General features: G+C 38.6%; 13 protein-coding genes across 15 annotated transcripts in view; 8 read left to right on the top strand and 5 right to left on the bottom strand.

The window, feature by feature from the left end:
• Positions 1 to 7,581: 7,581 nt before the first annotated feature.
• On the bottom strand, positions 7,582 to 10,344 carry LOC141607078 (uncharacterized). 2 transcript variants are annotated; one of them, XM_074426440.1, is made up of 7 exons: positions 10,006 to 10,344; positions 9,864 to 9,885; positions 8,666 to 8,722; positions 8,370 to 8,547; positions 8,149 to 8,273; positions 8,041 to 8,059; positions 7,582 to 7,967 (listed from the first exon to the last, which is right to left on the bottom strand). In XM_074426440.1, the coding sequence occupies exons 1-7, from the start codon at positions 10,103 to 10,105 to the stop codon at positions 7,803 to 7,805; spliced, it is 666 nt and encodes a 221-aa protein (XP_074282541.1). In that variant the 5' UTR covers positions 10,106 to 10,344; the 3' UTR covers positions 7,582 to 7,802. The 2 variants fall into 2 exon arrangements, with proteins under 2 accessions (XP_074282541.1, XP_074282542.1); XM_074426441.1 differs by lacking the exon at positions 8,041 to 8,059 and having other exon boundaries at positions 7,614 to 7,996; positions 10,006 to 10,330.
• Positions 10,345 to 11,627: 1,283 nt separating this feature from the next.
• On the top strand, positions 11,628 to 13,333 carry LOC141605096 (uncharacterized). Its single transcript, XM_074423734.1, has 3 exons — positions 11,628 to 11,896; positions 12,221 to 12,291; positions 12,462 to 13,333. The coding sequence occupies exons 1-3, from the start codon at positions 11,780 to 11,782 to the stop codon at positions 13,060 to 13,062; spliced, it is 789 nt and encodes a 262-aa protein (XP_074279835.1). The 5' UTR covers positions 11,628 to 11,779; the 3' UTR covers positions 13,063 to 13,333.
• A 3,248-nt stretch (positions 13,334 to 16,581) lies between these two features.
• Positions 16,582 to 18,113, top strand: LOC141605095 (uncharacterized). The gene is made up of 3 exons (XM_074423733.1): positions 16,582 to 16,884; positions 17,186 to 17,256; positions 17,433 to 18,113. Exons 1-3 carry the CDS (start codon positions 16,768 to 16,770, stop codon positions 18,040 to 18,042), a joined length of 798 nt encoding a protein of 265 aa, XP_074279834.1. The 5' UTR covers positions 16,582 to 16,767; the 3' UTR covers positions 18,043 to 18,113.
• Positions 18,114 to 19,235: 1,122 nt separating this feature from the next.
• LOC141607091 (uncharacterized) lies at positions 19,236 to 20,042 on the bottom strand. Its single transcript, XM_074426451.1, has one exon. The coding sequence runs from the start codon at positions 20,040 to 20,042 to the stop codon at positions 19,236 to 19,238; it is 807 nt and encodes a 268-aa protein (XP_074282552.1).
• A 309-nt stretch (positions 20,043 to 20,351) lies between these two features.
• LOC141607092 (putative mitochondrial protein AtMg00310) lies at positions 20,352 to 20,918 on the bottom strand. Its single transcript, XM_074426452.1, has one exon. The coding sequence runs from the start codon at positions 20,916 to 20,918 to the stop codon at positions 20,352 to 20,354; it is 567 nt and encodes a 188-aa protein (XP_074282553.1).
• A 1,025-nt stretch (positions 20,919 to 21,943) lies between these two features.
• Positions 21,944 to 23,365, top strand: LOC141607079 (uncharacterized). Its single transcript, XM_074426442.1, has 3 exons — positions 21,944 to 22,196; positions 22,492 to 22,562; positions 22,705 to 23,365. The coding sequence occupies exons 1-3, from the start codon at positions 22,080 to 22,082 to the stop codon at positions 23,279 to 23,281; spliced, it is 765 nt and encodes a 254-aa protein (XP_074282543.1). The 5' UTR covers positions 21,944 to 22,079; the 3' UTR covers positions 23,282 to 23,365.
• Positions 23,366 to 42,616: 19,251 nt separating this feature from the next.
• LOC141605097 (uncharacterized) lies at positions 42,617 to 44,353 on the bottom strand. The gene is made up of 3 exons (XM_074423735.1): positions 44,091 to 44,353; positions 43,714 to 43,784; positions 42,617 to 43,543 (listed from the first exon to the last, which is right to left on the bottom strand). Exons 1-3 carry the CDS (start codon positions 44,205 to 44,207, stop codon positions 42,880 to 42,882), a joined length of 852 nt encoding a protein of 283 aa, XP_074279836.1. The 5' UTR covers positions 44,208 to 44,353; the 3' UTR covers positions 42,617 to 42,879.
• A 17,177-nt stretch (positions 44,354 to 61,530) lies between these two features.
• On the top strand, positions 61,531 to 62,748 carry LOC141607094 (uncharacterized). Its single transcript, XM_074426453.1, has one exon. It carries the CDS (start codon positions 61,531 to 61,533, stop codon positions 62,746 to 62,748), a length of 1,218 nt encoding a protein of 405 aa, XP_074282554.1.
• Positions 62,749 to 69,896: 7,148 nt separating this feature from the next.
• On the top strand, positions 69,897 to 71,441 carry LOC141607095 (syntaxin-71-like). Its single transcript, XM_074426454.1, has 7 exons — positions 69,897 to 69,942; positions 70,060 to 70,145; positions 70,212 to 70,280; positions 70,393 to 70,437; positions 70,618 to 70,680; positions 70,753 to 70,829; positions 71,184 to 71,441. Exons 1-7 carry the CDS (start codon positions 69,897 to 69,899, stop codon positions 71,194 to 71,196), a joined length of 399 nt encoding a protein of 132 aa, XP_074282555.1. The 3' UTR covers positions 71,197 to 71,441.
• A 70-nt stretch (positions 71,442 to 71,511) lies between these two features.
• LOC141605098 (calmodulin-binding receptor-like cytoplasmic kinase 2) lies at positions 71,512 to 75,707 on the bottom strand. The gene is made up of 6 exons (XM_074423736.1): positions 75,361 to 75,707; positions 73,739 to 73,965; positions 73,388 to 73,556; positions 72,592 to 72,681; positions 72,206 to 72,507; positions 71,512 to 71,983 (listed from the first exon to the last, which is right to left on the bottom strand). Exons 1-6 carry the CDS (start codon positions 75,578 to 75,580, stop codon positions 71,696 to 71,698), a joined length of 1,296 nt encoding a protein of 431 aa, XP_074279837.1. The 5' UTR covers positions 75,581 to 75,707; the 3' UTR covers positions 71,512 to 71,695.
• A 39,390-nt stretch (positions 75,708 to 115,097) lies between these two features.
• LOC141605099 (AT-rich interactive domain-containing protein 1-like) lies at positions 115,098 to 119,421 on the top strand. The gene is made up of 3 exons (XM_074423737.1): positions 115,098 to 115,317; positions 115,653 to 116,692; positions 118,327 to 119,421. Exons 2-3 carry the CDS (start codon positions 115,676 to 115,678, stop codon positions 119,062 to 119,064), a joined length of 1,755 nt encoding a protein of 584 aa, XP_074279838.1. The 5' UTR covers positions 115,098 to 115,317; positions 115,653 to 115,675; the 3' UTR covers positions 119,065 to 119,421.
• Positions 119,422 to 128,768: 9,347 nt separating this feature from the next.
• LOC141605100 (uncharacterized) lies at positions 128,769 to 135,390 on the top strand. Of its 2 annotated transcripts, none has more exons than XM_074423739.1 (7): positions 128,769 to 128,862; positions 131,434 to 131,664; positions 132,028 to 132,123; positions 132,753 to 132,870; positions 134,352 to 134,637; positions 134,766 to 134,820; positions 135,025 to 135,390. In XM_074423739.1, exons 2-7 carry the CDS (start codon positions 131,545 to 131,547, stop codon positions 135,097 to 135,099), a joined length of 750 nt encoding a protein of 249 aa, XP_074279840.1. In that variant the 5' UTR covers positions 128,769 to 128,862; positions 131,434 to 131,544; the 3' UTR covers positions 135,100 to 135,390. The 2 variants fall into 2 exon arrangements, with proteins under 2 accessions (XP_074279840.1, XP_074279839.1); XM_074423738.1 differs by lacking the exon at positions 128,769 to 128,862 and adding an exon at positions 129,277 to 129,410.
• A 1,256-nt stretch (positions 135,391 to 136,646) lies between these two features.
• LOC141605103 (N6-adenosine-methyltransferase non-catalytic subunit MTB-like) overlaps positions 136,647 to 143,055 on the top strand; it is a 6,930-nt gene continuing 521 nt past the window's right edge. The window contains exons 1-7 of the mRNA XM_074423741.1: positions 136,647 to 136,907; positions 137,760 to 140,503; positions 140,948 to 141,031; positions 141,215 to 141,319; positions 141,398 to 141,506; positions 141,846 to 141,997; positions 142,633 to 143,055. The exon at positions 142,633 to 143,055 is cut by the window's right edge and continues 521 nt beyond it. Coding sequence (XP_074279842.1) covers positions 137,837 to 140,503; positions 140,948 to 141,031; positions 141,215 to 141,319; positions 141,398 to 141,506; positions 141,846 to 141,997; positions 142,633 to 143,055 — 3,540 coding nt within the window. The 5' untranslated portion in view covers positions 136,647 to 136,907; positions 137,760 to 137,836. The remainder of the gene's footprint in view (positions 136,908 to 137,759; positions 140,504 to 140,947; positions 141,032 to 141,214; positions 141,320 to 141,397; positions 141,507 to 141,845; positions 141,998 to 142,632) is intronic.

A 143,055-nucleotide genomic window follows, 5' to 3' on the forward strand; every position in this document is an offset into this window, starting at 1 on the left:
AGGAGAGCGGCTCTGAACTTTGGTTCCAAGTCGACACCGATAGTCACGGTGCGGCCTGGGTCAATCTCTACCTCCTCGGTCTCCGCTCCCTCTACCATGCCGACGGTGGTATCCGTGTGTTCGCCATCCTGTCGCAAGGATGGGCTCTTCCCCTTTTCTGATTTTTTCGCCGCTTTGAAGGATTGCAGGTTGCACCCTCTGGCGGATACTTGGATATTCACCACCTTATCGTCCTCGTTCTTCGAGACGAGTTTATGCGCTTCCCCCCGGTCCGAGACATACATCAATGTCAGAGCCGGATGGACATCACCGCGTCAGCCTCACTCAGGGTGTCTCGGCCTATGAGGACGTTGTAGGCGGACGAACCGTCAATGACCACGAATTCCGACATAACGTTCTTGGCTGCGCCTCGCTCTCCGAACATTACTGGTAGCCTGATTGACCCCAGGGGTACCATGCCGGCCCCAGAGAAACTGTACAACGGGCTGGTGCAGGGGGTCAAGTCTTCAACCTTCAGACCGAGGCTAAGGAAGCATTCTCCGTACATAATATTTGTGTAAGCGCCTGTGTCAATTAGGCACCTTTTCACCAAATGGTTGGCTATGTCCAGGTGGACTATAAGTGGATCGCTGTGAGGAGCGGCGACTCCTTCGTAGTCCTTCTTCCCGATGGTCATATCGGGGATATCGGAAGCGGGGGTTGCTAAGTTGGGCACAAAGTTGATGGCCTGATATAGTTCATTCAGGTGCCGTTTGTACCCACGAGCGGACTCGCCGTTCTCGTTGCCGCCGATGACGACACTGATTACTCCTTTCCGTTCTAAGACGGGTTTCTTATTTGATCCGTCGGTATCTGTTCTTCGGCCTCCGGCAATATATTTGCCTAGGCTCCCCTTCCGGATCAGTTCCTCAATGGCATTTTTCAGATGTCGGCAATCGTTTGTTAAGTGGCCGGTGTAGCCGTGGTACTCGCAGTATTGGCTTGTGTCACCGTCGCCCCTCGGCCTAGGGGGCCTTTCCCACTTCTGACCTTCGCTTTTGCTCGGGCGAAGACTGCGGCGGATACAACCGGGGGGTGTGATCATCGTCTCGCTTTCGGTAGTAAGGTGCCGAACTCCCCGCGCCCGCCGAGTTTCATTTCCCGGCGGACTTATCGGACCGTGTTCTATTGTCGCCACGGCGCCTTTCATCCGGCTGTCCTCCCGGCGCTCTTCTTCTCTCGAGGGCTCGGTCTCGCTGGGCCTACCCGATCTTGTGGTAGTCTTCTACTTTGATGGCCTGGTCGGTCATCTTCCTGGCGGCGTCCAGGCCCAAACCCCCGTGCTTGATGAGCTCGTCTTTTAAGTTTCCCTTTGGGAGGCCCTTCATCAGCGCGAAAGCCGCCAGTTCGGGGTTGATTTCCCGAATCTGCTGGACCTTGCCGTCGAACCTTTTCATATAGCCTCGTAGAGACTCGCCCTCCTCCTGCTTGATAGTTAGGAGGTCCGACGTCTCCACGACCGTCCTTTTGTTGCAAGAGTATTGGGCTAAGAAGGCGTCCTTTAGGTCGGCGAAACAAGATATCTGAACCGTCGGGAAGCCCCTTGTACCGGTTTTGAGCCATCCCATGCAGTCGTTGGGAAAACTCGGCACTGCACCTCATCAGTCGCTCCCATACCGACATGTAAGACTCGAAAGCCTCGGCGTGGTCGGTTGGGTCGTTGTCTCCTTTATATGTGAACGCCGCAACAACTTCGACTTGGTTGGCACGGCGGTGTCTAGGACATAATCGCTGAGGGGCTGTTTGACCACGTGTCGGATGACACGCGGCGACCGACTCCTCGCATTCCTAGTCCGGCTTCTCTCCTCGTAGCGGGAGGGACTTCTTCTCCGGCTCGGGCTTCTTCTCCGACTCTCCTGAGTCGGGCTTCGCTGGCTCTCCCGGGGTGTTCCTCGTCGGTGTTGCGGCGGCGATGTCCTCTCCTGAGTGCGAGAAGGACTTACGTTTACAACGACCACTTTGGGCTCCTCCGGCGTCTTCGTAGGGTCTGCTTCTCCCAGTGCTCCGTTCAAGTTTCTTGGAGTCACGTTTTGGGCCCTGGTTTCCTGGACGGCTTCCGCCGCCCGTGTCGGCGTGCCTATGTGAGTTGGTGTACTCCCAATTAGGTCCAGGAGTGTCTTCAGTTTTGCTACGTCAACCACCTGTCCCATGATGGTGACCTGGTTGACGGGCGGCGGCGCGTCCGGTATTATCGGCATTCCGAATTCCGGTTGGACTACTCCGCCGGTGGAGGGTTGCACTACTCCAGAATGGTGAAATGTATCATCTTGGTGTAGCTCGGTTTCGTCGGTCACGACTACTTGTTGTTTTGACATCTTCTTAGCTTTTTGGGGTGGGTTTTTTGTGTTTTTGTTTTTGTTGTTTGGGAATGAATGTGACTAGCTTCTAGTGCCTTTCCCACAGACGGCGCCAATTGTTCCGGGTGTAATTCCAGAGCAGATATTTGATACCACTCGTAGCTAATAGAATGATGTCCTTGCTTGAATCCTCCTTGCGGTCTCCTGAAACGATGAACAAACTGAGGGCTCGGCTTTGGCCGAGCGTACTCACTCCGACGCTCAAGTCAGTAAACTTAGAGAGAAGTTGTTGTAACTTGGCTAAGAGTGTATTGTAGAGAGATAAGGAAGATATTACCAGATGAATAGTGGTTATTAGGTCAATTTGTGGATCCTTTCCTCAATGATGGTTGAGGAGTATTTATAGGCATTCACCTTTTGTCACGTAGTGGCCAGGTGGCCAAGTGGCTATCAGGTGAAAAGACCGTTGTACCCTCGGCCGATGGACCTGTGGCAGGCTCGCCGAGGGTCTTGGATATGAGTACGCGGATTTGTGTCCCGGCTGGCTAGTTGTCTGGCCGAGACCCAGGTGACAGGCCGATGGGCTCCATCGGCTAGACTGTTCAAGTCGTTGACTTTGCTGTGGACACCCTTGACCTTGCTCAATATGTTGACTTGGTCAGCGGTGCAGAATATGCCCCATCAGGTGTAAAAGCACCGTTTCAAGGTGCTTTTACACCTAATCGCTTAATTCAAGATAATATTCTTTTAGCACACGAGATTTTTAACTCGTTTAAACGTAAAAAAGGCAAAGGAGGTTGGATTGCAATCAAACTTGATATGGAGAAAGCATACGACAGACTCGAATGGAATTTTATCGAGGAAACTTTTAATTAAATGGGTTTTAATGCTAAGTGGATTTCATGGATTATGACATGTATAAACACTGTTTCTTACTCAGTGTTAGTAAATGGAACACCGGGAGACATTTTTAAACCCACTCGAGGTATTCGACAGGGAGATCCACTTTCGCCATATATATTTATTATGTGCGCTGAGATTTTAGCAAGATCTCTGCAAAAAAAGAGTGATGTTAGCTCTAGTGATATTGGTATTAGAATTGGATCCGGGGTGGAGAAAATTCTGTTTCTCACTTTTGCGGATGACACTATCATTTTCGCTAAAGCCTCTAACCAGAGTTGTAGAACTATTAAGTCTATTTTAGATAAATTTTGCACGATTTCCGGACAATTTGTTAATTTTGACAAATCCGCTTTTCAATGCACTAGAAATATTGAGCGTTCTCTTCGTGAATCCTTTAGAGGCATTCTTCATATGAACGAGGAAGCTCATCTGGGTAAGTATTTAGGATGTCCTATAATTGATAGCAGAGTGACTAAAAATACTTTCGAGAACATTATTCAATCTTCTTGCACTCAATTATCGAAATGGAAAGCGAATTCTCTATCTCAAGCAGGTAGACTAGTTCTTGTCAATGCTAATTTAGCCGCGAAGGGAACTTTTCAGATGCAAAGCTTCCTCTTCCCTTCATCGATCCATAACAGATTAGATAAAATTAATAGAGACTTTCTTTGGAATAAGAATCCTTCCCAGCGTTCTCCTAATTTGGTTGGTTGGCATAAAGTTTGTTTACCAAAGTCGGTTGGTGGTTTAGGAATTAAATCTTCTGAAGCAGCTAATAAAGCTCTTCAAATGAAACTTTTATGGAAAATTCTTATGGATAAAGAAAGTATATGGGTCAAAGTGGTATCTAAAAAATACTTGAGAAATTGTTCACTCTTTGATCATAAGCCTAATTCAGCCTCTTCTTGGCAATGGCGTAAACTAATGAGTCTTCAGACTCTATTTAGAAAAGGACTGAGATGGCAGGTAGGTAATGGTAACAACATTAATTTTTGGTCTGATAATTGGGTTTTTTCACACCCACTTACAAGCAGTATGGTTGATGATGATAGTAACCGTGATCTTAATCTTTTGGTTAAAGATTTCATAACCTCAGACAAGCAATGAGATGTTTGTAAATTATCCATTTTAGTGAATAACGATATTGTTAATCAGATTACTAGCATTCCAGTGCCACATAACGATATTCCAGATACCCTCATTTGGGGGCTGTCCGTAGATGGAAATTTCTCTACCAAAACAGCAACTTGGTTAGCGCAAGGTTTGTTCGATCAAGCTCTTGACAAATGTGAATTTCAGTGGATTTGGAAATTGAATATTCCTCCTAAATTGAAATTTTTTCTTTGGAAAGCATGTGTTGACGGCCTTCCAACGAAAAGTAGACTTCTCAAGAGTCATATTGATGTCCCACCTCATTGTGTTCTGTGTAACAATCCTATTGAAAACAAAGATCATTTCTTTTACGAATGTCCCTTGATTGGGTCTGTCATCCAAGACCTGAACATTATTAGTTTAAACGAGTTTTTGTCAAATTATGATACTATTACAAATCAAAGTTTTCTAACGAAACTTAATTATCTCAAGGATTTAATTCCAAAAGATGACTTTATAAAGATTATTTTTATTTGGTGGAATGCATGGTTCCATAGAAATGATATTATCTTTAATAATGTTAATTTAAGTATCAGCAAAATTGTTACTTTATGTAATAATAGCACTAAGACATGGAATGTGACTAGATTTAAGGATATCAACAATCCCGAGGTAGAAGAGTCAGCTAGAAACAATTCTAGTAAGGAAGAGATTTGGTGGGAAAAACCTACAAACGGTTTCCTAAAGCTAAATTTTGACGGATCGAGAATAGAAGGTAATAATGCTGCTTTAGGATATTCTATAAGAGATCACAATGGTAAAGTCGTTTTGTTGGGAGCAAAAAAGTGCGGATCCAATAATATCCTTGTTGCGGAAGCACTTGCTTTAAAAGAAGGTATTTTAGCAGCTAAATGCTTAGGAATCTCAAAGTTAATTGTGGAGGGTGATAACTTATGTGTTATTAACTCGATTCGAGGTACTTGGCAAATTCCATGGGAAATTTCTAGTATTATCAAGGATGTGAAATTAGACCTTCATTTTTTCGATGAAGTGATAATTAAACATTGCTTTCGTGAAGCCAACAAGGTTGCTGACTTCATGGCTTCTGTTGGACATTCATGTCCAACTCTTTCGAGGTGGTTTGATAGCCGGTGGCTTCAACTTACCTCCCTCATTCGAAAGGATGAGATAGGTTGGTCCTACCCTAGATGATCAACCTAGTTTTCTTACCTAATAAAAAAAAAAAAAAAAAAAAAAAAAAAACCTTGTTTTCATCAAATAGGCAAGTATACCTTTCAATACAAGGATTCGTCTTGAGGATTAACCGATGGGAAATAAGTTGTTCATGAATTTTAATACATGAAAATTTATCGCATAATATGTGTGACATTATACTTAAAAAAAAATCGTAACCGTTGCCGTTTTGTAATCTATAACTAAGATATTAATCTTGCTACACCGAAAAACAAATCCTGGGTTCGCCCCTGACTACCAGCCACCACTTGCTACCATGACAACGACCACCACCGCGCTAGCGATACCCCAGACCACCTTTGTCAGCGCACCGATGCTCCTAGAGGCGACCAACCCCATCAAAACCCCCTTATATTAGAGTTGTTTTGTATATAAGAGGGGATGACCGATGACCGGTGGGTCTGGTGGTCAGCTAAAGTGTCGCTAGCAATAAGAGGTTGACGCCGGCGCCTCTGTGGTGTAGGTGAACAGTGGCAATGGTGGAGGTGAACGGTGGCAATGGTTAAGGTTGAAATTAATTCAAGTAATAATTGAGAAAATGTGTGGTTGATGGTTTGGTGAAGAAGGGTTATTCTCTTGCCTCTTATTACCAAACAAGTAGGTAAATTAGGGGTTATGTCATTCCTTTCCCCTTCTCTCCCTTTCTTGTTTCAATTCCCTTTCCCTTTGTGAACCAAACGCCACAAAAAATTTGGGCTGTAAATAATCTGAGCTAATTCTTTGAGCCCTTGAAATCGATTCGGCGAACTTGGCCAGATACGAGCTAAAACCTCGGCTCGGAAGCTCATTTTGGGCTCCTATATATTTTGCTTTGTATACTTTTTATACTGTAATATTAATTTTATTTCAAATTATATGTCATTTAGTCATTTATAAGTATATTACAATATAATATTTATAGTATTTTATAATTTTATTTGTTATTTAAAAGTAATTATATTTAGATAGATTTAGAAAGTGGGAAAGTAAAAATAATATAATGACAAAACGAGCTCGATTCGAATTCAAGCCAAGCCCGTTTTTTAGGTTTGACGAGCTTCGAGCCTAGCCCAAGCCCGAGCTAAAAATTTTGAGCCGAGCTCGAGCTCAGATCGGCTCTTTACAGCCCTATATACAGTCCACGAGGATAAAAGAGAAGAGAATTTGTGTTATAAGTTAACATGATACCCTTTCTATTGTCAATTTGTTTTAGATTTGAAATTTGGAACATTTTTAAACTTATGAAGTGGACTCTTTGTTTTCCATTTGGGTGTAGACCCGAACAAGTTTATTTCGATTGAGTTGATTTTTAGTTCTTTACCATTATCAATTATCGAAAAAATCATTTTTACAGATTAGTGTTATACGGAGTATAAGAGTGTAAAATTGTCTCATACAATAATTAGATCAAAACAAAAATTAACTACGTAGTACTCCGTATCACCTTATGTGTCAAGCAGACTTTTAAGAAGCCTATTTAGGCCTTGAATTGGTATTGGGTCAAAGTCTATGATAATCGGCCGATTGGCCCATTTGTGTAGTCTGGCCCAAAATGACGAAATTAATGCAAAATCATGACCTGAAATAACCCAGAACGACCCGACCCAAAATGACTACATCTGAAGTAACCCGACCGAAAAGTAACCTGGTAAATTGTTGACAGGAAAATAATCCGTTCCGAGTGACCCGGCTCGAATCCGACCCGAATGTCCCATTTGCCATGTCTAAGCACTAGCAACTAGCAAGAAAGTTGAAGTAGACATTTTGGAGAACCACAAGTCCTATCGTTTCATATTAGAAGTCGTTTATGAAAATATAAAAAATACGTATATATATTTCATTTTGCGATTTTCATGTATTTTATGTTCTGTTTATTTTCCAATTTCCACAACACTAAGAACTAGAAAAATAAGGTAATCTTCTTGCCGCAGTAAAATGACTGGCGAAGAGGCAGGGATCGAATCCCAGACATGGTTAAAGAAACTAACCACACTAATGACCAACCCGCTAGATTATCTTTTTTTTTTTTTTTTTTTGCTTCGATTAGCTTTACAGTTTTTTATTTTTCTTGTGCTTTTGTGTTTCTTGTTCCTTCCCATCTGTCCACCTTAGCATTCCGACTCTTTTGCTGTGAATCGATTATACTCTCCCCTACTCGTTTTTTATATGGGATTCTGAAGCAGACTGTTGGCCCCTAGGCCGAAAGATTAATGTGCTTTATTTGTTCGCTGATAAAGGTCAAGGCCGAGGGAAACCATGAAGAACTGGTTGTTGATAACCTCCTCCACCCGGTGGAAAATCCTGTGTAGTCATCCGCGACATCTGTTGTACAGGCGGGACTCCCATTACTGAAGATGACTCAAATATCCCGTCTCTTTTGTCCATTTCAATCTTATGTTGCGTCTGAAAAAAACATCGTTTATGAATTCGACCTTCAGACTTTTATTTACTAAGTTAGAAGTTCAAAATTATGTACCTGCATACATGCACAAACCCTGCAAAACAAAGAACAGCATCCTGAATTATTTCAGAAACCTTTGGCTGATATATAACGGCGATTAAGGTATTGTGACATTGTTCTTACGTGCATATAACTGAATCGGATAGACAGTTAAGGCACTGAGCAAGATCGTTTATGCCATCATCTCCGGTTATGCAGGCGATCAAGCTGCAAATGCATGCTAATTGCTGCAGGCAGAACATGAAACCCTGTATACAGCATTACAGTAGGATTTATTCTTCAGAAATTTGGTCATACGACTTCTGTACAAGTATATGAAAGGGAGGAGATCAGATCAGGATTACAATGATGCAGTTATCACAGGGAGTAGTCTGAATGTTAAACTCGTCTTGGAGCATGAAGCGAGTGGAGGCGACAGAGTTAGAAAAGCAACATAGAATCTCAGTGAAGAGACAAAACTCTGGACACTTTCGCTCTCCACATTTTCCGCTACATGGCATGTACCCTCCACAACACTGATATCTGCACATCACAAATGTAGCATAGAGATAATCAGCATATTGGTGGTGCCAAATCTCGGTACCATTCTCTCATATATAAGTACATGGTACTGAAACTTGGTATGAAATTAGTAAACAACCTTGTCATATCGCCATATAAGGCGCGTCTGCGGAGCAAGTAAGAGGCACATGGTCCACTGCATCCATGGAACAAAATATACCTTAGATTACAGTCACATTGTGGATTTGTGGAGTACATACAGCTATTTTTGCCGAGTATTCTAATTAGTAAGTTCAGGTGTCAAATTATAAGAAGTCTTGGGTAATCCTTAATCAGTCGGCATTGTTCTAACTTCGGAGCTATGCTGCTCAGACTCTTCAATATTACCTCGCCTACCTGTGTTGGATACTCACGCTCAGACGTGGGAAAGACACTAAGATACTTCATTTTAGACCAAAAACATAATTTTTTTTTTTTTTTTAATAAAATAGATGAATCCGACACTTTGGTTTATAGCCTCATAGGCAATACTTAATAGGCAACAAGAGAGCGTGCCCACATCCCATTTTTACATAGGTAATAAACTGACTCGGTTATAGCCTCATAGGTAGGGGTGTTAATGAGACGAGACAGTTCGCGAGCAACTCGAGATCGGCTCGGCAAAAGCTCGGTCAAAGCTCGTCTCGTGCGAGATCGGCTCGAGAGCTTAACGAGTCAAGCCGAGCAAACGCTGGCTCGGCTCGAAAAGCTCGTGAGCGGCTCGAACCTGTGTGATTATATAAGATATTGCTCATATTTTATAAATATTTTATCATGATTATATCTTTGTATCACGATATCAAATGTCTCACTGATTTGTCAAATATTTTATATTTAACCTTCGAGCCTTGTTATTGAAAATATCGGAAGAAAAAAAATTAAAAAATTAACCATTATATATAGGCTCGATTTGAGCTCGAGTTTGGCTCGAGCTCGCGTTAAAGCTCGCAAGCTTGATATCGAGCACATTTTCTACAAGCTCGGGTAAGCTCGAGATCGGCTCGAGATCGAGTTTTAGTTCTTGAGCACAAGCCGAGCAAGGCCAAGCTCGGGCTCGGCTCGGCTCATTAGCACCCCTACTCATAGGCGATACCAAATTGCTTTTACGAGTGTCTGACCCGAGACTCATGAGCTAGTCATTCATTTTTATGGAGTACTCCTCTGTCCGGTGGATAGTTTACATTTGCTTTATTTTGTAAGGGAGAAACAAAGCAAGTGTAAATTATTGACTGAGACGGAAGAAGTACTAACTAAGCTAACCCATGTGGGCTGGACAAACAAAAAGATATAACACTCACCACCAAAACGCAAAGCAGCAATCTGCATGGATTTTAACACAATAAAAAGATTAGAATCAATACTTTGATTTTCAATAAATAAATTTCAAATAAATCAACATAACCAAAAAAAAAAATGAGGAGCAAAATAAAGACGGAATACAAGGAGGATCCGCGGACATAGTTTGCATGAGCTGGACGGCCCAAGTATTGTGATAATTCTCTCGCATTTTCATTTTTAGTAGTTGTTCGTGTGACGCCATGGTTAGCTTGCTACACAATTAAATTATGTTAAATGAATATATAATACCAAATTATTGAAAAAAAAACAAAAGAAATCTGAGGAAGTACTAAGATAAAGAAATTTTTAATTTTGTAAAGAGATTTTTTTTGTTTTTATCGGAAAGACGATTACAATAATTTATTAAGTTAGATAAAGTTTATCGAGATTTTTTTTTTTTTTTGAATTCCTGAATGTTTTTTTTTTTTTCAATGAAAGAAATGTTAATTGAAAACGAAATGACTCGTTAAAAGTAACTTGTGCCGGATTAATGGGGAAATAAGAGATGAAATATAGAAAGTTTCTTAAAATAATGTGTGTATTGTGTTAGGATATGTTTATTATTAGTAAGGAGGATTTAATGCTTAGGTTGAAGACCTTGGTTTCTCCCTGAAATATAGCTTCTCACATTCTCATATCTACTTGGCATAAGTTTGTCATAAAACAAAGGGCAAAGAAAAAAACCATGCTTGCCATAATTTATTGTGGATTATTGGTTTGAAGTTTTAAGAATTAGGATGATTTAATTTGGATTTTTGGTGTAACTCTTAATTCGAGAATTATCTATATTTACAGGTTAATTTTGATGATTGATTCTTTATTTTAACGTAAATAATATTAAGTGTATTTTTATATTAGTCATTATAAGTTATTTTATGTCAATTAGAGTTATGTTTTGTCGCACTATTTTTTAGTTAGGTGATTTCAGATCGGGCATTTCGGGTCAGGTCAATTATGGGTCAACAAAGTTCAGGCCATATTTCGGGTTTTAGGCGTAAAAACACAACGTAGACGACCACCCGAATAGACCCGACCCGAAAAGGCTGACTCAAGACCCGAACTGCAACTCTCGGCTTTGACCCGAAACTCGAATTGACCGACCCGAACATGACCCGAATTGTTGACACAGAACTGGCCCGGCCCGAAATGACCCACTCGGAAACCACCCGACCCGAAAACAACCCGACAAAACACAACTCTGATTGAATAAAAAAATTTTAAATGACTAATTTAAAAACACACTTAGTATTGTTAATGTTAAAAATAAAGAATCAATTATCAAAACCGAACTAAAAATAGGTAATAATACTAAACATACTTTTTTCTGTCTTAATAGTTGACCAGAAATTCACCCGAGCACGAAATAACCCGACCCGCTTTGACTCGAAAATGACCCGACCAACCTACCCGAAATACACCTGGAATCCGAAACGACCCGACCTGACCCGAAATAAACCAATAACATGAGAAACCCGAACCGACCTCTTTTGCCCGGTCTACCCGAGATTCATATTTTAAAGTTAACCGCGTAGCCGCAGTAAAACTCATTTTAAAATTTTTTTACTGTTCATTATAAATATCACAAGTTCCCAACTATACTTCGCTACACACAAACACAGATCCTGCAGACAAGTGAGATAAACAACAAAAAAAAAAACATGAGAGAGAAATAACCTTTTCCACCCATTTTATTTATTTTATTAAATAAATAAAATAAACCCCACGAACCCAACAAAAAAATAAATAAAATAAATAAAATGAAATTCAAGCAGCAGCTTTCTTCCATGAAATAATTTCATTATTCGATCTGCAAAATTAAAACTCCGCCATTTTTCCTCCAAAAAACCTCAATAATTCCAAAACAACCCTTTCAAAAATGAGGATTCGTAAGAACGCAGCAAGGGTAGTCGATGGAAAGAAAAGAAGTTCATCCTCATATTTGATTTGCCAGCTCAATCGACCTCCTTGGGAAGACGACTCTTTTTTCACCCAGGTACATTTCTCAGATCTATTTTTACCATTTTACTCTTATATTTCACTGTTTATATGTGTTACTGTATATGTTTTGTTGGTTTATTATTGTTATTTGTAGGGTTTATTGTTTGTGCTCCATTTCTAGGGTTGCTCCAATAATAATAATAATTCATCTATTTCTCAGCTGTATAATTCATAAACTCGATTAATGTTGCTCAACATTATTATCATCCTTCTAATTAAAATGGGTTTTGTTAATTTTACGAGTATTTTATTTAATTTCTGCATTATAATGATAATAACGAGATTATCGTTTTTCTGTTGATGCACGTCGTTTAATCAGGGTTACTGGGATAATGACTTACCTCTTAACGGTACCAGCAGCTGTAATACTTCACCTCCTGCTCCACACAGGTTCTTATCCTTTTGATTTCAAATTATCGTTTATTTTTACGATTCTAGGGTTTTTATTTTCAGAGATGATAATGTGGGCTGAATTTATTAATTCGTTGTAATTCAAGTTAGAAATTGAGTTAAGGTGTTTGTTTCGGAATGATAATTTGACTGGAATTTGTGTTGTATAGTTTGGTTTGTGAAGAGCCGATGGATTTGTCGTTTGAATGTGTGTCGAAGCGGGAGAATGGCTGTGGTGGAGATAACGGCGGAATTGGGGCAGGTGATGACTGCCCGGTATTGTTGCTGACTATGGGCAGCAATGAGCCGACCCCACTTGATATGGTGTTGCCAACCCCGGTCAGCAATGTTTTGCCCAAGAAGCGGGGTCGGCCTAGGAAATCCACCTCAGCTGCATCAGCTGGTAACAATGGTAGTACCACTAATTGTAAAAGTAACAATAAGGGTAGTAATAATAATAATAATAATAATAATAAAAATGATGATAATCCGTATCAGTTTTATTATTATTCGGGGTTTGGGCCAAGCTGGAGCAAGCGAAGGGGAGAGACCAAGTTCAATTCGGCCCCTCAACTGGATAATTGCAATATAATGGATGATGATGATAACAAGGACAACAACAATGGGCATGAAATAGAGTCGTTTAAGAGTGTTATTGATGCTCAACGAGAATTGGATTACATAGAAGACGAGGAAGATGAGGAAGAATGGTATGGTGGTGGACGGGCTAGGAAGCCCATCAAGGCTAGGTCACTCAAGTCTCTAATGTGATTAATTGTTGTGACAGTCTGTTTTTAGGTTGATGTACGGAGTAGTGTATTGGGTGAAGTTAGTTGCTACCACAAAGTATTTGTTTTTGTTTTTTTAGCAAACTGTTGTGGAAAGGTTACATGGTTGTATTTTAGGTTTTAAATCGTAGTCAAATTTGTACCGGAGGGTATAGCCGAAGAGAACCGTAGCATTTGTAGGCTTGTAGCAATTAGAAATTGTTTTAGATCTCCGTAGTGTGACGACTTGGTTAATGAGTAATGTTGGTATTAAAGTTGCGGCTCGTGAAATTGGGTAGACAGCGTGGCCCAGCCCATTTTAGTCAAACATGTACTCTATGTGTGGTGGCTCTTATGGGTATTTTTGTCATTTAATTCATTCTCCCCTTTTTTTTAGGAGTTTTATGTTTTTTATTTAACATGGGAGATTAGGTTTTTATATTGTTTACTTATCACAAATTGTTGAATAAAAGGGTCATATACATACACCTAGAGGTGGACAATATAGCGGGCCAGCCCGGCCCAACACTGTCACACGGGCCAGAAATTAGCAGCCCGGTCAGCACATGGCCCAGCCCGGTCAGCCCTACGGGCTGTGCTAGTGTTGGGTTTTTTCAGCCCAGCCTGGTTTTCAGCCCGTTTTAAAAAAAAAAAAAAATTTTTTTTTAACCAGCCCGCCCCTATAGTGCCGTGCCCGGGCCTGACCAAAACCCGCCCAGCCCGGTCCTATGTTAGTGCCGTGCCAGGGTTGCTCTACCCCAGCCCAGCCCACCCTTGGCCCGCACCAGCCCGGCCCAACCCAGCCCAATGTCCACTCTACATACACCATAGCAACAAGTAACAACATTCTAATAAAGATACGACAAAACTTGAAAACTGAGTTGCTATAAATTCATCTTTGACTCGTAAGAATTAACACTTGGTATAAAAAAACGTATTTATAGATACCGTTTCTTGCGAGCGCATGTGTTTATAGTATTAGGATTTGATAAATTGCAAATTCAACTTCATGGTGGATTTACATATATACTCCCTCCTATTCATTCATTTTGTCTTCCTTCTATTTTGCACAAGAATTAAGAAAATGATTTTGGAACACACAAAACACTCTATTCCATTTTACCCCACATGTAATTAAATTTGAACCACACCAAAATTACCAAAAAAGGAAAGAGGGACAAAAATCCGACTAGCTTCGATAAGGAAAGAGGGACAAAATGAATGAATAGAAGGGAGTAATAAATAAACATGTTATACGTAATTTTCTATTTTTACGTAAAAGTTTGCTTAAAAATATTTTATGCTATGTTTGGGAACCTTGAATTGGAATTGAATTCTGGAATTGAGACATTTCAAGTGTTTGATAACTCTTAGAATTTGGAATTGGAATTGACTCAATTCCTTATCAATTCCAAGCTAGTTAAAATTTGGGGTTCTCAAGTACCTACCATATACTAGTCATTTCAATTTCATGACTTCTTACGTTTTATTTTGTGACGCAAATTTCATCACAATATTTTTATTTATGATATTTTTTCCGATGGCAAATATTTTTCGAGACTATTTTATTTTTTCAAATATTTAACATTCAATGGCCTCAACCCATATCCGTCTCGCCCAAATTCAATTCCAATTCCAACTCCACGGGTTTACCAAACACAATTTTGGAATTGAATTTGGAATTAAATTCAAACATTTCAATTTTTGCAATTGAAATCATGAAAATGAAATCAATTCCGTGCTTCCAAACACTACCTTAGGTCATTCTACATTTCTACTGATTGAATTATGTTGGGCCCAATTTATCCAAAACATATATTTAATTTTTCATAGTCCAAGCAAAGTTGTATCCATGAGCCCAATCTATCTGCTGCTCCGCCCCAGGTGTCAACGCCCTCATTGTCCAACAAAATAAAGATATCTTTGGGTTGTAGTAAAACCCAAATGTCAAACGGATCCTCAAACTAAACAAAGATCTATTTTATCTTGAAATTGATAGACGATTATAATTCATTAAGACCATATTCTTTCTAACTTAATTTCAATTCATTTTTAGTTCAGTTCTATCCAATTTAAATTTGTTCAGCTTTAGTTAGTTTTGTTCAGCTCATCTCTTCATCAAATCAACTCTTATTCCGTTTACATTCAGTTCACCTTAACTTCATTCAGTTTAGTTAATTCAACTCAACTTGATTCAATTCAGTCTAACTCGTTTCAGCTGAATATACATGGACTAAGTTTGATCATATTCATTGAGGGAACCTTTTTTATTTTCTCTTAAGGTTTTTTCGATGAGAAATTTTGCTTGAAAAAGACACAACTCGCTAAAAGTAACTCGTGTTGGATTATTAATAGGAGAATAAGAGATGAAATGTAGAAAGTCCAATATATCACTCAACGACAACGACGCTTTATTAGAATCAATTTGGATCATCTCTATTACTTTTTTTTTTCCATTATCTCTTAACGATCTAGATATTTTTTGAAATAATTTAACGTTCCTAATTTTAAGTAGTTGATGTTGATATATAGGAGAAATAATATATTCCCTCCAACCCATAACAAAGGTTACATTGACTTTATCACACTTGTCAATGTGCGTTTTGCAAGTTAAAATATTTTTAGTTACACATCATTAAAAAATTTAAAAATTTGATATTTTTATAACATTTATGACGATAAATCAAATAAGATCATCTCACATAACTATATTTTCTCTTATTTTTGACTATTATACAAAATAGTCAAAATAGCAATTCCATGTTTTTTTTTCAAATAAACGCACTATATCGTGGGCAATTAGTCACACTATAAACGGATATATCCGTTTAAAGTGAAAGACGGTCAAATATACTTAAAGTGGTGACATTAAAGTGGATGGTCCGTCTATAACTATAGACGAGTTATAGACGGAATATCTCCCGTCTATAATGAGAATTTGTGTATCGTGGGTGGGAATCGAATCCTCCAACTATATGATTGGGCTATGCTCTTACCACTTGAGCTAACCCTTGTTCTCATCAGCTAGTCTTGATTGTGACGGGCTAATTCCGTCACAAGCTTGTGACCTCTCACAAAAAGGGAGAGGGGACAAGGTGGGGCATCCCCCATGTGCTTCCCACTTACCTCTCAATGATTATTTTGTGAGAGAAAACGGTATCCGTCACAAGCTTGTGACGGATATCGCCCGCCTTCAATGAGATTTTATGTGTTCTCGTATTTTAAAATATGTAGCTCATATTTTAATTTTACATTTACTATATTCCGAGTATATAAAGTCTTTACCCAGCTTAACCCATTGAGACTTGAACTGTAAAATCACACTGCCGAAGTGACGGACAGTAGAACAACCTGGAACATTTTCTACAGCAAAAAACTCCACCTTTTACTAATTACTACCCTAAAAAAACATTTAAATCTGGCAACTATATACCTAACCAAAACAGATCCTGCGGACAAGAGAGATAAAGAAAAATCAAAATCAAAATCAAAATAAAAATAATGAGAGAAATAACATTTTCCACCCATTTGGCATTTAGTTATTAAATAAATAAAATAAAATAAAATAAAACCAAAAAAGAAAAAGAAGAAGAAGAAGCAGCTTTGTGTTATTCATATATATATACCTTCATTCTTCGATCTGCAAAAAATAAAACCCCACCATTTTTCCTCCTAGAAATTCATTAATTACCAAAATACCCTTGAAGCAATGAGGATAAGAAAGAACGCGACAAGGGTATTTGATGGAAAGAAAAGAAGTTCATCTTCTTATTTAATTTGTCAGCTGAATCGACCTCCTTGGGAAGACGACTCTTTTTTCAGCCAGGTACATTTCTCAGATCTATTTTTACCATTTTACTCTTGTATTTTGCTGTTTATATGAGTTACTTTATTGTTGGTTTATTATTATTTGTAGGGTTTATTTTATTTGTGCTACATTTCTAGGGTTACTCCAATAATAATCAGCCAACATTGTATTCATCTAATAATCAGCTGTATAATCCATAAACTCCATTAATGTTATTCTAATTTTACTATTACTATAAAAATTATACTGGGTTGTGTTAATTTTACGATATTAATAAGGTGATTATCGTTTTTTTGGTAAATGGACGTGGTTTAATCAGGGTTACTGGGATAATGACTTACCTCTTCATGGTACCAGCAGCTGTATTATTTCACCTCCTGCTTCACACAGGTTATTACTTATTATCCTTTATTTCAAATTATCTTTGTGTTTTTTTGATTCTAGGGTTTTTATTTTTAGGGATGATAATGTGGTCTGAATTTCTTGATTCGTTGTAATTCAAGTTAGAAATTGAGTTTAGGTCTTTGTTTCGGAATGATAATGTGATTTGAATTTGTGTTGTATAGTTTGATTTGTGAAGAGCCGATGGATTTATCGTTTGAATGTGTCCCCGAGCGGGAGAATGGTGGCGGTGGAGATGACGGCGGAATAATTGGGGCAGGTGATGATTGCCCGGTATTGTTGCTTACAATGGGCAGCACTGAGCCGACCCCACTTGATATGGTGTTGCCAACCCCGGCCAGCACCGTTTTGCCCAAGAAGCGGGGTCGGCCTAGGAAATCCACCTCAGCTGCATCAGCTGATAACATTGGTAGTACCACTAATTGTAAAAGTAACAATAAGGGTAGTAATAATAATAATAATAATAATAATAATAATAAAAATGATGATAATCCGTATCAGTTTTATTATTATTCGGGGTTTGGGCCAAGCTGGAGCAAACGAAGGGGAGAGACCAAGTTCAATTCGGTCCCTCAACTGGATAATTGCAATATAATGGATGATGACGATAACAAGGACAACAACAATGGGCATGAAATAGAGTCGTTTAAGAGTGTTATTGATGCTCAACGAGAATTGGATTACATAGAAGATGAGGAAGATGAGGAAGAATGGTATGGTGGAGGACGGGCTAGGAAGCCCATTAAGGCTAGGTCACTCAAGTCTCTAATGTGATCAAATGTTGTACCAATGTGTTTGTAGCTTGATATATGGAGAGTATTCGGCGTCGTTAGTTGCTACCACAAGGTTTGCAGTTTTGTCAGTTTTTTTTCTTTTAGTTCAGCAAACTATTGTGGAAAGCGTACATCATTGTATTTTATTTTTTGGTTTTAATTTGTGGTTTTTAGGGAGGTAAAATGTTGTTAAATCGTAGTTAAACTTGTAGCTGAGAGGATAACTGAAGATAACGTACCATTGTAGGATTGTAGCAATTAGAAATTGTTTTAGATCTCCGCGGTGTGATAATGACTTGGCTGTTGGCTATTGAGTATGGTCGGTATTGAAGTTGCGGCTTGTGAAACGGGTTAGTCATTGTGGCTTGCCCATTTTCGTCAAACATGTAGTTCATATGTCGCTTGTATGGCGCTGTGTATTTTGGTCATTTACGATGATAATTCATCCTCCTTTTATTAGGAGTTTTATGATGTTTATTTATTGTGGGAGATGCCAATTAAATTACTTGATCAAGAAAACGTATTTATAAATACCGTTTCTTGAGAGCGCATGTGCTTATAGTATTAGGATTGGATAAAATTGCGAATTATAACCTCATGGTCGATTTACATAGATAATAAATAAACGCGTTATAATTAATTATTTGTACGTAAAATTTTGCTTAAATATATTTTATGTCTATCCTATGACTCTTGAGTCCTCGAATTATTTTGATAGTAATGGTTTCAGCCGATGCTTAATATTGATACTTCATTCAACTTGTCCAAATTAAGAGTGAATTAAGTTGGGCCCAATTAATCCAAAAACGAATATACAATCATTTGTAGCCCAATCTTTCTGTTGCGCTGCCCCAAGTCTCAACGCCCAAAATAAAGGCCTCTTTGGGTCGTAAAGCCCAAATGTCAAACGAACCCTCAAACAAAGTGATCTATTTTATCTTGAAATGGATAGACGATTATAATTAATTAAGTTTGAACATTTTTTATTGAGGGAGTCTTTTTAATTTCCTCTTAGTTTTTTTCAATGAGAAATTTCGTTTGAAAAAGAAATGGTTCGCTAATAGTAACTCGTGCCGGATTATTAATGGGAAAATAAGAGATGAAAAGTAGAAAGTTCCCTAAAACAATGCGTGTATTGTTTTTTTTTTTTTTTTGAAAGTAACCCCAGTGGGGAAACACTATATTAATTCTAAATCACGATCCGCCAAACAAACAACATCCAACGGAATCGAATCTGACCGCGCACGTCGGCCCTATGTCCACGGTCCGAAGTCCGAAGTGAGCAAGTTTATGAGCTACCATATTGTTTTTCCTACGCGTAAAAGAAAAGCACACACTATGAAAAGAGTTACATAATAAGTAAATATCGTCGTAAACCAGCTGCAAATCACTCATGTCACTTGTCTTCCGCTGCAGAGCCTCGACCACCACCGCACAATCGCTTTCGACTTCAATGTTCAGCTGCTCATTCCGTATTGCCTCATGCATTCCATGCCATATACCCATTGCTTCCGCCATAGCCACACTCATCTCACTTCGTTGTTGCGTGACTGTACACCACCTCACTCTCCCATTCTCGTCTCTACCAACACATCCCCAGGCCACCCCACTCCTATTCCGTCCAATTCCGTCCAGAACCGCCGCATCCACATTTACTTTCACACTCCCCTGCTTCGGTTTAGTCCAGACGCCCTCTTCCCTCCTCCCCTTCTCCTGCCCTCCCCTGTCTGCACACTGAGAGGCGCTCATCTGCATTTCCCAGAGCAACTCCCTCACTCTTCGTGCCACCCGAACAATTCCTCCCCCTTCTCCCTCGAACACCAATATGTTTCTATCCTCCCAGATTGCCCAGCAGCTCGTCATAAACTCTGTACACTCCCTCATACCCATCCCCTTAATCATCTCTTCTGCCCAGTCCCTCGTTGTCCCAAACCCGACACCCTCCATCCTTTCCACTCCCAGCTCATCCCATATTTCCCCCACCCCACCACAATCTCGCATCGCATGGAGACAAGTCTCCACACCATAACGACACCGTGGGCAAGTCTCATCCGTCAATTCCATTCGGGCCGAAATATTTCCTCTCGTGGCAATAGCATCATTACATAATTGCCAAAAAAAGACTTTTATTCGGGGCAAGACCGGAGTGCTCCATATTTTGTTCCAAATCCACCGTGTTTTGCTTGACTCGGATTGTCCTTCCTCTACATTGCCATCTCCAATTAGCCGTCTATATGCCGACCTTACAGTGTAATGGCCATATTTCTTTAACTCACAACACCATTCATCATGTGGTTTTGAAACACTAATTCAAATTTTCCGAATTCGATCACATTCAAAAGGTATGAAGGTGGATATCAGCTTCTCCTCATCCTTCCTCAACCCATCCTCATGAAACAGCTCATGGACCCTCATGTCCTCATCGTGGTTCCCTCGGGGAGATAGGACCCGTCTGGTTTGGGTGTCAGGTATCCATGGGTCAGACCATACTTGAGTTGACATGCCATCTCCTATCCGTTTCCTCGCCCCTAGCAGTACCACCCTTCTTGCAGTCCACACCCCTCTCCATAAGTAGCTAGGTGCATTACTCAATTCCGCATTCATGAACTCCGTATTCGAGAAGTATTTGCCTTTGAGAACCCTGGCCATGAGACATTCGGGTTGTGTGATCACCCTCCACGCTTGCTTCCCCAGTAGAGCATCATTGAATTTCTCGAAATCGCGAAACCCGAGTCCTCCTTCTCCTTTGGGATGGCACATCTTTCTCCAAGCAACCCAAGGTATCTTCCGCTTCCCTCTTTCTGAAACCCACCAGAAACCCGAGACAAGTGACCTAAGCTCGTTGCAAAAGTTTGACGGTAGTTTAAACACACTCATGGTATAGGAAGGAATTGCTTGGCCGACCGCCTTTATCAATGTCTCCTTGGAAGGAATTGCTTCTGCTTGACAAAATTAATTGAAAAGGTTCGCTAAAATTTTGGTTAAATAAAATATTTAGGGAAACAAAACCTTATTAGAAAGGTGAATTTTGATGGATTTAATGCTTACCTTGGAACAACTTGGTTTTTCCCTGAAATGTAGCGCCATTACTTGTGTATTGACCTGGGCTTACACGAATTGGCTTCGGCAAGCTCGTGTAGTAAACCACAAGAACCGGCTCGTGTTTCTACGCAAATGGGTCACATTAAAAAAATTATTTTATTTTATTTTTTACAGTTGTGTTCATCTCATCGTACTAAGTGATTTGAAAAAAGGAAAAAAAAAAAAAAACTCGCCCCAATCAGACCCCCAAGCGAAAAGCTATTTAAATTTGTTTCGTTTTATTCATCATTTGTTTGTTGTACTTTAAATCGTTTTTGTTAGTAATATGATCGTCGTTATTAATTATCGATAAATAACATGAACAAAAACTCGTTACAGAGTTGAATGGAGGGGTATACGTTTTTACAGATCTTAAGCCATTGAGAGTTGAGAGTGTAAAATACTAAAATTACACTAACTAGTTGAACAACCGAGAATTTTTTTACAGCAAAAACACAACCTTTAATTTTAGGGTAATGATAAATATAACTCACTGGGTTGTATTTAAGAAACCAAAAGAGGAAATAAATTCTTAATATATGCATTGATTGTATTGGTTAATATGTAATTTAGTTCTTAATTCCTAAATTAATACCCAAATTAAAAGATATTTAATGTTTAAATACAACCCACTGGATTGTATTTAGCATTACCCTTAATTTTATTACCCTAAAAAGCCATTTAAATATCGCAACTATGCCTACCCAAAACAGATCCTGAACCTCTAGACAAGAACAACAAAAAATACAGGAGAGAGAAATAACATTTTCCACCCATTTACTTATTAAATTTATAAAATAAAATAAAACCCACAAAACAAAACAAAAACAACAAAAAAAGAAGAAGAACAAGCAGCAGCTTTCTTCATATATACCTTCATTTTTCGATCTGCAAAAATAAAACCCCACCATTTTTCCTCCCAAAAAATTCACTAATTACCAAAGTACCCTTGAAGCAATGAGGATTAGAAAGAACGCGACAAGGGTATTTGATGGAAAGAAAAGAAGTTCATCTTCATATTTGATTTGTCAGCTTAATCGACCTCCTTGGGATGACGACTCTTTTTTCACTCAGGTTTTTATCTCAGATCTATTTTCACCATTTTATTGTTGTATTTTACTGTTACTTTGTTATTGGTTTATTATTTATGTAGGGTTTATTTTTTTGTGCTACATTTCTAGGGTTGCTTCAATAATACAGTAATAATCAACTGTATAATTCATAAACTCGATTAATGTTACTCTTCTTTATTATTATCATCCAAATTATAATGGGGTTTTGTTAATTTTACGAGTATTTTATTTCTCATGCATAATAATATTAATAATGAGATTATCGTTTTTCTTGTAAATGGATGTCGTTTAATCAGGGTTACTGGGATAACGACTTACCTCTTAATGGTAGCATCAGCTCTAATACTTCACTCCCTGTTTCAGAAAGGTACATACTCTTTCATTTGAAATTATCGTTTATTTTTATGATTCTAGGGTTTTTATTTGTTAATTTGTTCTAATTCAAGTTAAAAATTGATTTAAGGTGTTTGTTTTGGTTAGTTTATGTAATTTGAATTTGTGTTGTATAGTCTGATTAGTGAAGAGTCCATGGATAAATCGTTTGAATGCGTGTCGGAGAAGGAGAATGGTGGCGGCGGAATTGGGGCCGGTGATGATTGCCCGGTAATGTTGCTAGAGATGAGCAAGGAGGAGCCAGCCACACCTCCTACGGTGTTGCCAGCCCCGGCTAGCGGTGTTTTGCCCAAGAAGCGGGGCCGGCCTAGGAAATCCACCTCGGATTTATCTGCTGGTAACAAAAACAATAGTAACAATAGGGGTAGTAATGATAATCCGTATCAGTTTTATTATTATTCGGGGTTTGGGCCGAGCTGGAGCAAGCGAATGAGAGAGACCAAGTTCAATTCCGTCCCTCAAATGGATAATGGCAATGCTTACAATTGTAATAGTAATAGTAATAGTGATGATAGTATAATGGATGATGACGAAAACAAGGACACTGGACATGTAATCGAGTCGTTTAAGAGTGTTATTGATGCTCAATGGGAACTGGATTACATCGAGGACGGGGAAGATGAGGAAGAATGGTATGGTGGTGGCCGGGTTAGAAAGCCCATCAAGGCTAGGTCACTCAAGTCTCTAATGTGATCAACGGTTATACCATTGAGTTTTTAGTTTACATTGTTATATTTTTATCTGAATCGTAAATGTAATTTTTGACGGAGTCAGTAGTGCTAAAAAAATGTTGCTGAGTCGTAAATGTAATTTTTGACGGAGCCAGTAGTGATAAAAAAATGTTACTGAATCGTAGTTAGGAATCTTAGGATGTAGTGGACACATAGAGGCATGAATGTTAATGTAGTGAGAAAATATTTGATTGGAAATTGGTTAAGACTTGTCAAATGAACAAATAATATTATAATATTATATGCTGGCATAAAGTTGCGGCTAAGTGAAGACAGCGTGGCTCGGCATTTTTTTGGTCAAACTCGTATTCCTTGTCTAGTTATGAGGTATGAGGGTATTTTTGTCTTCTCGCTTTTTTGCTCGATAAAGTTTTTTGATACAGTAGAAATTAAACGACCTAATTGATACTCGGATAATGAATTTGATAGTAGGTTTTTGTGTTTACAATCGCGTTGCTCGGATAATGAATTTGTGGTCCCATCGTGTGCCAAAAATTAAAGACTTATCCGGTACAAACCCGCATTTGGTCAGTTTTATCTCAATGGTTAAGGTGCGTAGAGTCTAATACTCCGCGTACCTTTGACCTTAGAATTTAGAAATGAGAATAGCATTCACTTTGGGTTGCTTAGACTAGGTGAATTAACGCGACACGATTAACCTGATTTGAAAACGTTGACTTGAGATTCGATATTAACCCTAATTACAGCCCACAAATGTAACTCGAAACCTGAATTGTCTCGACCCGAATATGGCCCGAGCTTTGTCAACGCATAGTTAACACCGCCCGAAATGACTGGATCCGAAATCACCTAACCCGATAAAACATAACTCAAGTTAGAGTTGGCCATCAGCTCGGCCCGACCCACTCTTAGCCCATTATTTTAGGCGATATGACCTGTCCCGGCCCGCCATTTTAGTAAAAAAAATATACACGTGCCCGCCAGCCCGACCCGACCTCCATCTATCACGGGCCTAGCCCGGGTCAAATATACTCCCAGCTTGGCGAAGCCCGTCCCTCCCCCTAGCCTGGCCAATTCAGGGCTTGGCCCGCCCCCGCCAACCCGCCCCCGGTCCGAAGATAGCTCTAACTCTAATTAACCCAAATGGACATGAAATGAGTAATATAAAATCTCACTTAACATTACTTAAGTTAAAATAAGAGAATTAATCATCAAGACTAAACTATATTTGAGTAATAATCTAAAATATACTGTATTTTTTTTCCTTAATAACTCAACCTGAAATAACTCAACCTGAAATAACTCAACCCGCTTGCAGCTTGACCCAAAAATGACTAGACCAACAAACACGAAACAAACTCGACTGAACAACCTGAAAATGTGACACTCTCAAACTAACTTGATCCGAACCCGACACAACTGAGCTGTTTGACGGGTAAATAAAAGTTAGGGAGGGTATTTCTTCGGCGTCGAAGATTTGGTAATCGGCTATGTTTAATGGATACAACTTTGCTTGGGCTATGGATAATTTGGGCCCATTGAAATCCATTGTTATTTTAGACAATTTGAGCTTCTGTTGTAACTTGAACGCATTATATCAAAACGGATTCCGTCGGACTAATCGAATAAACAAGAAACCATATAAATTAGTTAATAAATTTGCGAAAAAATAATTTATTTTAAATAGTTGTATATTTTATATTAATGACTTATAGATGAAATGTGCTATTTACCATTTTACCATGTTGCCCTCTTTTATGTGCACCAAAGGTAGTTGTTTCGAATCCCCGTCATCAAAAAAGAAAAAAAAATACAAAAAAGTAGTAAAAATAATAACCATGAGAAGTAAAAATACTATATACGGAGTAGTAAATGAAATGTGCTATTTACCCTGATCTGTTGATAATTTCAAGCCTTGTTGCATTGGAAATCTAGCAGAAGAACACTCCTCCATTTGCAAATCTTTTAGAATGTCCATGATGTACTTCCTCTGATTTATCATCAAGCCATCTGCAGTCCTTGAGATTTCCAGACCCAGAAAATATCTCACTGGACCAAGATCTTTAATAGAATAGGCAGTATGCAGCTTTTGCTTGACTGTGTCTATTTCTGTAAGTGAAGTACCAGTGAGCAACACATCATCTACATATACCAATGCAACTGTAAACGAATTATCAGTGTCATTCTTTTTTGTAAAAAGTGAATAATCATTCTTGGATTGAATATAACCAAGACTTTGTAGAAATCTAGTCAATTCCTTATTCCATTGCCTAGAAGCTTGCTTAAGTCCATATAAGGACCTCTTTAGCTTACAAACCAGACCTTGTCCCACCTCATAACCTTCTGGAGGTTTCATATAGACCTCTTCATCCAAAAAATCGTGCAAAAATGCATTGTTAATGTCCAACTGAAATAATGGCCACCCCTTTGCTGCAGCAATAGCCAATAAAGCTCTCACTGTTGTAAACTTTGCAACAGGAGAAAAGGTGTGTTTATAATCCTTGTCCTTGACTTGGTTGAAGCCTTTGGCAACTAACCTAGCTTTAAATCTTTCCACAGAACCACCAGGTTTGTATTTGATCTTATAGACCCATTTGGATCCAATGGCCTTGTGCCCTGCTGGTAGAGGAACAAGCCCCCAAGTCTTATTTGCTTCTAAAGCTTGTACCTCCTTGGACATGGCTTCTTGCCATCTAGGATCTTGCTGAGCTTGTTTAAAATGATATGGCTCATGTTCTAATACCACATTGTACATAGAACTCACAAAATCTGGTGGACAGTCCTACAAGGATTCCAGAACCGTGGCTTGAAAAACTGAAGCATGTACATGTCCAGTACTAGAATGCTGCCCTGGTAATTTAAACTGAAATCCTCTCAACCTTGATGTCAATTGAGTTGGTCTAGATGACTTTCTCACTGGTTCAGGCTGTTGAGGTTGATCTTGATGTGGAACAACATTATTATTAAGTGTTGATTAGATGATAGTGCATTCTCAGGATTCTGAGAATTTGTTGTTGAAGGAATAGGAATAATAACTGTTGAAGAAGCAGGGTTAACCAGATCACAAGTTGTAATCTGTAACTCCTCATATGACTTGTCCTTTGCAAATGGAAAAACCTGTTCTTTGAATACCACATTGATGTGGCTAAAGTCGTATTACCAAATCAAAGTAAAACTATCTCAGGACTAACAAGAATAGCTAGTGATAAGACAGGTATCGAATCCACAGGGAGGCGGTAAAAGCTAAGTCTAAGGGTATTTAAGCTGTCTAGAAGTAACCAATTTCGGGGGGTTTTGTTTTGAGTTGATTCTAACAAACTAATTGCAAATGTAATGAAATGATGAATAACAATAATATTGAAAGTCTAGGAATTAGGTTCACTAGGTCAATCAGTCGGGGATTATCAATCAATTACTAATTCTATCAAGTTGTTTAAGGTCATAAGATCGGTCGACTCCATTATGCCCTTTAGATCGACTCTAATATGCGGTCGCTATGATTAGATACTCTCTATTTGATTGTCGCAGCCTATATCAATTCTAACCCGGTCGGCGATAGGATCGATTCGCTACACTAATTAATAACTCAGGCCTCAAGCGATTAACTAGAAGAATTACAACAATCAAACAACAACTTTAGCGATACCATTAGCAATTAATTGACTTTCCCTTTTAATTAACCTAGATCCCCTTCATCCTAGATGAGGGGATTAGCTACTCATGACAATAATAACAACAACAAACATGATTAAAGATGAAAACATAATTGCAAGATGAAAACAATAATTGAAGAACATAAAACAATGATTTAATTAAAGAGGAAAGATTAGTACCATACAAAAGGAAGATTAGGGTTCTTCCGAGAGTTTTCCAGCAATACTTAGCAAAATATAACGTAAGTTTACAATAAAACCCGAGTCTTTAATTTATAACAAAAGATTAACGTTTTAGGAAATTCCGAAATAAATCCGCTGAAAGGATCCTCGATCGAGTCGAGGTGACTCGATCGAGTCAGAGGTGCTCGACCGAGTCAGCAGTGACTCGATCGAGGAACTAGCTCACAGGTTCCTTCTTCTCTACTTTGACTTCCAGTCTTCATGATTCCTCGTTTCCCGTGCCATGCTTCGTGTATTCTTCTATGCCGTCTCCGCCATGCCAATCTTAGCTTGATCATACTCATAACGAGTCATTTCTGCATCAAAACATAAAATAGCGGCAGTATCGACAATTCATTGAAATAAGGCATATAAATGATATAATAGGCACGAAACGGTATGAAATATGATGTAAAGGGAGCTATAAAAGTATATATGAAAGTGATACATCAAACTCCCCAAACCAAACCTTTGCTTGTCCTCAAGCAAAGCGGTCAGAACAAACAAAGAACAACAAACATATGGTGAATGAATAACTCGTGAGCAAATGTCTAGGCACATACAAGACTCAAATTGTCCATATCTATAACAAAGTAATGACCGAAGTTGTGCTAATAAAACAAATTCAAAAGCACGGGTAATAGACTCACGCAGCTCTTACTCAAGATGTGACATGATACCGAGACTCAACCAAATGCCTTTCAACCTTGCAAGACCATTTTGTCGGATTCTCGCGGTTTCACTCATGCACTCATAATGGGTGAGATAAATGTAAGATAGAAAGAAGTAAGACTCTCACTCAACTTATGAGATATGCATGCAATCTAATGTGATAAGAGATTCTCCAGCTAATACGCATTCACGAAACAGACCAAGTACATGTATCAAGGACAGAATGGTGGTAAAGTGGCATGGGTATAGAAGTGGCTTGTGCAAAAGCACGTATGGATATGTGGGGCTCAGACGGTAGTCGCAGCGCTAAACCAATAGCCAAATCTAATAAATAAAACAAACATCCAACTGGAGAAATAATCTCAACTTTGACAACATATGAGAGAAATGAGGAAGCTCTCCAAATGTGCATTAGACTCCAGAAATTACCACACACGACCTCCTAACATAAATCAATGAAGCAAACATTATTCAACTTTTCTTCTTTTTTTTTTCCTTTTTTTTTTTCGAAGCCTTTTTCTCTTTTCTTTTTCTGTCTCTTTTTTTCTTTTTTTTTTTTCTTTTCTTTCTTTCGAGACTTTCATTTTTTTTAGCTGCTTCATAATACTTCTCTTTTTTCAACATAAGAGGTCACACAATTGTTACAAAAAGAATAGCTACTACCCACATGACAATAAAAGTCCCAACCAAAGTAGCTATAACAATAAGGCTCCAACAACTGCGACTGTCCCGAAAAGGGTAGGCAAATTCTAGAATGTAGCTAAGAAATAGGATATAAAATGGCTACATGGTTCAAACGGGCTAACAAAACTGGGTGATGTAAGGCTTATTTGAACAATAAGAATCGCCTATCCACATGTACTTAATCAAATGAACGCGCAAAAGCTAAGAAACTAATGTCACACTTATGCAGTTTGATATTACATATACCACAAGGAGACCACACTCATTAGCCTAAATAACAATGAGACCGGTTTATTAATGTTCCCGGCCTAGGAAGCTCTAAAGACCTCAGAAATTTAAGTGGTTTACCAACAAAATAAAGTCAAGTCTACTCGGCATAAGGTATATTGTGACGGTCAAGACTCGAGTAAAGAGCTTTGGTCATCATAGCTAACAGGTCAAAACAATGTACATGGACAACTAGATGAGACTCAAATGCAAAGACAAAGCAAGTTATCATCATTGCTATACAATTCACCAAGACTCGACTCAAAATAAACAAAAATAAATAAAAGACATGTTTTTGGATTTTATAATTTTTCAATTTTTTTGAATTTTTGATTTTTTTCACACAACAATAAATAAAAGCACACAACAGAAATAAACACACTCCCCCAAACCTAAATGTCACAGTGTCCTCATCGTGACGCCTACAGCATAGCAGTCACACAGAAATCCAGCAACCTATGGGACACAGCTAACAAAGGGAAGAGGGGAAAAAAGAAATGCAATAAAAACAAAAAGAAAGGTAATACCAGCTGTAATGTAGTAGCCTCCCCCAAACCAGCTGGAAAGAAGAGGGATGTAGTGACCAGCTGTCACTACTGGGCTCCAGAACCATCATCAAAATCATCAATATCAGCATATAATGTCATAAGCTCAGGATCAGGAACGGCGCTGCGGCCACGGCCTCTACCACGAGTGGGTCTCCTAACACGGCCTCGACCACGAGTGCCTCCAGGAGCAGCAGCAGTGGAAGTAGAAGCAGCAAACTGGCCGAATGGGCCTCTCTGGGAACAAGGGACGCCGGTGTCCTCCCCGAAAACAGAAGTAGGCTGAGGGGGAGGGACTGGAGTGTAGAAAGGACGGCCTAATGCACCAAACTCGGTGCTAAACTGCCCAAACTCCGTAGGAGTCACTCCGTAAAGATGAAACACACGGCTGTCGTCACCAGGAGTAGTGTAGTAAGAAGGTGACACACCGCCATACCGTCCCCGTGCTAAAGTCATAGCCTCCATCTGTTCCCACATCCTCCGCTCCGTCAAAGCGGTGTTGATGCCGATGCATCCTCACTTCCCGTTCAACGACGGATCAAAATGGTAACCGGGAGCGTAGCACAAGTGGGATAGGTGAAGGAGGTGGAGGAGGAGCGGGCTGGTAGGAACCTGGCAAATGGGTAGTAGGTGCACGACGTCTCCGGCGCCGCCGGTGGTAGTAGTAGTACTAGACCCGGGAAAAGTAATCAAAAGATCCTCGGGAATCGGATAAGTAACGGGTGGTGGCCGCACCACGCCCTCTCTCCTCGAGGGGGTCAACAGTAGGCAAACGGGCGCAAGGAAGAAGCATGTATGACTCACCGCGGACCCTCCAGTAATGGTCCGTCCCATTCTTAATATCAATATAGGAAATATCATAGCGAAGGTGGTCGTCATCAACAAGCGGCTCATAGTCAGCCATGGGCTCATATGGGTCATCACCCTCAAAGTCACAAACAGCCCTAGCAATTTTGGTGACAAGAGCACCACAGTCAAGGTTCCCGTACCGCCCAATCGCCCTATCAAATGCGGAGCAGACAAGAGCAGGGGGAGAGAATTGGAATGTCTCCTCCCTAAAAGGATTCAAGTAACTAGCAAGTATTAAGACCTCAATAGTGGAGGTCTTGCTCTTATCAGTCCGACCAAACAGCAAATAACTCAGATACCTCAAAAACAGACGAAGGCAAACGTGTTGGACATCTAACAAAGCCATGGCACTAACGTCCGCATCCATATAACCAGTAAACAATGGAAAATAACGAACGGCAGACAACCCACCAACACCATACAAGTCCCCTTCAGTATGCTTATCCAACTCCAAGATTTCAGAAATACGGCCAAAGGTTAAAGACCGTTCAACATTAAGCAAACGAAATCGATTAGGTGATCACCGGGAAATAAGTAAAAGAACTCGTAAATTCAAGAGTAAGGGCGGGGTAAGATAACTCGTGGAGCGTGAAAAGACCCTGCAACCCGATTTCATTAAACATGCCAAACATAATGTCGTCTATCTTCAAAGTGCGCAAAATTTCCCTATCAACACAACGAGTGGCACTCATAGACTTGGATAACAGATACACAAACCTGTCCTTCTGCACTTTGTCACGAAATTCGATAAATGGATAATCGTCTAAGGGAGACAACTCATCCTCCGAAGACACAATCTCCTCAGGAATGACTTCGGGTTGTTGAACCGGTGCTCTCCTTTCTCTAGTCCGCTTATTTCCTTGCCTAGAAGTCGACATTGTCTACATAAGAACGAGTAGAAAATTAAACTCCAACAATGTCACAAAAACAGTCCCGGTTTTGGCACTATTGGGTCCGAAAAATCAATTTTTAAGACTCCAAATGACAATGAAAGCATCCAAAAACTTAGGGGAACATGAGTATATATCAAATATTGAAGATTCCAAGCAATAGAATACAATTCTAACCAATTTAATGCAAAATTTCTACCCGGATTTTGAAGAACCCTAATTCCCAAATTAGCAAATTAGGCATGAATTTCAACAAGTAAGGGGCTAGAAAGCAAGGAAATAGCAATTGTATACTAGCAAGGGAAGATTTAATACAATAAACGCAAGATTTAAGCATGAAAAATCAGAATTTTCGAGACAAAGAAAGACCAAATCGTGACTTACCTGAGCAATTTAAGCAATAGAATGTAGAAAATAAGCACAAGAGAATGATTCAATCAAGTAATAAGCAAGTAAGCACAAGTTATATGTGAGTTTTGATGATGATTGTTGATGAATAAGGGGAGAATGAGTAGAAAAGGAGGTAGAATGCAGGAATGACACACGAAATGAAGAAGGAAGTTGAAAGAAATAAGAGTAACAAAAGCATAAAACCGGTGAAAATCAAACGCGGAACCCGGTCTGTTTTGGATCCTCGATCGAGTCGCATGTGACTCGGTCGAGGAACCAATTTCAAAAATACCCAACTCTCGTTTGAAACTTTTCTAAATTCAGCACAGGTTCCTCGATCGAGTCGCAAGTGACTCGATCGAGTCGATAGGTTCCTCGATCGAGTCGCCATTGACTCGATCGAGGAAGTAAGCTTGGGCTCCTTTCTTCGTTCTTTGTTACTCATAGCTTCAAATCCCGTCAAAATTCCTGCAAAAGACACTTGAAAGCATATCAAGTACCCTCTCCTCGCCTCTCAAAGTTCAAAGAAACATAAAAACAAAAGCAATATGCGAATTTAAATCCTAATTACAAACTAATGATTTACAAAATCCGAGCTGCCTCTCGGTAGCGCTGGTTTTTGCGGTCCCGCACGACCTTAATTCTTCATCAGTGAGAAGAATCAATGGGGAAGAGGTCAAGAGCCTCTATGATCCCCACGAAAGCACCTTCATAGTACGTCTTCAAGCGTTGCCCATTCACTTTGAAGGTCTCTCCCGTGTCGAATGCAAAGGTGTAATCGACCCAAATTTGTTCACATCGAATGTGAACGGTCCAGACCATCTACTCTTCAATTTACCTGGAAACAAGCGCAAACGAGAGTTAAACAAGAGAACTTTCTCACCAACATGAAATTCTCTTTGCAAGATATGCTTGTCATGCCACTTCTTCGTTCGCTCCTTGTAAACTTGAGCACTATCATAGGCATGCAGTCGAAATTCATCTAGCTCATTCAACTGCATCAGTCGTTTCTCACCCGCCAGTGAGGGATCCATATTCAGCTCTTTAATGGCCCACATAGCCCTATACTCAAGCTCCACAGGTAAATGACAGGACTTGCCATAGACAAGTCGGTAAGGTGAGGTACCAATCGGCGTTTTGAAGGCAGTACGGTAAGCCCACAAAGTATCATCGAGCTTCCGACTCCAATCCTTTCTATTCTTGCTTACCACCTTTTCCAAGATCTGTTTCAGCTCTCTGTTGGAAACTTCTACTTGTCCACTGGTCTGAGGATGATAAGCCAATCCTCTGCGGTGTGTAACGCCATATTTCTTCATGAGAGAATTGAGATGACGCTCGTTGAAATGCGTGCCTCCATCACTAATCACTGCGCGAGGCACTCCAAACCGTGGAAAGATAGTCTTCTGAAACAACTTAACAACAGATTTAGCATCACAAGTGGGGGTGGCAATTGCCTCCACCCATTTAGAAACATAATCTACAGCTACTAATATGTATTGGTTCCCAAAAGATGTAGGGAACGTCCCTTGGTAATCAATGCCCCAAACGTCAAAAATCTCCACTTCTGAGATTCCAGTTTGAGGCATCTCATGCCTTTGCGAGATATTGCCAGTTCTTTGACAAGCATCACAAGAACGGACAAAGTTAGTAGCATCCTTAAGGATAGTAGGCCAATAAAAACCCGATTGCATTACCTTAGCAAATGTCCTAGAAGGACCATGATGACCACCATATGAAGAAGAGTGACAATGAGAAAGGATGGCACGTACCTCACCCTCTGGGATACATCGTCTGTATATACCATCAGCACACTCTCGGAATAGGTAGGGATCGTCCCAGAAGTACCTCTTCACATCATGCATGAACCTCTTCTTCTGCTGATAAGATAAGTCAAGAGGAAGTGTACCTCCTACCAAATAATTGGCATAATCTGCAAACCATGGGGTATTTGCAGCTACAGCTAGAAGATGGTCGTCTGGAAAAGAATCATCGATGGGCAAAATCTCTCTTCCTGAGAATCTCAATCTGGACAGATGATCTGCAACAACATTTTTTCAAAGACTGGACTTATCACGGATTTCCAAATCAAATTCTTGCAATAATAAAATCCATCTAATAAGTCTAGGTTTAGCTTCTTGTTTGGTTAAAAGATACTTTAAAGCTGCATGGTCAGTGTGTACAATAACTTTAGAACCAACAAGATACGCTCTAAATTTGTCTAAAGAATAGACAACTGCAAGAAGCTCCTTCTCTGTAGTAGCGTAGTTGATTTGTGCATCGTCGAGAGTCTTGCTTGCATAATAAATGGCATGTAACACCTTATCCTTTCGCTGTCCCAAAACAGCTCCAACTGCATAGTCACTGGCATCGCACATAATCTCAAAAGGAAGGCTCCAATCCGGAGAACGGATAATAGGAGCTGAGATAAGTGCTTGTTTGATCCTGTCAAAGGCTTGAACACACTTGTCAGTAAACACAAAAGGAGCATCTTTATGTAGAAGCTGAGTTAGAGGTTGAGCAATTTTAGAAAAATCCTTTATAAAGCGGCGATAGAACCCTGCATGACCAAGAAAACTACGCACACTTTTGACATTAACCGGGTGCGGAGTTGCTCAATTACCTCAACCTTAGCTCTATCCACTTGAATGCCCTTACCGACACCAAATGACCGAGTACCACCCCTTCAAGTAACCATGAAGTGGCACTTTTCCCAGATTGAGAACAAGGTTGCTCTCCTCACAAATACCGCAAAAACTTTAGTCAAGTTTCTCAAACAAATATCAAAATCAGTACCATATACACCGAAATCATCCATAAAGACCTCCATGATAGACTCTATGTAATCGTAAAAATATGGCCATCATACAACGCTGAAAGGTAGCAGGAGCATTACATAAGCCAAAGGGCATCCTCCTATAAGCAAATACACCATATGGACAAGTGAAAGTGGTCTTTTCCCCGATCCTCGGGATGAATGGGTATCTGAAAGAAACCGGAGTAGCCATCTAGGTAACAGAAATAACTATGACATGCTAATCTCTCTAACATTTGGTCAATGTAAGGAAGTGGGAAGTGGTCCTTTTTAGTGGCCGTGTTCAACTTCCTATAGTCAATGCACATCCTCCATCCTGTGACAAGTCTAGTAGCAATCAATTCATTTTTATCATTTTTTACTACTTTGTAGTACCTCCCTTCTTAGGTACAACTTGGACAGATCGACCCATTTAGAATCGAAATAGAGAAAATAATACCAAATCAAGCAATTTCTGTACCTCTTTTCTTACCACCTCCTGCATTGGAGGATTTAGTCGTCTCTGACCTTGTGCACTAGGCTTGTGGCCTTCTTCCAAGTGAATTCTATGCATACAAAAGTCAGGACTAATACCTTTGAGATCGTCAATGCTATACCCAATTGCCTTTTTATGAGTTCTCAAAACAGTCAACAAAGCAGATAGTTGACCTTCAGTCAGGTTAGCATTGACAATCACTGGGTTCATTTCACAGTCATCAAGAAATTCATATTTGAGATGAGAGGGAAGAGGTTTTAATTCAGGTTTCTTTACCTCAGTTACCTTAGGTGTGACACCCAAACTATATACCTTCTGATGTGGGCATTCCTCTCCAGTTAGAAGTTTCTCAATTCGATGAACTTCTGGACTCCATGAACCCGTCTGATCAGCTGGATCAGAAACCAGGGCAATCTCCATAGGATCCCTGTCAAAACACATAGGAAGACACTCATCAATAGTAAAATCAACAATATCTATACTATGACAAGTCTCTTCTATCATGGGGTTTTTCAATGCTTTTTCTAAGTTGAAAATAATCGTATCATCCCCCACAGCTAAGGTCAATCTCCCTTGCCTAACATCTATGACCGCCCCCGCAGTATGTAAGAACGGTCTGCCCAGGATGATAGGGATTTGGTTGTCTTCCGCCATGTCCATGACAACAAAATCAACGGGGATGAAGAACTTCCCTATTCGAACGGGAACATCCTCTAACACCCCCAGTGGGTGCTTGACTGATCTATCGGCCATCTGCAGTGTCATATTAGTAACTGTCAACGGACCCATATTTAATTTCTTACAAACAGAATACGGCATAACGCTGACGCTAGCTCCTAAATCGCAAAGAGCTTTACTAATAAATAGATGACCAATGTGACAAGGGATAGAAAAACTTCCTGGATCCTTCAATTTAGGTGGTGAGTTAATTGGCAACATGGCATTGCACTTCTGAGTGTAAGCAATAGTTTCCACCGCGTCAAAAGATCTCTTCCTTGTCAAAATCTCCTTCATGAACTTTGCATAAGCCGGCACTTGAGTAATCAATTCAGTAAAAGGAACACTTACCTGTAGATTCTTCACGACCTCCATAAACTTACCGAACTGCTTATCCAGCTTGGATTTTTGTTGTCGATGAGGAAAAGGTAGTGAAATAGTTATGGGCTCGGCTTGCTTCTCCTTAGAAACAACTTTTGAAACACCGTCGGTGGCAAGATCTGGTTCCTCGATCGAGTCGGGGTGACTCGATCGAGCCGGGTGGATCCTCGATCGAGGAACCCGTGACTCGGTCGAGAACCTTGCGAGTTCACTTTCTCGTCTTTTCTACTTTTATCGTCACTCGTGTTTCAACTTCACAGGCTCTTTCTCATCATCACTAAGCTCCAAATTACCCAATCCTTTGGGATGCATGTAAGGGACTTCATCAACGATAATGGGCACTTCATTTTCAAGACTTTGCGGTCGGGATTCGTATAAGAAGTACCGCTCCTCACCAATAACATTAGCTTGCTCATGAGCTTGCTTGCCTTGAGGAGGAAGACCTACGGCCTGTTTTGATGGGTTTTGAAGTGCCATCTGAGCCACTTGATTATCTAACATCTTGTTATGGGCAATCAGCTCAGAAATTTGAGCCGTCTCGCTCGCGCATCGTCAAAGTTTGTTGCAAAAGGTTTCGCAACTCAGCCATGTCATTGTTTGGAGCTTGTTGAGGAATTTGTTGAGGAGTCTGCTGAGGAGGCTGTTGATATTGGTTGTTAAACTGCTGGCCTCCTTGATTTTGCCTTTGATATCCTCCTTGTGACTGATTACCACGATTGTTGGGAGGGATATAAACATTCTTCTCGGTTGGTTGTGACTGCGGGTTTTGCACATTCTGACTAGACCATTGAAGGAAAGGATGTTCCTTCGTTCTTTCATTGTAGAAGTTGGAGAAAGGTGTACCTTGTGCACCTTGTCTCGTAAAGCTTTGAAAGGCAAAGAACCTCGCTCAAATGTGCTCATACAATCAGCTGCACCATGACCATCTAAACCGCATCTAGCACAAGTCTCCTCTACTTGCTGACTCATAGCATGAACTCTCTCTTGACTACCCAATGATTGGGTAGTCTTTATCTCAGCAATCTGAGCTGAAATAGTCTCCAGCTGTGCCGCCAGAACACTATCAACTCCAGTACCTCGCGTGCTTCCCCTAGGATTTCCATACCTTGCGGTATGGGTAGCAATCTGATCAATCAACTTCCACGCGTCACCATCATTGGTGTTATCTTGAAACCTCCCATTCGCAGATGAATCCAAAAGGGCACGATGATCGTCAAACAACCCGTTATAAAACTGGTTGCAAAGGAACCACTTTGGGAAACCATGATGGGGAACTGATCGAACTAACCGCTTGAAGCGAGTCCAAGCTTCATTCAAATCTTCAGTGGCTGCTTGCTTGAAACTAGTAATTTGATTCCTCAAAGCATTAGTCTTATGAGGTGGGAAGTACCTCTTGTAGAAAGCAAGAGCCAAGGAATTCCAGTCAGAACTCCTTCAAAGATCCATATCCATATCCCTCAACCACTCGGCTCAATCTTTCGGAGAGAAAGGAAAGAGCACTTGCTTCACTGATCTTGTGTCACTCCAAACTGTTAATGGAATAGAACAAAGCAGATGAAGTGACAAATTTCTCCATGTGCGTTGCGGGGTCCTCAAGCAGCTGTCCCTCCAAACATGTTTCGTTCCACCAAATTGATATAAGATGGCCGAATCTCGAATGTTCCATTGGTAGTAGTGGGCAGCTTAAACCCTTGTGGAATAGAGTCTAAGGTCGGCTCAGAGTGACTGGCTAAGGTAGGCATGATGGGGGCTTTAGGACTTTCAGTGATAACTGGAATTTCAGGAATAGGAATATCAGGAATAGGAATTTCTTCCTCCTCCTCTTCGTAAGATCGACCGGCTGCCTCTGTGGAGCTTGCCGTTTCGACGTCAAGTATACTCAAGTCTTCTACTTGACCCACTTCTTGATTAAATTTCCGTCTGTAGCGAAAAGTCTTCTCAGGTTCAGGATCAAAAGGAATAATCTCGGACCTATTAGACCTGGGCATAAACAAACTAACAAGAAAGTGTAAGAACGGTCTCAAGGAACCGGTTCCCGAGACAAAAAGACAAAATAAACACAAAAAGACTAAACAATTGTTGCCTCCCCAAATCAATCGCGCCAAATTTGATGTGGCTAAAGTCGTATTACCAAATCAAAGTAAAACTATCTCAGGACTAACAAGAATAGCTAGTGATAAGACAGGTATCGAATCCACAAGGAGGCGGTAAAAGCTAAGTCTAAGGGTATTTAAGCTGTCTAGAAGTAACCAATTTCGGGGGGTTTTGCTTTGAGTTGATTCTAACAAACTAATTGCAAATGTAATGAAATGATGAATAACAATAATATTGAAAGTCTAGGAATTAGGTTCACTAGGTCAATCAGTCGGGGATTATCAATCAATTACTAATTCTATCAAGTTGTTTAAGGTCATAAGATCGGTCGACTCCATTATGCCCTTTAGATCGACTCTAATATGCGGTCGCTATGATTAGATACTCTCTATTTGATTGTCGCAGCCTATATCAATTCTAACCCGGTCGGCGATAGGATCGATTCGCTACACTAATTAATAACTCAGGCCTCAAGCGATTAACTAGAAGAATTACAACAATCAAACAACAACTTTAGCGATACCATTAGCAATTAATTGACTTTCCCTTTTAATTAACCTAGATCCCCTTCATCCTAGATGAGGGGATTAGCTACTCATGACAATAATAACAACAACAAACATGATTAAAGATGAAAACATAATTGCAAGATGAAAACAATAATTGAAGAACATAAAACAATGATTTAATTAAAGAGGAAAGATTAGTACCATACAAAAGGAAGATTAGGGTTCTTCCGAGAGTTTTCCAGCAATACTTAGCAAAATATAACGTAAGTTTACAATAAAACCCGAGTCTTTAATTTATAACAAAAGATTAACGTTTTAGGAAATTCCGGAAATAAATCCGCCAGAAAGGATCCTCGATCGAGTCAGAGGTGACTCGATCGAGTCAGAGGTGCTCGACCGAGTCGAGTGACTCGATCGAGGAACTAGCTCACAGGTTCCTTCTTCTCTACTTTGACTTCCAGTCTTCATGATTCCTCGTTTCCCGTGCCATGCTTCGTGTATTCTTCTATGCCGTCTCCGCCATGCCAATCTTAGCTTGATCATACTCATAACGAGTCATTTCTGCATCAAAACATAAAATAGCGGCAGTATCGACAATTCATTGAAATAAGGCATATAAATGATATAATAGGCACGAAACGGTATGAAATATGATGTAAAGGGAGCTATAAAAGTATATATGAAAGTGATACATCACACATCCCTACTAATAAACACCTTATGCAATTATAGGTCATATAACGACCTGTAACCTTTTTGTTGATGTGGGTAACCAAGGAACACACATTCCCTTGCCCTACTCCCAAACTTATCAGTAAAGGTGGGAGGCATTGTAGCATAGCATAAACAACCAAAAACCCTTAACTGCTCATATGAAGGCTCACATTGAAAGAGTAAAGCAAATGGAGTTTTATTTTGGATAACAGGTGTTGGCATAAGATTTATTAAATAAGTAGCAGTCAACAAGCAGTCACCCCAAAACTTTATAGGTAAATTAGCATGAAATCTAAGTGCCCTTGCAGTCTCTAACAAGTGCCTATGTTTTATTTCCACCCTACCATTCTGTTGAGGGGTTCCTACTATGCTGGTCTGATGTAATATGCCCTGATCTTTAAACAAAGAACCACAATGCTCTTGCAAAAACTCAGTCCCATTATCAGATCTCACAAATCTTATTTGAGCTTTAAACTGAGTCTTAACATAAGCTAAAAAATCTTTAATAAGTTTAAAAACTTGATCTTTAGTTTGAAAAAGAATAGTCCAGGTATTCCTAGAATAGTCATCTAATATGGTCAAAAAATATCTGGCACCAGACATTGATGGTGTTTTATAAGGTCCCCAAATGTCCATATAAACTAAATCAAAACATTGAACTGCTCTACTAGTAATAACAGGAAAAGGAAGTTTATGATGTTTTGCAAGAGTACAAGACTGACAATGAAAATCTGCTTTCTTTATTATATCTTCATAAGCTGGTACATGTTTGAATTTATCCACAGACATATGACCCATTCTGAAATGAAACAAATCAACAGACCTATTTATAGCAGACAAAGAAGATACTTGACCAGTAGTAGAAACATTAAGGAGCTGAAACTTTTTATTTACAAGACTACTAATCTTATTGACTAATGCAGTGGAACTACTACTCATTGGTTCAGTCTGAAATCTATAGAGATCTCCAATTCTCTTCCCCTTAGCCACAATTTTATCATTTGAAAGGTCCTGAAAAACACATCCAAGTGAAGTAAACAATACAGACAAGTTATTATTATCAAGCAATTTACTAATGGATAATAAATTTTGCCTGAAATCTAGAAGATAGAAAACATTAGTCAGTTTAATATTATGAGTAAGCTTATGAAGATATAGTCAGATTTTCTAGTCTTACTCATAATATTTTGCCTGATGGGAGTATTAAGTATGTTCATAAGATTGTGCCCAGTATTGTTGCAATGAGGGCATTTGGTCAAACCAAAACAAGTGGCCCTAGTATGCCCATTCTTATTGCAATGGTCACAATGCTTAAGACTAGTAGATGCTTCACCAGTCTTTTGGAAACCAGCCATCTTTTGATCAGACTGCCTAAAACTGGCGTATGCATTGGATTCAGTCAGACTAGAAACAGTATCAATGATCTGTTTCTGTCTTTCAATCTTTTGTAACAAAGCTAGAACCTTATTGATTGAAGGCAAAGGCTCAAGAGATAAAATCTGAGTACGAATCCCATCATAGCTGCTATTAAGATTCATTAGAAATTGTATGGTTTTGGCATTGTTTTCCCTTTCAACAATTCTTTTAAGCAAGGTAGAGGTACACAAATTCACCTTCCACAAGTGCAAACAGGTAAAGGATCTAGAGACTCAAGCGTTTCCCATAGATTTTTCATCTTGGTGTAATATTCAACAAGAGACATATTTTCTTGGGATACAACCTCTAAATCTTTAGTCAGTTGATAGACTTCCAGAGCATTAGACACACCAAACCTCTCAAGTAAATCATCCCAAAGATTTTTAGAGGAAACAACATACTTGAAGTTATCACGAAGACTCTTGTCTATAGAATTGGAAATCCATCTCATTACCATAAAATCACACCTCTTCCATTGTTTATGACGCTTATCAGTACTAGGGGGCATGGAACAAGAACCATCAATAAAACCATCTTTGTTTTTCGCTGTCAAAGCCATAAGAACTTCCCTTTTCCAGCCCAAGAAGTCATGACCATTAAACAAAGACGAGGACAAAGTAGCAGAAGTTTGATCATTTGTAGACAACTACAAAGGATCATCATAATAATCGAAATTTGGTGAAGAATCAGATGCAATAGACTCAGGCATGATGAAAAATAAGAGAATTGATAGAAAAAGATCAAAAGATGAAGCAAAAGATCAATCAAGAGAATAGTGTGGAAGCGTAAGAGTAGTACCTCTATTCCTGTTTTATTTATGCAGGAAATAGAAGAATAACACCCAGGAATGAAGTACTGTATACTGATACCATGAAGAAACCAGAGGTTCTGCAGTAATGGTGGATACAGGATGAACAAGTGATGAAGATGAAGACGAAGGATAGAGAAGAATAGAGAAGTAAACTATGTAACAATATTGTGTAATTCTGAATCTTGAAATTTGTTATTATTTGATTTTTGTAATAATGAAATCTGTTACAATTTGTTGAGGCAATCCTCATATTTATAGTTGCTGAATAACCTAACTAACAATGATTTGGTTAGTTTTAAGTCGGTTAACTCTAGTTAGTTATAACTAATACCTAACTAACTTTTAACCAACTACATATCACCAATATGAAGTGAACTTAAATTAAGTGACTTTAAGTCCAAAAGAACAGGGCCTTTGCCTTCTTCAAAAAAAAAGTGGTAAAGACATTCATCCTCCTAGCAATACAAGTATACAACCACCTAATTATTTTTATGTTTTCTAAGAAATATTTTAATTAAATATAAATAAATTATTAAGATAAAATAAAATAAAGTAACACGTTAATTTATCAATTTGCTCTTTCATTTCCAACAAAGTAGTTTTCCAAAAACAAAAAAATTGCCAAAAAAAAACTGCTACCTTCATTCAACTCTACTCTACCTATTTCATTTTTGTACACTATTCAGGAGTAAGTATTCAATTTCAATTTTCTCTCGATACGTAAGAGAAAATATATTCATGTGAGATCTTGTTTGATTTGTCTTTACGAGTACATTAAAAATATCTAACTTTTATAATTTTTGCAAATACGTAGCTAATGATATTTAGCGCATAAAACACGCGTTGACAAACGTGAAAAAGGAAAGTGTTAGAGTGGAGTTGAATGAAGGAACCAAGGAAGTAGAAGATATTATCATACGTAGTAATTAGTAAATGACAAAAATACCCAAAAGCTCCACCCAAGAGCTACAAATTTGACCATAATCTCTGCCTGGCTACGCTATGTTCGGGAGCCGTAACTTTTTTTTTTTTTTTTTTTTTGACAACGAGGGAGCCGTAACTTTAATACAAGCATCTGACGGAGATCTACACAAATTTCAAATTGCTAGTTTGCTACGTTATCTTCACGCCTGTCAACCCTACCCTATTGTGATTGTGCATTTACTTTACCCCTAACTAAAATTTTTTTTTTTCTAAAAAAAAAAAAAAATTTAAAAATGTTTTTAACAAAAAAATAAAACGTAAACAATTTAATCTATAATTAGCAACATTTTTTTTTCTCACTACATCCATATGGAGGATTACATCTTAAAAAGCCTACAATTGAAACCAAACAAATACAACAATGTAATCTACCTACAAATTTAAACCAAACAAATACAACAATGTAATCTACCCCTAATAATTTTTTTGTTAAAATAAAAAAGACGACCAAACTAATCCTTGCTGTTCTAGCAACTAACATTACTGATACATTAAGTCAAACAAAGCATGGGTATCACATTAGTGACTTGAGTGACCTAGCCTTAATGGGCTTTCTAACCCGTCCACCACCATACCATTCTTCCTCATCTTCCTCATCCTCGATGTAGTCCAGTTCTCGTTGAGCATCAATAACACTCTTAAACGACTCGATTTCATGCTTATTGCTGTTATCACTCTTACTAAGACTGTCCTTGTTTTCATCATCATCCATTATATTATCATAGCTATTACTATTACCACTACCATTATAAGCATTGCCATTGCCATTGCAATTATCCATTTCAGGGACCGAATTGAACTTGGTCTTTCCCCTTCGCTTGCTCCAGCTCGGCCCAAACCCCGAATAGTAATAAAATTGATATGGATTATCATCATTATCAATTTTATTATTACTACTACCCTTACTGTTACTATTACAATTGGAATTAGTATTGTTATTGTTACCAGCTGATGCACCCGAGGTGGATTTCCTAGGCCGACCCCGCTTCTTGGGCAAAACGGTGGTGGCCGGGGTTGGCAACACCATATCAAGTGGGGTCGGCTCACTGCTGCCCATTGTAAGCAACAATACCGGGCAATCTTCACCTGCCCCAATTCCTCCGTCATCTACACCGCCGCCATTCTCCCGCTCGGGGACACATTCAAACGATAAATCCATCGGCTCTTCACTAACCAAACTATACAACACAAATTCAAATCACATAAACTAACCAAAACATACACCTCACCTCAATTTCTAACTTGAATTACAATGAATCAACAAATTCAGCCCACATTATCGTCCCAAAGAATAAAAACCCTAGAATCATAAAAATAAACAATAATTTGAAATCAAAAGGATAATAACCTGTTTAAAGCAGGAAGTGAAGCATTAGAGGTGCTGGTACCATGAAAAGGTAAGTCATTATCCCAGTAACCCTGATTAAACCACGTCCATGTATCAAAAACGATAATCTCATTATTATTAATATTATTGTGCAAAAATTAAATAAAATAGTCGTAAAATTAACAAAACCCATTTTAATTTGGACGATAATAATGATGTTTATGAATTATACAGCTGAGAAATAGATTAATAAAAATGTTGGCTGATTATTATTGGAGCAACCCTAGAAATGCAGAAAAAAATAAACCCTACAAATAATAATAAACCAACAATAAAGTAACTCATATAAACAGTAAAATAGAAGAATAAAATGGTAAAAATAGATCTGAGAAATGTACCTGGGTGAAAAAAGAGTCGTCATCCCAAGGAGGTCGATTGAGCTGACAAATTAAATAAGAAGATGAACTTCTTTTCTTTCCCTCGAATACCCTTGCTGCGTTCTTACGAATCCTCATTCTTGAAAGGGTACTTTCGGAATTAACGAAAGTTTGAAAGGAAAAATGGTGGGTTTTATGTTCTGCAGATCGAAGAAGGAAGGGAAAAATGGTGTTTTTTTTTCTATTTTTTTTATTTGTGGGTTTAAAGTTGATTATAATAAATAAATAAATAAATGGTTAGGAAAGGTTATTTTTATTTCTCTCTCATTGTTTTTGTAGTTGTCTGCGGGATATGTTTTGGACTTTTGGGTGGGTATAGTTGGGATATTTATAAATACCGAATACATTTATTTTTGTTTAAGACGGGAATTAATTGATCTTAATAGGGTGAATAGAAGAAAAAGCAGAATATATTAAAAAGGTAAAAAAAATTATCCTATATATAATGCGGGGTAATATTTGATCTGTCCTGAACTTAACGCGGATAGAAATAGTGTCGTCTTAAGCGAGGGTAGCTGGATTGAATAAGTATTTAGTGAAAAAATGAGTTTAACTGTGGAGTTAGGCGATAAAAAGTGAAAGTTATCGGATATTCGTCAGTCTGATTTAACAGTCTCAGACTCTCAAGGGTTGAGAAGTGAGAACTGCATTGTGACACGTCGGTTGGACTTTGGAGTTGCTATTTTGTGTATATTTTCGACATATTCAAATTTAATATTCTTTTCAATTGTTTAAATTTTGTGACAATCTAAAGATAATTGTTTTTATTTTAAATTTTGGCAAAAAAAAAAATGTATTTTGAAGATTACAGTTGAATATATTTTTACAAAGTTAGGCCTGTTAAAAACTACAATATTTGTTTTAATGGTAAAATAGATTAAAATATCTCCTTTATTCTAAGGTCTCATTTGGTTGATCACCCAATTTATGGGAATTCTAGAATCCTATGAATTGGGATTTTTAAAGCTTGTTTGGTTACCCCATTTTTTGTAAAATGGGGGAGTTTAAAACTCCTAGGAATTTTCAACTCCTACATGATGGGGAATTAAAATACCTACCCCCTCATGGTCATTAAAAATTTCTAGGAAAGTAAAACTCCAACATGGCAACCAAACGGATTATTGTAATTCACGTGAATTTTAATGTAGGAATTAAACTCCCGTGCATTGCAAATTAACACGTCAATGTAATTCCCGTAGCAACCAAACGAGCCCTAAATAATCTTCCCTCTTTCATTTCTTATCTATTCATAATACCTTCCCTCTTTCCTTATTTAAGAAAGTTTTATACTCCCTCACAGTCACTATAATGTTCCCTCTTTTTCGAAACGGATTATTCAACTAATGTTCCCCTTTCTATTTTTAGAAACTTTTACTCTTATTTTATTCATTCCTCTCTCCTATCACCAAACCCCACACAACTCTTTTACTCCTATTTTATTACTTTCTTTTATGTTTTGGCCCCACAATTCTTTATTTAACTACTAATAATTCATCCCGTTCTTCTATCACCAACCCCATACAACTCTTTTACTCCTATTTTAATACTTTTCCTAAAGTATTGTGCCAAAACAAAATGGGAAGATCATGATGAATGAGAGGGAGTATTTATTTTAACAATAGGTCTTGGTATAGACGGGTGGGGCGAACAGACGGGTAAAGACCTCTAATAAAATGGGTAGGGGGGACAAGGTGGGGCACCCCCCATGTGCTTCCCACTTGATGGAAAATGGATATTTTGTGAGGGGAAGTGGTATCCGTCTATACGTATAGACGGATAGTGGCCGTCTATAATGAGAATTTGTGTTATTTTAATCACCTTACACAACAACAATATTTCACAATACCCACACTTTATCTTATTTTAATCAATTCACCCCTTTCTTCTCTCCAATTACCTCACCTTATCACAATACTTTAGCTTATTTAATTCAAACACCCTTAATTCACGTGCCACCCATAAGAGCATCTCCAATGGTTACAACAAAGGACCTGCTTGCAATTTATTTATTAAAGTTTTCAAGGAGGTTGCTTGTCATTGGAGTCGAAAAAATACGACCTGCTAGAAAGCTACACCTGTTCTACCAAGTTACATGCTTGATTTCAAGATCCTTGCTTTTTTATTGGTTGGTTTTGTAAAATGAGTCTATTCAAGCTACAAGATAATGTAGCTCAGTATTGTGAGGATATGTAGCTTATAAGCAAGGTTGCTAGAAATAACTAGATGTCAAGACTCAAGTCAAGCTACGATAAAATATGGTTCACCACTAAAGATGCTCTAAATAGCGAGAGTTATCTAGACTAGGAGCCGTAGGAGGGAGCATTTATTTTTATAAATTTTTATATCTGTCTTAAACAAGAAATTTGTGTATATTTATAATCTACTTAATTAAATATATACTTCATTTATATAAATGTCATATTAAGATGGACATATTGGAATTTGAACTCATGACCTCACCTATTGATAAGCATGCCTTATGAGTTATGAGTTATGACCTTATCTAGTAGACCAAATGACTTATTATTATAAATAATACTCCGTATATTATAGTTATTGAATGTTATTTTAGCAAAGCTGTTATTTTAAGTAGCGGTTTTTGGTATTTGGCAGTTTCTTTTCTTTTCAAAATTTTATGTGACGGCTTTCCTCTGATCTAAACAAAAGGAAAATTGGTGACGTATGCGGACCTATTCGCGGGAAATAGTTTCAAATGAAAAGTAAGTTGATAATTAGTTTATTAAATGATATTAAAAAGTGAAAAAAATCTGAAATGTGTCAAGAGAAAAATTTGGATACCGCCTTTTTTTTATTTACTATTATCCTCTGTCCGGATCATTGACAACCAATTACTCATGACAAATTACATGTACGGTAAAAATAACAAAATACACGTATATTCTACCAAAAAAAAAATAAGAATAACTCGTGCATTTAGGGTATCTACAATTTTTCTATTTAATGCGATCGTAATCCAATGTGATTTTCTTAGGCAATAAGATATTAATTGTAAAAAGTAGGTAAATTATTTCAAATAGTATTTATACGTTACATCCACAAATAAAGAAGTTGCGTCAAACACGCGTCAGGACCCGTAAAAACAAAGTTGACATGAATTATGTCCATATTTGATCTTTTCCTTTTCTTTCTGAAGTTTCAACAAGTATATATCCATACTGATTTTCTCACATTAACAATGACAACATTTATAAGAGCAAGAGTTAGCTCAAGTAGTAAAAAGTAAGAACTCTTTTACTCTAGTTGTGAAGTTGGGAATTCGACTCTTACCCGTGATTTAGTTCGCACATTTTTAAACAAAAAAAAACAATGACAACCATCTATCTATCAACCAATGCATAACATTTCACACGATTTCAATTAGTACCACCAACTCTAGATCTGGTGATATAGTGTCATTTCGCCATACTTTATGCCCCCTACTCCCCCAATTTCCCTAGCCTTTAACGCTCTTTAGCGCGGTTTTTGACGCTAATATATTTCATTAGTGGTATTTCTTGTTTTATCTTGATGATTTTGTAGGAAAACTACCAATTGGTGCGGTTTTTACCTCGTTTTGCGTGATCTACAAGAGATTGAGTTGCTACATGGACCCACGTCATGCCCAAGGCGATCCCACGGCCTTTGGCAGTCCCACAAAGAGCGTCCAAGCAGTATTGAAGCATGACAAATGAGTAATAAAAAAGGAAATGAAGACTAAGCCATTTCCCTACGCTTTCCCTCTAGAGAAACTGCTTCCCTAGAGGGAGTAAAGGAAGTCCTCCTTTAGGGAAATCCCTGACAAGTTTCCCCAGCGGGAAGGACAAATATGATCTGATCCCTAGCAGGAATGAGAGCAGGAGGAACGAAGAAACGAGATACTAAGGCATGTAGTGTCCCGATCGGGAACCAACTCTCAAATCAACCATCCCGATCGTGACAACTCCTTCCCGGGCGGGAAGCTCGTGGAGGTTGAAAAATTACGAAGCTGGTTTCTCGTTAGCACTGTGGGGCGAGGACATGCAGGGCGGGCTAGGTGTGGGTATGAGGCTGGTCTCATGTAATACCCGCACCTACCCCACGACCCGCAACGGATGACACTTTTAATACCCACTACCCCCGCCCAACCACCCATCAAATCCTTACCCCTACCCGCCCCACTCAAATCCTTACTCGCAACCGCCCTAAGTGGGGCGGGTGCGGGGCAAGAACAGCTAAAATGCGCCCCATTGACATCCCTACCAAACTTCCTTCATTATTTGATAATAAAGTATATTGCACCACATGTTAAAGATTTATTGATAGGGGATCGAGTAGTAGGCTCTCTCCAAGTTCCAGTACTTATCGAGGATTCAAATTTTATTTCAAAACTATCTTAACGATCTATTATTTTGAAGAGGTCGAGAGAAAATAATGATATTATATTATTATATTAGAGGAGTTGAAATAAAACGGAAAGAAAAGGTAATTTCGTAATATATATATATATATATATATATATATATATATATATATATATATATATATATATAGAGAGAGAGAGAGAGAGAGAGAGAGAGAGAGAGAGAGAGAGAGAAGGGTTCTTATAAGGCCACTACATCTAATAAGGCCCTAAGTCCTTATAAGAGCCATTGGATGGAAGGGATGGAGGGATGAGATTACATCTCATTGAAGGGTCACAATTCTCCCTCCCTAATCTCCTTCCCTAATTGTGTATAACTCTACCTAATTTTGTACAACTCTACCATCATTCTAATCTCTCAACTCACTTCCTCATTCACTCATCCTCTCTCATTTCTCACATTCACTCTTTCTCTCTCATTTTCTCCCACCCTCTCTAAACAAAAAAAAAAAACCCAAGTTGATACAAAATAAAAACCAAACAAAAAAAAAAAAAAACCCAAAACAACAACACCAGCCACCACTTCCACCACCGCACCACACGACCCACCACTGCCACCGTCGCCCTTCCCCACCCCTGCCCAATACGCACGCCACCACTACAGCTACCACCAAAGCCACCACCATGCACACAAGCCACCCACGCACGCCACCCCACAACCGTCCTCATTTTTTTTTTTAGATCCGGAAAAAAATCCTCACAAACCGTCTCTCTCACCAACGCCAGCCCCACCGTCCTCCTCCCGCACCTCCTGCCGCCAATACTCCCTCCGCCGTCCTTCCTTCCTTCCTCCTCCTTCCATTTTTTTTCCTCTTCCTCCCCTTTTCCTCTTCCTTTCTCTTTTTTTTTTTCACTCCATCGTTCCCTTTTGTTTCTGTTTTTTGGTTTTTTTTTTTTTTTTTTTTTATATGGGTTTTGTTTTATATGGGTTTTGTTTTATTTTGTATGGGTTTTTTTTTATTTTCATTGTCCATTTTTTTAATTTTTCAGATTTACTTTATTTTGTATTTTGTTTTTTGGTTTTTGTTATTTTGTTTTTTTTTTTGTGTTTTTGTCATATTTACTTTATTTTGTTATTGTTATTTGGTTTTTAATTTTTGTTGGTTATTAATTTTTTGTTGGTTATACACTTAAAACATTAAAGTTATACTATACACTTAAAACATTAAAGTTATACTTTTTTGTTATTGTTATTTGGTTTTTAATTTTTGTTGGTTATTGTTATTTGGTTTTTAATTTTTTGTTGGTTATTAAAGTTATACACTGCGTGCATTAGAGTTATACACACGATATTTAAATTTGGTTTTTTTTTTATTGTTATTTGGTTTATTTCAGATTTCGGGTTTGGTTGGGTTGTTGGTTTTTTGGTTTTATTATTGTTATTTGGTTTTTTGTTTTTGTTATTATGAGTTTTTTTGGTTTTTGTTATTATTATTTTTTTTTTCATATTTTTCATATTTATTGTTTGATTTTTTTACTATTTACGACTAAAGTTATACATTTTATGACTAAAGTTATACATTTTATGACTAAAGTTATACATTTTATGACCAAAGTTATACAAAAAAAGACTAAAGTTATACAAAAATTGGACTAAAGTTATACAAAAAATTGGACTAAAATCATACAAAAATGAACCAAAGTTATACAAAAATGAACCAAAGTTATACAAAAATGGACCAAAGTTATACAAAAATGGACTAAAGTTATACAAATATGGACTAAAGTTATACAAAAAAGAACTGAAGTTATACAAAAATAGACCAAAGTTATACAAAAAAAGACTAAAGTTATACAAAAATTGGACTAAAGTGATACAACAATGGACTAAAGTTATACAAAAATGAACCAAAGTTATGCAAAAATGAACCAAAGTTATACAAAAATGGACTAAAGTTATACAAAAAATTGGACTAAAGTTATACAAAAATGAACCAAAGTTATACAAATATGGACCAAAGTTATACAAAAATCGACCAGAGTTATACAAAAATGAACCAAAGTTATACAAAAATGAACCAAAGTTATACAAAAATAGACTAAAGTTATACAAAAATTTGGACTAAAGTTATACAAAAATAGACTAAAGTTATACAAAAATGAACCAAAGTTATACAAAAATCGACCAGAGTTATACAAAAATGAACCAAAGTTATACAAAAATCGACCAGAGTTATACAAAAATGCACCAAAGTTATACAAAAATGAACCAAAGTTATACAAAAATGGACCAAAGTTATACAAAAATGGACCAAAGTTATACAAAAATGAACCAAAGTTATACAAAAATGAACCAAAGTTCATTTTTGTATAACTTTAGTCCAATTTTTTGTATAACTTTAGTCCAATTTTTGTATAACTTTGGTGCATTTTTGTATAACTCTGGTCGATTTTTGTATAACTTTGGTTCATTTTTGTATAACTTTGGTTCATTTTTGTATAACTTTTGTCCAAATTTTTGTATAACTTTAGTCCATTTTTGTATAACTTTGGTTCATTTTTGTATAACTTTAGTCCTTATTTGTATAACTTTAGCCCATATTTGTATAACTTTAATCCATATTTGTATAACTTTAGTCCATTTTTGTATAACTTTGGTTCATTTTTGTATAACTTTGGTTCATTTTTGTATAACTTTGGTTCATTTTTGTATAACTTTAGTCCAATTTTTTGTATAACTTTAGTCCAATTTTTGTATAACTTTAGTATTTTTTTGTATAACTTTGGTCTATTTTTGTATAACTTTGGTTCATTTTTGTATAACTTTAGTCCATTTTTGTCTTAGATGAAAAAAAAGTATCTCACAAAAAAAAAAATTAAAACACGAAATCTTAAAAAAAAACGTATAACAAGAAGAGATTTAAGAAAATGAATAAAAAATGAGAACTAACAAAATAAAAGACAACTAAAATAAAATAAAAGACAAAAAAAAATAATGAATGGAAAAAACAACTCAAAACATACAAATTAACACAAAACGAAAAAAAAAAAAAAAACGAGTTGAAAAAAAAAAAAAAAAAAAAAGTCAGGCGGTGGGGGGGCGGCGGGGGGGTGGTGTGTGGTTAATTGGTGTCGGGTGGGGTGGTGGTGGGTGGTGGTGAATGAGGAAGAGAGGAATGAATGATTTATTTGAGTTTTTTGATTTATTTGGATTTTTTGGGTTTTTTATTTATTTGGATTTTTGGGTTTTTTTTATTTATTTGGTTTTTTTTTTTTTAGAGTTTGAGAAAGGAGAGAAATGAAATGTGTAAGATGAAAGAGAAATGGATGAGTGGAAAACAAATATATAGTAAATTAGTGATTAATTAGAGTGGATTAGTGAAGGAGGAGAGAGATGGTGAGATTAGTATATAAACACACTTTTTTGGGGTTGATCTCATCCCTCCATCTCTCTCCATCCAATGGCTCATAATAGAACTTATGGAGCATAAATCTCAGCCCAACACACTTATGGATGCGACACGTGTCAGCCCAGCATTAAATACGAGTATTAATTACAGCTGAACATTTAATATAAACATAATAAATGGAGCATAAATCTCAGTAAATATTAATTATAATTTAATAAATTTTATTATAAAATTATATTAAATAATTAGGTTGATTTGATTCTAAATTTATTAAAAAAAAAATTTGATAAAAATTCTAAATTGTAAATAAAAACGTTCATTGCGAAAAATGCTTTCAATCAAGTATACTTTTCATTATATTTATTAACATATTTTGATATGTAGAGATGATTAAAGTGAGCATCTTACAATGTTTTACATTTACGTAAAAAAACATTTTGAGGAAGTCATAAAACTTAGACCATTAATTTTATTAAGAAAAATATATTTTGAAGAGTCATTGTATATATTAAAAACAAAACTTTTAAAAAAAAAACTACTAAGATATAAGTTTTTATAGGGTGGGAACGAAAAAATTATATTGCGACAAAATGAATACATATGAGATTTTGAGAGGTTTAAATACTGTGATAACGAGTATGTATGTACACAGTGATCACGAATAAATTTGAATAATTAAAAGAAAAGTAATGATTATTAAGTAATATATAATTATACAGGGTTTTTCTACGTGGTACCCCGTGTTTCTTCGCATTCTATGTGGTACCCCTATATTTTTGAAAATATAAGTGGTATCCCTAAATTTAGTAAAATGTTCTAAAAATACCCAATCTACTAAAAATCACGTTTTAATATGTTAGATTTTGTAAAGAAGATATGTTTACAATTGAGTAGACTGATACGAGTACGGATACGAGTCGATGGAGGCTGATTCTACACGTTCCAAATAATGGCTAGTTTAAATGCTAGTCTTAAGTAGTCTTATTTAGTCTTTTAATTAACTTATTAATAGTACTAATAAAGCATGTAATTAGTGAAGTCCTTTCATTTTACTTGTTGTTAATGATTGTAATAAGTGAAGTAGTGATGGCAACTATTCACTTGGCTAGGAGTTTCGGTTATGGCTGCCTATATAAGGCCATGAGTTTTCATAATAATAATCAACCACAAATATATGAAAGATTAAGAAAAGAAAACACTTGTGTTTTTGTTGTTTTTGAGTATGTAGTTTACATGCCAAAAATCGTTAGAGTTTGACGCGATCAAGCTTTAGCCCGAGTAATATTCAATAGGTCTTGAGTATTCTCACCATTACTCGTGTTATAGGTCTAGCACCGAGTAAATATCCCATTGACTTGAATTCGACACATGAATTCAAGGCAAATATCCTTTTGTTTTATTTTTCTGTTATTCCGCTTCCGCATTTTCGCATCATATGGTATCAGAGCTTCGGCTCTTGATCACCCCAAAAAATCAAGACGGTCCTGAGGAGGTCCCAATCAATTAGTAGTTGAATATCCAACGCGATTGGTATTCAAAGGTTAAACTCAGCGAGGTAGTTGAGGTTTAATCGATTGGATCTTGAAGGTACGAATTGAACCAAAAAAAAAAAAAAAAAAAAAAAAAAACCCACAAAATTACTGTTCACGGGGTACTATTCATCCGAAAAAAAATAAAAATGTTAGGTGTATTCTCGTTTGAAGGCATCTATGAACAAAATGTTAAGTTTGATCCAAGATTACCTCCTATCTTTGACGAGTATGGTCATGGGGAAGCAGTGATTTCTGGTTTCAAAGCACAGTGTAATTCGTTTAGTTGTGGGTATGAGTTCGATCTAAATCCCAAGGTCTACAAGAGCACAATTGGGTCTTTTAAATTTCAAGATCAATCCGATTCTTATTTGGTTGATTTTGAAATAGAAAAGGATGCTGCAACTATGAAAGATTCCTCTTGTTTACATTATTTGTTTAAGGATGAGATTTCTAGTAAGCTATCAAGACTTGTGCATGGAGGGAGGAAGAGTGGAAGGCACAAAATGGTGTTTGGTATTCTTTTTGTTTGTGTGCATGGAGTGTTCATATTTGATCCCGGAGGAGTTCGATCACATGAATTGAGGACAATTCCTTTTCAAGGGGGAGGGGATGATGCGATTAAAGTCATGGGCTCTTGCTAGTTACGAGTCATTTTATTCGTTTTTATTCAAGTTAATAAGATGAGATTTATTATCCTATTTAATTCTAGTTTATGGCAATTTATTTAGGCTTTTATTAGCTATTATTAGAGTCCTTAATTAGCTAAATTTATTATCATTCATTAGGGGAATATGTAAGGCCAAAACGGCTGTTTTGATAGGCTATATAAGCCATGTATTGTATTCAGAAGTTGAAGGAATCAAGTTAAGAGTTTCAAACAAAACCATTGTTTTTATTTGAGTATTTTCAAGTAAAACATAGAAGTTGTGTCTACAATTTCGAAAGGTTGATCTCAAGCGTCGTCTTGTGAAAAACCCGATTAACTCTATCGGTGTAGAGCGTTAATCTCTTTGTTAGACTATCGGTGTAGTTTAACATTGCCTATCCCCATTGTTATTGTTATAGGTCTAACAATAGCAAATATCCCATTGGTTCGATTTATTTACATAAATCGAAACAAATATCCTTATAAATCAGATCGGGTCGTACCTAGTACGTTCGGATCTTGCTTGTTCTTTCTTTGTTTCCGCTGCACTCATACGAGTTTTATTCTCTCGAGTAAAATTCGTATCATAGACGATGTTTATGTTAATGACATGACAAATTATTGTCAAAAAAATCAATAAAAAATGTATAAATTAAACATTTTAAAGAGGCGGATTAGAGCATTTTTTGTATTTTAAGATGTTTTTATCATGTTTAGGGGTACTACGGGTATTTTTGAAAAGCGAGGGGTATCACGTAGAATTCGAATAAATACAAGGGTATCATGTAGAAAAGCCCTATTATATAAACAACATGAAAAAGTAGAATACACATTACATTTTTCTTTAATATCTTTAGTTAAATATGTATACGTCGTCTGCATTCTCCTCACTTGTAACCTGTTATCATTTTTAATAAGAGTTCGTTTCTTTTGCCTCCGGCTTGGCCGAGGTCTTTACCTCATTTTGAGTTTTCTTGCGCTAATAGTTGAGCGTCTCAACTGTACTTAGCGTTTTCACTTTGCCTCTGGCTTGGCCGAGGTCTTTTTTCGTCTTCGTCTGAGTTGTCTTTTTGTGTCACTAATGGAGTGCTTCTTTTGCTTCCGCCTTGGCCTGGCCGAGGCAGTCTAGGGTGCGCATCTCAACTGTGTTTAAACGCTTTTAAGGCATTTTGATCGCTTTTGCGAGTATCAACTGCGCTGGCCGTGACCGTCGCGGTGTCTGCTTCCTGAGGGTGATTGCCGCTCTTGTCGGTGTGACAGTGTGAGCCGGCGTCTGCCTCTTAATGGTGACTGCCGCTCTTGTCGGTGTGACAGTGTGAGCCGGCGTCTGCTTCTTGACGATGACTGCCGCTCTTGTCGGTGTGACAGTGTGAGCCGGCGTCTACCTCTTGATGGAGACTGCCGTGGCGTCTACCACTTGGAGTGACTGCTGCGGCGTCTACCTCTTGGGGTGACTGCCGTAGCGTCTACTACTTGGGGTGACTGCGACGGCGCCTGATTCTTGATAGTGACTGCCGCTCTTGTCGGTGTGACAGTGTGAGCCGGCGTCTGCTTGTTGATAGAGACTGCCGCTCTTGTCGGCGTGACAATGTGAGCCGGCGTCTACCTCTTGATAGCGACTACCGTGGCGTCTACCACTTGGAGTGACTGCTGCGGCGTCTACCTCTTGGGGTGACTGCCGTAGCGTCTACTACTTGGGGTGACTGCGACGACGCCTGATTCTTGATAGTGACTGCCGCTCTTGTCGGTGTGACAGTGTGAGACGGCGTCTGCTTGTTGATAGAGACTGCCGCTCTTGTCGGTGTGACAGTGTGAGCCGGCGTCTGCTGACTGATAGTGACTGCCGCTCTTGTCGGTGTGACAGTGTGAGCCGGCGTCTGCTTGTTGATAGAGACTGCCGCTCTTGTCGGCGTGACAGTGTGAGCCGGCGTCTACCTCTTGATAGCGACTACCGTGGCGTCTACCACTTGGAGTGACTGCTGCGGCGTCTACCTCTTGGGGTGACTGCCGTAGCGTCTACTACTTGGGGTGACTGCGACGGCGCCTGATTCTTGATAGTGACTGCCGCTCTTGTCGGTGTGACAGTGTGAGCCGGCGTCTGCTTACTGATAGAGACTGCCGCTCTTGTCGGTGTGACAGTGTGAGCCGGCGTCTGCTGACTGATAGTGACTATGGGGGAAATGGTTCATCAAAGGCACACCTTCCCAGTTAGCCGTCAGTTGCATCCATGAGGTCGCCCTCCTGTTGTAAGGATGGGCTTTTCCCTTTCTCTGACTTCTTTGCCACTTTGAGGGATTGCATGTTGCATCCTCTGGCAGATATCTGGACGTTGACCACCTCGTCCTTCTCGTTCTTGGAGACGAGCTTATGCGCTTCCCCCCGGTCCGAGACATACATCAGTGTCAGGGCCCGGATGGACATCACTGCGTCGGCCTCGCTCAGAGTGACTCGGCCTATGAGAACGTTGTAGGCGGACGAGCCGTCAATGACCACGAACTCGGCTAGGACATTCTTAGCCGCATTCCCCTCGCCGAACATCACCGGCAGTCTGATTGACCCCAGAGGTACCAGGCCGGCTCCGGTGAAGCTGTACAGTGGATTGGTGCAGGGGCTCAAGTCCTTGACTTTCAGACCGAGGTTGAGGAAGCACTCCCTGAACATGATGTTCGTGTAGGCGCCTGTGTCAATCAGGCACCTCTTGACCAGGTGGTTGGATATGTCTAAGTTGACTACGAGTGGGTCGCTGTGAGGGGCGACGACTCCCTCGTAGTCCTTTCTTCCAATAGTCATATCGGGGATGTTGGAAGCGGGGATCGCTGTGTTGGGCACAAAGTTGATGGCCTGATACAGCTCGTTCAGGTGCCGTTTGTGCCCATGAGCGGACCCACCGTTCTCGTTGCCCCCGATGACAACATGGATCACTCTTATCCGTTCAAAAACAGATTTCTTATCTGAACCGCTAGCATCAGTTTTTTGGCCTTTGGCAACATACTTGCCGAGGCTCCCCTTCCGGATCAGCTCTTCAATGGCATTCTTCAGATGCCGACAATTGTCAGTAAGGTGACCGGTGTGGCCGTGGTACTCACAGTACTGGCTCGTGTCACCGTCCCCCTTTGGCTTGGGGGGCCTTTCCCATTTCTGGCCCTCGTTTTTGCTCAGGGCGAAGACCTCGACGGCCGATACGACCAGGGGGGTGCGATCTTTGTACCGCTGCTGGTAGTACGTTCCTGAACTCCCCCCGGCACCAGCCGAGTTCTGTTTCCTGGCGGAATTGTCAGACCGTGACCTATTATTGTCGCGGCGTCTTTCACCGGACCGTGACCGATTATTGTCACGGCGTCCTTCATCCGGGTTGTCTTCCCGGCGGCTCTTCTTTTCTGAGTGTTCGGCCTCGCTAGGGCCTACCCATGTCTTGTGATAGTCCTCCACCTTGATGGCCTGGTCGGCCATCTTCCTGGCGGCATCCAAGCCCAGGCCTCCGTACTTGATGAACTCGTTTTTTAAGTCTCCCCTTGGGAGGCCTTTCATCAGTGCAAAAGCTGTCAATTCAGGATTAATCTCCCGAATCTGTTGAACATTGGCGTCGAACCTCTTCACATAGCTTCGTAGAGACTCGCCCCCCTCCTGTCTGATAGTCAGGAGATCCGATGTCTCCACGGCCCTTCTCTTGTTGCAAGAGTACTGGGCTAGAAAGGCGTCCCTTAGGTCGGCGTAACAGTATACCGAGCCGTCGGGCAGCCCCTTGTACCAACTTTGAGCCATCCCATGCAAGGTCGTTGGGAAGACTCGGCACCAAACTTCATCGGGTTGTTCCCACACCGACATGTACGACTCAAAGGCCTCGGCATGGTCGGTGGGGTCACTATCCCCTTTGTATGTGAACGCCGGCAACTTTAGCTTGGTTGGCACGGCGGTTTCAAGGACATAGGCACTGAGGGGCTGTCTGACCACGTGTCGAATGACACGCGGCGATCGGCTCCTCGCATTCCTAGTCCGGCTCCTCTCCTCGTAGCGGGAAGGACTCCTTCTCCGACTCGGGCTTCTTCTCCGACTCTGCTGAGTCGGACTTCTCTGGCTTCTCTGAGGCAGGCCTCGTCGGTGCTGCGGCGACGCTGTCCTCCCGTGAGTAAGGGGAGGGCTCAGGTCCACCACTAGCACTCTGGGCTCCTCCGGCGTCTTGGCAGGGTCAGCTTCTCCTAGTGCTCCGTTCAAGTTTCTTGGAGTCACATTTTGGGCCCTGGTCTCCTGGACGGTTTCCGCCGCTCTTGTCGGCGTGACAGTGTGAGCCGGCGTACTCCCAATTAGGTCCAGGAGCATCTTCAGCTTTGCTGCATCAACCACATGTCCCATGATGGTGACCTGGCCGGCAGGCAGCGGTGTGTCTGGTATTATCGGCATCCCGTACTCCGGTTGAATTACTTGGCCGGCGGAGGGTTGCCCAATTCCAGATTTGTGGACGGTATCATCTTGGTAGAGTTCGGTTTCGTCAGTCACGAATGCCTCTTGTTGTTTCGACATCTTCTTAGCTTTTTGGGTGGGTTTTTGTGTTTGTTTTTTTTTGTTTGGGAATGAATGTGACTAGCTTCTAGTGTCTCTTTCCCCACAGACGGCGCCAATTGTTCCGGGTGTAATTCCAGAGCAAGTATTGTTACCACCCGTGGCTAGTAGAATGACGTCTTTGCTTGAATCCTCCTTGCGGTCTCCTGAAACGATGAGCAAACTGAGGGCTCGGCTTTGGCCGAGCGTACTCACTCCGACGCTCAAGTCAGTAAACTTAGAGAGGTAAGTTGTTGTTACTTGGCTAAATGTGTATTGTAGAGAGATAAGGAAGATATTACCAGATGAATAGTGATTCTTAGGTTAAATTGTGGATCCTTTCCTCAATGAGGGTTGAGGAGTATTTATAGACTTTCACCTTTTGTCACGTAGTGGCCAAGTGGCTAGCAGGTGGAAAGACCGTTCTACCCTCGACCGATAGACTTATGGCAGGCCGGCCGAGGGTCCTTGGATATGAGTACGCGGATATGTGCCCCGGCTGGCTGGTTGCCATGCCGAGACCCAGGTGACAGGCCGATGGGCTGCATCGGCTAGGCTGTCTAAGTCGTTGACTTGCTGTGGATATCTTTGACCTTGCTCAATATGTTGACTTGGTCAGCGGTGCAGAATATGCCCCATCAGTTTTAATTAAAATTATATGTATTTTATTTTAAAACAGTGAACTTAAACCTAAAAAAATAAAATTTGAGAAAAATAATAATTTATTTTTATTTATAGGTAAAAATATTAAAGGTTATATATGAATTATATTATTTTTTTCAATTATAATAATAAAATTTTAAAACAGATCTCGCAAAACGCGGGATACTACCTAGTATCAAATATAATCTTAGCATCTTCCACACCTCACCGAACCAGTTAAGGGTACATAGTTCTCGTACGTAACACCACATGTAAAGCTACACACATAAATTAGTACAAACAAGATAAGACAAAACCATATAAAAACACGACCGTTAACACCCACCTGACACCTCACCATTTTTGTAATAATAACCGTATCAAATCAACAAATTAATTAATAATATCAAATTATTCTTAACTTGTCACATACATACGTTGCTTTACTAACCTCCCCTCTGCTCCAAATTTCCATTTCTTCCGATCAACTGCTATCCATAAAAATAACTTATTTCCTCCGTCTCAATCATTTATTACGTCTTTTACCGTGTGAGATGAGTATAGTGGAACTAAAAACACGTATAGACACAATATGCAGAAAGTACGACAAATACGACGTCGAGAAACACCGTACTTCCGACAACGTCGTATTAGGTGGGGACGCCTTTGTACGGTTTTACTCGGAATTCGAGTCTAACATTGACGCTGTCGTCGAGAAATCCGAGGTTGCGTTGTTAGAGAAGAATAGGGCGAAAGCGGTCGCGTTGTTTGCTGATAAGACGCATTTAGTAGGTGTTAATTTGGACGTATTTGTGCAAATTGGTGGTTTTGCAACGGTCTTTAATGTGCCTTGTGGAGTAATTTGTTAATTAGCTTTGTTCGTGGCAACATATGGGATTTATAGATGATTTTGGTACTTTGATTAATCATGGAGATTGTTAATGGAGTCGGGATTTGAAGTCATGTGTGACCTAAAGTAAAAGTGAAGAGTGATGGTTGAAGAGAAGAAGAAGGAGGAAGAAAGAAGCTACGCGCAACCTACATTCAACCAATGAGGTCGAATGTAGGTCGAACTAAAAGAAGAAAAACTTCCAGCAGTTACATTCGAGCAACATTCGACCAACATTCGAGCTACGCGCGAGCTGGAAATGAATCTACGTCATGTTGATTTGGCTACATTCGAGCTGCATTCGAGCTACGTTCAAGGTCAGCAGTTACATTCGACCTTGGTGTAGACTCGTCATATCATACCTTGTTATTTTATTTTAATCGGTTTGTTCCGACTTTATTATTATATTTCCTAATCTAGCTTATTACTATATAAGCTTAGTCTTTAGTTTGAAGAAAACACTTTTACTTTTACTTTTTACACTTTTTCAATTCCAGAAGAAAACCTAATTATTTTAGATCTAATATGAGGAACTAATTCCTCCCTTCTTGGTTCAACTTTTGAAGCTACCGATTAATCGATTGTGAGATTGTCTTTACCTTTTATCTTTCAAGTATTGTTCTAATCTCTTGTTCTTTATTCCTTTGATTTTTATTTACTCTCATTATCTGATCAATAGTGTTAGTAATTATTAATCTTTTGCTAGTTTAGATTATCGACTCAGTTTGCTTGATATCTAAATTAAAGTAGCAACCTTTGTCCTTGTAATTGATTCAGTTTATCATTATTTGGATTTAGAAAGAGATTAAACATACAATTGAATTACGACTGCGTAGTTGTGGTTATTGTTTCTATTGGTTCCTTTATTCATTATTGCTGCTATTGGGTTGAATCTCGCACGCGTGTGTTGGATTATTTGATAGTTAGGGTCTTATAATATCGCTGATCGAATTATTTGACTATTCTTAAGAAGGAACAGAAATTAATATTTCATATTTATTTCACGATAGATACTTGAAGGTAAATTGGTATTTGAGACTTTCGATGATCAATTGACTTAATTGGTAGCGGAGATAAGTTGACCCAAGACTTTTAATCATCTTAATTACTCTAATTTCATTACTTGCTTTTAGTCTTAGTTGACCAAACAAACAAATCCCCCCCAAATCGGTTACTTTACTCTACATTAATACACACATTAGTTAACTTAGTCCTTCTCTGTGGGTTCGACCCTTACTTCCATTATATTGCTATTTTTAGTAGTGTAGTTGAGTAAGTGATATAAATTTACTTTGATAGGCATACGACTTTCAGCCCGTCAAATTTGGCGCCGTTGCCGGGGAAGGCAATAGTTTAATTTTAGTGTGTTAGTGTAGAGTCTTTATTTTTTCGTTTAGTTATTTTTTTATGCATAATACTCGTTTTTCTAACTTGAACCTCGAGCCTTTCGATCAAGAGATTGAGCATACTCTTTTCAGGTTACGGAAGAACAAGAAAGGTGCAATAGTGGCTATTCCTGAAGGCGGCGATTTCGACGATCTACATTCCGAAACTGACAATTCTGAATATTCTGAAGAATCCGAAGAGTCTTTAGACATGGCTGGTACTATTAAAGAACTTACTGCACCCGATCTCACCCAACAACCTCTTTGTATTACTTATCCTCCGTTAGGTGAGAATGGAACTTTTGAGTTGAAGTCAGGGTTGATTCATCAATTGCCCACTTTCAACGGTCTAAGTGGAGAGGACCCCAATAAGCATTTGTCGGATTTCCATATTGTTTGCTCAAGCATGAAGCCGGCTACAGTTACTGATGAACAACTTAAATTGAGGGCCTTTCCATTCTCTCTTAAGGATGCTGCACGAGATTGGTTATATTACTTGCCACCTGCAAGTATTGATACATGGGTAAAGATGAAGAAAGCATTCCTTGAGAAATATTTTCCAGCTTCCCGAGCGTCCCAATTGAAGAAAGAGATTAGCAATACAGAACAAAGAGATTGTGAGACTATGTACGAGTACTTGGAACGCTTCAAGAAATTATGTGCTACATGTCCTTATCATGGATATACCGCTCAAGACCTTGTCATGTACTTTTGTGGAGGTCTTTGCATGGAAGATGCCCGTACTGTATCTGCCGCATGTGGTGGAAATATTGTGAACAAAAGACCGCCTGAGGCTTGGACGATCATTGGTGAGTTGGCTGAGAGCTCCCGAGATTTTGCTAGAAAATATGTAAAGCGTGGAGTAAATTCAGTGGGTTCTTCATCTTCTTCCCATCTTGAAGAAAAAGTTGACAGCTTGACAACTCTTTTTAAGGAGATGATGACGGGACAGAAGATGGCGATGATATGTGGAATTTGTTCCACCGGAGGACATCCTAGTGAGCATTGTCCACTTATGCAAGAAGGTTCTCAAGAAGAGGTGAATGGAGTATGGGAGAGTATACCTCAAAAGAAGTGGGATCCTTACTCTAACACTTACAATGAAGGTTGGAAGGCTCATCCAAATTTTAGGTGGGGAAATTCTCAAAACACTCAGCAATTTGGACAAAGTGGCCAATCAGGTCAATCTAAGGTCCAATTTATACCCCGACCACCGGTTCAACATGTGGCTCCTACATAAGGACCTCCTTCTAGCGGTCAAATGTCAACTGAGGATATGATTCGAGCCTTAGTTACTAGTCAAGCCACTCTTCAAGCGACTGTGGTTCAAAATCAACAAGAAACTAAGGCTAGCATTCAAAACTTGGAGAATCAGATGGGACAAATGGCTACTGCTATTAATGGATTAAAGGCAAGAGACTCGGTGCCACCAAGAGAGAATGTAAGTGCTGTCTCTTTGAGGAATGGAAGACAGTTGGAGGAGGTAGAGAAAAAGAAGAAGCAGATAAAAACTCCTACTATCCATGAAGAGGAAGAGAAAATAGTTGAAGAGATCGATGAAAAGGTGTGTGAGCAACCATTTCCAATGTATGAACCGGAAGTTCGTTTTCCAGAAGCTCTCAAATCCACGCGGAAGATTGAAAAAGATAATGATATCTATGAGACTTTCCGCCATTGCGAGGTAAATATTCCACTTTTAAATTTGCTTAAGTCTGTACCTCGTTATGCTAAGTTTTTGAAAGAACTGTGTACCCATAAGAGAAAGCAAAATGAACCGAAGGGTAAGGGTCCTAAGGGGAAGGTTAGTGAGTATGTTTCTGCACTATTTCAAAAGAAGTTGCCCCCTAAATGTAGTGACCCTGGTATGTTTGCTATTCCTTGTACCATAGGAGACCTTAGGTTTGAAAAAGCCATGTTAGATTTAGGAGCATCTATTAATGTCATCCCTTATGCTATTTATGAAAAACTCAAACTTGAACCTTTGAAAGACACTAGTGTATTAATTCAACTGGCTGATAGGTCTAGTGTCTATCCCAAAGGGGTTGTAGAGAATGTCATGGTTGGTGTTGGTAAGTTAGTCTTTCCGGCTGACTTTTATGTTCTTGACATGAAAAGTGAGAGTGATGCCATCCCCGTCTTATTAGGGAGACCATTCTTGAAGACTGCAGGGACTAAGATTGATGTTTCGAAAGGGTCTCTTACCATGGAATTTGATGGGACCGTTGTTAAATTTGAAATCAATAGACTCAATTCCCACTCTCATGCGGTTAATTCTTTGTGTGTTATAGACACTTTTACTAACCATGATTTATCTAAGTGTCGGAAGTCTCCTATTCCGAGCAAGGTGACTACTGTTTTGCAGGAATCCCCTCCTAAAGGACAAAGGCGTGTCATCTTATGGGATCGTCGTGAGGATGCGGAGGCATCTAGAGGTAAGAAGAAGGCTTGGTTTGATAAATTAATTCGCCGGAAGGGCTCCGGGAAAGGTGTGCGAACTATCCATGTAAAATCTTGCTTTCGTTCTTCATCTTGTATTCATGTTGGTAAGTCAAGGTAACTTTTCTCTCCAAGCTTAAGTCGGGTGATTTTACCACTCCGCGAGATGTCGAGCCAACGACGTTAAACAACAGCGCTCCTGGGAGGCAACCCATAGATTTGTGTGTGCAATTTTTGCAAAAAAAAAAAAAAAAAAAAAAAAAAAAAAAAAAAAAAAAAACGGAAATTCAAAAAAAAAAAAACAAAAATCGGAACTGCCTTGACTTCTGGTGTTTGGCGACATAAGAAGGGAGACATAGAAGGTCGGATGGGTAGGATAGAGGCTATGGTGTGGTGTAATCGCGGTGCGTTGTTGTGGGCACCTTGCTTTTGCGATTGGATGGTTTGTTGATTTGGTGTAGAGGAGATTAGGATTGACCATGTAAGCTCGGAGTTGTAAAAATATTTTATTAATGTGCAATCTGTTGCTAGCACGTATGTTATTAGAGCTACTTGGTCATTTGTTAGGATGGAGCGATAAGGGGCGTTAGTGTGTTTTACTTGTTATCTTGTTGGTTTTTGACGTTTCTTTATTGCCATAGAATTTCTTCGGATGATGTCCTATGCCAAGTGTGGGGAGGAGGTGTGAGGATTGATATGTCTATTGAGTCGTCTGACTAAGGTTTATTCTTGTTTTTCCCTTTATTGTGTCCTTACAACATTGAGGACAATGTTTCATTCAAGTGTGGGGAGGGAGAATCGTTCCGATTTGTATATATTTGTAGTTGTGTGGTGTGTTTATTTCAGTTATTTATTTCAGCAAAAAAAAAAAAAAGAATAAGGAAAAAAATAAAATAAAATAAAGAAAAGATGAACCCCGGCTAGGTGAAATCCCGAAAGGGCGCCTAGGCAAGATTGGGATGTGGCCGAGGACGGAGTGAAAATCCGAAAGGGCGCTCCGGGTAAAATGAAGAATCGAGTTGCGTGCCACTGAGAGTAGTTGCGAGATGAAAAAAAAATGATAAGCTAGAGTGAAAACCCGCAAGGGCGGGCGCTCTAGGCAAAATGAGAGATTTAGGAAAAAATTATTCCGATGCTATTTCATCTCCTTGTGTTGTGTTGGAGACCGTCTTATAAGAGTTTCATGGTAAGTCTTGCTAACATCCTATGCTTCTGCGGATCAGTGTTGGTATGAGCTACTAATATATTCCTTGAGTTCACTCGAGGACGAGTAAAGATCTAAGTGTGGGGAAGTTGATAAGACGCATTTAGTAGGTGTTAATTTGGACGTATTTGTGCAAATTGGTGGTTTTGCAACGGTCTTTAATGTGCCTTGTGGAGTAATTTGTTAATTAGCTTTGTTCGTGGCAACATATGGGATTTATAGATGATTTTGGTACTTTGATTAATCATGGAGATTGTTAATGGAGTCGGGATTTGAAGTCATGTGTGACCTAAAGTAAAAGTGAAGAGTGATGGTTGAAGAGAAGAAGAAGGAGGAAGAAAGAAGCTACGCGCAACCTACATTCAACCAATGAGGTCGAATGTAGGTCGAACTAAAAGAAGAAAAACTTCCAGCAGTTACATTCGAGCAACATTCGACCAACATTCGAGCTACGCGCGAGCTGGAAATGAATCTACGTCATGTTGATTTGGCTACATTCGAGCTGCATTCGAGCTACGTTCAAGGTCAGCAGTTACATTCGACCTTGGTGTAGACTCGTCATATCATACCTTGTTATTTTATTTTAATCGGTTTGTTCCGACTTTATTATTATATTTCCTAATCTAGCTTATTACTATATAAGCTTAGTCTTTAGTTTGAAGAAAACACTTTTACTTTTACTTTTTACACTTTTTCAATTCCAGAAGAAAACCTAATTATTTTAGATCTAATATGAGGAACTAATTCCTCCCTTCTTGGTTCAACTTTTGAAGCTACCGATTAATCGATTGTGAGATTGTCTTTACCTTTTATCTTTCAAGTATTGTTCTAATCTCTTGTTCTTTATTCCTTTGATTTTTATTTACTCTCATTATCTGATCAATAGTGTTAGTAATTATTAATCTTTTGCTAGTTTAGATTATCGACTCAGTTTGCTTGATATCTAAATTAAAGTAGCAACCTTTGTCCTTGTAATTGATTCAGTTTATCATTATTTGGATTTAGAAAGAGATTAAACATACAATTGAATTACGACTGCGTAGTTGTGGTTATTGTTTCTATTGGTTCCTTTATTCATTATTGCTGCTATTGGGTTGAATCTCGCACGCGTGTGTTGGATTATTTGATAGTTAGGGTCTTATAATATCGCTGATCGAATTATTTGACTATTCTTAAGAAGGAACAGAAATTAATATTTCATATTTATTTCACGATAGATACTTGAAGGTAAATTGGTATTTGAGACTTTCGATGATCAATTGACTTAATTGGTAGCGGAGATAAGTTGACCCAAGACTTTTAATCATCTTAATTACTCTAATTTCATTACTTGCTTTTAGTCTTAGTTGACCAAACAAACAAATCCCCCCCAAATCGGTTACTTTACTCTACATTAATACACACATTAGTTAACTTAGTCCTTCTCTGTGGGTTCGACCCTTACTTCCATTATATTGCTATTTTTAGTAGTGTAGTTGAGTAAGTGATATAAATTTACTTTGATAGGCATACGACTTTCAGCCCGTCATTTGCTGAGGTTAGGCGTACTAAGGCGAGGTTACTTGAAGAGCTTCCTAAGTTGCAGAAATTAGCCCTCCGAAAGGTGTTTTCCTTTTATAGATAATCGCTCGCTATAATCTTCCTGTTTGACTTTTAAACTCGTAATTTATAAACTTTTAATGGTAGTTATATTGATAATTTTAATAATAATGGAGTACTTATTTTTTCCGATTGCTGTACGAGATTGTTAGATTCGTAACTGTTAAAGAGTGTAATGTATTATATGGGTAAAATGTGTTGTTTGTATTGCCAATCATAAGACGTATAAATACAAGAGAATAGATTCGGGATAAATAAACCCTAAGTCGTAATGGGCCGAAGTCCGGCCTAATATCCCCCCTCAAACTGGAGCGTGTAAATCAAGAACGCCCAGTTTGCTGAGAAGAAAATCAAATTGCGCCGATCCCAAAGCTTTAGTAAAGACATCCGCGAGTTGAGAACTGGAGTCAACATGAGATGTAGTAATAAGCCCATCAGTTATGGCATCTCGGATGAAGTGACAGTCGACCTCGATATGCTTTGTGCGCTCGTGGAAGACTGGATTCTGAGCTATAGAGAGAGCTGATTGACTGTCGGAGAAAAGAGGTATAGGACGTGGAACAGACACGCCTAAACTCGAAAGAAGTCCCAAGAGCCATTTTAATTCACATAAGAGCCCGACAATAGCACGATACTCGGCCTCAACAGATGACAGTGAGACGGTGTGCTGCTTCTTTGTTTTCCAAGAGACGGGTGAATCACCGACAAACACTAGCCAACCCGAGACAGAGCGACGGGTTAAAGGACACTTAGCATAATCCGAATCACACCACCCGGAAAGATTCAAGGTGCTATCGGAGCGTAATAAAATGCCTTGACCTGGTTTGCCTTTTAAATAACGAACCACGCGAAGAGCGGCATCAAAATGCTCTTTTCGTGGTTGATGAAGAAACTAAGACAAAATGTGGACCGCATAAGTAAGGTCGGGACGGGTCACAACAAGATAGACAAGACGCCCGACGAGTCGACGATAAGACTCCACATCCGTGACAAGCTCGCCCGTAGCCAGGCCCAACTGGTGATGCTGCTCCATCGGAGTGGCCGCGGGTTTTGCACCAAGAAGCCCAACTTCGGAAATGATATCCAACGCATATTTACGCTGATTAAGAAAAATACCTTCCGAACTTCGAGCAACCTCAATACCCACGAAATATTTTAACGGACCCAAATCTTTCATATGAAAGCTATGAAAGCAATTATTAAGATATGCCTTGAAAGATTTAATAGCAGCAGAGTCATTGCCGGAAATCACAAGATCATCCACGTAAACTAAGACATGAATGCATACCTCATGTCCAGAGAGAGTACAGTACGAGCATACCAGTTTACGACGCGCCTGTTTTTCGAGCTCACGAAGAGCACGCCAATCAGTAGATGGTGGCGCCTGAGATGAGGAACGAACAACAAAGGCCATGGTCTCGGCAGTTTCGACAGGGGCAGGAGCCGAGCCACTAGCACGGAGTCGTTCCTCCTGTAAGACTAACTGGAAGGCACGATTAAGGGTGGGCAACGTGTCAAGAGACAAGAGTTGGGAGCGAAGATTACCGTAAATCGAACGATCAAGTCCCATAAGGAATTTATGAAGCCGTTCAGAATCTTGACGAGCAAGGGCTTCTTTATCGATGCCGCAAAGACAACGACCACATTTACAGGCAAAGGGAGGTTCGTGGTTGGCGAGAGCATCCCATAAAGCCTTTAATTGTCCAAAATAAGAGGTAGCAGACATACCATGAGTTTGATGACAATCGTGTAGTTGGGATTTAAGAGCATGAATCTTCGAACCGTCAACAGTGGAGAAGCGTTCCGCCAAATCGTCCCAAAGAAGACGAGCATCTTCACAATAAGAGATACTACTTTTGACGGATTCGTCAATGGAGTGCATAATCCATTGTACGAGAGTACAATGGACGACTTCCCACTGCTCAAGTAAGAACTTGTCAGTCGGCTTTTCAATGGACCCATCGCAAAAACCAAATTTCCGTCTCGATTTAAGAGACATTTTCATGGACCGACTCCATTCCTCATAGTTATCACTACAAAGCTTGACATGAGAAACAGATTGGCCAGGGATATCGGGACTCCCGAGATAATAAGGAGACATGACATCAATTTTGTTTGCGGAAGCGGAAGAGGAATCGCCATCCTTCGTCATGTTTAAGGAAGCAGGCGACGTAGGATAAGCGAGGCAGGGGAGGAAGGATCGAAAAAAATTAGGGTTTGATAGGAAACCTTGAACCTGATACCATGTTAAAGAGTGTAATGTATTATATGGGTAAAATGTGTTGTTTGTATTGCCAATCATAAGACGTATAAATACAAGAGAATAGATTCGGAATAAATAAACCCTAAGTCGTAATGGGCCGAAGTCCGGCCTAATAGTAACTAGTATATGAGTTTTAGCGGTTTAAGGAGGCCATGTTTGGTAGATTATAATTAGCAAAGCAGATTACAAATGACTAGTGGCGGAGCCAGGGGCGGATTTGGGGGGGGGGGGAGTGAGGGCACGTGCCCTCACGTGACAAAAAAAAAAAGAAAAAAAAAAAAAAATTTTTTTAAAAAAAAAGACGATATTTGAATTTTAATGTATAAATGTTGTCCGCAAAATTTTTTTTTCTTACTGTGCCCCCCTTTACTCAAATCCTGGATACGCCACTGGGCGGAGCCATGATTTGAACTTAGGGGGCGAAAATTTTTAGGGGGCGAACGACTAATTTCATAAGGCACCCCCGAAAAATTTAACTAAAAATTTCGAAAATTTCATCAGCCAGGGGGGCGACCGCCCCTGCTACCCCCCTAGCTCCACCACTGCAAATGACAGATTTGATGGACATGTTTGAGTGTTTGACTAGTATATTACAATTAGCAGATTTAGTAGAAGTGTTTGATAATTATCGTATTTAGGTTAATAGATTGTTGTACAAAGTAAATGTGTAAATTATAGAAAAATTCATTTTCTATAATCTACTAAAGTGAATATATTTGAGGGAGCAGCATATTGGAAAATAGTAGATTGAAGCCTTGAATGTGTTGAAATTTCATCAATCTATTGTTTACCAAACACTCCCATAGTTTGTAGCCTGACTCTTTCAATTTTGTTGAATTACCCGTCCTAATCATTTGTTTATCCTTTATTCAAATACCTCTAACAAATGACTGAGACGAAAGGTGTAATTTGTACTGTATTAGGGTTGCTCTGTTCGCTATGCTAATTGAAATACTCGTACTTTTTTAAAGTGTAGATACATACTCCCTAGAGGTTTTGGTGTAACAAGCTTGAGATCATATTTACAGTCAACATTATATCTGTTTTAGATGCCTGGTCTCGCTCTGAGTTTTTTCAAGAATCTGAAGAGTCTAATCAGTTTCGACAGGAGTATGAAATGCGCAAAATCAAGCAGGTGACATACTTGCTTATTTCCACTTTCAACCTCTCCGATTAATGTTTCTAATTAGAAGTTATGCAGGATGAAGGTTTGGATTTCATTGCTGAAGGACTCGACACCTTAAAAGAGATGACCGAAGCTATGAACGAGGTTTGGTTGGAATATCATTCTCTGTGGCTTTGCGACTGTTTCATTATAGTCCTCGGGATAGAAAAAAAATTATAAATGAAGAAATATTTTCGGTCACTTTTGGATTGTGCAGGAAATTGACAGACAAGTTCCACTCATGGATGAAATACATGACAAGGTTTGTCATATGTGCTTCCAAATGGGAAAAAAAACCGATAAATGTTTGAGTGGTGAATATTTGCTGTATGATCCGACCATTTTGTTTCTGGTCATTATACGCTTTACTGCTGCTGGTTTTGGATACAAACAACAAAATGCGACTGAAAGCAGACGTTTAATTGTACACTATTCTTTACAGGCTGATCGTGCATCATCTGATCTCAAAACTACCAATGTAAGGATCAAGGACACTGTGAACAAGGTACGTGAGACGCTTTTGGTATTACTGTGTTTTCTAATGAGCGACAACTATTAACAATCTTCTTTATTTCAGCTGAGAAGTAGCCGCAACTTTTGCCTTGATATTACTCTCTTGTCCATCATTCTAGGGATAGCTCTGTACCTATACAAGTGAGTTCCATCTCTATTCAAATTTAAGAATTTATCGTTGTTTGTTATACCCTTCCTACTCCAATTTTTCTGTTCACATTTTCGCATTTTATGATCTATGATCGATAGACTACAATTCCCAAAGCGAATAAAGCTCATCTGGCTAATATAGACCAATGTGAATACTGCAATGACTCATTCAACTGTCCGCACACCTATTTTATGACAATCGTTTTATACGATTCTTACTGTAATTCAAGTTAACAATTAGCCGAGTATTCTCCATGTAGACTGATGAAATATTCTTGCCCGTTATTAAGTGATTTGATACTGGTTTCGACTATTAACTTTTAGTCTTTATCATTTCTGGTGCAGTGTGCTGAAGTAAGCTAAGTATGGTGCTGCACTGCTGCACAAACTATGACTCCAGCTTCTCCAAATATACTGAGTATGCTCTTCCTCCCTTAAACTTAGATTTAGATTACGATTTACGACTTGGAAGTTTGCATGTATAAATTGACTGGCTTTCGGGAGCTTGCTCATTCCCCCCTGGTAAACTTCATGTAAACTTGATTTGGTACATTACAGAAAAGGGATCATTCATGTTCATTATTTGTGTTTTGTAATAATTTCTCCATCTTATCTTATTCTGCTTATTTGACTTTAACCGATAATTTAACATCTGCAACAGTTAATATTTTCCGAAAATGTTACTGATATATACATAAAATTAATTGTCAATGATAACCTCGCTCGACCATTAAAGTTTTATGGAAACAAAAAAAATGGACTGAAGGTAGTACAATCTATAGACGTTTAAGAATACGCGTAATTATCAAACCGTACACATAATGCAACCTAAATGACGCTGGCTCCATATTTTTCGACTACAAAAATCGATCACTGGACAACTGTGGGTCTGGGAATGAGCTGCTTCTCTGTGACGAGGGGGAAGAAGTGAGTGTGTCGGAAGTTGTTCTCTCTGTGTAGTCCTTACGGATGCTCCAGAGTATTTCTGCGCATCGCTGCATAGTTGGCCGGTTTTCTCTCTGAGGAGCGACACATATGAAGGCTAGCTCCAGGACCTTTTCCAGTACTTTAACATTTGCTGAGTTTGCTTCTAGCTTGGGATCGATGGTTGATATCGTGTCTCCGTCCATGAATTTCATAATCGCCTGCATCCATTTGTTGCTGTGATGAAACATTGAGGAATGTTGTTTTTTTTTTTTTTTTTTTTTTTTTTTGATGACGAGGGGGTTGAATCCCCCGGGCCCATGCATTCCCGCACCACCACATGGACCGTGTAAGCCACCCCTTCGGGGGCTGCAGTGGCCAAGTGATTGAGGAATGTTTTTCGCTTTGCAAGACCTAAGGTAGCAGAAAGAAAGAGGACATACCCATTTAGTAGTGATTCGCTCCTTGGTTGTTCGTCTAGGTTCGATAGGGCGTCTGCCAGTCACGAGTTCCACCAACAACGCGCCAAATGAGTAGACATCACTCTTTTCGGTGAGGTGGAAAGTCCGCAGGTAAACTGGGTCTAAATACCCTGCAGTGCCTTTAACTTGAGTAGATACATGAGTAGCGTCTGAGTCTCTATCCGCTGCTATTCTGGCAAACCCGAAATCAGCAACCTTTGCTCGACAACGTTCAGTTAGAAGAATGTTGGATGATTTTATATCCCTGTGGATTATGGGTTTATCTGCAACCAAACATGAAAACAGTAATTCATTAAACTGGTTGCGCCTCCTTTTATATAAAGGATAGAACTCGGTCACTGACTTACCAGTGTACATATGAAGATATGTAATGGCATGAGCAACATCAATTGCAATGTCAAGCCTTGCAGCCGTTTCTAGACCATCTCCGCGTATACCTGCAACAAAGTAAGCATCCATGTCTAATTCATTATTGCTTTTTTTTTTTTCGACAACAGTAAACTTTTATAAATAAAAATAAAAACTAAAACAAACCATTGTACCGTTCATTTAAAATACAAACAAAGGGGGATTGAAGACCCCCGAACCACCTAGTATTACCTAGTATACTTCCTCCATCCATCCCATTCATTCCGCGTCTAATTCATTCCTAATGTACTATATACTCCCTCCGTCCCATTGATTTATTTACCTTTTCTTACTATATTGCTATCTTACTACTCCCTCTATCCCGGTCAATTGTTGTCCTTTTCCATTTTAGGGTGTCTCAGTCAATTATTGTCCTTTCTATTTTAAGAATGAACTTGATGAGCAATTTAACCATTCACACTCAATTTGGTCCACTTGTCATTTACTAATTGGTCCCCTCCTCTTTCCTTGGTCTTTGTGCCAAAACCAAATGACAACAAATAACCGGGACGGAGGGAGTATATTGTTATCTTACTCATCTGTCTCAATCATTTGTTTATCATTTTTATTCTTTGTGACAGTTATTCTAATTAAACGTCGAAAAAAAAAATGATTGGTATGGATGGAGGAGTATTCCTTTTACTTTTTAACTAATGTGGACTTGTGAAGTCACCTCTTTAACCACTCATCTAACCAAGAAAGGTAAATGTTAACCACTGCATATGCAAGACTTACCGTCTAAGTGATCTCTGAGAGTTCCATTAGGAACATACTCAACAACAAGTATCCTTTCAACTCCATCTTCCAAAAACCCATATAACTTTACCAAGTTCAGGTGATCCACCTGAGCTAATGTTCGAATTTCATTGGTAAACTCCGCTCCTAAGTTATCACCATAGTCGACCTGAAAAGACCAAAACCAGCAAACCACGGCATTATGAGACAGTTTTACATGTGAGAATAAATCAGCAAACCACGGCATTATGAGACTTATGAGATAGTTTTACATGTGAGAATAAACCAGTAAACTACGGCATTATGAGACAGTTTTACATGTGAGAATAAACCAGTTAGTCTGATACATACCCTTTTTGCGCGTTTAATGGCAACATTGGTGCCATCATCTAAAGTTCCTCTATAGACCGCTCCAAACCCGCCTTGCCCGAGTTTCAAAGAAGGGGAGAAGTCTCTTGTTGCTTTGTATATTTGTGTCATTGTCAACTTTAGATTTCCCAAATCTAACTCCATATTTGGGTTGTATGATCTAGCTGACCCTCTCTTCTTTTGGCTTCCGTTCCTTTTGCCAGATGAACCTGAATACAAACAAATTGATTCATAAATCTTTTATAAGACGGTCTTATTTATGACATAATCAAAATACTACTCCCTCCATTCAACTCCACTTTACAAGTATTCTATTTCCGTTCATTCAACCCTACTTTACAGGTTTCCTTATTTGGACATGTAAAAGACCTTTTTATCCTTATTGAAAATCTATATTTACAAAAAATGTCATTCATACCCCACACTAATCCACCATAAAACTCACCTTTATATTTTTTTAATATCTTTAACCCACCATTCTCTTTCCCTATGTACTTTTAATAGTTTTTTTAATCCGTTTCTTAATACCCGCGCAAAAAACATAATTGCAAAGTGGAGTTGAATGGAGGGAGTACTTAGTACATGTCACATTTTCACTATACAGGTTGGAGTTCGTGATTGGTTTTATACTCTAAAAACATGACATAAATACATCATTCATGCACGGTGCCCCAGGGCAGTTAATGTATTATATTATTGTATATACAACTTATTCAATGTAGTTAAACTTTGTTATAAAGTTATCGAGCTCTACTAACAAAATTATCGAGTTATGATGCAAAGTTATTGAGCTTAACAGAATAATTATTAAGCTCAATAACTTTGTAAAATAGCTCAATAACTTGTAAAATAGCTCAACACCTTTGTATAAGAGTTCAACAACTTTGAGGTGGTTGTACAATGCTACTATATAACTGGTTGTAGGATAGTATTTGTGGCCCTAAGAGCACACACATTGAAGAGTATGTCCTCTTCCTCTTATTTCCTCTCTTTCCTTCTATTTTTTTGACACCTCATTTCCCATTATCTTCATCCTCTTCTTAACATTTTCTCTATTTTTTCCCCACATCAAAGAGGATCCTTTTATTCATCCTCTCTCAAATTTTTTATGATCAAAAAATAAAAAAGAAACATATTACATGACACATGGTAGATGAGGGATGACTAGTGGGCACAAGGGCCAAGGTTGTACTTCCTCTAAAAATAGAGGAAGTCTTCCTCTTCCTCTTCAAAGAGGATGTTAAGAGTATATACCCACATTGAAGAGGACATCCTCTTAGATGAAAGAGAATGCCAAGAGGATGATCCATCCTCTTCAATGTGGATGCTCTAAGGCACGACGTGCATAATCCTACATCTCAATATCTCATGCCCGCCGACTCCTAGTCTTATGAGATATTTCATTTGTAATTAAAATATTATCACCAATATTTCATTGTAATTAAAATATTATCACCAATATTAACACCAAGTATTGTTAATGTTTTTTTTCCCAAAAAGTTCACCCGGGTTATGACCTGGTCCTATACTTAGCTTCATCTGTGGTTACGTGTAAGAAAATTTGAATCGAAATCTTAAGAAGAAACAAATAATTAAAAAAATACCTGAATAAGATGACTGATATGAGTGATACTCATATTGTTTCTTACGATAAGACCCATTATTATCAACATCATCATCCGGTGGAGTTAAACAACCAATGAAAACCCGAGCAACCGCCCTCGCCGCCGTCTTAAGGCGGTTACGAGGCGGCTGAGTGGTCTTAGAGGCAGAGAAGTCGGAGGAGACTGCGGATTGGGATAGGGTCTCCGGTGTCACAGCCATGTTATTTAAGCTTTTTTTTTTTCTCTCTACACAAAATAATTATGTGTAATGATTGAGAAGAAATGAAAAGATGATAGAAATAATAGGAGGACTAAGAAAAGGTAAGAAATAGAAATGACGGGTAGTTATAGCTTGGCAAGTTGCCTCCAGAAAGGATGGATGTGACGGATTTGGAAGAGAGGAAGACTTTTATACTCTTCTACTAGGAACAACTCGAAAGTATATTTATCCGAATTTCGATTCGATTCTACGATTTTACAATCTAAAAATGCTTTGACGATTTAGAACTTACGATCATATTTATTTGAAAATTTTTACAGATAAGATCATAATACGATCCTATGATCCATTTTTATGATAGAATAATAAATAATTTATGGATAAATTTAATAAAATATGTATTTTGACCTTTGGTTTTATGTTTTTACCAAATAAAAAACTATATTTATTTAGTTTGTAACATCTTACAATCCTACGATCCGATTCTGTCGATTCGATTCTACCTACTTCATTGATCCAAAGTAGAATTCCAATCCTAACAACAATGTTAACAAGGATCCTCATTGGATTTATGGTGAGCCTCTCTTAGAACGATAATATCCGATATTGAGAGGAAAACATGTTTAAATATGGTCACACTTGCATGTCTAGCTACGACAAATTTCTTGGCTAGTCCCTACTCCCTAGGCATGTCTACTAAATGATTGGATTTGAAAAAGAATACGAGAAAGTAGTCTCTCAATAACTTACTTAGATAGTGTCTTTCTAAAGTTTTTGTGTTATCTATATGTATAAAAAGTGTCTCTTTAAAGTCTTTGTGCTATCTACATATACAAAAAGTGTCTCTCTAGAGTATCTCAATAACTTATTTAGATAGTGTCTTTCTAAAGTTTTTAAGTTAATTGCACTATTTTGTATTACTATATCGTCTCTCTAAAGTCTCTCAATAACTTATTTCTCAATCTTACAATTACTTTTTTTACCGTACACATGTTTTTGATGTATACCATTCGATTTTTAATCCAGATTTAAGTCAGGTAGGACCACTACGGTGATAAAGGTAGGATCATTAGGGCATTAAAACCCTCTTTCTCTCTCACACACATAAGTTTTAACTCGAGTGCATTCACATGGCTTGAACCAAAACCTCTGAAGTTAGAATAACTCTTTACCAGTTGACATAAATGCTCATGGATTTTTACTGTACCCAAGTGATCAAAGGTAATTAGAAAATGTTCTGTTTTGTTTTAACGAAGTGCTCACTTAGTAGAATTACAATAAAGAGGAGATGGATTCAAATCTAGGATCTATTATCCACAATATCTCCATTTTAACCACTAAATTAAAACATCTTTGGTATCATATATCTCATAAGTTGAAATACAGTTTACTATTAAGATGAAGTTTTCAAACTCTACACGGTTTAAAGAAAGGTAATATAAGAACCAGTCAGTATTTGGTCAAGTATGAAGTCTCAACCCTCGTGTCCCTCAAGTGTTAGTTAAACTTGGGACTTTTAGTACGTATATGATCGCATGTAGACGTGGTCACCAAACTAAAAGATGCCGTACATGAAGATTAATTTTTTTTGGTACATAGTACATGAAGATTAATGATACGTAGCCAAACTTGGGACTTTTAGTACGTACATGATCGCTATCGGCTTGCACGCCTCTCCCCTCGACCCGCCCCCTTGATGTATCTGTATCCTTTTTTTTTTTGGGATATTCTCTCGTGTACCCCTTAACTTTTTCATTTTCTATGATATATCCCTTTTTTCATGTAAAAAAACTTTGACCGTCAATAATTCTTGGCTACAAGTTCAGAATACGATAAACTTTTTTTCCAAATTGACCGTCTTTAAGAGGTCTTTCGTTTGAAAAAAAATTCACCGACGTCTCGACTCGTAGTCGAGAATTATGGTCGGTCAAAGTTTATTTGTTAAAAAATGTTTGACCAACCATAACTACCGACTAAGAGTTCAAAAAGCGGTGAATTTTTTTTTCAAATTGAAGGCCTTGACGAGATAACTGGTTTGGAAAAAAAATTACCGTTTTCTAAACTCGTAATAGAAAATTATTGTCGGTCAAAGTTTTTTTTGCAAAAAACGAGGGGTACACCATAGAAAATGAAAAAGTTCAGGGGTACACGAGAAAATATCCCTTTTTTTTTTCTAAGTTAGCTCGTTTCATCCAAAAAAAGGAAGAGAGATATGATGTATTGGTAGAATTTTGTTAATTCAAAGTTTCAAGCCTATTTGACGTGTATTTTGTATAATACTTCTTTAAATATAATACTTGTCACTACACATAATCCCCCTTAAACTAAAAGAATAAGAAAAACTGAAAATTTTCCCGCCTAAATGCTTTTAACTAGAAATTGGGCTTAGTTTTATCTAGATATATATCGGACCTAATATGTGGTCTTTATGCGTCAAAGTATCTCATCAAACACCGCAACTTTTATAGTTGGGTCAAATTTAATTTATTCATTATTATCTCTTTAGTCAAATATATGTATTTTAAATGTTGTAAATTTTCTATTTAAAACATATACAGATTTTACTCATATTATTAAAATCAGTGTGCTTTTCATTTTTTTATTCTTTAAATTTTTTACTCCGTTTAAATTGTTACTCCGTATATTGTAACAAAAATTACAAAAATAGTTATATGCTTCAAATGCGGAAAAATAAACATAAGTTTTTGTAATTAAACTAACAATCTTCTTTTTTTAATCATAAACTTATTCCGAGTAAAAATGTAAAATTCGTTCTATTTTAATTCTTAGTAATTTTACACATTCACAATTGTAGATAATTACAAATAAAATTCAAAGTTCATTTATATATTATTATTATTATTATTATTAGTTCTAATTTTTAAGTTCTCTTAACATGACATTCTAAAATATCGTGCATTCGCATGGGCTCTATACTAGTTAAAGTTATTAATTAATTCAGAGCTATCTTACATTTTTTATTAGTCACGACACATGTCATTAAAATTACTAGTTATTAAGTACAACTAGTTTTTGTACCCGTGAAAATAACGGGTGCATTTAAGATTAATTGTTTAAGTTAACGTATAACTGTAAACTCATTAGTATGAAACATGTTGATATTGTTGTTGCTAACAACACTCAAAAATATTTCGCTGAATTATAATTCATGTAGTTTGGTGAGAACTATGACAACAATTTAATATTTATTTTTTATACTCCCTCCTCTAGATACACAAATTCTCATTTGTGACGGCCGATATCCGTCACAAGCTTGTGATGGGTCAAATAAAACCCACATGGAAGGATAAAGACAAGTCATTTGTGATTCCCTATGCATTCTACTTTTTGTCTTATCTACCAATGTGGGTAAATACTTGACCCGCCACAAGCTTGTGACGAATATATCTGTCACAAGTGAGACCTATTGAGATACTTGACCCGCCACAAGCTTGTGCCGAATATATCCGTCACAAGTGAGACCTATTGTTCTAGATAAGTGTCCCATTGTAAGGATGACATGGGAATTAAGGAAAAGAGTTAAATAATGTAAAGTATTGTGGTGGGGTTAGGTAATTAGAGAGAGGGAAGGTATTGTGGGGTATTATTGTGAGTGAAGTGATTATAAGTATTGTTTTGGGTTGAGGTGGGGTATTGTTGTGGGGTTGAAGTGATTAAAATAAGTATAAATGTTTACCAAAAATAGACAATGAGACATTATTGTGAATAGACGAAAATGGACAATGGGACACTTATGTAGAATATGAGGAAGTATAAACTAAGATATTATATATCAGATGAATGTAATATGGAATTACTTAAATGGACATTGAGAATTATAATATAAAATTAACCGTGTTAATTAAATAGGTGATAGGTCCGTTACTCATTTTCATCATTAGCCAATAGTTTTTATTTTTAATTTGTTTCTCATATATTTTAAATATTTTCATCAATATGTGTGTCAATTTCACATGAACACCACTTATTGTAGGTTATTTTTTTTTTTTGCATTGATTTGTTTTTTTCAATGCAATATAATTTTTGTTGCATAGGATAACATGACTTTAGAAGAGTATCATTGGTGCTCTCTATGTTATATTTGTATTATAATATTTAATTTACTACGCTATATAATATTTAAAAAGTATGTTATATGAAAAAAAAAAAACTTTGTAATTTTAGTTTTTAAGCTCTTTTTATATGTAATCAATTCATTGAAACTACGGGTATAATTATATTACATAATATTGGACAATTAAATTAATATACGGAGTATGTTGTAGCAATAAAATAGTAAAATATTATTTATATGTTCAATATTTTTTTTTTGCGAGATAACTTGTTTTAAAATAAAATCTTAAAATTAAAATTTAGAATTTACTTTGATGTTTAATTGGTTTTTAAGTCGTTTAGTTTACTTATAGTTAAAAAAGACAAATTTTAATGTTTGTGATGTTCTCGTCTGTATCTAATGGTACAAATTGTTTAAACCTTTACTTTTTTCTTTTTTAAATACTATAACAAATAATAATAGTGTGACATATTAAAATTCTTTTAAAAGAGGTCATTTATGTAGTGCTTTGTTTTTTCTCCCTTTTTTTTATCTCCTCTAATAAATGACTTGGTGATGTGGAGGTGGGTTGTGTAAATAATTGAAAATATTGTTGTGTTATTAAGATAGGTAGTTAGTTTGTCTTTTTATTATATATATATATATATATATATATATATATATATATATATATATAGAGAGAGAGAGATACTTCTTTAAATTTGAAGGAAAGAAAAGTATCCTTGTCAAAGTTTAGTGCAAGCTAAGTATATTAAACCTCTTTTTCATAACATTTTCCGATTTAGGGAAAGCCAACTCACTTCCGCTATATATAAAGAGTATTTTCAGTAGAATTATAAAATTTATGTTAATTATTTCGGTGTTTCACTATGAATAATATTTTCTAACTAATACGTACTTTGAGAAGTATAGAAATGAAATCAACTCATGGACTATACAACCAGTTGTATATGTTGTACGGTGTAAAATTTAAGCTTTGTGATAAAGTATTCGAGCTTTATGTTAAAGAATATGAGCTTTATTAGAAAGTATTGAACTCATCCATTTACACATTAAAAACATGAACTTTGAATTAGCTCAGAAAGAATACATATAATATCGGATTCTTATACCTTGGTTGTACAATGTTTATGGTACAACTAGATGTATAATCCTTTTTATGAAATGAAATATGAATTTCTCAAAAAATTTAACGACAAATACAAGGCAATAAAAAACAAAAGAAGAATGGAAAAATCGCTAGAGTAATAATAGGACTATAGGAGGAAAAATCGCTATGAGGGTCCAAACGAAAAATACTCTGAGTTAGCAAGTTTGCACTCACGACAAATACTAATGTCATGGCTGATGACTTTATTAGTACTAGGAAAATTAACTTGCGATTTTTATAGAATATTATTCCCTCCTATTCATCTACACAAATTTTAAACACTATCCATTACAAGTGAGTGATAAGTGAAGCGCTCAGTTCTCTCTCATACAAATGTAACTGGGAGGGCAAGTGGGGCGCCCCACTTACCTCCCACTTGCATTTATGTGAGAGGGAGGTGACCCGTCACTCACTTGTGACGGATAGTGTCCGTCACAAGTGAGACTAGCTGTTTCATCTATTCATATAACTCTCCCCTTTCCTTATTTAGTAAAGTTTTATACTTATTTTAATCACTTTACCCCACAACAATACCCCCACAATACTCATACTTTATCTTATATATTAACGTACCCCATAACAATACTTATTTTAATCATTTTACCCCACAATAATACCTTCCCTCTTTCCAATTACCATACACCACCACAATACTTTACAATAAAATAATCATCCCCTTAATTTGCGTGCCCTTTTGAAATGGGAGAGTTAAAATGAATAGGAGGGAGTATACGCTTGTCTAGTAAAAAAAAAAAAAGGCTTTTAAGAGTCTAGTAAATTGGAGGTATCCATTTTTCACCCACTTGCACCACTATCTACTCTCGTTTTGTGAGAGAGACATGTTATATCGCACATGGGCCTGGGCCGCACCCGTTGAGGAGAGAATGTACACTTTACAGGTCTAAGGAGGTTCGAATAGCTCTTCAGTTTATAAAGTAGATTACATTTCTCTTTTTCTCCGATGTGGGAGACCTAATATGTAATTCTTCACAGGACACTATCCGTCTACAACTTTAGACGGATATTATCCGTCTAAATTGAGAATTTGTGTACTTCTATATATGGCTTCATGAATCAACTACAATTCGACCTAGTTGCACATGTTAAATCTTAAATAGTGTGATTTTTTGTACTACTTCGATCCCGATTATTTGTTTATCTTTAGTTTCGACACAAAAATTAAAAAGAGTTTAAGTGACTTTTAATAGATGTGATTATTGAATGACAAGTGGACAAAGAAGTATGTCAATGATCAAATTACTCATGAATAAATTTCACAAAATAAAAAGTTAAAAAATGAATGAGATGATCTAAAATGGAAAAGATAAACAAATTATCAGGGGATAAAGGGAGTAACAAAAATAGTGAGAATTTTATTGTACTTAATTAAAATTAATACGGGAGAAGACCATCTAATCAAAGTCTTAAAAGTGATAATTGTATTCCAATTAAGAACTACTCGAGTTTAACTAAAATCTTAATTAAGGTGACAGCTAAGACCAAATTAATACAAAGTATTAATATTCCTTTACATGATAATATCACTGCCCATAGTCGTATTGTTGGTAATTTAAGTGTAATTACCAGTACTCCGATCCGTACAATTTAGCGTATTTAAGTTTGTTCGTAGATGGAGTATTTCGAAATAATATAATGTAAGTACGGGAAGTACGAAGTGTACGCTTGCATAATTTTTTTTTTTTTTTTGTGAAGGGTAAATATATATTAATCAAAAAATAGAAATAACAATGTTCTGATTTTACATCTGCCAAAGAATACTCAAAGCTACATCGAATTAAAAGCTAAGAAATGGAGTCCAACCATTTTGCATCAGCAACTCTCAGAGGAGTTATATTCCGCTTTTTCCACCTTTCTATTACCTCCTTCCATACTTGCTAAACTAGAACATTTGGATGGAATAACTTGATGATAAATCCTAGCTCGATTTCTGGTCGTCCAAATAGCATACAGTAGCCCAACATAACAGGCTCCAGCAATCAATTTCTGTAAAACACTCTTGCACCTCCCAGATGAATACCATCTAATCATGTCATTAGGAGGAAACTGAATTTGAATCTTTTGTTGGAGTAGAGTTATACATTTCCTGCTGAATTCACACGTTTGAAAAAGATGTTCATGATTTTCTGGAGCAGCTTCACAAAGACAGCAGGCAATATCTTGACATATTCCCATTTTAATCAATCTGTCACGAGTAAGTAGCTTTTTATGCAAAAAAGCCCAGTAGATAAAAGAGGTCCTAGGAACATTTAAAGAATTCCAGCATATGAATCTCCATGGAACCTTAGGAGATGGGTTCCTAAGCCAATGGTAACCTGATGCAATGGTGTAGTTAGATGCTGAGGCTAGCCATACATTATTCAGGTATTCTGCCTTGAACTGATCCTTAACCTGAACTATTTTCTTCCATGACCAACTGCAATCCATAGGAGCTTGATAGTCTGTCCAGTCAGTGCCTTTCATATATACATGGTTGAGCCATTTTACCCATAGATGATCTTTTTTAGTGGCCAACCAACTAGTATACTTACCAAGTAGATATTTATTCCAGAGTTTAGCATTCTTAATCCCCAAACCCCCTTCCTCTTTTGGCGTGCAGCATTTATCCAAGGCTATATTAGGAGCTCTAAGGTAAGCATCCTTATCCCCCCTCCCCCAAGGAAGTTTCTACAAATAGCCTCAACTTTGTTCATTATTCCAGAAGGAATGAGGAAAATGGAAGCCCAGTATGACTGCATAATAGCTAACACAGAGTTCACTAAGAGATCAATCTTCCAGCGTAAGAAAGTTGTCTTGCACCTAAGGACCTGATTCTAGCCACTATCATTTCTATTAGTTTATGGCCCTCATATTTGGTAATCTTTTTGGATGATATGGGCACACCCAGGTATTTAAATGGAAGAGATTTCACTTTAACTCCAGAGATGCTGACTATTTCACCAATAAGCTCCCCTCTAACTCCATTGAAGTAAATGTTAGTCTTATCCCTATTCAGACACAGTCCTGATGCAGAAGAGAAAGTAGAGAACCCCCTGAGGATCCACATAATAGCAGAAGGAGTTCCTTTACAAAACATAAGGAGATCATCCGCAAAAAGAAGATGATTGAGCTTTAGCTTGCCACACATAGGGTGAAATCTAAAACCTTCTTGCTGAGCAACAACACTTAAAATGCTTGAAAGATACTCCATGCAAAGGGTAAAAAGCAAGGAGGATAAAGGATCCCCTTGTTTTAGACCTCTTTTGCCTTGAAAGAACCCAAAGGAATGCCCATTAACATTGAGAGTGTAAGAGGGGGTAGTCACACAGACCATTAGGAGATGAATAAAATCAGTAGGGAATTTCAAAGCAAGAAGCATTTGATGGATAAAATCCCACTCAACAGTATCATATGCCTTCCTTAGGTCAATTTTAATAAGACAACGAGGAGATGCAACTTTTCTATTGTAAAGTCTAACCAAATCCTGGCAAATTAACACATTCTCAACTATATTCCTACTCTTAATAAAACCCCCTTGACTCCTATCAACAATATGAGGCAGAACTTCACCCAATCTAGAATAGAGAATTTTTGCACAAAAAAAAAAATACGCTTGCATAATTGTTTACGGATTTACAGTGTAATCTTCACAAATACATTCTCGTGTTCCTTTTCATATCTCTTTCCTATAAAAGAGAAAACATTTTGATGATTCATATTGGCTCCTTGATTTATGGGGAAAAATCAACTTTTCAAAAGGTGGTCATCATCCACAATTGTATCTGATTTTTTTATTTTGATTTCACCATGCATTAACTTTTAAGCTTAAATAGACATTGGATTAAAGATGTTTATTTCTCATCTTCTGCATCATTGAACAATATAACAAACTACACGTAAAATACTTCTAGATTACATTTCTGTTTTTTGTACCCGAAAAAAGATGACATCATCTTATCTCAATTGAAAATTCGGTATAACCTTGGCACTGATATAGGATCGAACTGCTCTATTAAAAAAGCATAAGTCGATTCGGTGTGCTTCATTGTTGTTTAATCCTATTCGTGCATATACAATTTCTAACACATATTTCATGTTGTACACTCCTATGGTGAATAAGATGACACATATTTAAAAGGAGTTAACCCCAAGATAAGGACCCGAACTTTCGATTTTTTTTCCGTTAAGGACCTATACTATAAACTTTTATAGTTAAGGCACTCTCATAGTTAACGCTGTTAAGTCACTACCCTGTTTGCCTAAGATTTGGTTATCATCTTTATCTAGTCATTATGAAGTATTATTGTTAATTTGTTATATGATTTCTTTATCACTTATTAACAACTAATAAAATCATAGATTTAAAGTGGCTCTAAATTAAAAGAATTATTTTCCAGTGATAGTATTTTTTTTCTTTTTCCCAATAATTGTACCACATAGGCATAAGAGAATCTTTTCTTTATAAATACAATATCATTTAAAGCCATGAGATTGATCCACGTCATCATGTACAATTTCCCCACTTGCAAAAATCATTTTTTTCTCTAAAATTCAACTGATTTTATACTTTCATTTTTTGTTGACAATGACGTTAGAAATTACTACTCCATTATATTTCAAGAACTTCATTTATTATTAGGAAAAAAAAACTAAATTTTAAATTTTATCAAAATTCAATAATTTATTTATCAAGAGTATCCAAGAAAACAAAAATTAAAAATTTAAATGTTCATCAAGTCATCAAGTAGATTTTACTAACAATGATAACAAAAATAAAATGAAGAAAGTGAGAAAGGAAGACAAAATAATCCAATATAAGGGAGGTGGGGAGATATATAGAAGATGGGTTGAAGATGGAGGAGGCGGACAATAATTAGTGTTTAGGGTTGAGTGAAACAATTATGATTGTGGGATGGCGTATTTATTTAGCCGAGTGTGTGCCGTTAATTTGGGTTAATTAATGTAGATCATTAATATAGAATATATAAGACGATCCCACGTTGTTAGACGGTCTTATTATATAAAAAAACAACTCATTATTGATAATAATATATGAATGTTTTAATAATAACGGACCGTCTCACAGTGTAAAGCCGCTATAATTTATAATACTAGAGTAGATTTTGTTTAATTTTTTAAATGAAAATTGTCTTTTATTCCTCATTATTTTGGGTCAGTTATAGTAGAGTATAAATTGTTAATCTATAATTTTATATTATTACAAATAAATTGTCTATTTGCAAAAATAGGTTAAGGGAAAAAATTGACCAGAAGTAGATCGTAAAGACCTTGAAAAAGAAAAAGTAAACATCCTATTAAGTCGGAGGGAGTATAATGGAGGAACACGTAGCATTTTTTGGGTCAATTTTATGAACTACCATAATGCTACAAAGGTTGAGGGAGTTGTTATAACCTTATAGATCGTCGATAAAATATTATGCATCTTTGGCCTTTTCTCCCATTTTTTCAACTTTATCCAGTGACTTTAAAACCTCGCTTTCTCTATTATTTTTCACTCTTTTAATAAGAAAGACAATAAATTTAACAACAAATGTTTTCAACTAATTACAATTCTTCTAATGTAGTAAATTTTTATATATATAATGACATAGTGAAACTCATATTTCCGTATAAGTTGTAGAAGCACGTTCATAATGATACTAAATTTATTAATTATCAATATTAAATGGTTTAAGTATGAACGAATAAGCGTTTTGATTTACGAATATGTGCTTTTATTACTAAATAAAAAGTAAAAATCTACGGTATGTAATATGTATGTTGAATCATAAGATCCTACTATTCGATTCTACCTATCTGATATAACCAACTCTATCGATTCGAAGTAGAATCTTAATCCTAACAAAATTGGTGTATACTACCTACTTTTTGTCTCTTTGTTGAATGTATGTACCCTAAATTATTCATTAGAAGCACAATAGTTTTCAAACTTTTCGGCACATATTTAGTAAAATATTGTGATTTCATTGAATTTGAGGAAACCTAAGTTGTACACCAAACTCTATAAGTTCAAATAATACTCCTCCTTCTTCTGAGACACCGTCTCTCACTAACATTAATGAAAGACCGTTTCTCTTAAGAATTTATGTTCACTTTTTAGGTTCAACGTTATAAAACTTTCACGAAAAATATTTAGAAAATCATAAATAATTGTGATTGATATTAGAATATTTACATTTTATTATTAAGAAACATTTATAGAATGAATTTTTAATCAAAATAATTAATATGTGAATGCAAATAATGGTCGTTAAGGTAGCACATCGGAGACCGTGTAAAAGTAAAATGAATTATCATTATAAAAGAAATTTAGTATGAAAATCAACGTGTATATTTTATTAATATTTGATTATATTAATACTAATTTCCTGAAATTAAAAACTAGTTATTGTTAGTGAGGCATGCTTAAAATATTGTTAGTGAGGCATGCTTCAAATATTTAGATGAGATGGTCTATATTGTTTCGTGTCATGATTCAAACTAAAACGTTACCAAATTGTTGTCTATAAACGGTTTCTCATACTACATATGTCATCCGTCTCGGGCACTTATCTACCCATTTCACTATAAATTATCTCAATCTATTCTTTTTTGGTACGAATTATCACGATCTATTAGGTACATAGATAATTACATTTCTTTTACATGTTTTTTTATTTATTATTTGCTCTTAACAAACTTTGTAGATATGGGCAATTTTTTGGATTAATACAATTACTTACCTTATACCAAAAAAATATACGATTTTTTTAAAACTGAGAATACATGCTAAAACTTTGTTCCAATAATAATAATAATAATAATAATAATTTAATTATTATTATTATTATTATTATTATTATTATTATTATTATTATTATTATTATTATTATTATTATTATTATTATAGTTTTAATTTTGGCACGTCCTTTGTATAATACCTCATCACGATTTTTAGAAAATAATATTTCAATCCATGACTAACTCTATATATAAACAACCAAGAGTCCAAGAACAAAACTTGGCTACTATAAAATGGTTATGATAATTATTTAAATCAGGGGTAAATAAATGTTTGAAACAATTTATTTGATTTGACATCAAAACTTGGTCTAGTTCTATGGTCTATGTCTTGTTCATTTGAGATATAGATGAATTATTTGCCTTTAATAACAAAACTTGGCTACTATAAAATGGTTGTGATAATTATTTAAATCAGAGGTAAATAAATGTTTGAAATGAATGAATTTTCAATATCAGGAATACTTATAAATAGTTTAGATTTTAGAATAATGAATTATGAAAAGACGCATTAGGGTGGCTACTAATAAAATGACAGTGATATAACTATATTTTAATCGAATAGATAAGATAAATATTAATATAGTAGGTAGAATAATTATCTCTATTAAACAACCACACACATAAAGCAACCTAATGCCCTAAGGGAGCGTTTGCTTCATCTAAGGTAAGGAAATCGATTCGAAAAGGAAATAGGGGTAAAAGAAAGAATTTACCCCAAATTTTGTAGATACCTCATTTCTGCACCTCTCGCAAACCACCCGGTGATAATTGGGCCGCATGTTTGGTACGCGGAACGATTTGTGACAGTTCGTAAGTTTATCGTCAAGTGATTGCTCAAATATTAATGTCTACCTCTTAGTTGTCATCTACGTGCCGATACGGTCGTTTTGACAGTAATTAGAGTACATTTGGAGTCCGAGTCTAAAACCGTCTTCATTTTCTGATAATCGTTCAATCCCGAGTCAGAATGTTCTGGAATGTTCCGGATATTTCTATTCATATTTTATAAATATTTCACAATCTTTATCTTTTGGCAAACAATTTCCCGTAATATTCATATAAAATATTAAGGAAAACAAAATTATTCCGTCCTACCATAACTCAAACACGGAAATCTTTCTTCCGCAAGAGGAAACCACTTGGGAACAGACGCAGCAGGTGCTGCGCCTCTTCCAAGAGACGCAGTGCTTGCTGCGCCTCTTCCCAGGTCCTATTCTGCGTAGTTTTCGTATCTTTTTCATATCTTTCCGAGATTCACTTCCAAAGAGTCTCCGAAACCCTATTTCCTCCACGTGATTAGTATAAATAGGAGCTTTCGCTCCTCATATTTCTCACGCGAGTGTCCGCCCTTCTCTTCTCCCTTTGTATTCTAGACTTTTGTTCTTACTTTTTGGCGCCTACGTGCTTGATCTTTCGACCACGTAAGCTCGGATCCTTCTGAGTCCCAGCCTCGTTTGCATGACCGACCAATTTGACCAACTACACATCAATCAACTTAATTAATCTATTCGTTTTCCTCTTACGAGGGCACTTTCTTTACATTCGCGTCGAGCATCGCTAATCGATAACTTAGTCCTTCTCGTTTCGTCAAACATGTAAGCCTGAGGATGTAAATCTCTCTTTTATTTATTGTTATTTATCTTTTGTATCACCACTATTGTAAGGTTTATGTCGAAAATACCAATTAAAACCGATTTCTAAAGCCTTGTTTAAAACCTCTTTTTACGGATTTCCAGTAGACAGACGTCGAGAAAAGACGCAGCAACTGCTGCGCCTTTTCGTGAGGCTGCCGCAGTTCCTGCTTCTTTTCTTCTTCCTCCGTCCTCTGTAATTCGTTTATTTGTTTTGTTTTATTTGTTTTCGTCAATTCTTTGATACAATAGCATAGTAATTTCACATGTATATTGTTTATCATCTTTAATATGTTTAATTCGTCATAAATCCGACTTAAATCCCAAGTAATCTCATATTTGCGGGTTTTCGTCATTAAATTCAATCCGGGTTGTAGAAATTCAATTTGTTCATATTGAGTTTCTGTAATTCGATTCTTTGATATATTTTCATCTGTCTATTGTCATATTCGTCATTAATTTGTCGTTAATTCATATTGTTTAGTTTATTTCATTCACCCATGTCACTAATTATTAATCATTCATTCATGTATACTTCGTTTAATTCCGTCTCGTCCGTGTTTTATTGTTTTATGACCCTTCATCACATGTAAATAACCTACTAATCACTTTCATCCGAGTAAATAATTTAATCAATCATTAAATTTACCAACGAATATTAACAACTCGCAATTCCGGCTTCACAGCCAGAATTCAGGTCAGGAACAGACGCATCGTCTGCTGCGCCTATTCCAAAGGACGCAGCTCTGCTGCGCCTGTTCCGGGTTGAATTCTGTCCCTGAACTCCGTTTTTGCCTTGACTTAGTTTAATTAACTTACATTGAACTAACTATTATTCATATTATCACCTACTGATCGGTTCGTAATTCTTTCTTTTATTCTTTTTCTCAAATTTTCCGTTTTAAAGGTATTTTCGACATAAATCGCCTAATCCATTATAATTATTGTAATTTTCATTATTGTAATTTATAATTATTGTGTTTCTTTTATTGCTTGAATGTTTTCACATGTAATTGAGCATTAAATCCCTAATTCGACCTAATTGTTTGCTAAATTAATTGTCCACCGACTTAGTATTAATTCTCACATGCTAGGATTAAAACTTGGATGTTGCATTGCATGTATATAACCGACAATATATCGAGTACAGACGATTTTCCCTAATCATTAGTAGAGGCCGATATCGAGGCGAGCGGGATTAGGTGTTCGATCAAAAGAGCTTCCTAATACGTACCCTCACCCCTTACTCCAGATCTCTGTGAACACCCGTGTTCATTGGCATCCACGAGAGTCATTCTAGACATAGAATGCTAAGGGTAACGATTACTTGGTGTTCAAGTCTCTACTTTGTGTCTTGACATGGCACGAGGTATTCGAACGGTTCCAATTTCCCCATAAAAATTGGTGGTGACTCCACAAATGCAAACGCTTGTTTCCCAAGCGCCCCCGTGGCCCATGTCCACAGTTTGGCGACTCCGCTGGGGATAATACACTTACGTGTAGCCAAGGGTGAAACTTGAACAAGGTTAGGGAATAATTTGTACAAGACAATTGTCGGTTTTCATAACTCGGTCTTCCTAGACCGTTTTATTCTGCCTTCCTAGGCCCAACCCAACCTATTCGACCAATCGTCTCGTCTAAACTGTCCTAATTCTTATTTGGGCCTAAGGATGGATAGCGATTGACGTCATCCATACCATGGTACTTACTCTTGTTTGTATCAAGGACTTTCACTACTTGAGGAATGGACTAGGAATCGACCTTACTCTTGTTTGGTACGAGCCTCTCCACAGACTTCAGGTTTAATTGTTCGGTATGGCAACCCACCCTTTAAACCAAAACCCTTTTAAATGCACTCAGCATACCGTTATAATGCATGTATATGTGTTTGTATAAATACGTGATCACCATTTTCTAAACGAAACCATGACAAATGTTGTGAAAATCAAAACCTCTTTCAAAAATGTAAAATTTTCGAAATAGGCCAATATTAGCGCAAAACTAGTCGAAACTCTGTCCGTATGTCGAGTCAAACGTCGGGCCTAAAACCCATTTCAAAAAAACGCAAAAAAAAAAAAACAAAAAAAAAAACGAAAAAAAGAGCAAAAAAGAAAAAAAAAAAAAACAAAATATTTTCCAACATGTAAATGTGTAAATTCAATTGGGCTAAGTTAGAGTCAAAGTTCAAATCGACTATGTCCTAGTCGGAACTCTGTCGAGTCATAAACCCGTCTTCCTTTACATTTTGGGTCTTTTCAACGTTCAAGTCAAGTCCTAAGGCGTCACGCCATTATTTTGGACTCCCTACCCCAATTCAGTTAGGATCTAAACATTTTCGACACATCGAGTCACACGTTTCGAGGCTCAACACACGAATCTCAATGGGCCTCATATTTGAGTCTAAACTACAAGTCTTCTTAACACCTATAAGCAAACCTCGAGTCCAGAATCAACACGTGTCATCAATCCCGTCAATAAGGTCAATCATATTAGGGTCACTCCGTCCAAGTTAACACTCGAGTCTAAAGGTCAAGGTCAAGCACCGTGAATTTAAACACGAGAAGTCATTCACGACATTTCCTAGATTCACAAGTCAAGAGTCTAGTCATCTCGTCTCGTCATGTATCCTCTGTTTGTTGCCTTAGTATGTGTGATCCCATGTCAAATCAAGTTGTAATGCGCATCATTTTCTTCTCGGTAGGGATTCTGCAATTTCCAATGAAAGTGTTCAAGAACGTTTATCTGTCGTCGTCGAGGGACTAAGTACTGCAGTCATTAAGCTTCAGGCCACCATCGAAGACTTGAGCGCTCGTGTCATCAATATGGAAGACAAGATAGACATGATGAAACCTTTACCATCCTCTCATACCCCAAGGCCAAGTAATAGCTTCAACATAACTCACCCATCTAAGAAGGCCAATGAAGACAAGGGAGTTAACCTCTTGGAAACTCCACCCAGAAGGCTGGGACGAGCTTATAGGGAATTCGTTGACCTCGGAACCACATATGAAGTAGCTCTACGAAGACTGGTTTCCCAGGGAAAACTTCATCCAATCGGACCAACCCCAGACCCTGAAAAGATATTCCCTAGATGGAAAGTCGATTCATATTGTCAGTACCATCAAGGTAGGGGACACGATACGGAGGAATGCTTTTGTCTAAAGCATATTATTCAGGATATGATCGAAGATGGCAAGCTTCATGTGCCACCTTCCGCCAAGAAATCCAAGAAGACCAACCCTCTTGGGTCCAGTATCATTAAACGTGATGAAAAATCCTTCCTGGATTGCTCTCACCTCCTCGCTCCACATGGTAGTGATGAAATAAATGTCCTCGAAGACGAAGATATCCAAAATGGAATGCTCATGCTTTCCATGGCCTTCGACAACAAATTCTCCAAAATAGAGGAAGCTATTGATAGCCTAAACTCTCGACTTTCCAACATAGAAAACCAGTTCGCCGAAATGGGTAAGAAGCTTGATGCCCAACCTCTCAAAATGAAAAGTGTCCAGACAGACCCTCAACTTGACAGTCCTAAGGAAAAAGCAACAAGTGGACAATCTATTCTTAGTTCTTATCATCCGGGAATCAAAATCAATAAAGGCATCCTCATGGATCCTTCGTCAAAGAAACCTAACAACCCTCCAAGGGCATTTACAAAGGCTTCCGAAAATAAGGGCACACCTCCTAGGAAATTTACCAACATTGGTATTAGATACGCCGATGCCTTTCAGGGACTCATGGAACAACGAATGTTGAAGCCTATCGGACCTACACCCGAACTTAAAAGGAAATCCAAGTTCTGGGACGAGAACTCATACTGCGAGTACCATAGAGGCAAAGGGCATGATACAGAGAAATGTTATAAATTAAAAAACGTCATTCAGGATATGATCGAAAGCGGGAGGTTGTCCCTCTCAACCTTTAGCCCACAAGGTAGCTTAAGCGATCCTCATGGATATACCACTTATCAGGAAACTTTTCTTGACTATTATCCTTTCAGTGTTCCCAATGATGAGGATGGGGTGCTCAAATGGGTGAATGCTCAAAGTCAGATACCGCAGCCAATTGCTGGAAGAGAAAATGTTCAAGCATGGGCCGATGATTACGAGTCTAGATCTGAAATCGAGTCAAAGTCCGAGTCCAAGTCCGAGTCTTAGGCTTTCTATCCCATAATTTTGTCATAGTATCTTTCTTTGTGTCCATTTCCGTTTCTAGTGACAACCTGGGGGCTGTCCCATGAGTCACGTGTCTTCTCGAGTCTATGTTAAATACATTTATTTCAATAAAGCACACTTTTCAATCCACATATCCTATCATATCTCTTCTTTTATCCTTTTCTTGTGACAACAAGAATTGATTTGAGACATTTTAAAACGAACAACAACAACACATGACAGTCAATGTGAGTGCACTTATATGATGTTCCGTTCAAAGTTGTAGAGGACCCGAAACTCCGTGTTCTTTTCTTACCTATTCCATGTCTGGCAATAGAAACCACAATATAACCCTAGTCTAGGACGAGCCTATCTCAAGAGATTCTAGGACGAATCCAGACCATCTCCCTTGTTGACAATCCATGACGGAAGGCAAGCCCATTCCCCACAATAAACAACCCGTGTTACTAAAGACCAACCCTATTTCACACCAAAGGCTTTAGTCTAACCCAAATCCATGGTAGCAATCAAATCCAAGATGATGCGAGCCACGATCAAAGACAAAGGCTCAATCAAGAGAAATACCCAAGATCAATATCCGAAGCCGTAGTTATGCCTATATGTGGACAGCGGGGGCCACGGGGGCGCTTGGGAAACAAGCGTTTGCATTTTTGTATGGAGTCGCCACCAATTTTTATGGGAAATTGGAACCGTTCGAATACCTCGTGTCATGTCAAGACACAAAGTAGAGACATGAACACTAAGCAATCGTTACCCTTAGCATTCTATGTGTAGAATGACTCTCGTGGATGTCAATGAACACAGGTGTTCACAGATATCTGGAGTAATGGGTGAGGGTACGTATTAGGAAGCTCTTTTGATCGAACACCTAATCCCGCCCGCCTCGATAGCGGCCTCTACTAATGATTAGGGAAGTTATTCGTACTCGATATATCGTCGATTGTATGCATGCAATGCAACATCCAAGTTTTAATCCTAGCATGTGAAGATTAGACTAAGTCGGTGGACAATTAATTTAGCAAACAATTGGGTCGAAGTAGGATTTAATGCTCTTTTACATGTGAAAGCATACAAGCAATAAAAGAAATACAATAATTATAAATTACAATAACGAAAATTACATTAATTACAAAGGATTAGGCGATTTATGTCGAAAATACCTTTAAAACGGATAATTTGAGAAAAAGGAATAAAAGAATGAAATTACGAACAGATCAGAAGGTGATAATACGAATACTAGTTAGTTAATACGTAAAATAATTAAACTAGGTCAAGGCAGAAACGGAGTTCAGGGACAGAACTCAGCCAGGAACAAGCGCAGCAGAGCTGCGTCCTTTGGAATAGGCGCAGCAGACGCTGCGTCTGTTCCTTGGCTCAGTTCTGGCTGTGAAGCCGTAATTGCAAGCCGTTAATGTTAAGTGGTGATTTAATGATCGATTAAATTATTTACTCGGATGAAAGTGATTAATATGTTAATTTACATGTGGATGGGCCATGAAAGCAGTAAAACATGGATGAGACGGAATTAAACGGATTAATACATGATGAAATAATGACAGAAGTGAAAAATATTAATGAGTCAAACAAATTAATTGAATTGAATAATTTAGATACGATGGATTAATGACGAATATATGACGAACATGTGAATAAACAGATGAAAACTATATCAAAGACGAATTCCAGAAACTCAATATGGATGAATTGAATCTCTACAACCCGGAATTGAATTTAATGACGAAAACCCGCAAATATTGGATTATTTGGGATTTAAGTCGGATTTATGATGATTAAAACATATTGATGATGAATGATAAATATACATGTGAATTATATGCTATGATGATGAAGAATTATCAAACAAACGAAACAAAAGAAAGAAACTTTGACGAATAACAGAGGACGAACGAAGAAGAAAGGAAGCGAGAATCTGCGGCCCTCACGAAGAGGCGCAGCGAGAATGCGCTCCTTCAAGAGGCGCGCAGCGATTCTTTGCGTCCTTTCTCGACGGTTATCTACTGGAAATCCGTAAAAAGAGGTTTTAAGGCATGGTTTTAGAAATCGGTTTTAATGGTATTTTCGACATAAACCTTACAATTGATGATGATACAATAAATAAAATACAATAAATAAAAGAGATTATACACCCTCAGACTTACATGTTGACGAAACGAGAAGGACTAAGATATCGATTAGTGATGCTCGACGCGAATGCAAAGAAAGTGCCCTCGTAAGAGGAAAACGATTAAGTTAATTAAGTTGATTGATGTGGAGTTGGTCAAATTGGTCGGTCATGCAAACGGGGAGGCTGGTACCCGGAAGGATCCGAGCTTACGTGGTCGAAAGTTCAAGCACGTAGACGCCAAAAAGTAAGAACAAAGTCTAGAATGCAAAGGGAGAAGAGAAGGGCGGACACTCGCGTGAGAAATATGAGGAGCGAAGGCTCCTATTTATACTAATCACGTGAAGGAATTAGGGTTTCGGAGACTCTTTGGAAGTGAATCTCGGAAAGATATGAAAAAGATACGAGAAATATGCAGAAAAGGGCCTGGGAAGAGGCGCAACAGCCACTGCGTCTCTTGGAAGAGGCGCAGCACCTGCTGCGTCTGTTCCCAAGTGGTTTCCTCCTGCTGAAGAAAGATTTCCGTGTTTGAGTTATGGTAGGACGGAAATAATCCGGTTTTCCTTAATATCTAAAGTGAATATTACGGGAAATTGCTTGCCAAAAGATAAGATTTATGAATTATGGAATAGAAATATCCGGAACATTCCAGAACATTCTGACTCGGGATTTAACGGTTATCAGAAAATGGAGACGGTTTTAGGCCCGGACTCCAAATGTACTCTAATTACTGTCAAAACGACCGTATCGGGACGTAGATGACAACTAAGAGGTAGACATTAATATTTGAGCAATCACTTGACGATAATCTTACGAATTGTCACAAATCGTTCCGCGTACCAAACATGCGGCCCAATCATCACCGGGTGGTTTGCGGGAGGTGCAGAAACGAGGTGTCTACACTATAGCCCAAGACAAAAGAGACAAAAGAAGAAGGCTCAATCAAGCAAGTCAAGTCAATATCCAAAGACAACGTTATCCTTCAAAACCAAATCAAAAATCTGAGCAAGAAGCCGAGATATATTCCAGACCAAGAATCTGTGTCTGAATCAAGAACAATATCAAATACGAAATACTACTGAAGTCTATATAGAATCAAGACATCAATGAAGATGGTCAGCTAGCACCCTCACTTAGCCTTTCACACATCACACACCCTAAGTCCTTCTCGAGACCGTTACGGGGAGATAGTTAGGAATTTTGAGAATCCTCTCGAGCTCGTCAAGTATACCTATCCTTTAGGGCCAAGACATGGAAACTTGATCCCACGTCATTTAACCCACCTTTATGTGCTCAGGCTACATCAAGCCAAGAGACCCCATTTCCAAGCCACATTACAAGCCATAATCCCTTTAAGCCTTAACTCCACAAAATCAAGCTCCAGAGATTTGTTCATCAAAGCCTCTTATTACCGAGCTCCACATTCCAAATATCCAATCCAGTTTCACCTTGACCCATACACGGAGTCTTCAAATACTTTGATACATAGGACGGGTCATACCTATATTCATCCTTAGGGTCCACTAAGTGTGCTCACATGACAAGGAAATTTTTACAAAATTAGTTACATCTCTATGGTCTATGATCAAAGAAAGTTATCTCAAATCAGTTCTTCGAGTCACCAAAGGAATATGCTCTCCTGACCCCTGCGCTTTAAGCTCCCAACAACATAGCTTAGGCACACACTTGAACTACGAGCATGGTTTGATTTCACCTTTTTAGGTGGATACGTAGGCAGTCTTTTCTTACACAAGAAGGATACAACCACAACACCCAAACAAAATTAACCAAACCTCAGAACTACGATCTGGTTTGATTTCACTTCACGTGAATACGTAAGCAGTCCTCAATGACACAACCATCCCCACTTCCAACTTTCAATCTCAATTATCAACCACCTCAACCATCAACTTTCAACCTCAATTTTCAACCTTCCAACCTCAATTAACATCCCTTCCACAAACAACACCTCTATACTGGGGGCTCCTTATTGTCGCCCAGTCTCTTTTTTACCAAATTCCAGAGTCATATTCTCATCATGGGGGCTTCTCTTCCGAGATGCCACCCTTTCTTTATTCCTCTAAGTCTAGCTAGTACTCTGTCCGGACAATGACAAAGGTCTTAGATCAATTCTCCAAGTCATCGTGCCTCAAGAGGGGTCTCTTTTACAGCAAATGGTGGTGAAAGATGCCTAAGTAGACAGCTGATCTATGGCTCATGCCTTGCTTTTATATGTCCCTATCTTTCTTGCAATTCTTGTACCTTTGGAACCGATATGCGTTGTCACCCATATTTGGCTAGGGGTTGCGCATACTTAAACAAAGTCTGTCAAAGTCATCCCTGTGTCGCGTCAAATCTAAAGTTGGTGTCGCGTCAGTCCAAGCTAAGTCTATATTTTCACGTCCGCATAAGGTCTGTGTCATGACAAGTCCTATGTCTAGAGCCCATTTGAATATGCATAACACATTACAAACGACAAACTTCTTTGAACAAGTTTTAAACAACTTTTATAAAGAAACAACTTTTGCAAAACCTATGTGTTTCCTCATTCGAGGTCCATGTGATAATTGCTTACATGCATATATTAGATTGCATTCTTGTGTGGCTACTAACCATGCAGGTAAGTATTAGAAGCAGTACTTTACCAAGACCTTGCTTGTCACAACGAGCGAGTATTTCCCGACAGGTGTTTCGACACACCTTCATTATATTTTCCCAAGTGAGAGTAAGCGGATAGACAATCTCTCTCAAGACATGGGAATAAAATCCCGATTATGTTCCCCAACGAGAGTTCACGACCAACAGTCACTTCCTCTCGAGACATGGAGATCACCATCAACCCTACATTCTTATGAAGTTTGTTTGAAGACGACCCAAGCAGCTTCCCCAGCAGTTCCCACTTACGTCCTGCTACCCTTGACATTTTTGTTTCCTCATAGAGTTCGGCAAAGGTGTCGTTCTCCAGAAGTTCCCAGGCCTCCTTCCTTAGGTTCGTAAACCCAAAGTTAGGATTCTTACCCCCTAGATTCTTAGATCCCAAAGTGGCTTCCTTTAGGTTCATAAACCTTTAAGCTCCCACACCAACGTCCTTAGGTTCATAAACCCATAAATCCTTTTGGAGTTTTCATACCTCAGAAAGCTTAAGTGCATGCGTTCAAAACAAGAATTAGTAACCCAGTAAGTTCCTAAACTTAACCCTAGGATCCCAAATCCTCTTAGGTTCACAAGCCTTTAAGTTCTCATACAAGCCTTTCCTTTCAGGTTCATATACCCAGGTTCATACACCCAACTCCTTAGATATCCCTTTCAGGGTAATCCTTCCTTCAGCCTTATCCCTTTAAGATAATCCTTCATATATTTATCCTTTCAGTAACCTTCATATAACCCCTTTTCAGTTAAGTCCCCTTTCAGTCCTTCAGAGAATTATCCTTCAGCCTTCCCTTTAGAGAGAGTTGTCCTTCAATGAGAGATAGCCTTCAGAGTTAGCCTTCAGAAGTATTAAGAAGTTTTCTCAGAATCCCTGTGACCCCTAATGCCTTCAGACACCAAGTTATCTTCAGACCAAAGAGTTTTGCCGAAGCGTCTTCAGTCCCGTTTCACCCAGGGGTATCTGAGGTATGGTCTCTTCTTATGGCTGGCGAGCTTCCTTACGTAGTCTAATGGACTTTAAACGACCCTCCCCGATAGTCGACAAACTCTAAAATGTTCCCGACGACAGGTCCTTGGTTCAGACCCCTTGAACCGCCTCGCGTCGCCATAGTCGTCAGGTTGTAATCTTCGATTGACCTGATGGCTATACTTTGACTTTAGCCTTGTCCAAGCCTCAGTCAAAGTGGGGGCTCTATAGATACCTCATTTCAGCACCTCTCGCAAACCACCCGGTGATGATTGGGCCGCATGTTTCGTACGCGGAACGATTTGTGACAGTTTGTAAGTTTATCGTCAAGTGATTGCTCAAATATTAATGTCTACCTCTTAGTTGTCATCTACGTGCCGATACGGTCGTTTTGACAGTAATTAGAGTACATTTGGAGTCCGAGTCTAAAACCGTCTTCATTTTCTGATAATCGTTCAATCCCGAGTCAGAATGTTCTGGAATGTTCCGGATATTTCTATTCCATATTTTATAAATATTTCACAATCTTTATCTTTTGGCAAACAATTTCCCGTAATATTCATATAAAATATTAAGGAAAACCAAATTATTCCGTCCTACCATAACTCAAACACGGAAATCTTTCTTCCGCAGGAGGAAACCACTTGGGAACAGACGCGCGGTCTGCGCCTCTTTCCAAGAGACGCAGTGCTTGCTGCGCCTCTTCCCAGGTCCTATTCTGCGTAGTTTTCGTATCTTTTTCATATCTTTCCGAGATTCACTTCCAAAGAGTCTCTGAAACCCTATTTCCTCCACATGATTAGTATAAATAGGAGCTTTCTCTCCTCATATTTCTCACGCGAGTGCCCGCCCTTCTCTTCTCCCTTTGCATTCTAGACTTTTGTTCTTACTTTTTGGCGCCTACGTGCTTGATCTTTCGACCACGTAAGCTCAGATCCTTCTGAGTCCCAGCCTCGTTTGCATGACCGACCAATTTGACCAACTACACATCAATCAACTTAATTAATCTATTCGTTTTCCTCTTACGAGGGCACTTTCTTTACATTCGCGTCGAGCATCGCTAATCGATAACTTAGTCCTTCTCGTTTAAATCCAAACATGTAAGCCTGAGGATGTAAATCTCTCTTTTATTTATTGTTATTTATCTTTTGTATCACCACTATTGTAAGGTTTATGTCGAAAATACCAATTAAAACCGATTTCTAAAGCCTTGTTTAAAACCTCTTTTTACGGATTTCCAGTAGACAGACGTCGAGAAAAGACGCAGCAACTGCTGCGCCTTTTAGGGGCCAGATTCTCGCTTCTTTTCTTCTTCCTCCGTCCTCTGTAATTCGTTTATTTGTTTTGTTTTATTTGTTTTCGTCAATTCTTTGATACAATAGCATAGTAATTTCACATGTATATTGTTTATCATCTTTAATATGTTTAATTCGTCATAAATCCGACTTAAATCCCAAGTAATCTCATATTTGCGTGTTTTCGTCATTAAATTCAATCCGGGTTGTAGAAATTCAATTTGTTCATATTGAGTTTCTGTAATTCGATTCCTTGATATATTTTCATCCGTCTATTGTCATATTCGTCATTAATTTGTCGTTAATTCATCTTGTTTAGTTTATTTCATTCACCCATGTCACTAATTATTAATCATTCATTCATGTATAATTCGTTTAATTCCGTCTCGTCCGTGTTTTATTGTTTTATGACCCTTCATCACATGTAAATAAACTACTAATCACTTTCATCCGAGTAAATAATTTAATCAATCATTAAATTTACCAACGAATATTAACAACTCGCAATTCCGGCTTCACAGCCAGAATTCAGGTCAGGAACAGACGAAGCGTCTGTTGCGCCTATTCCAAAGGACGCAGCTCTGCTGCGCCTGTTCCGGGTTGAATTCTGTCCCTGAACTCCGTTTTTGCCTTGACTTAGTTTAATTAACTTACATTTAACTAACTATTATTCATATTATCACCTACTGATCGGTTCGTAATTCTTTCTTTTATTCTTTTTCTCAAATTTTCCGTTTTAAAGGTATTTTCGACATAAATCGCCTAATCCATTGTAATTTTTGTAATTTTCATTATTGTAATTTATAATTATTGTGTTTCTTTTATTGCTTGAATGTTTTCACATGTAATTGAGCATTAAATCCCTAATTCGACCTAATTGTTTGCTAAATTAATTGTTCACCGACTTAGTATTAATTCTCACATGCTAGGATTAAAACTTGGATGTTGCATTGCATGCATATAACCGACAATATATCGAGTATAGACGATTTTCCCTAATCATTAGTAGAGGCCGCTATCGAGGTGGGCGGGATTAGGTGTTCGATCAAAAGAGCTTCCTAATACGTACCCTCACCCCTTACTCCAGATCTCTGTGAACACCCGTGTTCATTGGCATCCACGAGAGTCATTCTAGACATAGAATGCTAAGGGTAACGATTACTTGGTGTTCATGTCTCTACTTTGTGTCTTGACATGGCACGAGGTATTCGAACGGTTCCAATTTCCCCATAAAAATTGGTGGCGACTCCACAAATGCAAACGCTTGTTTCCCAAGCGCCCCCGTGGCCCATGTCCACAAATTTAACTTGGTGTTTGATTTCTCTATAAAATAGGGGTAAAAACTCTTGATATTCCCAAACATCGGTTCAAGGTAATCCACTGGATTGAAAGCTTCCTCAATTTCCTTAGTTTCATCGGCTTTCGTCCTATCGTAAGTGAGTGCCTCTTACTTTTTAGTAGTCGTAGAAATACCAGTAGAAATCCTGGTAAATTTTGGAATACGTGCTAGTTCAGCTGTCGAGTAAAGGTATGGAAAGTTTGGTTGGCCTTCGTCCACTTAGTAAGAGTATTCTCAAATCCCATGTCAGGTGTGACTCATCAAATACTATTGTACAAGAAAAGCTTCTAGTCGATAGCTAGTAGTAGATCTTTTTCCTTTGGGTTAGCTGTAATTGTCTTATAATTTTTTTCTATTGGCTATTTAATAAGTGTGTACTATAGCTTAAGTTAGATGCAACGGAAGAAAAAGGGTCATCTTAATGTTCAGCTGATTTAGATTTCTTCTAATTCACCAAAAAAAAAAGACGAGCACCGTGTAACACCCCCATTTATTTAAGAGCCTTTACTAGGCATTCCTAGATAAATGAACGTGTTACCATCTCAGTTGACTGAAGTAGTGATTACAAAAGTAAAGGAAACCACAGTACTTTAAATAAATATAACGTTTAAATGGCCTTATTACATAATCCAAAATATATAACTGTAATTAATTAAAATACAACTGCAGTGGAAACTAAATAAAACGAATAATAAATAATGTTAGTTCATTCTAAGTGATTGTAACACCCCCATACACCAAGGTGTCTTACCAAGACCACCTAGTACATGAGAATGCTACCATCTCGGTTACCCGAGGCATAATAATCAAAAGTGACCATCAAGAAACGTACTTTTAGTAAATAAATTTAAAGTGATTACATCAAAACCAACTGTAAAGTAAAATACAACTGTTCCAAAACCAAAATCCAACTAAAGTAACAAAATGTTATGACACAACAGCGGAAGACTACTATGTAACTCGTGGTGACTCCATCCCCAGCTAATCCAGCGCATATCTGAGATATACTTGCTTAACAACTGCTCACCATCCCTGAATGGATTACCACAGTTCTTTGGTGCCTCCCAGTTAGACACCCCCTCAATCTTGCAAGGATCCACAACTACACCCTCTTTAGAAATCACATGGCCCAGAAAAGCCACTTTCTCTAACCAGAACTCATACTTAGACAACTTAACATACAATTGGTTGTCACAGAGAGTTTGCAACACCAATCGTAAATGCTCCTCATGCTCATCCTTAGTATTGGAATAGACTAAGATGTCATCTATAAACACCATCACAAACTGGTCTAAGTACTGGCCGAAAACCCGGTTCATCAGATCCATAAACACTGCTGGCGCATTAGTCAACCCAAACGGCATCACCACATACTCATAGTAACCATACCTCGATCGAAAAGTTGTCTTTGGTATGTCCTCATCCCGAATCCTCACCTGATGGTACCCCGACCTTAGATCAATCTTCGAAAAGACACCTGCTCCACTCAACTGGTCAAAAAGATCATCTATCCTTGGCAAAGAATACATGTTCTTCACTGTGACACTGTTCAGCTCCCTACAGTCTATACATAACCTCAAGCTCCCATCTTTCTTCTTCACGAACAAGACTGGTGCACCCCACGACCATACACTAGGTCTAATGTATCCCTTGTCCACCAAATCATTCAACTGTTTCTTCAGCTCCTCTAACTCCTTAAGACCCATATGGTATGGGGCCTTAGAGTTCGGTCCCGTCCTTGGTTTCAACTCCACACTGAAATCAATCTCCCTCTTCGGTGGTAAACCGGGTATCTCATCTGGAAAAACATCTGAAAACTCCCCCACCACTGGTATCTCAGCTGCTGTCGATTCCACCATACTAGTATCTTTCACATGGGATAGGATCAAAGGACACCCCTTTCTCAAGTAAGACTTTGATGCCACCGCTGCAATCACTTTGACTTTGGTTTTGATAACAAACCCACGATAAGACACACTAGCCCCCTTAGGACCTCTCAAAGAAACTTTCTTTTGGTGACAGTCTATTCTAGCCTTATACTTACTCAACCAGTCCATCCCGACTATCATCTCAAAACCATCCATAGAAACTCCAACAAATCAAATGGAAGATCAACTTGCCTAATAACCATGGACACCCCTCTATACAGCTTCCCTCAAGACACTGACTCACCTGACGATATAAAAACCTCATCTCTTACAGACTCAAACTCTCTCAAACCCCTAGACCTAGCATGACTTGATAATACAAACGATTGTAACGCCTCCGAATCAAACAAAACAAAGGTAGAAACGTTGTTAATAAGAAAAGTATCGGTGATCACATGTGTATCATCCTTAGCAGCTTGCTTGTCCATCATAAAAAAGTTGCCTCTGCTCTTTTGTCCACCCATTTGCACTTTACTAGCTGATGTAGAAGGCTTGACAGCTGACCCCTGATTGTTGTTAGCCGTTGGTTTCTGATAAGAATTACCGTTATTGCGGTTGAACCCACCGTTGTATTACTCTGCCCTCCTTGGTTGTTCCATGGCCCAGCTAGTCGGTTGCTAGCATAGCTCTGCGTCGGTCCCTGTGAAAAGCTCCTATGAGACTGTCTCTGAAAGCCTCTCCCCACTGTACTAGTACACTCATGCCTCTTGTGACCTATACCGCCACAGTTGAAACACGAGATACCCCAGCTGCTGCTACTACCTCGGCCACGCCCATAAGAAGATCCTCCACCAAAGCCCGACCCAGAAGAATAAGCCCTTGCCTAATTGTGGTTACCCGTCTTGTAACTAGATTGGGCACCACCATCGCTCCCAGCCTTCCTCTTTTCAGAGCCCTTCTCTTTGTTTTCCTTGGCCAACTCGACCAACCTCTCAGCCCGTCCAACCTTCTCATAAGCCTCTTTCACATCGGTAAGAGTCCCCGCTGATAGCTTCTCCATAATCTGTTAAGTCAACCCTTTCTCAAAGAGAAGTGCTAAATTCTTCTGATTTAGCCCCCCCATACCCTCAGCATATCTGGCCTTTTCGTTGAACTTATGATAGTACTCGGTCACCGTCATATCCCCGGTCATCTTAAAGGAATCAAACTCATCACGTAGCTTACTGGGAACATGCTCCGGAATGAACTCCTGCCTTATAGCTCTCTTGAACTCGGACCACGGGATTGTAGTCTTAATCTGCTTCCTATAGATGTCCAAAGCATTGTCCTTCACTTTATCCCACCATTCCCCAGTTGAATCTCTTAGGTAGAACGCAGCTTGTTCCACCTTAAACTATTCCGGACAATGTACCATTCCCAAGATATTCTCCATCTCACGGTGCCAGTTGTCGAGCAAAGTCGGCGCACCTGTACCCACATAGGTAGTGGGGTTGAAGCGAGATATCGTGATGCTCATCTTGGCAAAGTCTACCCCGACCTCCTTATCTTTCCCCATCTTCTTGAGGGTTTCAGTTAGCGCGTCTTGATGCTCAAGCATCTTGGCGATCTCCTCAACACTAATTTCCAGAGCCCTAACGTACAAAGCCGATATCTTTGGCGGCATATCTTTGAGCTATAAAAGGAAGATAAACGTAAGCACATCGCCTACAGCTCAAAGTAAATATGACCCACACAGGACTTACTCGATCGAGTAACCACACATACTCGATCGAGTAGAAGTCACTCGATCGAGTACCCCAACTCCAGAACCTGTCCAGAACTGACACAAAACATACTCGATCGAGTCACATATGTACTCGGTCGAGTACCAGACACTCGATCGAGTGCTTCCCTTACTCGATCGAGTAGCACGACTCCAATAGCTACTGCCCAACATATACATATACCCACTCGATCGAGCTCAGCATACTCGATCGAGTCCACCCTACTCGATTGAGTCATGCTGACGATACTACACTACCCGCATGCCTTTAACTTTACGTAAAAACAAATTCATAATTATTAATCACAACTCTCATTCACATGTTACTAATACTATAACATTATGAATTCACTTGCATCACATAATCATGCTTAAATCATAATCATATTATCATGCAACAATTATTCATCTTTTCCACCCATTCATCCAACATATGCATATGAATAACGGTAAACAATTAGCGATCCCATGACACTCCATAGTGGCTGGTTCAAAGTTGTAGGGAAATCGCGACTTTAGGACGTCTCCCAAGCCTTTGCATTAGCTCCTAACAACTCCTACCCTGGTTCATTTTAATTTGACTCTCTACATTCATTGGGTTCATTAGTTACAGGTTCCAAAATCGTCGCTCTGATACCACTTTATAACACCCCCATACATCAAGGTACCTTACCCAGACCACCTAGTACATGAGAATGCTACCATCTCGGTTACCCGAGGCATAGTAATCAAAAGTGACCATCAAGAAACGTACTTTTATTAAATAAATTTAAAGTGATTACATCAAAACCAACTGTAAAGTAAAATACAACTGTTCCAAAACTAAAATCCACCTAAAGTAAAAAAATGTTATGACACAACAGCGGAAGACTACTATCTGACTCGTGGTGACTCCATCTCCAGCCAATCCCGCGCATATCTAAGATATACCTGCTAAACAACTGCTCACCATCCCTGAATGGATCACCTCAGTTTTAAAAACATTTAAACGGGGTCAATTACTGCATAAACAATATAAGACAACACAACAGACAGTTACACAATCACAATCCTCCAACACCCTCACATCACCAATCATCTGACTACACACTAAAGTGTGTAGCCCTGCCAGAATATCCATCGCAACAGATATTCCACACCGCCAGTGGGGGCCCGCAGCCGTTCCCACCTAAGCCCCGCTCATCTCCTTCGAGCGAAAAATCCGTGTTCCTTAATGTGCACATCCCCCTTGTGACGGGTACCACAAGGGGCGAATCAAGGGCGTGAAGTCACTCCCGCAAGTGACTCCACTCAGCCGAGGGCGCACCTCACGAACCACAGACAAACAACAACCAATCACAATACCAATGCAAACAATGCCAAAAACCAATTACGATATAATCAACATGTCAATAAACCAAACAATAATTTTATAATCATTTACACAATAACTTAGTAGGGAAACCCTACCTGAAATGAAATCACCAACTATCAAACACAAGCAGCGGATCAAAAGCCTTCCTTTACGAAATCACCTCCTATAAACAAATAATCATACAATTACAATCTATAATCATCAACAATCCCAATAATCACCAATTCACCCAATTAGAGTTTAAATAATACTGACGAATCGATATAAAAACGGTACAAGGATCTTACCCACAATACGACGATCTCAACGGTATAAAGAACTCCGAAAACCGACAACTCTAGCCCTTGGATTTGATAGCAATGAGAGAAAAGAAACTGACGTTGCTTTGTTTTCTTTTGTAAAAAGGTTTAGAATGAGGAATAAAGTAAAAAGGACTGACGAAAATATTTTATATAACTTTTCACGCATTGCTATCAAACCCGGCTGAAATCTCGTATAACCCGACATACTCGATCGAGTAACTAAGGTACTCGATCGAGTACCGCCTACTCGATCGAGTACCCATCAGGCAGAACGTACTCCAGAATGCAAAACTAACTTACTCGACAGAGTAAGCCCTACTCGATAGAGTACCCAACAGCTCATAAATCCGAGGTATTACAGTGATCTAAACAGCTAAGTAAATGTCATATCCTCTCGCCCTTCAGCTCCCCTTCTAAGCCAGCTCAATTACCTGAAATCAATCTGCTCCCCAATTATTGGTTCATCACAGGTGTTTAATGAATACACGGTCAACCCAACGGTTACGTAGGAATATCTAAACAACAAGAATAATACAACAATAAGACAAATCATATATTCAAATGCTCAACCCAATTCACAATTCCAACACTCACACATCCTCCGAGACACCCATATCAATACTCCGAGACACCCATATAAACAATAACAAACTCCGAGACACCCTTTTATATACCGCCACCCCTTGTCAGGTTTATACGAACAATATCAAACTCCGAGACACCCTTTTATATACCGCCACCCCTGGTCCGGTTTATACAAACAATATCAAACTCCGAGACACCCTTTTATATACCGCCACCCCTGGTCTGGTTCTTCAATTATAACCCGCCACCCCTGGTCCGGGTCTTCAAACAACAAAAATACAAATATGCAACATGGATAATATTAAATCAACGGTTAAACAATAACAATAATCATCCAGCAACCAACATCCAATTCCAATCAATATTCCACTGATAAATTACACTAGTACACATTCAAGTTGAGTATATAATCTACCTCAACATCAATAATCCAATAAAGCAGACCAAGAAAATAATCAAAAGTACTCCACTTCAAATCCATCACCTAAATACAATATTTATAATTTAATTATTAATTATTCAATTCATTATTATAATTTAATCAATTATAATTTATTTACATTAATTATTTTCTCGTGTAAAATATTACGCGAAACCCGTCTTAATAATAAATCCCAAAACCCAAACAACCCGTTAAAACACCAACCATTAACCCCCACATACACAGTTTTTAACCGTGTTCAACACCCCTCCTAAACCCGTCTATAACCAACACCACCAACCACCACCGACACCACTCAACCTAGCCACCACTAGCCTGCACCACGACACATCCCGACAACCTCTAACCACCAGCCTAACCATCCCCAACAACCCTCAACAAGCACGCCCTAATCTACCTCATACCCGACATTACCAACAACAAACCCAACAACACTCAACCAACACTTATACCCTAAACCACCACCACGACAACTAGTGGCCACCAACGTGGTCTCCCTTGACCCACGGTGGTTCCACCACCTGCCACAACAGCTCAGGTCAACCCACGGCTAAGGCATAAACAAACCCCAACCGATTACGACACAACACCTTACAACAACCCACAACCGAGAACCACCACACCAACCACCACCTCCAACCATCCCGACACCACCCTTAGGGTCGCCCACTGCCGACAAGACCAACCACCCAGGTCCCACGTCATATCGACATACATACAAGGTTTAAATTCCGTTTTAGATACCCACGACAACCGCCCTTTAGACGCCCCATACACCACCCACGGTGGTCAACAACGGTAAATACAGGTCTTACTAGAGTCACGACGGTCCAAGGCAGCTACTAAGGTCAACGGCGTCATACACGGTGGTCTATACGGTGCGTATACGATAAATTAATTGAATAGCGCGATATAAATATAAATTACGACGATCTTACCTTGAGACGATAATTCTTTAATAAATTCTTCTATTTTTATCCCTTAGATCTTTCATCCTTGCCTTAGGTCAATTATTTGTGTTTTTATGTTTGTATAAGATTATGGGGTAGGTATGTAGATGAGCTTATATAGATGTAGGAAGGAAAGAGGGAAGAAGTTTTCCAATTCCAAATCTCTTATTTATTGTTTTTCCTTTTATTATTATTACATATTATTAGTAGTTATTAGTAGTAGCATACAATTCAACTTCCGTCAACATCCTCATAATGCACGTCCCACATGTGTACCATACACGAGTCCCTTCAATTCTCGTCTTTACATTATTTAATTATTTTATTCCCGTCTTATAACTTAATTATTTAAATTATTAAATTATTAAATATCATCTAAAACTCGTTTTAATATAATTCTACCGTCTTAAATACGGAGTACTACAACTATAGACAAAAGTGAGAGCCCACGATAGGGGATCATTGCCTCGAAAACCTTTGATACTTCGGTAAAGCGAATAACTCTTAATTAAATCAAAGAAATTTTAAATACATTCCCCTTTTTATGCATCTCATTCGTTATTTAGCCCGCTTCAAACAAAATGATGAATTGTACACTAAATGTCAATGTATGCGTCTTAATGAAAAAAATGACAAAAGGCATAAAAAATGAAATTTGAGTTCTTTTTAATGCTACCATGAACTAGAATAGAAGAGCTTATCCCACCCATGAGTAAATATTTCGTAGTAACCTCATTAGACCGTACATCTTTTTTTTGGTATATCCAGATAATAAACATTCTGAAGCTACCCAAGTTACTTACGATCTCAAATCTCTCTCGAAGCCGGTAATTTCTTATGTGCTCAGGTTCGACTAGCTTCTTCATTCCCTATCTGTTAGCGATCTAGGAGCTCCAATTTTTGGCTTTCCTAAAATCGAGAATTAAAGAACTTCTTTTCCATCCAATGACTACGGGAATTGCCGAGTTGGAAGATCTCTCCTTACAAAGAGAGAGTACCGAGGAAGGCAATCCAACTTTAAATATTTCCCCACCTTTCCTTTCATCCCACAATAAAGTAAAAAGTAAGACGGATTTTGTTTGCATCACATTTAGTCCGTAAAAAATCCCTTATTTTTTTGTAGTGCACAATCGCTCTAAGAGGCTCACTTATGCTTGTTGGATACTAATTGTGGCTAATACCTAAGGAATAAATGGAGGTAGCATTTTCTACAGGATCCCAAAAGCATATGTCACCCTAACCTAATTCATGATTACGACAATTTTGTCTAAGTTGATTTGACTGGTGTTACCGTAGGTGATGATGAAGACAATGATCCCCTATCGTGGCCGCATTCTCACTTTAGTCTACCCGGTGCATGTTTTTATTGGTGAAGTAAAAAAAAATCTAAATCAGCTACACATTTAAAGATTGATAATTGACTTGCCCATTTAGTTTTTTAATTCTCTACTTTTGTTTTATAAGAATTTACTTTTCTTATACTTTGGTACTGCTCGTTTTTTATTAAAGACTTGTGATTTAGTTTTTGATGCAATAAGTCGGGGAAAACAATGTTTAATTGTTGGGAGTTGGGACAAAAAGTAAAGTAGCTGATTCAGTAGCGCAATCGTTCAAAGCGAGCTGACACAAAGAGAAAGAAACAATGCCCTCAGTCGGGCCTGGCAGCCCTTTTTCCAGCGTAGATAGAGGTACTTGATGAATTGAGAGTCAACTTTCCAGGAGCCTTAAGACCGGACTTAAAACTGTATTCATTCGTTGTATATCTCTCCTTCTCCTAGTGCATGAAGGAGACACGATCAACTTGCCTTCTTTTATAAAGAATCCGTTAGGGCAAGAGCGATGATTGATTTTGTCAAACAAAGAGAATCATTAACTTTGATCTCTTTCCCTTTCCTTTAGACCCCCAACCAAGCAGCCCTAGTTAGTTAAATCTGATCAGAATTATTCCTTACCTACTGTAAATAAAGCAAGTGTATGTAATTATAAATTGTAACACCATATGCAAAATATCTTGATATCATTCTCATCCAAACATAAGACGTTTGGTTCAATAACTGATGCGTCTATTTTATATAAAGTTTTTACCTCATATTCACACGCATTTCTATGTTATTTATGTGGCATCTAGCTACAAATACCCCTGAATAGTCTACTTTGGTTTGTCTTGTATTAATTGCAGGTATGAACTGGAAAGGAGCGAAATCGAGCCTAAACCTGTCCCAATCTCATGCATTTTGGAAAAGGAGGGATCGGAGCTTGAAATTTGTCACTTGGAGATGCGTGAATGGCTTCGGAAGGTGTTCAAGGAGTTCACCCGTGCTAATATAGCTCGATCGACCAAGTTGGTTACTTAAACTAGTCGATCGAAGCTTTATCCTGCTGGAGTTCCTCGATCGAGCTCTTTCTTTACTCGATCGAGATGGTCGTTTGTTGAAGTCTTTGATCGAGTACTCATTTTACTCGATCGAGAAGTTTGCTGGGTTTTATCCTCGATCGAGTAGTTTCATTTCACTCGATCGAGAGGATTGGTCTTTTAGGCGGATTTTGAGTTAATTTCAAGTTTTCCTTTTGTAATTAGGAATAAATAAGAATGACGGCAGTCATTAGGGGGGGCTCTCTTCTCTTCTTCTTCTTTTCTCTCCCTTACTCTTTCTCTTAGAACTTTACACTTGAAAATATAATTCTCTATTGCTCTTCCCTTGTAATCGGTATTCTCTACTCTTAATTAATTACTTTTGTTTTATTGTTCTCATTCCTTTCAGGGGGTGCTTGGTTGGGAGGTTTGGAGTGGAATGGAATGGATTCTAGTCATTCTAGTGTTTGGTTGGGGTGTTTTGGAATGGAGTTAGAATCCTGATGGATTCTCATTCCACCCCAACCCCTTGGAATCCCATACCCACTTCCTTCCCATGGATTCAAACTCCATTCCTTCATGTTTATTTTTCTAATGAACCAAACACGTTTTGGAAGGTATGGAATTGGAACCCCATACTCCTATGGTTTCTCATTCCAATCCATTCCATTCCTAAGTAGTGAACCAAACGACCCCTCAATTCCTTGCTTTTCTTATTCTCTTCTTAGTTTATTGATTATCTTTAATTCTTACAGTTTATGTATTGTTGTTGTTTATTCAATAGTTATGCATAGCTAAATCCCCTTGCTAGGACATAGAGGAGCCATGATTTTAAGGGAGTTATGAATAGGTGATTAAGGTTTAGTGCGAATTAGATCTGTGTTGTTAATCACTGTATTTAATTGTACTTGTCTGCTTGAGTCGACGCAATTAGATGATTAATTTTGGTACACCTTAACCTGGATCAGAAGATTGGAAGGGGTAAGACCTGCACTGAACATTAGAGCAATCTAATGAGGGCGGAAGTTATGTTAGTAATGTTTTAGGGCGAATAGCGGACCGGAAGGACCTTTTCACTACCCCTGCAGATCGAATTTGCATTGACCTAAGACCCTAAACTAGACTTCTTAATAATCACGGTGAACCAACTGTCTTAGCTGTTTCTCTCTACTTGGTAAACTCGTCAAATTTTTGCTTTATTCCTCTTACTTTATTTCTCTTTTAATCTCTGTAGTTTAGAACAAATCTTCAAAACCCCCAAGAAATAGTTACTCAGACGGACTTAGTATAGCGTACATTTTCCCATCTCCCTGTGGAGATCGACCCTACTTCCACTAGCTTCTGTTAGTTGCTTTAGGTATTTATTTTCGGTACTAAACGACGGTATCAATAACAAAGGGAAAGAGATTGGAAAGAAGAAAGGGAAAGAAGAGGAAAGGAAATGGATTAACCCTAATTTAACTACTTGTTTGGTAACAAACTAATAATAATAAAGGAAATGCCTTCACATATATACACCCCCTACTTCTCAATTACATAAACCACCACCACCTCCTACCACTACCATCGTTCACCCCCACCATTACCATCTTTCACCTCCTCTACGCCGGCGCCGACCTCCTATTGCCCACGCCACCTTTCCTGATCACCAGACCCGTCGGTATTCTGATCCTCCATACAAAACTCCTCTAATCTTTATCATTTACAAATTAAAATTGTTAAATGTTTGGCTTACTTCTCCCTTTTATTTCAAATTCTGAGTATTGTTTTTAAAGTAAGCAAGTAACTAAACTAATCAATCTTTCCTTCACATGAGACTTCAAATTTTTTTTTATCATATTTTTCGTCATTCAGATAAGGGGTTTCAAATAGAAGGTCGACTAATGCCGGTAGGAGCATTCGAGCGTCGACGATGGTATGAGGGTTATTGTCGGCGTGGTGTTCGTCGTCTAATGGTAGTAGATGGTGGCCGCCGTCTCGCGCTAATGGTAATGGGTATTAGTGATGGTAATGAGTCTTAGTGATGGTTGGTCCTAGAGGGAGTGATGGCGGTGGTAGTCTGACAGTCGGTGGTAACAACCCGTCAAGGGTGGTGATGGTTGTCTGAGAGTTCGTCGTGGTGATGGTGAGTAATGTGATGAGTGGGTTAGTGATAGTGGTAGTAGAAGGGTAAGGGGATAGGGGATCTATTCCGTTGGGGGGGGGAGGGGTAAGTGAAGGAGTTAGTGTGCTCATGTGTCCGGAATATTGTATAACCGATTAGTTCTATGTGACTACAATGTTCTGTTAGGAGCCGCTTGTAGTCTGAGTCCTAAATGAGTTATGATTCGAGTAGTATTAGTCGGTCTTACAGGGTCAGACACTAGATGAGTTTTGGGCAATATTATAATTAATACTTCCTCCGTTCCATTGAATTGTTTACGTTTGCTTTTTGGGCACTATTCATAAGTGAGAAGAATTTTCAATACAATTTCTAATGTATAACATAAAAGATAGTCATGTGAGATCTTGTTTAAATTTTCTTACCGAGTGCATTATGAATATCAAATTTATATAATTTTTAATGATATGTAACTAAAGATATGAATAAAAAAAAACATTGGCATACGTACATAAAGCAAACGTAAACAATCATATGGAACGGAGGAAGTATAGATTAGTTATAAAGGTAATAAGAATAATTAAAGATTTCTATTAAACTTTCCTAATCCTAAATAGTTTAAGATTCTCCTTGAACTCCCTATATATAAAGATATAAAAGGAGATGTTTATAGATGAGTTTTTCTAAAGAGAAAACCTCAAGGAAGAAGGAAGGAAGAAAATTGCCCTTATATTTGTACTACCATACATACTCATATTGTGTGGATACCGGTTGAGGCGCAACACTTGAGGCGTTATTGTGAGATAGTTTTACAAATTACATTACTATTCAAGGAGCTGCGATTTTGGTTTTATTATACTTCTTATTATTAGCATATTATTGGAATTTTTCCGCATCTGAGTAAGTTTGCTAATCACCCCTTTTATTTAATCTTAACACTTAACATGCATGAGATCTTGGGAATTGTGTAATTCAAATCTATTGAAAATCGTTACAGATCCATCAATAAGGGCTACTGAGGGGTAAAGAGTTAAAGGGATTGGGGCCTTGGGGTTGAGAGAGAGGGGGGGGGGGGGGATTTAATTCCTTTTGTTTATGTCAAACAAACGCAAATAGAGAATTATTAACTTTGATTCTCTTACCCTTCGCTGAATACATCCAACCAAACAGCCCTTAAGTATTTGAAGTTATTTTAACGAGGTTAATTAAGTAAAATAACACATAGTTTAACAATAACAACTACTTATATGGACATTACTTTACCCCTTAAATGACCATCTTATCCTTCTAAAATTTAGGAGGTCCATACATATAAAGACATAATGGTAATTCAATATATAAAAACATTGCATACCCCACTTGCTTCCATTTCTTTCTTAATCTTTGTGTAAAAAACAAATGTAAAGAAATAAATGAAATATAAAAAGTATATAAAACCGTTTTACATAAGAATTTTTTGCTATAAATAAGCTAACTAATCTTATAATCTCATCTCAAAACTCTCTCTCTCTAACCAACCAACCAACCAAACCCCCCAACCCCTCTCTCCCTCAATAATCAACCCCTCTATAACTCTATTAGTTTCTTCTTTCCACCCCAATCCCAAATTCCCAATCTTTAGTACCCTAAGCTCCTAAAGTATCTAAAGTTTCTTACAAAGAAGTCTCAAAAAAAAGGGGGAAAAAAAAAAAATTAAAAAAAAACATTCAAATTAAGGCCTTGCCCTTTAATACATCATTTCTTTGATCAATCTATTCGAGTTCAATTTAGTGTAAGACCGTCTCTCATTGCTCGACCGATACCGATTTCTCAGGTACGTTTCTCTCACTACCAAGTAGCCCACCCCAGCAATTACTCCTCCGTATTCATGATTTTCTGGGATATTTCTGTGTCTTGTACGTCGTTTAAAAATATCTTAACCTCTCCCTTTATTTCCCTCGCTCTTTCACCTCCCTCCATAATTATTTATTTAATGACAGTTTTAAAGATGATTCATGTTAACCGACAACAAATCATTTTCGATTAAACCACCCCATCCCATGAAACTGAAATTCGACTTCGACCCAGTTAATTTTTTTGGATTTTATTACTAGGGTTATGTTTGCATGATTGATTTAACTAATTGATTGTTAGTAATTGTTGATTTAGGGTTTCAGTTCTGGAAGACATTCATGGCTGAGTGGTCGGAATTAGAGGACAATTCATGCTTAAATCAGTATAATGAGACAATTAAAAGCAAAGAATTGAAAATGCAGAGTTATTTTATTGAGCTTGTATCAGGGTTTTTAAGGGATTGTTATGGTAATTACTGTTTTAGGCCTTTACCACCTAGGTTAGGAAATGGGCAGTGTGTAGATTTGCTTAAATTGTACTTAGTTGTGAAACAGAAAGGTGGGTTTGAATTCATTTCTGAAAATAATTGGTGGGGTGAAGTGGGTTTGCAATGTGGATCGGTTTCGAGTTTCGGGTCTGCTTTTAAGTTGATCTATGCTCAGTATTTGAGTTCATTTGAGACATGGTTAGTTGAATTAGATAAGAAGACATTGGGTGAATTGGAGAAGGATTATGGAGCTTATGTGTCGGAAATTGGGGATATGAAAAGAAGGAGGGATGATTATTGTGTCTTTAATTTGGAGAAGAGTGGGATTAGTTTCATTGACTTAACGGACATGGATGTCGAAAATGAGAGTAAGGAATTGGATAGGGAGAAATTTGAGAAGGTGTTGGCGGTTTATGAGGGTTCAAATGAAGGGAATGAAAAGTGTTTGAAATCAAGAAATCGTATTCTGAATATTGCGGTGGATTCTAATAGTTGCATTGTAGAAGAGAATCATGGTCTTGAGAACACAAAGCAAGCCAAGAGCGAGATCAGTTCAGAAAACTCGGTTGCTTCTAAGAAGTGTTCGATAGAAATTGAAGAGGAGTTGATAAATGTGGATATTGGAGTATCAAAGGAGATTTCTAGTCACAAAAGAAAGCGAGATTGCTCTTCTGAAATGCTTCAATGGATGGCTAATGTTGCTAAAGAACCTACTGCCTCTATGATTGGCAAGACTCTTGAATGCTCTAGGTGGGCGCTGTATGGAAACCAAGCCTTATTAGCTCGAGAATCACTCTTTCTGAAAAAAATTCAACGTGATTGCGTTGGTCAAACTGGACGTTATAGTGCTGGTCAATATGGTTGTCAGGTAACTACTGATTATCTCTATACATGCTACATAGTTGTGAATTTGTTATATTTCTATCCTAATGTTTCAGCATTTTCATAGATGATTATTAATATCATGATATCTGAGCACGACTTTCAATGTGTGCGTATATATGGTTTTTTAGTTGAATGAATGGCTGTTTTCTCCCTCTAGGCCCGATATATTGCACAACGATTGAGTACTTTTACTGCCATTTTTGCATGACTGCCTCATTGTATAAGACGGCTTGGAAATTGTCCTCAATCCTCATCTAACCATTCTAAATTTCTGAATTATTTTTGTATGATTGTATATATAGTAGTATAAGGATGTATTTGGATACAAAAATGGAGGAAAAGGAAGGAGAATGGGATAAGGGAATTTTCTCTCTTAGGGTGTGTTTGGATTGAGTGATTTGGAGGGAAAAGAAAGGGAGGGAGAGTAGGGGATTTAAAATCCCTTGTTTGGATAGCAAATAAGGGTGGAGGGAAATGAAGGGGGAAAGATTTGGAGGGATCCATTTTCCCTCCTCCAAGGCAAATCAAAATCTCTCCACAATAGGCAAGATTTGGAAGGAAATTGTATCCAAACACCCACTCCCCATTTGCCCTCCCCTTCCCTTACCTCCCTTTCTCTTCCCTCCTTCCTCCTCCCCTCCCTTTCCCTCCACTTTCGCTATCCAAACACACCCTTAATCTTTCCTATGGTGGAATTTTTTTATTAGGCTTCAATAAGAAAAATGTATACCTCTGTTTCGCTCCCCTTCCATTTTCTTCCTACCCCTAGTTGATTTTCTCCCTTTCCCTCATCTTCCTTTTCCTTCAAACCCCTCAATCCAAACAAGCACTCCGGCCTTGTTTGGATACAATTTTACGAAGGAAAGGGATGGGAGGTGAATAAAGGGAAGAGAAAGGGAGGGGTAATGGCCAATGGAGTAGGCGTGTTTGAATACAATTTTTGTCCAAATCGTTCCTATATTGGAAGGATTTAGATTTGGGAGGGAAAATAGTTTCCTCCCCCCCCCATATTCTATTTGCTAACTAAAGGAAAGATTTTGTATCCCTCCCTCCCATGTCCTAATTCTCCATTCTAAACAAATTTTAGGGGATTGCTTGGGATGAGAGTAACTGTTAACATGGTTATAAAGTTGAAATGAACATGAAAATAAAATGGAGGATAGTGGTAGTGAATTAGTGATAATCTATGTTACTCGGCTATGTTATGAAAAATTTGCATATTTTTGGCTAAAAATGAGATGTCCAGCCTCCTCTTTATTTCTTCTTGTTTAAACTTTAAAGCTTTTTTTACTTTGACAATATTTACCTCCATTTCAAGCGAGCCCTAAGAGTTAAGTTAAAACACGTGAATTTGACTTTTGTGCTCTAATGCAAGTATTTATGGACTTGTGGACGAGTCATGTTTAAGACGTGGTTTCATAACTCAAAAGAGACCGACCAAATGTCCAAATTCTTGTGTTTCTTATTTAATCATCACAAATTCTTGTATGAGACGGTCCCACACAAAAATATTCCAAGAGTTTCATGGTTTGTCTCACCAAAAAGATTGTCTCATCCAAGTTCTTGTGATAATTATTTTGGTGCATTCACAGCTGACAGTAGGTTCATATGCTGCAGAAGAAGCAGAAAAGACATCCATTCTTGTTTAATCATTTTGAGAAGATGTTGACGAGTACTTGTTACCCTACTGAAGTTAATCCTATGCCTCCTAGGCAACAATTGGAAGCTCGACTTGACATACGCCCAACGCCCTCAATCTCCACCATCTGTCCACGTCCACTTTCACGACAACGAATTTCTCTTGGGATAGCAGATGTACCCAAATGGACTGGACTCACTATCGAAAGTGACCCCAAATGGTTGGGCACTCGAACCTGGCCATTGGAGAATGCTAAAAACAAGCAACCGATTGAAAGAGATCCAATTGGAAAGGGAAGAGTTGATGATTGTGGCTGTCAGTTTCCTGCCTCTGTAGAATGTGTCAAGTTCCATGTCTCTCAGAGACGAAAGAAGATAATGTTCGAGTTGCGTTCAGCATATTATGCCTGGAGTTTCGATAAGATGGGCGAGGATTGTAGCCTTTCTTGGACAATGGAGGAGGAGAAGAAATTTGGGAGGGTAATTAGGGAAAACCCTCGTTTCTCACAGAAGTGCTTTTGGGAACCAATGTGTAAGGCTATACCCCAAAAGAGATGGGATGACCAGGTTAAGTACTACTTTAATGTGTTTATCCTTCGTCGTAGGGCTTACCAGAATAGACACTACCCTAATGACATAGATAGTGATGACGATGAAACTGAATATCGGTCAACTAACAACTCTATCAGACTTGGAAAGTTAGGTGAGACAGTCTAGCCGAATTAACTCGAGATTTTGCACATATCACTACAGTTTTTTGATAGCAACAAAGGGAGGGTAGTTATCAGCCTACCATAAGACCCTTTTTCTTTTGGCAGCCGTAAAGTTAAGAAACTTCAAAATCGAGTCCCTCGACTTAAGAGTCGGAGGATCCTTCTGAGCCTTTTCTATGTTACTAAAATGACTGCAACCTGAAAAAAATGTATAGGTGAAGTGAAATTACAGTAGTGTATATGTTTTTGGTGTTATATCATGAGATCAATCATCTGAAGCTTCTTTCGTTTGTATACCAACATGGAATTGGTGAATCATCCACCAAAAGGCAGCAGCTTATGTCAGAATCTGTTGAAACTTTGAAAGTAGTCCTGTTAAACGGGTTATTCGGTTCGGTTTTAGATGGAGTTAAATTGGTCGGGTTATTCTTAGTATCGATTCCATTTTGATTTTGATTGGGGTTATTCGTTAGTAATCTTAATCAGTTTTTACTATTTTTCGGGGTGGTTGCAGATCGAGACGGGCCAATGATGGTCAAGTTAGTTTCGGGTCATAATTTTTTTGACTTCCGCGTCAATAAAATGGCTTAACGTTCATAATTTTTTTTACTATGAGCGTAGTAATTCAAAGTAGCCTTACTAAATAAAGAATTAACTAGGTAGTATCCCGCGCTTCGCGCGGCCTGTTTAAAAAATTTATGATTATAATTGAAGAAAAATAATATAATTTATATATGGCCTTCAATAGTTTCTCTTATAAATAATTTTTCCTCAAATTTATTTTTTTTAAGTTTAACTTCTATGTTTTAAAGTAAAATACATAACAATCTTAATAAAAACTTATAAGTGATAATTAATTATGCATGATCAACGTTTTATAATAAATTTGCGACTGGTGAAATATCATATTAATAAATAAAAAAATATTCGAATAATACAACAATCAACAATAAGTTCTAAAATTATATCATTTCACGATACTTTATGTTTCAAATCAATTAGTATTTGTTCAAAATGATGTGGACATAATTTTATGTAATTTTTAATTTTTTATGTATAACATGTGACATTTATCTATCAAACATATATGATTCAAACTCAACTTATTCAAATGTTTTGATTGTGTCTTGCATGTGATATGTGTCAAACATATCTATGAGAAATTTGCACCCTTTTGTTTTTTTAAACAACTATACATAATGATGTTTAAGAGTTTACTTGTAAATATAATAGGTTGAACTTTCTCAAATATTTTTTTTGATGTTTTAACTTCAAAGTATTTAGAAGATAATGTATAAAATATTTAACTAAAAGTAATATGGAGTATTTGGTTAGTCATAATCAATATTTTATATTTGACTTATACATATTAAATTAAAGATATTAAAAAAAATGTAACGTCTTTTCTACTTTTTCATGTCGTTTATAATACTATATTACTTAATAATCATTATTTTTTTTATTATTCAAATGCACTCGCGAAGTCGCGATCACTATGTACATACACACTCGTACACATATTCGTTATCACACTATTGAAACCTATCAAAATCTCATATGTATTCAATTTGTCCAATCTAATTCCAATCTAATTTTTTTCATTCCCACACTTTAAAAACTTATCTCTTAGTAGTTTTTTTAAAGTTGTTGATGGGCATATTCTGCACCCGCTGACCGAGTCAACATATTGAGCAAGGTCAAAGATATCCACAACAAGTCAACGACTTAGACAACTGACCTAATCGCGCGACTGTCGGCTGTCTCTTGTGCCTCGGCTAGGACAACTAGCCAGCCGGGGCACATATCCGCGTACTCATATCCAAGACCCCTCGGCATGGAGTCATCAGGGCCCACCAGCCTGCCATGGGTCCCTCGGCCGAGGGTAGATCAGTCTTTCCACCTGCTAGCCACTTGGCCACTTGACCACTACGTGACAAAAGGTGAAAGTCTATAAATACTCCTCAACCCTCATTGAGTAAAGGATCCACATTTTAACCTAAACACCTCATAATCTGGTAATATCTTCCTTATCTCTCTACAACATATACTTCGCCAAGTAACACACAACTTATCTCTTTAAGTTCACTGACTTGAGTGTCGGAGTGAGTACGCTCGGCCAAAGCCGAGCCCTCAGTTTGTTCATTGTTTCAGGAGACCGAAAGGAGGATTCAACCAAGGACGTCATTCTACAAGCCACGAGTGGTAACAAATAACTGCTTCGGAATTACACCCGAAACAATTGGCGCCGTCTGTGGGGATACAGATACTAGAAGCTAGTCAAATCCCTTACAAAAAAAAAAAAACAACACAAAAACAAAACCCACCCAACAAGCTAAGAAGATGTCAAAACAAATGAAGGAAGCAATTGTGATCGACGAAAACCGAATTCTCGCCAAGATGATACCGTCCACAATTCAGGGTTGTGCGACCCTCCACCGGCCGAGTAATTCAACCGGCGTACGGGATGCCAATAATACCAAATACGCCGCTGCCCGCCGACCAAGTCACCATCATGGGACATGTGGTTGATGCAGCTAAACTGAAGCTACTCCTGGAACTAATGGGCAACACGCCAGCCCACACTGTCACAACGACAAGAGCGCCGGCACCCCCACAGGAGATCAGGGTCCCAAAAGTGACTCCGAGAAACTTGAACGAAGCATTGGAAGAAGCTGACCATGTCAAGACGCCGGGGGAGCCCAGAGTGCAAGTGGTAGACCTGAGTCCATCCCGCACCCGCGGGAGGACCGTGTCGCCGCACCACCGACGAGGCCTGCCCCAGAGAAGTGAAAGAAGTCCGACTCACCAGAGTCGGAGAAGAAGTCCGACTCACCAGAGTCGGAGAAGAAGCCCTTCCCGCCACGGGGAGAGGAGCCGGACTAAGGATGCGAAGAGCCGATCGCCGCGTGTCATTCGACACGTGGTCAGACAGCCCCTCGATGCCTATGTCCTAGAGGTCCCGGTGCCGACTAAGCTAAAGTTGCCACCCATATCATACAAAGGAGAAGGCGACCCAACCGACCATGCCGAGGCTTTCGAGTCTTACATGTCGGTTTGGGAGCAACCTGATGAGGTTTGGTGTCGAGTCTTCCCAACGACTCTGCATGGGATGACACAAAGTTGGTACAAGGGGCTACCCGATGGGTCGGTATACTGTTATGCCGACCTAAGGTACACATTTTTAGCCCAGTATTCTTGCAATAAGAGGAGGGCCGTCGAGACATCGGATCTCCTAACTATCAGACAGGAGGGAGGCGAGTCTCTCCGAAGTTATGTGAAGAGGTTCGACGCCAAGATTCAGCAGATTCGTGAGTGAGCAATGAATCGGCGGCCTTCGCACTGATGAAAGGCCTCCCGAGAGGAGACTTAAAAAACGAGCTCATCAAGTGCGGCGGCCTGAACTTAGACTCCGCCAGGAAGATGGCCGACCAAGCCATAAAAGTGGAGGACTATCACAAAACCTAGGTGGGCCCCAGCGAGGCCGGGCACTCAGAGAGAAAGAGCCGACGGGAGGACAACCCAGACGAAGGACGCCGTGACAATAATAGGTCACGGTCTGACAGGTCCGCCAGGAAACAGAACTCGGCGGGCGCCGGGGGGAGTTCGGGAACGTACTACCAAAAGAAGTACAATGGTCACACCCCCCTGGTCGTATCTGCCACCGAGGTCTTCTCCCTGAGCAAGAACGAGGGTCAGAAGTGGGAAAGGCCTCCCAAGGCAAGGGGGGACGGTGACACGAGCCAAGATCTTGAGTACCACGGCCACACCGGCCACTTAATCGACAACTGCAGTATCCGAAGAATGCCATTGAAGAGCGATCCGGAAGGGGAGCCTCGAAATATGTTGCCGGGGGCCAAAAGAAGGACGCCGGCGGCTCAAATAAAAAATCCGTCTTTGAACGGATAGGAGTGATCCATGTTGTCATCGGGGCACGAGAACGGTGGAGTCCGCTCATGGGCACACAAACGGCACTGAACGAGCTATATCAGGCCATCAACTTTGTGCCCAAAACAGCGATCCCCACTTCCAACATCCCCGACATAACTATTGGGAAGAAGGACTACGAAGGAGTCATCGCCCCGCACAACGACCCACTAGTAGTCCACTTGGACATATCCAACCACCTGGTCAAGAGGTGCCTGATTGACACAGGCGCCTACACGAACATCATGTTCAGGGAGTGCTTTCTCAACCTCGGTCTGAAGGTTGAGGACTTAAGCCCCTGCACCAATCCGTTGTACGCTTTTTCCGGCCGGCCTGGTACCCCGGGGTCAATCAGTCCGCCGTGATGTTCGGCGAGGGAATGCGGCTAAGAACGTCCCGTCGAGTTCGTGGTCATTGACGGCTCGTCCGCCTACAACGTTCTCATAGGCCGAGTCACTCTGAGCGAGGCCGATGCAGTAATGTCCATCCGGACCCTAACACTGATGTATGTCTCGGATCGGGGGGAAGTACATAAACTCGTCTCAAAGGACGAAAAAGACGAAGTAGTAAACGTCCAGATATCCGCCAGAGGGTGCAACATGCAATCCCTCAAAGTGGCGAAGAAGTCAGAGAAGGGGAAAAGCCCATCCTTACAACAGGAGGGCGACCTCATGGATGCCACTGTCGGCATGGTCGAAGGAGCGGAGACCGAAGAAGTGGAAATTGACCCAGGGCGCACCGTAACTGTCGGTGTCAACCTGGAGCCAAAATTCAGGGTCGCTCTCCTAGACCTGCTGAGGAAGAACAAAGACGTCTTCGCTTACTCAGCAGCCGAGATGCCAGGCGTGAGCCGGGAGGTAATTGTTCACAAGCTGAACGTACTTTCCACCGCTCGCCCTGTCAAGCAGAAGATGAGGAACTCCTCAGCTGAGAAAGATGAAGCCATCAAAGCCGAGGTAGATAAATTACTAGCGGCGGGCTTTATCATGCCTTGTACCTATCCTGAGTGGTTAGCTAATGTTGTAATGGTGAAGAAATCATCGGGGGCGTGGAGGATGTGTGTAGATTTTACCAACCTTAATAAAGCGTGCCCCAAAGATTGTTATCCCTTGCCTCGAATAGATAGTTTAATCGACGCCACGGCAGGCTACACTATGCTAAGCCTGTTGGACGCCTTCTCAGGGTATCATCAGGTATTCATGGCCGAAGAAGACATGCCTAAATGCGCATTCATCATCGGTAACGGCACATACATGTATAAAATGATGTCGTTCGGTTTGAAAAACGTCGGCGCAACTTACACAAGACTGGTGGACAAAGTGTTCCAAAATCAAAAAGGGCGAAACATTGAGGCTTACGTCGACGATGCTATTGTAAAAAGCAAGTCTGACAGCGAGCACTTAGCCGATTTACACGAGACATTTTGTTCACTGAGGAAATACAAGATGAAGCTTAACCCAATGAAGTGCAACTTCGGTGTCCGGTCAGGTAAGTTCCTCGGCGTGCTTGTCAGCGCCAGGGGAATTGATGCCAATCCAGAAAAAGTGATGCGATTAAAGTCGAAGGCTCGTTTCGTTTGCTTATTGTCATGCATTGGATCCGTCTAAAGGAGTAGTTATTCCAAGGCCTTCAAGATACAAATTTCTTTTGAGTCAATAAAAGGGTATTAATGCCTCATTTAGTTGGGTGTTTATTACCATTCATTTGTAGTTTTAATTCTGCATTTAGAGGGCCTTAATTTGTCCAAGATTAATGGTCTTAATTAGCTATTAAGTCTATCATTAGTTGTCTTTTGGAGTGGTCCAAAGACGTTGGTCTTTAGAGGCTATTTATAGTCTTTGTTGTTGGCAATTTTATGGATTCAGAAGTTTAATCAATCAAGTTAAGAATTTCAAACAAAACCATTGTTTTTATTTGAGTATTTTCAAGTAAAACATAGAAGTTGTGTCTACAATTTCGAAAGGTTGATCTCAAGCGTCGTCTTGTGAAAAACCCGATTAACTCTATCGGTGTAGAGCGTTAATCTCTTTGTTAGACTATCGGTGTAGTTTAACATTGTCTATCCCCATTGTTATTGTTATAGGTCTAACAATAGCAAATATCCCATTGGTTCGATTTATTTACATAAATCGAAACAAATATCCTTACAAATCAGATCGGGTCGTACCTAGTACGTTCGGATCTTGTTTGTTCTTTCTTTGTTTCCGCTGCACTCATACGAGTTTTATTCTCTCGAGTAAAATTCGTATCAAAAAGTCCAAGCAATACTGGACCTGCCGGAGCCGAGGAATGGAAAAGAGGTTATGATGTTGACCGGGAGGATGGCGGCTCTAGCCCGTTTTATCTCTCGGTCAGCCGACAAGAGCACCCCATTCTTCAAAGTGTTGAAGGGAAATAAGGACTTCACCGGGGAGGAAACAGCACGACTTTCAAGCAACCGAAAGCTCATCTTCAAACTCTCCCAACACCGTCCAGGCCGATCTTTGGGGAGACGCTATATCTATACATAGCGCGATACCTCGGCCGGTCGGTCGGTCGTGATCATCGAGAAGAAGACAAACAAAGAACAACCAATCTACTTTGTCAGCCATACATTGTTGCCCGCCGAAAGAAATTATCCGCTGATTGAAAAAGAAGCCTTTGCTGTCGTCGTTGCCGCAAGGAAACTGAAACCTTACTTCGACGCACATCCCGTGACGGTCTTAACCGACCAACCATTGGAGAAAGCATTGGAAAAATTTAAACAGTCCGGCGTTGAGCTCATCAAATGGGCGGTTGAGCTATCCCGCTTCGGCATTCAAGATGCTTGCCGAGGCCCTCGATAAAGGGACAGCACCGCGCATTTCCTGGCCGAGTGCACATACCAAGAAGAGCAAAACCCCGTAGTATGGGAAGTATACACCGACGGGTCCTCCACGGCGAATTTCGGAGCCGCATACTTATTATCGGCCAAACGGGGACGAGTTTGAGTACGCCTTGAAATTTACCTTCTCGGCCTCAAACAACGAATCCGAATACGAGGCGGTGATAACTGGAGTCGAGCTAGCTAGAGCTACCGGGGCGGAGCACATCATTTTGAAAACAGATTCACTTTTAGTGGTTAATCAAATCAGAGGAGAGTACGAGACTCGGGACGACGGGATGGTAAGATACCTGGAAAGGGTAAAAGCTGACACTTCAAAATTGAAATCTTTCCGATACAATGCATTCTCGTGTCCGAGAACAACCGAGCCGACGCTCTCTCAAAGCTTGCCGGTTCAACCATCAAGAATGTCGGTCGAACCGTGCTGGTGGACATCAGGAATGCCAAAAGCATTACTGAGACCGTCGGTATGGTGGGCGACATAGAGGCCGAGACGACGTGGATGACTCTGATAATGAAGTACAAACTGATGAGTGAATTACCGGAGGACCGCAGTCTCTCGCAAAAGATAAAGATATGGTACGGCCTAAGCAGAACCAAGCCGAGGTAGAAGAAGCCGGGGCAGAATGTTTCAACTTGCGTAGAATACGCTCAACACTCATCGAAGGTCCATACCACGGCATAGACTACGCTGGGGGCAAATTGATGGGGCATATTCTGCACCCGCTGACCGAGTCAACATATTGAGCAAGGTCAAAGATATCCACAACAAGTCAACGACTTAGACAAATTTAACCGACGCAGCCTGTCGGCCTGTCTCTTGTGCCTCGGCTAGGACAACTAGCCAGCCAGGGCACATATCCGCGTACTCATATCCAAGACCCCTCGGCATGGAGTCATCAAGGCCCGCCGGCCTGCCATGGGTCCCTCGGCCGAGGGTAGATCAGTCTTTCCACCTGCTAGCCACTTGGCCACTTGACCACTACGTGACAAAAGGTGAAAGTCTATAAATACTCCTCAACCCTCATTGAGGAAAGGATCCACATTTTAACCTAAACACCTCATAATCTGGTAATATCTTCCTTATCTCTCTACAACATATACTTCGCCAAGTAACACACAACTTATCTCTTTAAGTTCACTGACTTGAGCGTCGGAGTGAGTACGCTCGGCCAAAGCCGAGCCCTCAGTTTGTTCATTGTTTCAGGAGACCGAAAGGAGGATTCAACCAAGGACGTCATTCTACAAGCCACGAGTGGTAACAAATAACTGCTTCGGAATTACACCCGGAACAGTTGTGTTTTTAATATATACAATGACTCTTCCAAATATATTTTTCTTAATGGATTTAATAGTCTAAGTTTTATAACTTTCTCAAAATGTTTTTTTACGTAAATATAAAACATTGTGAGACACTCACTTTAATCATCTCTACATATCAAAATAAATATTTTAATAAATATAATGAAAATTATATTCAATTGAAAGCATTTTTCACAATGAACGTAATTATTTACATTTTATAATTTTTATCAAAATAACTTTTTAGTAAATTTAGAATTAAATCACATTAATTATTTAATAAAGTTTTATAATCAAATTTATTAAACTATAATTAATATTTTGCTGTGATTTATACAGCATTTATTATGTTTATATTTAAAATCCAGCTGTAATTAATACGTGTATTTAAGGCTGTGTTGACTCGTGACGCATCCACAACATTTCAACCCAGTTTTATATATATATAAGATAAGATGAGAAAACTCATGGAGAAGTGTTTTTACGAGAAAGTATGACGCTTTTACTTCTAGACAATCAATTCAATTAAAATTGGTTTCGATGTATTTAGATTTAGGTATCTTTCGAGTATGAAGAATGCGGTTAAATTTTGTTTCGATTTAAATATAACTGGGTTTTCGGGTACACTTCACTAACTCATATTGGGTCTTTCATCTAATATTTCAATTGATTTTCAAGGTTGGGTTTATTTTACTAAGTTTATTTCTAACCTATTTAGGGGTTGTTCGCTTTACTCGGTATAGATAAGACTTAAGAGGTATATATATTTGGCATGAATCAAATCCAAGTGCTTGTCTAATAAAAGTAAAGTTTATATCCATACCGCAAACCCGAGTTTCTCCTACCAAGTAAAGGGGTGATTGGGTGAGTATGAGATTGATATAAGTAAAAAAGAAATTATGAAATATTGTAAATTAAAGTTTTATACATTTATTTGATTAAAACTTTATTTGCACCTTTTAGAATACTAAAAATAATTTTAAATATTGTATTTCAGAGATTTTTAACATTAATTGAGTCGTAACTCCATACCAGCCAAAATTAAAACAAACACTAGGTACAAGAAACAAGGTCCAACCTTATACCACCATATATGGTACGATTTCTAGCTTCAAACTCATACACACGCATGAAACAAACGCCTCCCGGTTGATCTTATGATTAAATAAGGAGGGAAGAAATGTAGGTTGTTTTTACACGCTGCATAATGTCATATAAGATCCATTATCAAATTCTTTGTAAAAGATATTTTAATAACTAAATTAAATGGTTAGAATGTAAAGCGCATTTGAAAACCGTGATTGTTCCTTTTATGCGTCCTATGAAACTGAAAATTAAGAGCAAATGGCATCTATTCAAATTAAAACTCTTTTCATTCCATGTTTATTGTCCTGTTTTCAGTCATAAAAATTATTCCAAATTGATAGACTCTTTTTTTTTCTTCTTCTTCTAAATCTAGTATGGAAAATGAGTGAATTACCAATATTTCACATAATATCGTAACTACCATTTCCTCCATCGAAATGACAGTGACCTAGAATTATTTAATTTAAAAGGATAAAACAATTATCCTTAAAATACCATTTCATTTTATTTTTATTATTTCCTTAAAATACATACATGGTTTCTTATTTAAACTTTAGCCCTTCATAATCACAATTAATTTAGCACAAATGATAATGTTGTAGCCGGTGAAGCATTAGTAATTAGCAGGTTTCCTCCTTTTTTTTACTATTTTCTTGTTGTTTTAAGCACAGATCTTTTTGCATTTTCTGGGTTCTTCCCCTCTTCTCTCTTGCTTGATAAGCTTCTTGCTGAAAGCTAATATGTACACTTTTTAGGGGAAGGGGAAAACATATAGAATAATAAATCATGTGTGATGTTGATGCCTATTGTTATGATTATCGTCTTTTTCTCCAAAACTTTCTGACTAGTTTTTCTTATCTCCATTTTTTTTTGCATCTTTCTGGGTAAGCTTACCCCCACACCAACGCCAACCAGGGGCGGATTTGGGGGGAAGTGAGGGCACGTGCCCTTACGTGAAAAAAAAAAAAAAAAAAAACTGAAAATCGGAAAAAAAAAAAAAAAGGCGCTATAGAATACCACGTAAACATATTCTATTCTTTCTATACAAAATAAAACAAAACCAATATCCAAAATACGACCACCTCACCGCCGCCCACCTCCGGCCTTCCACCTTACCGTCGGCTTACTCCTCACCTCCAGCCTTAATCCTGCCGTAGTGGCGCCCTCGGTAGTGGGTAAGTAATTTTTTTTCGCCCAAATTCGATTCTTGAGCATTTGATTGATTGAATATTTGGTTCATTAATTTGTTAATTGTTCTTATTAGTTTGTTAATCTATTTCTCTATTTGTGTAATTGTAGATTTGGGTTAGTTTAGATTGAATGATTGGTTAATTATCTCATTTTTCTCAAACCCTAAATCAATCACTCACTTAGCAATTAATTTCGATTCGTAGGATACTTGTTTGAGTTCAATTTATGTATATTGGGTAATTATAGAGGCTTTTGGCCCCGCCTTCTTTAGTGCCATCAGGTAGGTTTTGTAGTAATTGATTCTCTTCATATCATGCCTCCATTTTGGTTTCACATAACAGCTAGTCTTGCTATAGACGGATATATCCGTCTATAGCTAAAGACGGGTCAAATAGCTTGAAAGTGGTGACATTTTTGGCCCCCACCACCCCACTTGTTGTTTGTCCTATTAGGAATGTGGTATTGTATTTGGCCCGTCTTTAGTTATAGACGGATATGTGCCGTCTATAATGAGATTTTGTGTTCACCTACATCAATGTTTAAGTATTTCCATCTTTTGGGTAAAATGAACCAAGGGTGTTGAGTCCTCCGGACAGCAGAGGTAGGGTAGGGGAGGGCTAACAGAGGCGCTTGGCCCCGCTGGATAATAGACTGTTGGATTTCCGTAAAGCTCTTTTACATAAGTAATAGCCTTGTATAAACCCCATAGTACCTCATTTAGCCAATAAGAGTTTGCCTGCCAATTCAACAAGAAACGAATACAGAAGAAAACCAAGGATAAGCATGTAATTTTAGTACTGTGGGTTATTGATTGATGTATAATTACAAGTAATGAGATGGAAGTGTGAGTATCATAGAGGCGAATCCAGCATTACAGTCATTTCGGTAGCCGGGCGTCTTAGACTTGCTTCCCAAAGGTGGATTGAAGAAATAGTAAGATGTGGGTTGGTGTTTCGCCTCTTAATTGCATTAGTTTTGCTTGGTGTTTCGCCTCTTAGTTGCATTTATTTTGTTGTCGTTTATTTATTATCTAAGATTAATGTGAATGATATGGCTGTGTTCAAGTTTTGACCGTTCTTGTCCGCTACAACTTTACAATTCTACGCTCATGTGAGGTACATTCTATCGCCGAAAATGGATATGCCCTCTAGAATAATGGACTTAGGTTTGTTGGTATTTGGTTTAGAGTTTTTGGTATATATGTATTGACAATGTTAGAATTTTAATGTATAAATGTTGTCCGCAATTTTTTTTTTTCTTAGTGTGCCACCCCTTCAGTCAAATCTTGGATCCGCCCCTGGTTATACTTCATTGAACATAGACTTATCTAAAAGTTTTACTTAGAAAACTCACACTTTTAACATGAAAAATCTATGCAGTTATGTGGAAAACTCAAATGCTTAAATTGCTTTTTTGTAGCTGTAAACTTGAAGTTTTTATTTTTCTAAAATTAAGGATTTTTATTTATGAATTGCTTTTTAGTAGCTGTAAACTTGAAGTTTTTATTTATTTTTCTAAAATTAAGGATTTTTATTTATGAATTGCTTTTTTGTAGCTGTAAACTTGAAGTTTTCATTTATTTTTCTAAATTAAAGATTTTTATTTATGAGTGGCCAAACTACTCACTCTCTGTCCTCATAATTCAGAAATATGTTGGCGAATTCTAGGGGCTTGGCACAAATGACAAGCCACATATCAAAGCTAAGAATTTCCATATGAAATAAGTGATAGACCTTCCTATGTTATATAAAAATTTTTACATTCAGACTAATATAATGTTCTATTATAAAAAAATTTAAAATTCATTTACATATATTATCTATATATGCTTGTGCATCTTTGCACGAGTCCTAAACTAGTGTGGAATGTACTTGACCCGTCTTAAACTTAAGAGTTAAGACGAACCGTATAGTCTTAAGGGAGACTTATTGTATTAATTTAACTTAAGTTTATTTCTGCCCTCAATATCAATATCAATAATATAATATACGAAGTTTATTTTTGCAGGTGTCACCGCTGTCTCCGGCTCACCATTCCACCTTTCTCCTCTCAAAGCATTCTTCATTTTTTTTCTTTCTTTTCTTTTCTGGATTCAGTTTTTGTGAATTCATTTAAAAAATGAATGCATCAATTAAAGCAGCTTTGAAAAACCCACAATCACGCTGCTTTCAACTTAGGTCTGCCTTTTTTCATTCTACCCCCTTTCTGGATAGAGGTCGTCGTAATCCCTCCAATTCTGTAAGTTTTTTTTTTTCTGGGTTTTCATTCATTTGTTTCTTATTCAAATGAATTTGCTATTATTAATTAATGATTCGCTGATGAAAGTTTACAACTTTTTGTTTTTATTTAGTTTTTTGATAAATAAGTCTAATTTGAGTTGGATTTGTCTTACAGTTTTACTCAATCTTAATCTGTACAATAATATATTGCAAGGTTTGTTGGGATTTGAGTTGAAGAAATTTCTGACAGTTTGGAATTGAATTTGGGTTTTTGATATAACAAGAAGAAGTTGCGGGATGGGTTTGTTTTAAATGGTGTGATGCTAGAGTCTCAAGAGTATGATTACGACATGAGTGGGTTTGTGTGTTTGTTTTCGCGCAGAGGTTCAATAACAACAACTTTGGTAGCTACAGAAGGAATCGTTTCAAGGGACATAGGTTGAACGATGCTGGTTCCTATGTCAATTACCTGTTTCAGGTAAGCACAATGATGGTTATGCAAGCTTGAGAAATTTGATTTCTTAATGCTAATACATATTCTTAGTATTTATGCACTTGCCACGAATTGAATGGTTAAGCTAGGAGTTCTTGATTAGTCTACAATTTAAGCTGTGAGATTGATAGACGCTAGCTTAATTACTTACGTCTTAGTTTTGATACCCAACCCTTTACCTTGCATGGAGCGAGAGCCTCTTTTGATGCACTGGAGCAATGTTAACGTACTTGATTTACAAAGGTTGTTAGCCTCTACTAATATTCGAGGTATCATTCTCCTTGTGACTTATGGGGACATGGGGTACTTTACTTTGTTACTTTTATGTTGCCGAAAGGAAAGATTGAGTATTATCATGTAAAAAAGTAAACGTTATATCGATAATGTGTCCAAGACAAGCGCACAATTAAAGAAGTAGAAGAAAAAAGATTAAGATTGCGTAGTTGTTGCCTTGTGTATACCACGCATGGAGGAATTTCAATTAGTGCCTCAATGAGCCCTGGGTGTAAGGATGCCCGAGGCGTGCTTTTTAAACTAAGAGTGAGAGTTCCATATGTTTTGTGCACAAGTGATCATAAATTCGCTTACTTTGATGCCATTTAAATCATCTGCAGAGCTGGGAATCTGACTTCATGCGTGATGAGGAGCCTTCAAATAAAGGCCCTTCATGGTTTCATAGATCTAATCATAGATCTAGAAGAAATGGTCAGGGACACCAGAATAAAGGAAGACGTAAGAACATCTCTTCGTGTTAGTTTTTCATGTGTTTATCGCATAAGTGTGTGTGTGCATGCGTTTGTGTATGCTCATCCCTGTTGTGACGGACGGATGTCGGATAGTAAGCACTTTTACAGCATCATACGGTGCTATTTTAATTGCCGCCGGAAGATTTTTCCCTTACTCTTATTAGCTATTTCTCTTTAGCAAAATCTATTTTGTTGTCGACCTCTGTTTTCGCACTCATATTCCCTTAACCGCTCTTTGTTGACATTGTGATTTGATACATGTTACTGCCTCTGAATTGGAGTGTTGTTCCCTTTTAATTTTGGCTCAATGAATAAAGAACGAGGGAGAATAGGATTCATTTACCATTTTACCCTTCTATTACTCACTCATTAACTTGACATCTCTCCTGCTCAACATAATACCAACTCAGCAACCACCAGCCATAACCACCCCCAGCCCACCTACTGCCACCGCATGTTAGCCAACTATTGTCGACATTCACTCTCCCTCTGCCAAAGCCCTTCCAATTACCCGAAATCACATTTCCCCACCCTTGAAATCGCGACCCGCCCTTGCAATCGCCCTTTACCTCTTCGAAAACCCACCCAAACTAAAGCCGTCCCATTCCCGAGAATGACTTCCCCACCCCCGAATCTCACTACCTCACCTTGGGAATCTCTTACAACCCACCAAATTGCCTTTCCCTATCCTCAAAAACCTAGACTTGGAGCTTTTTAGGGTGGGGTAAGGGTTTTTAACAGTAGGGATGGGTGTTTTGTAGGGAGGTTTCAACGGTTGGTGTTGGGGCATTCTCGACGGGTGATGGTGGGAGTTGTTAAAGGGATGTAGGTGGTTGTAGGCATTTCCACGGTGGATGTGGGTTCATGAGGATGGGGTGTTGTCTGAGGTGGTGGGCTGGGTTAGGGTGTTAGTATTGGTAATTTGGTATGACTGGTAAAAGAAGGGTGTTGATGGAGGGGAGAATGGTGGCGTTGGGTGGAGTGGTGTTATTAGGAAGAAGTTAGAGTTGATTTGGGTGGGGTTGATTGTGTTAATTGTAATTTGGGTGGGGGTGTATGATGTTTTCCTTGAGTGACCATGTAGGTAAATAATGACACGAGTCAGGGCACTTTGGTCTTTAAACATGTAGATAACTTACCAAATAAGGAAATAGGGAACAAAAGCCAACTCAGCTCAATAAGGAAATAGGGAACAACACTCCAACTTAAAGGGAATATATCTTTTAGGTTGGATCTGATGATCTTATTATTTTGGATGGTGGTTGTGCGATCCTTAATCATCTTACTTGTTTAGTTGGTTGGTATGTGGCCGAACAATAGTGCGCTATGACCTCTAGAGTTTTAGGTTTCCTTTTAGTGGTTTTAACGTTGTGTAGTCTCACTGCTTCTTGTTGTAAAAGGTGTGAATCAGCATGCTTTGTTAACGTATTCGATAACTTCTTAAAAATGAGTTCTGGAATATTTCAGGAGGATTCGGTTTTTGTGAAGATATTGACGATGATGAGACCATCTTTCGATCAGTATTTGGAGATCGTTTTTTCGTCTGGTCCTCTGTCGATGAAGATCCTAATTGGAAGCGTTCATCACGTCGTTCTAAGAGCCACAAATCCTCTTGGAGATGGGGAAATCAGAATGAAGATCAATATCACTACACTCCAGAAGAAGACACTCGAAAATCAAAATTGGCTTCCGAACGGACTGCTCTTGGTTTAAGTGCTTCTGGTCCACTTAAACTTGAAGATGTGAAAACTGCGTAAGTGTCTATTAAGCCCTTCACCATTTTCCTTTTCACATTTTCTGGATAACTTATTTTTGCAAACTAACTGTGATGGATATATGAGAGGATGTCATTTGGTAACATCTAACTCCTATCAATTTCAGGTATCGAGCTAGTGCTTTAAAATGGCACCCTGACCGTCACCAGGGTCCTTCAAAGGTAATCTACACTCTTTCTCGATATAGTCTGCCATAGACCGTGTTGTATGCAGAAGCTTTTGTTTACGGGGTCCTGTAAAGATATTACTAGACAAAGTTGTAGATTATTGATCTTTAAGCATAGGGCAAAACCCGCAAATCATTGTTAGCTTTCGTGTTGGTAAATAGATATACTAACTTGTTATTCTGCATTGGCACTTGGCAGGCAAAAGCAGAGGAGAAATTCAAGCATTGCACATCTGCATATCAAACTTTATGTGATAGTTTGGCTGTCAACTAAAATTCGGGGTCTTGTTATCAACCATGGTTGTTTCATATGCGAACAAATAGTCTAATCTTCCCAAAATTGGTCTATTGCAGAATTTCCTCTTTTTCTTGGCGCAAATTAGGTGAAAAAGGAGTGGAGTTCAGCCCACTGTACTTTTTCCGGGCTTAGGTTAGTTCAGTTACTGACAGAAGTCGTTGCACTACTATGCATTTCCGTTTTGAGGGAGTTTATACGGTTTAATGTATTTTTGTTGTATAACATAGTGTTAGTAAGAATAAAAGAAATCCGGAGTAACTTTGAAAACTTGTTTTGAGTAGGCAGGAGGGTCAGTATTTTTTTTTTTTGAGGTGTAAAGTTAGAAATATTAAGAAAGCAAATAAGCAGCGTCCAAGTCCACAAGAGACACTGTTGCTGACTTCATGGCTACTATTGGACATTCGTGTCCAACTCTTTCGAGGTGGTTTGATAGCCGGTGGCTTCAACTTACCTCCCTCATTCGAAAGGATGAGATAGGTTGGTCTTACCCTAGAGGATCAACCTAGTTTTCTTACCTAATCAAAAAAAAAAAAAAAAAAAAAAAAGTCCACAAGAGACACAATATGCTCAGGAAGCGAACCCACCCAAAGCCTAGTCGAGTAATTGACCGGCATTAGATGAGCCATACTATGAGCCACACCATTACCCTCCCTACGAATGAAACTAAAATAAATACAAGTAAAAGCATTAGCTAACTCAAGGATAACATTTCCAATTTTGCCAAAATAGTTTCCCGGGACACTTTTCGACTTCAACATGGTGATCAACGAAGAGGAATCCGATAGACAATCCCATTTGCAACGCTGTTCTTAAACCAAATTCCGCTGCTTTTGCTTCAGCAATATCCGGATCCCATACATCCTGGACTTGTTGGACCCGACTCTTTCCACCTTACCTTCATGATCCCGCACAACCAGCCCGAGACCACAACCCATATCACCAAACAGACCCGTGTCAACGTTAAGCTTCCATTCCCCTACCCCCGGAGGTACCCACCTCACACTATCGCCCCTAGCTCGTGCATCACCTTCACCACGTTTCGGTTGTGCGTCCAACCAAGCGTTCCAGAAATTCAAAGCGCGCTCCACGACCCGTTGAGGTACCGTCCTCACATCCCCATAAGTGCATTTGACCAAATGAGTCAAATGTCATCCGTATAAAAACTTATTTTACGGTTGCAAAAAAAAAAAAAGTCTGCATTGTTAAAGATATTTTTCGTCATTTTTCTCTCGTAAATTCACTTTTGAACAAGTGAAACCCTTACATTTGACTAGAGTGTTACTTTTCTCCCTCAAACTGGTAGGCAGAGGCGGATTTGGTACCTTTTTTATTCATAATGGAACTAAAAAGTCTTATATCATACGAGTATTATATTATATTATATAATTTTATAAAATAGTTTTAAAACCCGTGAAAATTCACGGCCCTTGTACAAGTTTCTTTGTTTATTTAATACTAATTTTGTAAACGTGGAATTTATTTAAATGAATACCATAAGATAAAGAGTAGAACATTAAAAAAACATAAAAATGAACTAAGATAACTTCTTAAAGGTTAATTTGATTTAAAAAAAAAAAAAAAAAAATTGAAAAAACGATAAACACAAACCACTGAAGCAGACAAACAGAAAGAGGCAAAACAACGATAAACTCATAAAAGACATAAACACAAACACAATAGAACGATAAAGACAACCACCACCTGCCGCAGTGCCGCCGGCCGTCACCGTCTGCCTGGCGTCTGACACTCCACCACTCGCGGTACTACTACTCGCCTGCTACTCGGTATGTGTTCTCAGAATCTCAGTTCTTACTTGTCTTAATTTCTTATAATCTTATTAATTCGATTATTTGTTGTTGATTGTTGATTATTTCAATTAATTTATTCTTATTAGTTATTAGTTTTGATTAATTCGATTAATTTGTTCCCCAAATTCAATTAATTTGTTCTTACTAGTTTGATTAATTTGTTCCCCAAACCCTAAATCCCAAATTTGTTCTTATTAGTTATTAGTTTTGATTAATTCAATTAATTTGTTCCCCAACTTCAATTAAATATAGGGAAACCATGGCTTCTTATTAGTGCACAAAGTCTGGTTTATGGGGCAATACTGGTGGATGAGTTGAGCTACATCCTCCTAATGCCTATATATCAGTATCTGAACCACTGAAAGCCAGAGTACACATCACTATATATAGGGAAACCATGGCTTCTTAATAGCTTACAATACTTGTGGAGTCGGAAGTCACAAAAAACAACATCGACCTCACCTCTTCTCCATTGTTATTAGAACCTCAAAATAATTTTGAATTTAATGCATAAATGTTGTCCGCAATTTAATGTATAAGTGTTAGTGTAGCTTAGAATTTACTATGTATTGATGATATTTGAATTTAATGTACAAATGTTGTCCGCAAATTTTTTTTTTCTTATTGTGCCCCCCTTTACTCAAATCCGGGATCCGCCCCTGCACCCACCCTTTCCCTCCAAATCGGGTAAATGTGAGTGACTCTGACTCCAGAAGATTTTTTATTAATTTCTTGGTGATTGGCACGTCGAAGGTTCCACATTTTGATGTACGATTTTGTTTTACGTTATATGTGCTGTTAGCTTTAATTCCATTTTTTTTGTTGCAGGGTAATCACTACTTAGTCTGGTGGATGCAAGTAATTTAGTGTGAAGATACAAGAATAAGAATCCGTGATTTTATGGGATGGATTCACCCGAGCGAGTTAGAAATTATTCTGGAAGGAAAGCAGACGAGAGCTTAGATGACAAGAGGGAGGTGGTCGTGGACGATGTAGAATTGGAGGGCAGTGGGAAAAGGAAGCATAAGTTGAGTAAATCGAAAAGGTCGAGTGCTGGGGAAGATATCGATAGTTGGGAAATCAGCGGAAAGAGAAAGAGCTCTGGAGATAGAAATGAGAGTAGAAGGCAGTCAGGTGGTTCAAGCAAAGGAGATATTGACGAAGGTGACTTTGATGTGAAAAAAGATTCTAATTCCAAGTATGAAAAGAAGAGGCATGAGTCCAGTGCCTTGGAAAAGTTGAGCAACTGGTACCAGGACGGAGATTTAGAGAACAGGCATGACGGAGGAGATAAGTCCGGACATAGAAGCCATTCAAGAGGTGATGATAGCGAGAGGAATGCACCAAGGAAAGGTAGTTCTAGGTTTTCTGACCGTGAAGGTTCTCATAGGAGAAGCAAAAGCAAGGATGAAAGGTCTCGTGATGGGGAGGACGAAAAGGCAATTGAAAGGGATGCATATCATTCTGAAAGAAAAGAGATTAGCCGAGAGAAGGGACAGGGTTTTTCTGAAGATGTAAAGACCAAAAGAAGATGGGACGAGTCTGGTACACCTACAAAAGCTGAGGATGGGAGTATCGTGGGAAAATCTGATCCAAAAAATGGGTCCGGCTCTGATTTCAAGCAGGAGAGCACTTGTGAAAGAAGTACATCTTCCAGACTTGATACAGGTGAAGGGAAGGACAGAGCATTAGAAACATCTAGTGATAAGGGTAAATCCTATAGTAGGGAGGATAGAAAGATTGATTCTGACAAGTCCAAGATCAGAAGTAGATCAGATGCTGTAGAAGAAGATAATAAAGGTAGCCCACAGATCCGTGAAGATAGAGCTGGTAATGAGAAAATTGAAAGGCAAAGGGAAGTTAGGACTTCTGGTCGTGAAGCTGTAGATAATCGAGATAGATCATCTAATCTAGCTGAGGATGGTAACAATTTGATGAGAGAAAAGGCTGCGAGAGAAGCTGGGTATTCCCGTCGGTCCAGAAGTCCTGACAGGAGTAGTAGGGTTCGCCATGACTTGGAGAACTCTGAGCCAGAATATGATAGGAGCAGCAGCCTAAAGCGCAAAGATGTAGAAAAAGATAGCTCTCGAGATGATAGAGGTAAAGGTAGAGAAAATAACTGGAGTGATAGGAACTGGGAAAGGGAAGGATCTAGAGAAAGTTGGAAAAGAAGGCAGCAGGCTGGTAATGACCGGGACATAGATTTTGTTCATGATCATGATAGAGAGCGTGAATTGCCTAGACGTGGTCGTGATAGAATGGATAATGATAGGCTTCTAGGTCGACCTGGGAGTAGAAAAGATGGCAGGAGTGAAGCTGTTAAGGCCTCTACGAATTTTGGGATTTCGACTGAGAATTATGATGTGATAGAGATACAACCGAAACCTCTTGACTATGGAAGAGATGACACTAACAGTGGAAGGAGAACTGAAGCTGTTCCACTACATGATCCAAAAGTGACCATGCACGATGAATTCACACGCACAAAAGATGACTTGCATAGAACTGAAGGACATGTGACATCTGGTGACAACTCCATTATTAAAAATGCTGACGACTCTGGTTTGATGCAAGATCATAATTCATGGAGGGATGATGTTGATGGCAGGGCAGGCAGACCGAGGGGCCAGCAAGGTTCTTTTTCTGCCCGACCTTCTGGAGGCCAAAATTCTAGCGGTGTTTCTCAGTCTTTAAGTACCAATCAAGAACAAAGTAGCTTTGGGAGGGGGATTCAACAGGGTCCAAGAGGCAATAGGCTTGGTAGAGGTGGTAGGGTCAGGCCTCTTGGAAGAGACAACCAGCAGGTCAGCTTGCCGATGCCCTTGATGGGATCTCCCTTTGGACACCTTGGTATGCCGCCACCTGGTCCCATGCAGCCAATGAACCCGGGTTTATCCCCAGGTCCTCCAGTTCCCCCTGGTGTTTTTGTTTCTCCGTTTCCTCCACCTGTTTGGCCTGGAAACCGAGGTTTTGATATCAGCATGTTGCCTGTCTCACCCGGTGTTTCTACACTTCCTCCGGGGCCACCTGGGCAGCGATTTCCTCCTCATATGGGGACTCCTCCAAATCCAGCCTTTGTTTATAATCAACCTGGTCAAGGAAGAGGTATGCCTCCAAATGCTCCTGGCCCTGGCTATAATGCTATCGTGCCTATTCATCGAGGAAATTCTAATGAAAAAATTTCCGGTGGTTGGGTTCCTCCTAAAAGTGGTGGCCCTCCTGGTAAGGCTCCATCCAGAGGAGAGCAAAATGACTACTCGCAAAATTTTGTTGACACTGGCATGCGGCCCCAGAATTTTATAAGGGAGCTGGAACTAACCAACGTTGAGGATTATCCAAAGCTTCGGGAGCTTATACAAAAGAAGGATGAGATTGTTGAGAAAGCATCAACTCCTCCCATGTATCACAAATGTGACCTTCGTGAGTTTACTTTGTCTCCTGATTTCTTTGGGACCAAGTTTGATGTTATACTTGTTGATCCACCTTGGGAGGAATATGTCCATCGTGCACCTGGTGTTACAGATCATATGGAGTACTGGACATTTGAAGAGATCATGAATCTTAAAATTGAGGTAATTGATTTGAAATGTCATCTAGTTTATTAGGGAAAAGAAAAGATAAAGAATTTAGGGAAATTCTCATGTCTACCCCTCTGTTATTGATAATTCTAAGTTGTACCCCTCCTTTCCCCATATCCCCACTAATTCCCCTGAAGTCTATCATAATTCTTAACTGTGACCAATCTAAGCTTAGGCGTCATTTAAGTCTGTTAAGTGCTTACGTGGCTCAGCTAATAAGATGACTAGATGCTGATTATACTACGTGGCATAATGAGCAGGGTATTCAGTAGTTTATAGTTAGTTAGTTAGTTACCCATATTTCCGAAGCTTCTCTCCATTTTTGCAGACATTTCCCTCCAAATTTCTGCATACTATGAAGTAGAACTTTGCTAATTGCTTTTTCTTTTACCCCGTGCAGTCAATATTGAGTTTTGTATAATTGGTTTGCATCTGCAGGCTATAGCAGATACCCCTTCTTTTATTTTTCTATGGGTTGGTGATGGTGTGGGCCTGGAACAAGGGCGACAGTGTCTGAAAAAGGTACATTATGGTGGAATCCTGTTTCCTCTCCTATATTTATTTTAGAATTTTTTATCCTCTTCAATCATGTATGACTAATTATGAGTACTAAAGCAATCTTGCGATAAAATCCTTGGCTAACAAAAATAATCTAGTTACATTTTTTAATGTATTCCACTTTGTTTCTGTCATTGTGACGGTCAGTGGGGATTCAGGAGGTGTGAGGACATATGCTGGGTGAAGACCAACAAAAACTCAGCTACTCCAGCATTAAGACATGATTCTCATACTTTATTTCAGCACTCTAAGGTTAGTCCATATCTCGATTATTGTCAGTTTGACAGTGAAATGTTTATCTCTTGAATTGCCTTTTCATTTTTCTTGTAGGAACACTGTCTAATGGGAATAAAGGGAACAGTTCGTCGCAGTACTGATGGCCATATTATACATGCAAATATAGATACAGACGTCATTATCGCGGAGGAACCTCCATATGGTAGGCACTTCTCTTGCTATATTTGCGGTGTGTAGCATTATAGGCTGTTTTTCTTGTTAAATGAAATATGCTTGGGATAATCATTTTTTATCCATTGATTATGCGGCTTCTGAACTGGGCAAGAGGTGCGTGCTACAATTGTGCCTCTTAACCTGTAAAATATGTATACAATTAGTGGCTCTTGTTTTATATGTTATATAGATAATAGATGTGTGATATTCACTCCTGTAGTTATCAAAATCGTGTTTTTGTAAAAAGTCACTTGCGTATATATGCAGTTTTAGTTGCTCATGAGAAGAGGGCTTTATATCCAAGATATTTTTGGTAATTTTTATGCAGGTTCCACAGCTAAACCCGAAGAGATGTACCGAATAATTGAGCATTTTGCTCTTGGCCGTAGGAGACTCGAGCTTTTTGGGGCAGATCACAACATCAGGGCGGGGTGGCTAACTGTTGGTAAAGGACTATCAGACTCAAATTTTGACAGTGAGGTAATGTTTCCGAACTTTGAAATGAAATTCGTTGTATACAGACGAAATTTTGAGGGTCATCTATGGTGTTCTTTTATGAATTCCTATAGTTTACCACTCAAAATCTTCAACTGAGGCGTGGTTTTTTAGCTGTGCTTTTTAAAGTTCACTCTGTAATTTCTAGTCTATTATAGTTCATACGGAGTATAATATTTAAGTCTTGTATGTTGAATATCTGTTATTTGTTTGGTTCTTAGTCATACTTTTAGGAAGTTTTAAGCGCTTAATCTGCAAATATCGTTGAAGTAGGATGATCGCTTGAGATTTTGAAGTAAGAAATGTACCTTAGTAATAATGTATGTGGTGTAACATCTTTTTTGGGTATGTAACATTATTTATTGGGGTAACATCTATTATTTCTGGAGTAGGAGTTTCACACTCGTTCTCCACCATACAAAACACACCTAAAAGGGGAACTTAAATTGGCTAGGGCAGACCAAAATGGAATATGTAACTATGACTATGAGTTTGGAATTGCGAGTCACAGAGGGATATAGGACGAAAATCTGCACTTGAGTATTTGGTCTAGACTCTAGAATTGATTTTGGTGCTTTCAAGCTATTCAATTCTTAATGTAGGTGAATGTTTTTTTGCAGGCGTTTGTGAGAAGCTTTGCTGACAAGGATGGGAAAGTTTGGCAGGGTGGGGGAGGACGGAACCCACCTCCAGAGGCCCCACATCTTATCCTGACCACACCCGAGATAGAGTCTCTTCGGCCGAAATCCCCAATGAAAAATCAACAGCAGTTGCAGCAACAGCAGTCAAACTCCATTTCCTTAACCACTGCTAATTCCAGCAACAGAAGGCCTGCAGGTAATTCTCCCCAAAATCCACCTGGATTTAGCCTAAACCAGGAAGCTTCTAGCTCAAACCACCCCGCACCCTGGGCGCCACCAATGGAGGCCTTCAAAGGTCCAAATGACGCATTTGACATGTATGGTGGTTACAACATGCACCCGGTACCGCCACCAAATGGCGAGTTTCCTGATTTTGACCCTCAAAGGATGATGGGTATGATG

This window comes from Silene latifolia, chromosome 10 (genome assembly GCF_048544455.1).
Source record: "Silene latifolia isolate original U9 population chromosome 10, ASM4854445v1, whole genome shotgun sequence".
Taxonomy (NCBI): domain Eukaryota; kingdom Viridiplantae; phylum Streptophyta; class Magnoliopsida; order Caryophyllales; family Caryophyllaceae; genus Silene; species Silene latifolia.

Excerpts from the sequence above, each read along its gene's own strand:
- LOC141605098 (XM_074423736.1), bottom strand. The coding sequence starts at position 75,580 with ATGGCTGTGACACCGGAGACCCTATCCCAATCCGCAGTCTCCTCCGAC. Across the intron at positions 73,966-75,360 it reads ATATCAGTCATCTTATTCAG|GTTCATCTGGCAAAAGGAAC; the intron begins GTATTTTTTTAA and ends GTTTGTATTCAG. Across the intron at positions 72,682-73,387 it reads TCTCAGAGATCACTTAGACG|GTATACGCGGAGATGGTCTA; the intron begins GTAAGTCTTGCA and ends ACTTTGTTGCAG.
- LOC141605100 (XM_074423739.1), top strand. The coding sequence starts at position 131,545 with ATGAATGCATCAATTAAAGCAGCTTTGAAAAACCCACAATCACGCTGC. Across the intron at positions 132,124-132,752 it reads ATGTCAATTACCTGTTTCAG|AGCTGGGAATCTGACTTCAT; the intron begins GTAAGCACAATG and ends AATCATCTGCAG. Across the intron at positions 134,638-134,765 it reads CTTGAAGATGTGAAAACTGC|GTATCGAGCTAGTGCTTTAA; the intron begins GTAAGTGTCTAT and ends TATCAATTTCAG.
- LOC141607078 (XM_074426440.1), bottom strand. The coding sequence starts at position 10,105 with ATGGCGTCACACGAACAACTACTAAAAATGAAAATGCGAGAGAATTAT. Across the intron at positions 8,548-8,665 it reads TTATATGGCGATATGACAAG|ATATCAGTGTTGTGGAGGGT; the intron begins GTTGTTTACTAA and ends TGTGATGTGCAG. Across the intron at positions 8,274-8,369 it reads CCTGTGATAACTGCATCATT|GGTTTCATGTTCTGCCTGCA; the intron begins GTAATCCTGATC and ends TGCTGTATACAG.
- LOC141605096 (XM_074423734.1), top strand. The coding sequence starts at position 11,780 with ATGAGGATTCGTAAGAACGCAGCAAGGGTAGTCGATGGAAAGAAAAGA. Across the intron at positions 11,897-12,220 it reads ACGACTCTTTTTTCACCCAG|GGTTACTGGGATAATGACTT; the intron begins GTACATTTCTCA and ends TCGTTTAATCAG. Across the intron at positions 12,292-12,461 it reads TCACCTCCTGCTCCACACAG|TTTGGTTTGTGAAGAGCCGA; the intron begins GTTCTTATCCTT and ends TGTGTTGTATAG.
- LOC141607091 (XM_074426451.1), bottom strand. The coding sequence starts at position 20,042 with ATGCGAGATTGTGGTGGGGTGGGGGAAATATGGGATGAGCTGGGAGTG.
- LOC141605095 (XM_074423733.1), top strand. The coding sequence starts at position 16,768 with ATGAGGATAAGAAAGAACGCGACAAGGGTATTTGATGGAAAGAAAAGA. Across the intron at positions 16,885-17,185 it reads ACGACTCTTTTTTCAGCCAG|GGTTACTGGGATAATGACTT; the intron begins GTACATTTCTCA and ends TGGTTTAATCAG. Across the intron at positions 17,257-17,432 it reads TCACCTCCTGCTTCACACAG|TTTGATTTGTGAAGAGCCGA; the intron begins GTTATTACTTAT and ends TGTGTTGTATAG.
- LOC141607095 (XM_074426454.1), top strand. The coding sequence starts at position 69,897 with ATGACTGAGACGAAAGGTGTAATTTGTACTGTATTAGGGTTGCTCT. Across the intron at positions 70,281-70,392 it reads TGACCGAAGCTATGAACGAG|GAAATTGACAGACAAGTTCC; the intron begins GTTTGGTTGGAA and ends TGGATTGTGCAG. Across the intron at positions 70,438-70,617 it reads TGGATGAAATACATGACAAG|GCTGATCGTGCATCATCTGA; the intron begins GTTTGTCATATG and ends TATTCTTTACAG.
- LOC141607094 (XM_074426453.1), top strand. The coding sequence starts at position 61,531 with ATGCATAATACTCGTTTTTCTAACTTGAACCTCGAGCCTTTCGATCAA.
- LOC141607079 (XM_074426442.1), top strand. The coding sequence starts at position 22,080 with ATGAGGATTAGAAAGAACGCGACAAGGGTATTTGATGGAAAGAAAAGA. Across the intron at positions 22,197-22,491 it reads ACGACTCTTTTTTCACTCAG|GGTTACTGGGATAACGACTT; the intron begins GTTTTTATCTCA and ends TCGTTTAATCAG. Across the intron at positions 22,563-22,704 it reads TCACTCCCTGTTTCAGAAAG|TCTGATTAGTGAAGAGTCCA; the intron begins GTACATACTCTT and ends TGTGTTGTATAG.
- LOC141605097 (XM_074423735.1), bottom strand. The coding sequence starts at position 44,207 with ATGAGGATTCGTAAGAACGCAGCAAGGGTATTCGAGGGAAAGAAAAGA. Across the intron at positions 43,785-44,090 it reads ACGACTCTTTTTTCACCCAG|GGTTACTGGGATAATGACTT; the intron begins GTACATTTCTCA and ends TGGTTTAATCAG. Across the intron at positions 43,544-43,713 it reads TCACTTCCTGCTTTAAACAG|TTTGGTTAGTGAAGAGCCGA; the intron begins GTTATTATCCTT and ends TGTGTTGTATAG.
- LOC141607092 (XM_074426452.1), bottom strand. The coding sequence starts at position 20,918 with ATGAGTGTGTTTAAACTACCGTCAAACTTTTGCAACGAGCTTAGGTCA.
- LOC141605099 (XM_074423737.1), top strand. The coding sequence starts at position 115,676 with ATGGCTGAGTGGTCGGAATTAGAGGACAATTCATGCTTAAATCAGTAT. Across the intron at positions 116,693-118,326 it reads CTGGTCAATATGGTTGTCAG|AAGAAGCAGAAAAGACATCC; the intron begins GTAACTACTGAT and ends CATATGCTGCAG.